The 144,179-nt window shown below is 33.5% G+C and overlaps 5 protein-coding genes and 2 long non-coding RNA genes across 9 annotated transcripts; 4 read left to right on the top strand and 3 right to left on the bottom strand.

The window, feature by feature from the left end:
• Positions 1 to 42,471: 42,471 nt before the first annotated feature.
• Positions 42,472 to 48,205, top strand: LOC112020107 (GDSL esterase/lipase At5g45950). Its single transcript, XM_024052668.2, has 5 exons — positions 42,472 to 42,790; positions 43,534 to 43,664; positions 43,780 to 44,013; positions 45,751 to 45,997; positions 47,958 to 48,205. Exons 1-5 carry the CDS (start codon positions 42,526 to 42,528, stop codon positions 48,146 to 48,148), a joined length of 1,068 nt encoding a protein of 355 aa, XP_023908436.1. The 5' UTR covers positions 42,472 to 42,525; the 3' UTR covers positions 48,149 to 48,205.
• A 1,303-nt stretch (positions 48,206 to 49,508) lies between these two features.
• LOC112020122 (GDSL esterase/lipase At5g45960) lies at positions 49,509 to 72,311 on the bottom strand. 2 transcript variants are annotated; one of them, XM_065762172.1, is made up of 6 exons: positions 71,974 to 72,311; positions 71,060 to 71,190; positions 57,835 to 58,068; positions 52,013 to 52,283; positions 51,511 to 51,700; positions 49,509 to 50,222 (listed from the first exon to the last, which is right to left on the bottom strand). In XM_065762172.1, exons 1-6 carry the CDS (start codon positions 72,227 to 72,229, stop codon positions 50,054 to 50,056), a joined length of 1,251 nt encoding a protein of 416 aa, XP_065618244.1. In that variant the 5' UTR covers positions 72,230 to 72,311; the 3' UTR covers positions 49,509 to 50,053. The 2 variants fall into 2 exon arrangements, with proteins under 2 accessions (XP_065618244.1, XP_065618245.1); XM_065762173.1 differs by lacking the exons at positions 71,060 to 71,190; positions 71,974 to 72,311 and adding an exon at positions 67,156 to 67,314.
• On the top strand, positions 67,410 to 70,760 carry LOC111985969 (uncharacterized). Of its 2 annotated transcripts, none has more exons than XR_002880093.2 (5): positions 67,410 to 67,572; positions 67,956 to 68,009; positions 68,245 to 68,352; positions 68,757 to 68,845; positions 70,567 to 70,760. It is a non-coding gene; the product is annotated as an uncharacterized LOC111985969 (long non-coding RNA). The 2 variants fall into 2 exon arrangements; XR_002880094.2 differs by having other exon boundaries at positions 70,537 to 70,760.
• A 9,964-nt stretch (positions 72,312 to 82,275) lies between the features above and the next one.
• LOC112020156 (ethylene-responsive transcription factor ERF091) lies at positions 82,276 to 83,483 on the top strand. The gene has a single exon (XM_024052711.2). The coding sequence runs from the start codon at positions 82,456 to 82,458 to the stop codon at positions 83,248 to 83,250; it is 795 nt and encodes a 264-aa protein (XP_023908479.1). The 5' UTR covers positions 82,276 to 82,455; the 3' UTR covers positions 83,251 to 83,483.
• An 8,556-nt stretch (positions 83,484 to 92,039) lies between these two features.
• Positions 92,040 to 93,255, bottom strand: LOC112020158 (pathogenesis-related genes transcriptional activator PTI5). The gene has a single exon (XM_024052713.2). The coding sequence runs from the start codon at positions 92,950 to 92,952 to the stop codon at positions 92,422 to 92,424; it is 531 nt and encodes a 176-aa protein (XP_023908481.1). The 5' UTR covers positions 92,953 to 93,255; the 3' UTR covers positions 92,040 to 92,421.
• A 6,667-nt stretch (positions 93,256 to 99,922) lies between these two features.
• On the bottom strand, positions 99,923 to 100,708 carry LOC112020143 (uncharacterized). The gene is made up of 2 exons (XM_024052703.1): positions 100,393 to 100,708; positions 99,923 to 100,263 (listed from the first exon to the last, which is right to left on the bottom strand). The coding sequence occupies exons 1-2, from the start codon at positions 100,706 to 100,708 to the stop codon at positions 99,923 to 99,925; spliced, it is 657 nt and encodes a 218-aa protein (XP_023908471.1).
• Positions 100,709 to 113,929: 13,221 nt separating this feature from the next.
• On the top strand, positions 113,930 to 118,807 carry LOC112020112 (uncharacterized). The gene is made up of 3 exons (XR_002883763.2): positions 113,930 to 114,407; positions 115,214 to 115,291; positions 117,330 to 118,807. It is a non-coding gene; the product is annotated as an uncharacterized LOC112020112 (long non-coding RNA).
• The last annotated feature ends 25,372 nt before the right edge of the window (positions 118,808 to 144,179 follow it).

Raw genomic sequence — 144,179 nt, 5'->3', positions numbered from 1 at the left:
ATGAATAAAACTTGTTAAAACAAACAAACATCAATATCATGTCAATAATCATGCAGCAAAAAAGTAAATAAGACAATATATGATGACCTAGGAAAACTAATGAAACAAACTAGTTTCATAGTAAAAAACCTGGGGGGAAACCTTCCCGAAAAGCAATCTACTATAGTAAAGAGAAGTTTCAGATCTAGTACAAAATCTTTGTCCCTAGACTATACAATCCCCATAGATGAACTCACAGCAGAAACCTTCTACCGCTTCAAAACCTCTGAACTCTTCAATATATGAACGCCACCCTTTGTTGATGCACGAATCCTAGTACGTGACTAACCAATTGCGCGGATCCCAATACGTGACTTCAATCACCAACTAGAAGAAGATGTTGGCTACAAAGTTCTTCACTTCATCAACAATGAAGATCAAGAAGCACTTGGTTACAAAACCCTAAGGCTCAAAAGACGCAGTAACTTCTTTCAGAGAGAATAAGGCATTGGTCACCTTTTGCATTTGTTTTCCTTGTATTCTCTTATGTGATGGCCTCTAAAATAAGCCTTATATAGGTCTAGGGTTGTGAGAAAAGAAACCCTACACATACATGTCATCATGGGCCGAAAATTAGAAATCTGAATTCCCATAACCTTGACAGATAGCAGGTGTCGAGCAGGTGTCGAGGGGATAAAAGCTTTCTCGATCAATCGACCAGCTATCAAGAAGCTATCGAGATTGCGATAAGAATTAGCTAAAGAGCTTGACAGATAGCCAAGTGTCGAGAAGCTACCGAGCTTTAAAATTCAACACTTTCTAACTTGATTCTTGGACAGATTTGCATGGCTTTAATACTTGAACTTGAAATAAGGTTCCTTGAAGTATTAAACACATCATAGATCTACCAAAATACAAGTAAAGTGCGTTTTGCCAAAGGATTAGCTAATTACACAAAATATGTTCTTAACATTGTCTTGGATCTGTCTTGAAGCTATTCACGTGTGCTGGTGAATAGTGATCTGTCAAAGTTGTTTGTTTGGGAGAGGATTCTATCTTGCTTGGCATGTCTGTTTGTCTATCAATCTGTATCTGTGTAGTTATCGTAATCTAGCGAATTAAAGTTGTCTTAATACTGCTCATGCTCATAGAGTACTCCATAATTACCACATAGAATGCAATATGAATTAGGAAAAAGGGTAGGAACACGATTCTTTGTCATTATTCTGGGGTCTCTAGCAATCTTTCTTTTCCCAATGAAGGAGCTGAAGGTCTATACAGCTGTCCTATTGGTATAGCCATATAAGTGGAAGTCATGATCTAACTCTTTCTGGACTTTATAAATCTTATTGCTCATGAAATTAGACCATTCTTGTGCCAAAGCACATGGGTCATCAAGTGATAGGCAAGTCTCCCTTGTATACTAGTAGTAGTCAGGACTACAACTGAAATCACTTATGAGAACCAAAATATGTGTTAGCTGGGCTTCCATATAGTAACTAGTCCAAATAGTAACCTTCATATAATTAAGTCCTCCAATTTGTGCAGTCGCTTCTTGGATGACTTTAGGAAATAAACTAATTTGAATTCTAGAAGTTAGGATTAGTTTGCTAATAAACCCTGCTTCTAGCATCTTAGATAACCATAAAGGATCACAAATCACTGGATCCTCTATCTCTACGTTGATAATTAATCCGGGATAGGGATGCTGTCCATCATAAACTCTTTCTGTTTCTCCAAAGCTTTCATACCATGTGGCTTTATGAGCTAGCCATATGTCGCCTGTCATGTCTGTGCTGATAAATGCTATAGATATTAATACTTTAAAAAGATACATCCATCTGTCATAAGAACTTGTTATGGCTTTATGAGTTAGTATATTTTGTTGGATTTCAGGGGGTAAGGTTCTAATGGCAAGTCTCAACTTTTGCCGAATCCTAGGGTGGAGCTTTGAAAAGCTTGTTTTCATAAGATAGCTTTATAGAGACTGTAGTTCTGTCTTTGTGGAGTTTGAATCTCCATCCTCCTTGCCAGGGAGTTGACTACCAAGTGCTTCAATAAATGCACTTGTGTTAACAAGATGTAATTCCAAAGCCTTAAAGGTCTTTTGGAATAAGGGTTTCTATCTGAGGGTGAAGGTTGCTTGTAAATTATCAAGAAGTAATTAATATGAGAAGGAATGTCTGTAAATTCTCCATCGTGAAAAGTGAGATCAGTGTGGAGCACTTCTTGTAGAATTTCACTTTTTTCATCACATGAATACATTGCCTCTGCTAGCAATGTATCCTGAAGGGATATTTCCTCTATTGAGACGCCATCATGCTTATTCGAAATCTTCACTGAAGCCTTTCAGATTTCTTTGGGTTGCACCGCTAGTGCCTTGCCCTTTCCTTTCATGTCTACCTTGGAGGGTCTTTTACTCATATTAGTCTGCAATTGGCTTTTGGTAAAGGGATTAGTTGCTATGTCAATACGTCTTAAATAATATTTTGAAAATAAATATTTCTTTGCAAAGCTTCTTTCAAATTCATTTTTAAAGCCCTTTTGCCAATGTCTTTCTATAGAATTCCTTTAAAATGTTTTATAAGAAAATCATTTTTAAAATTTAAAACATATATAATAGAACAAACTTCTTTCTCTACACCTTTGTGCTCTCACTGAGTAGTGTTATAAGAGTAGTTGTAGTAAAGACTGTCAATGTTAGAGTGACTGGAATTCAAAAATTTCACAAAATCTGTCATGATTCTATCCGTTTTGTATGTATTACTATATATCTCATTCTACAAGAATATGTGAAATAAAGCTTCTCCATAAAGTCTCTTATAAACCACTATAATAGGAAAATCTATTAGGGACTTATCATTAACTTTTCTTGTTAGGAAATTAAATATGTCTTTGTCCAAGAAATTACCACAATTAATGTTTTCTTTGATGATTAGTAAAGGAGTATCTATCAAGACTTCTTTTATTAAAACATTTGTTATATGAGTAGTTGAGGATACTATAAAGGGTGTAAGTATGTCATTTATTATAATTTTGTTTGGTACATCTGTGAAACTATCAGTTCTTTCATATTGACTAAAAGAAATTGTAAGCATAGTTCTTTCATTAGAGTCTTTCTCACAAGATTTTTGGATTATATGTCGGTGCCTATGCAAAAAAGTAATAGAAGAATAAGAACAAATCTCTGTCTCTATATCTTGTTTAAACTTCTTTATGTCATTATCTGTCAATTGGCAATCAAGTGATTTTTCTGTCAAATGTCCTTTTGTTCTACAGATTCTTTCTTTATTAATATCTTTTAGGATAGTGGCTTTATTAAGGGAATGAATTTCTTTCGGGATTAGGGGTGAGGTAAATCTAAAAACTAGCACATTAATTTTAATTCCCTCATCTGTTATCCAAAGAGGGTAAAGCAAAGCCATAAAGGGGTTTCTTAAAATAACTTTAGAAGAAAGGTCTTTAAAAATAGTTTCAAAACGTGTGTGAACATTTGGTAATTTATAAACATTAAGTAATTTATTGTTAAGTATCTGAGTTAATCTTTCAGATAATCTTTCATAATATTTTAAAAGTATTGATCCTTCTTGTATGCAATTCATGTTAGCTCCAAAATCTATCAAAGCGATTTCTGTCAAAGAAAACTTTTTATTAATTACTAAAGTGGTTTCTGTATGCCATTTTTGAAAAATTACTCTGTCAATTAAACTCAAGAAATTCTGTCTATTGTTCTTATTATTTGAAACATCTTTTTCTAATGAAGGGGGGTCTATTATGGATTTAGAAAATTATTTAAAATTTATTATTTCTGCAACATTTTGTTCATCTATGTCTATGGAATTATCTTCTTTAATTTCTTGTTTTACTATGTTTGCTCCTGTCATTAAATCTGGGTTACTGATTTTATGTTTATTCCATCTTGTTTCATTTTTGTCTTTTCTTTTTTATCTTTTTCTTTCTTAGCTTTTTCTCCTCTTCCATGTTCCGTAATATGGTGTCCATATTTCCTACACTTAATACAAGCAATAGATATGTCTATAGAATCTTTCAATTTTAGTAAATAACCTTTTTTTTTTAATCTTTTAGGTGATTGGGTATATAAGGTTGAATTTTATCAACCATTTTGTTGGTTTTATTCTGTGCCAATTTGCTTGTAATTCAGCATTTAGAAACCTTATATTAAGGTGGGAATTATGTAAGGGTAGTGTATGAGAAAGTGTGAAGAAACGCTTAAAAGTGTGCACTGAAACAGGGCCTCGCGACTAGATCTCGCAACTGGCTTGCGTCTTGTAAGTCGCCAAAGCTGGCACACGAGTGAAGCATGCAGGGGAGCTGAAGAGTCACGCCAACTATTGCACTACAGGACAAAAGTTCCAGGCTGGCCAGGCCGTTAGCTCGCGACTTGAACTCACAACTCAGTCCAGTTGTGAGGCCAAGTCATTAGACCACTTTGTTTGGGAAAAACTGACTTTTCGCATTCCAAACACACACTAGTATAAATACCCCTTATTCCCACGAAATATAGAGAGCTTCCAAAGAGAATTTTGAGAAAGAAACCCTAGAGAAAAACAAGATTGACTCATCCATAATCTTTATCCTTTGATTCTCCAAATTCCTTTACTCTCACCCTCTCCATTGTTACATCCTTAAGATGTACATTAGCCAAATCCTTTTCTCACCATACCCATATCTGTGAGAAGGCTTTTTGGTGCTAGAGAAGCAGTTAGGAAGGGACCAATTGATATTGGTTGATGCTATGGGCTATAGCAGAATCCAAAAAAGTGTTGAAAACACACGCGTTGTTTAGACCCCCAAATTAAAGTTACGGCTTGGTTGATTTTATACTAACTTAATACTAAGTGCGGAATAATGTAAACACAAGCGTATAAGCAAGACAGCTACTCAAATCCAAATTTAAAGCAACCCAGTAGTAAAAATGAAATGAACAAGAGTAAGAATGAGAGATGCAAATACAGATAACACCGAGACGTGTTATCGAGGAGGAAACCGAATAACTCGGTGAAAAACCTCTCTGCCGCTCTCCAAGTGGAAATCGATCCACTAGATAATCAGTTGGGATACAAGGGTGAGCAAGAGACCCTCCAAGCCTAATCTACCCTCTGTACCTAAGCCTTCCAAGCTCCTACTCCAACAAGGCTTCTCGGAACTGTGTCTTGTCTAGTTCTCCGGATCTCGCAATAAGCTCCATGTTGCATCTGTCATTCCAGGCTTCTTCCAATGCTTCCCAATAGCACCAAAACTTCACTTGACACTCTCAAAGGGTGTGGTAAGTGTTTGAGCTACTAACCTCTCAATGGTATGGAAATAGAGAGGTAGGAGATGAGGAAATTTCCAAAACAAATGTGTAGAAGATTGTGGGTATAACAATCTTTAACTCTCAAGGTGATTGGCTAGGGTTTTCTCTCAGAAGCTCTCTTTAACATTTGTGGGTAATATGGGTATAAATAGTGTAGGCATAGAAAGTGTGTATGAGACTGGACAGGCTGGCAGAATAGAATGCCCCGCGGGTGTCTCGCGAGAATGCCTTACTCGCGAGATACTCGCGAGACACAGCTGTCTCCATCTGGCCTGACTCTTTGCATTCTAGCACGTGCAAGGCACATGAGTCATTTCGTGGGTAGCTAAGTCATGATACACCCGCAAGAAATCTTCAGTCTTCAAATGCTTGAGTCTTCACACTCTCTCTCTTTATCACACACCCCTTACAAAGAAATCCCACAATAAATACAGGGTACAATAGATTGAATATAATTACAATCAAATTTGGCACGGAATATAAGCCAACAAAACAAATAGTTGTAAATAACAACTTTACAATCTCCTCCTTTGGCTATTTTGTGACACCCCTAAAACAGACTCTAGACTTAAACGTGAGTTTAGGAACAGTGGCAAAACTCACTCACACCTAATCTAGAAGCTGTGAAGCACTTGCAATCATATACTTGTTACCTGAAACACTTACACACAAACAAAACTTTCATTAAGCTTATGACAAGATAAATACAAGGTATGTACATGAGCAAGTAAAGTGCGATTAAGTTTGTAAGCACATCATAACATGTAAGCATATCTTTGATCAAACAAAAAATCCAGTTATTAACGAATGACTACAATGAACATTTAGTAAGAAAATGCTCATCCGGACACGCAATGCAGTTAAGAACAATCCAAAGGATCAATTGTATGTCCAACACTCAACCAATGCAAAATACACTAAGTACTTGCATCTAGGATAAAAGATCCTACTAGGGCACAAGAGTGAGGTACTTAAGACATATTAGCAACATCTTGAAAGTACAAAAAAAATGCTACAAAAGCATTGAGATAAACACAAAATAAACTGAAATAAAACAAAGTATTTAAGTTTTGAACAAAAGCTATAAAAAAATACTATAAATGAAAAACAGCTACTAGCAAAAAAAAACTGTTTAAACCAAAATAACTAAATATGTGTGTTAACTTTTCAGAACTCTCCCTTTCACTATGCACACTTCCTTTTCTCCCCCTTTCTCTATGCTATCTTCCAATCTATACAGTCTATGCATGGAGTATGCTCTCCCCCTTTTTGGCACGAATAGCTAGAGGCTCTCCGCTAACTTGCGTTGAATCTCATCTAGCTATGCTTCAATGGCAGTGAGGCGCATTTGAACCTGGTTGTTGGTGAAGTGGATGAGATTTGTAAGTCCTGACATACGCTCATGGAAACCTTCAACCAAGGTGGTGAACCGGTCAGTTTGAGAGCTAGATTGACCTGTCTGTGTACTAACAGTCGGAGGTGCAGGGACGTGAGAAGATGTAGTCTCAGTAGTCTAAGTGACTGATTCATGACCGGAGAGAGACACAGGTGGTGTGGGCAGAATTTTCTTTTTCTTTTCAGCCAAAGAGTGACTTTTGCTCTTTTCAAGAGATGACATAGAAACTGGACGATGACGAACCGCAATCTTCCCATCACTTGGCGGACGAACCCCTTCATTCAACAGGATTTTCATGATAAGGCTGCAAAATGGAAGACAAAATTTTGCTGCTGATCGTGCAGCTGTTTTTGCTATAGTTTGGAATATATGAGAACAAATGTCAATCAGAGTTCCATTGATGAGATCACATAGAAACTGTGCCTGTCCAAGATTAATAAATCCCGTATTGGACAATGGATATAAATTGAAGAACATGATGAAGGTGAGAGTTTTCAATTTAGGTTTGAACTTCGCTGTTCCGATGGAGGTGCCTTTTGCAGAAACTTTATGTTCTTCTCCAAGAATTCGAAGGATGTCCGACATAGCTGGTTGTCTGTCATCATATGGAGTCAAGTCTGCATTTGCAGGTCGAGTAATGCAAAGAAGCTTTGCAATATAATCCGGATTGATGGTGAATTCTTTTCCCCGAACCCAACATTGTAGTTCTATACCTGTGTATCTTGCATTCGAATAAAACTCTTTAATCAAGTCATCAACTGGATCTACGAAGTTTCCAAACAACTAAGTCCAATCCCTGTCTGTAAAAATCCTTAGGATAAAAGTGGATCCTAAAGCGTCAAACTGAACAATACGCTCCACCACAGGAGGGGCATCCTGAAAAAATGCTAGAAAATGTTTAAGAGTTGAGGGGAGTCTTAAACCTCTCACTGTTTGGAACCTCAGATGAGTGCCGTGTTCTTTTTGGCAGTGGTGATGAAGGAGTGTCAATAACTGGATCTTTACCATGAGAAGAATGGTGAAGCATCTGCACAAAGAGGTACACAGCAAGGAAACAAATGCAAAAGCACACAAATAGAACACAAAAACTTGATTAGATTCAAGTTAGTTCAAAATAGGGTAAAACTAACTGAAGACAGAGTGCAAAAACATCAAACCAACATGCTAAAACATATAAACCAAGAACATAAAGACACAATGCATGAGGATAAGATACTGTGCATGTGTGTGAATATGTGTGCATGTGCTGAAGCATGTGTGTGCAGCATAAGATGCATAAGGGGTGCCTAGGTGAGTGCCTAGTGTGAGCAACAAGGGCATAGATTGTGAAACACAGAAACATGACCTAAACAAGTTAACCAAGGTCAAATAAGAGAAAAACAAAGATTGGAATTCAATTGAATCTAATTTAACACAAAAATGTCACTAGGACATTTTTTCGAACACCTAGCATGCACAAAAGCAAATAAAACATTAATAATGCATGAACATAGTGAAATCTAGCCTCAATACATGTTAAAACGCCACAATGGGCCAACACAGATGGACAAACAACAAATGGGACTCAGCCCAAACAAAGAATATGAAAAATTTTCACTTTAAAAGGAAACCCAACCCAATTTTTTGAAAAACCCCAATTTTTAAACCCTAAGCATAAAAACTGCATAATCTGAAAATAAAAGATGAGAAAAGTGTAAACGATACATACCTTGAAAGGATTGTGCAGAAATTTTGCTTGAAAATGATGGGGTTTGAATGAAATAGTTATTTGGGTTGAAAATGGTTCGAGGGAGGTTAAGCGAGGGAAATGTGAGTGATTTGAAAAACTGTCACATCTGCTACATAAAAACTGAAAATACACATTTTTCGCGGGTTAGAGAGTAGCAAAACAGTCGCGAGACAGTCGCGAGAAAGGCACCTGATGCACAAAAACTTTTGCGAGAAGCTATAAGTCACGAGACAGTAGCGATACAATTGCGAGATGTAAAAAACATTTCACGAGAAGCTATTGGTCGTGAGGCAGTCGCAATACAGTCGCGAGAGTTTATGTGTGACATGATAAAAAAATTATTTCCCTCAAGCCCTTTTCATGGGAAGCTTTAAGGCGCAAGCTTCTCGCAAGAACACCTCTGAACCAGTTTTTTGAAGAAAAACACAAAAATGCATTTTGAACAAAAGCTAAAGACAAGAAGGTATAAAATCACTTTAAAAAACTAATAAAACACTCAAAATCTTTTTGGGTTTGATCAGCAAGAATTGAGCATACACATCACATTTGAACATGTACAATCACACAAATGAGATAAGCATTCATTGAATCAAAGTCTTGTGTGTTGTGGGTGAGTATCAAGTGTGAAATAGTCCTTAGACCAGAGTGAAACTTCAATGATCAATTCAATCGAGTCATTCACAACTGATACAAAATCAAGTGGACTATCTCAATTATAGAAATGAGTATATATGACCTCCCACAAATTGATTACATAGCTTAGAAGCTTTTCATTTGGCTTCTACACAAAACATAAATTGATTACATTTGATCCATTTCGGATGATACATCTCCTTTTTGAGATCGGTGCTTGATATTTTTGATATATCAACATTTAGAATTAGCCTTTGGCTTTTTGAGCACCATACATTTCAAAACACAAGTCGCTTTCCTTTTTTCCTAGTCAAATACTAGTATGTGCGACAGGTTTTTACAGCTCGATACCTCTTTTCATTTTGAGATTTACATTTAGTGAGCTCTTTTGCAAAAACATAAAAATAAAGTGGGAAGAGATATAGACACAAGTCTATGCAAGTATCAAAACCATCAAGACTATTGACCAATCATTCATGACAAGCTTGAAGATCTATTTACAACAATCACACATAGTTTTCAAGATTTCTTCCACCCAGATAAATGTGCATATAAATACAAGCTAAGCTCGGAAATGCACTATGCCATTTGTATGAAGGTATTAGGCCAAACTCACATGTGAAATATGTGCTCAAACATATATGATCAAACTTTTTGAATTTTTCACTTTTTATGTGGTTTTAGATTATTGAACACACTCGAAAAGAAAAGAAAACAAAAACAAAGCAAAAACTTGAAAAAGAAACATGCTAAAACCAGAAGCAAATGATACAAATCAAAGCAAGCATGGAAAAATGCAAGAGCAAATGTCCTTAAACATTGAAAGTATTAATGTATGAACATGTTAAAAAGCTTATGCATGTGTACCCCTTTTCACCCACATGGCACATGCGTTTGGGGTGATATCCATAAAGGATTGGGTATGAGAGTTGAAAGTTTCAAACCATCCAGTAAAGTTTCAAACCGTAGAAGTAGGATGGACTAGGCTGGAGGCTACTAAATTCACTTGGGATAAGGTAGCCCTTGCGGCAGCTAACACTAACAGTAAAGCTTTGAATGCAATTTTCTGTGGTGTTTCTCTAGATGAGTTTCACAGGATTTCTCACATAACAGTTGCCAAGGAGCCATGGGAGATATTAGAGACCACCTATGAAGGTACGAAGAAGGTGAAAGATACTAAGTTGCAGATGCTAACCACTCAGTTTAAAGAGCTGAAAATGAGTGAAGATGAATCGTTTGACTCATTCTATAGCAAGCTGAATGAGGTGGTTGTTGCCAAGTTCAACTTGGGTGAGAAGACGAAGGACTCAAAGATAGTGAGGAAAATCCTTTGATCATTGCCGAAGAGCTTCCGTGCAAAGGTTACAGCAATTGAAGAGAGTAAGGACCTTGATGATATCAAAGTTTAAGAACTAATTGGCTCACTTCAAACATATGAGTTGTCATTGCCATCACAAAGGAAGAGCAAATCCCTTGCTCTTAAGACAATTAATGAGAGGGTAGAAGCTCACGACTCATCGGATAAGGATGTTGTCGATAAAGATGTGGCATATCTTGTGAAGAATTTTTAAAAGTTCTTGAAGTTCAAGAAGAATGGAAAGTTTTCTGAGAAAGGAAAATTCCCAAGTATCGGAAAGAAGAAAAAGGATTTCAAGAGGAAAGATGGGAAGGACTCTCAATTCTCTAAAGGAATCACTTGCTTCGAATGCAACAGACACGGACATTTCAAGAAAGAGTATCCCAATTATTTGAAATCGAAGGGCAAGGTGTATGCCACTACTCTTAGTGATTCCGACTCCTTTAATTCAGATTCAGATGAAAGCTATGATGGAGAGGGAAACTTTTGTGCATTCATGACCATTGCTCATATGGAATCTTCGGATGATTTGAGTGCTCTAGTGGAAGATCTTGGTGAGCACTCTAAATTGGAGTCAATTGGGTTAGTTGAGGAATCTAAATATGAGAAAGATGAAGAAGAAGTGGGATTGCAAGAGACCTACAATTCCCTCATTGAGAAGACCGGTGAATATGCCAAAGTGGCTAACACAGCCATTAAAAAGATGAAGAGGGCAGAGGAAGATTATAGAAGTCTTCTAGTGCAATACAAGAAGGCCAAATGTGAAATGGAGACGCTAAATGGAGAGCTGACCGAAGCCTACTCAAAGATACAATTTCTTGAGCTAGAGGTGGTTCAAGCCAGTGCTAAGGTATAAGGTAGAGCGAGTTTCCTCCAAGAAACTTGATGAAGTACTTGCTCATCAAAAACCTTTCTTCAAAAAAAGTGGATTGGGATACACCGGAGAAAGTAGTTCAAGTGTCAAAGTGTCCAAAGATATGAAGTTCATGAAAGCTAAAGAACCAGTGGTAAAAACTTTAATTGTAGAGAAAGTGAAATTGGAAAAGAAGTGGAATGTGACTGACCAACGGTTTTTGAATAAGCCTCATAACCAATCAGTGGTCAAGCCTAAGGCTCAAGGAAAATCACTTCCAAAGTCACAAAGAGGTCCAATAACTTAACATTTTTGCCATCATTGTTGACTTCAAGGACACACCAGACCAAATTGTCATAAGCTTAGAGCATTAAAGAATGCAAGTGATCAGAGGTCAAGAGGACCAAGAAATGACAAAAGGAATTGGGCTGTTGAGCAATCAAGAGGTCAAGATGGTGATTTGAGAACGATGGATGTGATGAAGATGATTGATGCATTCACCACCTGTTTAGCAAGCTTCTCAAGAAGGTTTGACAGTCATAACTCTCATACCCAATCCTCTAAGGATATCACCCCAAACGCACATGTTGTGTGGGTGAAGAGGGGTACTTATGTATAAGTATTACAACATGCCCATGCATTAATACTTCCTACGCTTTGTGACTTTAGTTAGTTGTGTGCTTTTTGTTTTTGTTCTAGCTTATGCTGAAAATTTTGTGTTTATTTGTTTGCAATTGTTTTAAATGTTTTTACATTTTTCTTGGTCAATTTTTCTTGCTTTTGTGTCAAAAAATCCAAAAACACATAAAAAGTAGAAAATCTAAAATGTTTGATTGACATTATTATGTTTTGTCACAAGCATGTTTTGCCTTGTACCTTTGTGCTAATGGCTTTATGCATTTACAAGCGTAGCTTGTTCGTTATGCACTCATATCATTGTGGGAGAAATCTTGACATTTATGTGATTGTTGTAAATAGATCTTCAAACTTGTCATGAATGATTAGTAAATGGTTTTGTTGGTCTTGAGACATGTATAGACTTGTGCCTATATATCTTCCCACTTTTTTATTTTCTTTTATTAAAAAGCTCAACAAATGTTAATCTCAAAATAAAAAGAGATAATGAGCTGCAAAAGTCTTCGCACATACTAGTATTTGACTAGGAAAAAGGGAAAGCGACTTTTGTAAAAATGTATGATGCCCAAAAAGCCAAAGGCTTACTCATCAAATTGAAAAGTCAAAAATTTTAGGCATTGATCTTAAAATGAGATGTATTGATTCAAAAATATCAAATGATATGTTGAATATGAAGCTAAATGAAAAGCTTCAATGTTATGTAATCAAGTTTTGTGGGAGGTCATATATGCATTTTTCTATAATTGAGATAAGTCACTTTTCCTTTTGCTAATTGTGTATGTCTTGGTTGAAATGATCATTGAAGCTTCACATTGGACTATGAGCTATCTCATTTTTGGTACCCACACACATCACACATGTTTATGTTCAATGAATGCCTTATTCATTTGTGTGATTGTACTTGATTAAATGTGTTTCACATACTCAATTTTTGTTGATCAAACACAAAAAGATTTTTGAGTGTTTTAATTGTTTTTGGTAAATGTTTTTATCTTTGCTAAAATGTCAAAAATTTCAAAAAAACAATGTTGCCCTATTCTGGCAACTTGGTCGCGTGTAAAACTAGTCACATACCCCCAATCGCAAGCTTACTCAGTAGGTTTACGCGACTCACTGGCAGTTAAAAGTCCTAGTCGCGAAAAAGACTTAGAAATTTTTTCAAAAATCTGATTTTTAGATTTCTCGTGACTTAGTTTGGCGACTTGTACACAGGTGGAAGCTTCAATCGCGAGCTTACCCAGAAGTTTTTGCGGCTCCCCACGCGACTTACTCGCAAGTGAAACTTCCAGTCGTGAAAAACACTTGGACAAATTTTTCAGAATTTTGTCTTTAAAGTGTTTGGCAACTTGTCCTGTTGACTTGTTTACGACTTTGTTCAATCACGAAAAACGTGTGTTTTTCGCTTTAAGGACAGTTTTTAAAACTTTTCAGTTTTCCCTTGAACATTTCTGACTGTTCATTGTCATGTTCGTTCAACACTCTCACAAACTCACCGTATTTCACACTCAAAACTACCATTGTTGTTCATCATTTCTACTTCAATCTTCAAGAAAAAGGTATGGGTTTTCCTATTCTCACTAAGTATTTCATGTTTATAGCCTTGTTTTCTTGGATTTGTGAACTAGTATTAAGATTTGTGATATATGTTGATTCGAATATGGGTTGGGTTCATATTTGTTGAGTTTTGATGTTTAGGTTTTGTTGATTTTGTCTTTAGGATGCTAGATACTCTTGTTATCATGATTGATTTTCATCCTTGAGTATATCTACTAATCTGTCTTGTGTTGAGCACATCATACCCATTGAGATATGTCTTAGAAACGTGCTTAATTTTTAGGGTTTTTGTGATTCACACTGTTTGTGAGTGTCTTTGGTTCACTATATTTGCTTAGTGCATATTAGTTTATGTGTTTGATTGTGAACTCTAGGTTGTTCTTGTTGTGTTTTTGTGCACACTGTCAAATTGTGTTTTGCTTAAAAGAGTTGGTGATAAAACTGTACTATGGTCTACTGTTATAAAACTGTACTATGGTCTACTGTTTTGGGTTATCTCATGTTATGTTGATTCTAAACTGAATATAGACTGATTTTTTGGTATTATTCTCTGTTCTTTTCAGTGTTACTAACCTATTACTAATTTTTGAGTTTCCATCTATTATGCTCTATTTTCTTTTGTGGGCTTCACTGCTATGGTTTTGTAGATGACTCCTACAAAGAAGAAGACTACTACCAAAAAGGGTGACAAAAGGTTGAAGATGGACAATACAAAGTTTAGGTCCCCTCAACATTTTGAGAGATACACTCAGTTTTACTTGAAGGCACCCATCATCCAAGAAAGATTTGTGGATTTGGTTGATTTGAAGGACACGTTCATTCCCAATTGTTTCAAGGACAGAGGTTGGGACAAGCTCCTCAGTGATCTCCCTGGGGTATGTGAACCATTAATCAAAGAATTCTATGCCAATGCTGTCTTAAAAGAAGATGAGATCAACTGCTGGATACAAGGTCATGAATTCAACATAGATCTAGATGATATTGATCAGGCACTGGTTTTGAGGATTTGGACCATGATTTCACACACTACAAGGACATGATGCTATCTATAGAAACTGTCCAAACTCATATTGGTCGAGTTAGAGAGGGAGATGCCTCAGCACCACTGCCTTTGCAGCTAATATGAGATGCCTCACTGCAATCACGATGTTCAACCTGTACCCAGTGAAGAAGATGACCACAATCAACAATGGTAGAGCCATTTTCCTCATGGAGCTCAAGGAGAACACCTACATTGATATAAGTGCTCATATCTTCTTCATTATTGCTGATGAGACTAGAACAACTTCAAGGGCAAAACTAATCATGGCTACTCTCTCAGCTATTAATACTCTAACCATTACACGGATAAGAGTTCGTCTTCTGGGTAATGAAGAGGAAGGTGCTCAAGAAGAAGGTGATCCAATAGTGACTGAGACAAAGGCTAAAGGACAACCTTTAAGCTCAAGCGGTCATGGTAAAAGAAGCAAAGCTTCATCTTTATCTGTTGTACCTTCAGATGAATTCCAGATCATCCTTGAGAGGATTGATGAGCTCAGAGATGTCCAGAATGAGCAATCTGATAGGCTAGTTGCTCTCCAAGATCAGATGAACTTACTTTCAGCAAAGTTTGATAGTTTCACCACCCAGTAGTAGCTCTTTGGCCATTCCGGTCAAAAAGGGGGAGAATTTAGGAGGGTAGCTCAGGTAGCTCTTGAGGGAGAGTGCCATTTTGAGGGGGAGCATACCAAAAACTTTATTTCAGCAGTGTTTACTTTATGTTATTTATGTGTTTTGGATAATTGTTATTATGGGTTTGCTAAATACACTTGGTTTAAACTCATGGATATGGTTTTAATACTTTGTTTAAAGCTGTTGGTACTGTGGAATATATATTAGATGATTTTCAGTTTTTTCTGATTTGTACCCATGCTTTATAGCCTAGTACTTGTTGTTAAATGTTATGCATTTTCTTTAAGTACATCACTCTTGTGCTTTTGCTGGATTTTATATCCTTGATGCAATTACTTTGAGTTTTTGTATCGGTTAAGTGTTAGACATGCAAATGATATTTTGCATTGAGCTTATTAGCTTGCATGTCTGGATGTTCATTCCTTGTGTGAATGAGCATTGTGGTCACTATTTGTAGCGATTGTTTGTTTTAGTCAAGCCATGCTTTGTTGCTTTAATATATATTGCTTGATCGCATTGTGCTTGCTCCATATGCAATACAAGTTTTCTGCATACAATGATCATGTTGTATTGTTCTGTTTCAGGAGATACTTGTACTTATGGTTCAAGAGCTTCACAGATTCTAGAGTTAGGTGTGAGTGAGTTATGTTCAACTGTTCCTAACTCATATGTTAAGTTTAGAGTTTGTTTTAGGGTTTTGTCAAGGAATAGCCAAAGGGGGAGATCGTAAGGTTGAATTTTATCAACCATTTTGTTGGCTTTATTCCATGCCAATTTGCTTGTAATTCAGCATTTAGAAACCCTATATTTAGGTGGGAATGATGTAAGGGTAGTGTGTGAGAGAGTGTGAAGAAAAGCTCAAAAGTGTGCACTGAAACAGGGCCTCGTGACTGGATCTCGCGACTGGCTCACGGCTTATAAGTCACCAAAGCTAGCACACTAGTGAAGCATGCAGGAAAGCTGAAGAGTCACGGTAGTTGTTGCACTACAGGACAAAAGTCCTAAACTAGCCAGGCCATTAGCTCGCGACTTGAACTCGTGACTCAGTCCATTCGTGAGGCCAAGTCACCAGACCACTTTGTTTGGAAAAAACTAACTTTTCGCATTCTAAACACACACCAGTATAAATACCCCTTATACCCACAAAATATAGAGAGCTTCCAGAGAGAATTTTGAGAGAGAAACCCTAAAGAAAAACAAGATTGACTCATTCACAATCTTTATCCTTTGATTCTCCAAATTCCTCTACTCTTACCATCTTCATGGTTACATCCTTGAGAGGTACATTAGCCAAATCCTTTTCTCACCATACCCATATCTGTGAGAAGGCTTTTTGGTGCTTGGGAAGCAGTTATAAAGGGACCCATTAATATTTGTTGATGATATAGGCTATAGCGGAATCCGGTAAGCTAGAGAAGACAAAGGTTCGGTGCAACCTTGTTGGAGCAAAAAGCTTGGAGGGCTTAGGTACACTGGGTAGATTAGGCTTGGAGGGTCTTCTGCTGTTCATGTATCTCAACTTAATTCTCTAGCAGATTATTGATTGCTTGGAGGGCGGCGGAGAGGTTTTATGCCGAGGATTTCGGTTTCCTCTTCAATAACACATCACTGTATTGTCTTTGTGTTTGCATCTCTTTTCCCTTAATCTTTGCCATTTAATTTCTGCTGTACTTGTGGTTTTATTTGGTTTAGATTGTCTTATCAATTCTGTTTTAGCTTAGTCTCATTTTTCGCACATACATTGTTTGATAATAAGCTTAAATTGGTCATTTGTAAATTCGGGGTCTAAACGTTCAAGGGTGTTTTACACACATTTTGTACATTCAGGGTAGATTATCTATTAATTTCATTATTATGTCTTTTTGTTTTCTTTTTCTTTTATTGACTTTGAGTGGGTTGGTTGATTTTAGTTCTTCCTTTTTCATTACTTGATCTATCTCTTTCTGTTTAACGACGAACATTTCCATTAATTCATTTATTACATCTTTCTCAGACTCTAATTTACTAATTTGTTTAACAACTTTATTATGTCTATTACATTGTTTCTTAGTATGTCCATATTGTTTACATTTATGACAAATAGTATTTCCAGTGTATCTATTATTTTTCTCATTATCTGATGAATCAGTAGTATTTAAAACTGTTATGTCTCTTTGTCTGTCTATATCTAAAGGTGAATTTAAAATTTCTATATTTTTAATTAATTCTACTAAACTATTATTTTGGGTATATATCATGAAGCTTTCAATTGATTTTAGTCTTTCATCAATTTTTTCTTTTAAACTATCATTATTCCTAGAACTATTATTTGGCCATCCTTTGTTGACTAGTTCTACTAAAGTACTCATTTGTCTTTCTTTTTCTATTTCTTCTTTTATATCTAACTTCTTACGTATACCTTCTATCTTTACATCATTTTGTCTATGCCTTTTCTTATCATTCATTTGTCTTTGTCTTTATCAATTATGTCTAGTTTCTTCTTTTGTATTATTTCTATAGCACTAGGATTCTTTCTTTTTGGCTTCTATACGTGTTCTCCTTTACATTACTATGCCATCTTTCTTATTATTATTCTCTTCTCTTTCTATGTCATCTTCTTCTTGCATTATTTCTATAGTACTTCTTTTTTTTTTCTCTACTTCTATCATTCCTGACTTCTTTTGCACTATGTGACTATCTTCTTTACTATCTGTCAAAATTGTTTTTAGTGTCTTTACGTCATTTCTTTCATCAATTGTCTCTATTAGGATATCTTTTTTACTATTTTTAATATCTGTCATGTTTATAGATTAGTCAGTACTTACTAAGCTATTCTTTTGTCTATTATGCCAATTATTTATCACGGTTTTTGCTAAAGGTGATCTATGATGAGGTTCAAATTCTCTTTCTTTTTCTAATTCTGAATATAAAGCTTTCATTCTTTCTAGTAGGTCCAAAAAATTATCATTTTTCCTCTCTACTTTAGTATTTGTTATGGATCTTTCCATAGTTTCTAAAGATTCTAAATTTTTTTTATTAATCTTTTCTAATAAATTATTATTGTGTCTATCAGTCTATTGATTGATTTTATCTCCTGTTAATATAATCCAATTATTTGTGCTATTATTATAGTTATAATCATCTATATCACTGTCAGAATCAGAATCTGTTTCATCATAATCCATATTACTATTTAACCAATTACTGTCTATATCTCTTATACTATAACCTTTATCATAATCTATTACTAATCATTAGTATCCTTGCTATTAGGACCACCTCCTTGGGAAACTCCATTGTGGGACTACCCAAACAACACCTGTTTGATGGTAGCTATAGTAGCTATTCTGTCATTATGTCTGTTAGTTGGACCTTTTTGTTAGTCAGGCCTTTCTGATAATCACCACTTGAATACACTGTCATTGCTGACCTTGTATTTTGAAGGGATGTTGCCTCTATTGAGACGCCTTTATGCTTTGTCTAAAATCTTCATTGAAGATTTTTGTTCTGGCAAAATTCGGTCTGAGATTTTAGACTTAGAATGGCTATCTTGCTTGCCAGGTAGTTGAGCATTAATTTTAAAATTAACAAATTAATATAGTGCAAGTATGCCTTAGCTGAAGGCCTTCATGCAACTGATGATCAAATTTGGGTAGTGTAGCTTCAAATGCTACTAAGGGAGTTCATTCAAAGGGTACTTTTAGAAGGCTGTCTATTTCTAAGAGGGACACAAATATTTTAGAGAAGATTTGAGAAGGACTTTGTTAAACTGAGTAAAATTTTAGCATAAAATCTTTCTAAAAACGAACTTTAAATAAACTTTTTCAAAAGAGATATATATTTCTTTTTGAAAATAATATGTATATACATAAGTGCTACTGGGTAGAGTTTATAGTATCATCTACCTTTGGATTTGTAATGATCTCATCATTGTCTGTTATTGGCTCATCAGTACTCATGTCCTTAAATATGGAGATTTCTTTCAACAAATGTATATCTTTGGGGATTGGAGGTAGGATGAACTTAAAGAATACTTTTGTTTCCAAAATATTAGTACATATTCCATTGTTTGTCAGAAAAATGATAAAGTAAAGCCAAAACAGGATTCCCTAAAATAATTTTAGAGGACGATCTATCTACTAAGAAGAAAGGTGGTCTGAAATTGATCCCATTGTTATAGATGTATGTCCTTGTCAATTTATTACTTATTTTAAGTCTATCACCATTAGCCTGAGTTAATCTATCTATTGTCGATTCATAATATTTGGAAGGTATTAATCCTTCCTGTATACAATTCATGTCAGCACCTAAATCAACAAGTGCAACAACTGTTAACAAAAATTCTTTATGAATAACCAGAGTTATTACAGTATACTATTTTTGGAATATCATCTATCAATTATATTTAAAAATTCATCTTTATATTCATCTTTATAAGAACTCTTATCAGTAAAATCATGTATGTCGTGGAGAGAGGAGTCTGTCAAAGGTTCATTACAATATTTAATTCTATCCTTTATACTAATTACTTGTGTGACTATTTTATGATTTTAATTCTTTCAGTTCTTTTCTTAGATTATTAATATTTTTCTGTAAATCTGTTACTGTTACAGGTTTACTGGGTTTAAATCTATCAGTAATTTCTACAAAATTATAGGTTGACTTATAATCTTTCAAGTCTATTTCAAATCTGTCAGTTTGAATTAAATATTTTTTTAGTTTAGATAAATAATCTTTCTTGGATTGTAAATTCGAAAGTCTATCTATCAAATCCATTATTATATCTTCTTGTTTTGTTAAAACACTTATTTTTAGTTTTTTTTTTTACAATAACTATTATCAGAATTATGGCAATTACATAATTTAACCTTTTCATTATTTGAAGAAATATCTGTTGATGATGAGGTGATTTCACAATTATCTATCCAGTGAATTTCATTATCTGTTTCATCACTATTTATCAATTCTAGTATACTCATTAATTTATCCTTTAACTTTCTTGATATATCAAGTTTATTTATCTTTCTTTGAAAGTTACAGTATTTACTAGTGTGTCCCTTTTTACCACATTTGAAGTAAATAATGTCATTTTCTCTATGTCTATCATGTTTCTTTCTTTTGGACTCTTCTTTCTTTTCTTTAGACCTACTTTTATTATATCTTCTATTATTGTTTTTGTATCTATCAACATCTTTCTTTTCTTTCTTTCTTTTCCTAGAGGGAGCAATTAACAGATTAAAGCCATATTGTTCACAAAAAGTTCCTAGCTCCCTTTTAGCATATCTTTTTTCTTTCTCTATTTGATTTTTTAGTCGTAGATCATTACATAGCCATAGACCTGTTTTATTGATTGAGGATATTATGTCACCATAAGTTAAGCTAGGATAGTCTATAGTTCCGTCATTACTAGCTATATCAAGTCTAACTTTTTGAGCAAAGAAATAAGGTAAACCAGCAATAAATTTTTTTCTTTCCAGTAGGATTGTTGGCAGTCATTTCTACTTAAAACTTTTGAAATAAAAAAATCTTTATACCATCTAAAGTCTGAAAGTTGTGGACATCTTAAATTAATTAAAACATCTGAAGCTCTTTCTTTATATTAATTAGGATCTCCAACAAAATGTTTAGTTATGGTAAAGATTAAAGTATTAGTTGCATCTTGTGAAGGCTGTCTATCTGTCATTATAACACTTCCATCCATCTCTCTTTTAACAGCTGTCAATATCTTAAGTCTATCATCATTATTTAAATAGTGATCCCACCAGTCAGAGCCATAGATGGTAGATGTATGAGTTTTATTTCTTTACAATTAAGAAGTTACTAGGAACAGATATTACTACTATAGCCACTACTTGCTCCTTAACAACATTGGTTAGCGTCACACTCATTAGCAAACCATAGTTTCGCGTTAGTCAGCCCGTTTTTTGTTAGCCGACAGACAGGCGTTGTTTGGATGGTCTCGCAATAGAGTTTCCCGAGGAGGTGGTCCCGATAGCAAGAATACCAGTGTTAATAATAGTTCTGCTAGTAATTATTAATTGTTTGGAAATAGAATAAATACGTTTATCAGCTCATCATCTATTTGCTTGTTCACACTTAGGCTAGGCAAACACTAATTAGAAACATGGACTATGATCAGGGGCAGAGGCACGTTATGCATTGAGGGGGCCATGGCCCCCCCAAAATTTTTTAAAACCTCTATAATAGTAGGAACAAATAGGTCTCACACCCTCTCATTTAAGAGCTGGCCCCCCTATGAGAAAAACTTGGCCCCTCCTCCAATACGTAGCCATAAAAATGCCCCACCCCAAATTCCTACTTTTCATCTTTTTGACTTTTCCTTTCCTTCTCTAAGACATGTCAGCCATATCTCACATTTTTTTTTTCTTGAGTAAGGCCATATCCCATAGCTATTCAAGACCTATGTTGTACTGGTGTGGGAATTATCATCAGAGAGAAGAGAGACTATGAGGGTACAATATTAGACTACTAGTGGGAATGAAATTGATTTTGAATTTAGTTGGGATGAATGAAATTGATTTTGAATTTATTTTTGACCATAGTAGTCTAATTGGGTTGAATTTAATTGCCGTTTATTTTATGGTTGCTTATAGTGACTTTGTTATATTTAATTTCTATAAATATAATTTCTTATAAATGTAGTCTAATTTTGATTAAATTTAATGTTTTTTTCTAAAACTAATGCAAGAAGACATGTATATATGTCATACTTTGTATTTTTTTTGAATTGCAAATCAATATGATAATATTACCTCGGCCCCTCCAACCAAAAATTTCGGGCTACGCCCCTGACTATGATGATATAGATTATGATGAAGGTTATAGCATAAGAGATATAGAATATAATTGGTTAAATAGTAATATGGATTATGATGAAACAAATTTTGATTCTAACAGTGATATAGATTATTATAACTATAATATTAGCACAAATAATTGAAGTATATTAACAGGAGATAAAATCAACCAACAGACTAATAGACACAATAATAGTTTGTTAGAAAAGATTAATAAAAAATTAGAATCTTTAGAAATTGTGGAAAGATCCATAACAAATACTAAAGTAGAAAGGAAAAATGATAATTTTTTGGACCTACTAGAAAGAATGAAAGCTTTAAATTCAGAATTAGAAAAAGAAAGAGAATTTGAACCTCATCATAGATCACCTTTAACAAAAACCGTGATAGATAATTGGCATAATAGACAAAATAATAACTTAGTAAATACTAACATATCTATAAACATGATAGATATTAAAAATAGTAAAAAAGATAGCCTAATAGAGACAATTGATGAAAGAAATGATGTAAAGATACTAAAAACAATTCTAACAAATAGTAAAAAAGATAGTCACATAGTGCAAAAGAAGTTAGGAATGATAGAAGTAGAGAAAGAAAGAAGTCCTATAAAAATAATACAAAAGAAGAACCTAGACATAATCAATAAAGACAAAGAAAAAAGAATGATAAGAAAAGGCATAGTAAAAGAGATGTTAGAAAAAATTGAAAGACAAAATGATGTAAAGATAGAAGCTATACGTAAGAAGTTAGATATAAAAGAAGAGATAGAAAAAGAAAGACAAAGGAGTACTTTAGTAGAACTAGTTAACAAAAGATGGACAAATAATAGTCCTGGGAATAACGATAGTTTAAAAGAGAAAATTGATGAAAGACTAAAATCAATTGAAAGATCCATGATATATACCTAAAATGATAGTTTGGCAGAATTAACTAAAAAGATAGAAATTTTAAATTCACCTTTAGATATAGACAGAAAAAGATACATAACAGTTTTAAATGCTACTGAGTCATCAGATAATGAGAAAACTAACAGACATATTAGAAATACTACATGTCATAAATGTAAACAATATGTACATACTAAGAAACAATGTGATAGACATAATAAAATTGTTAAACAAATCAGTAAATTAAAGTTTGAGAAAGATGTAATAAATGAATTAATGGAAATGTTTGACGTTAAACAGAAAGAGATAGACCAAGTAACGAAAAATGAAGAACTAAAATCAACCAGCCCACTCAAAGTCAATAAAAGAAGGCATACCTAATCACCTAATCACCTAAAATATAAAAAAAAATGCTATTTACTAAAATTGAAAGATTTTACAGACATACCTATTGCTTGTATTATCTGCAGGAAATATGGACACCATGTTACGAAATGTGGAAAAAGAGAAAAAGATAAGAAAGAAAAGACAAAATTGAAATAAGATGGAACAAATATAAACCAGTAACCCTACAAGATTTAATGACAGAAGCAAAAATAGTAAAAAAAGAAATTAAAGAAGATAATTCGACTAACATAGATGAACAACATAGAGCAGAAATAATAAACTTGAAAGAATTTTCTAAACCCATGATAGACCTCCCCTTCATTAGAAAAAGATGCTCACAACAGACAGAATTTCTTGAGTTTAATTGACAGAGTAATTTTTCAAAAATGGAATACATAAATCACTTTAATAATTAACAAAGAGTTTTCTTTGACAAAAATTGCTTTAATAGACTCAAGTGGTGACATGAATTGTATACAAAAAGGATTAATACCTTTAAAGTATTATGAAAAATCATCTGAAAGATTAACTCAAGCTAATGGAGAAAAGCTCATAGGTAATTACAAAATACCCAATGTTCACATATGTAATGATGGAATATGTTTTGAAACTATTTTTGTTTTAATTAAAGACCTTTCTTCTAAAATTATTTTAGGAAATCCCTTTATGGCCTTACTTTATCCCTTATTAACAACAAACGAAGGAATTAAAACTAATGTGCTAGGAAAAGACATACTTTTTAAATTCATTTTACCACCATTCCTGAAAGAAGCCTATTCACTAGATAATACTTCCATAATAAAAGAAATTGATAAAGAAAGAATTTACAGGAAAAACAGACATTTGTTATCTTTAAAGTCAAAAATAATATATGAAAGAATTGCTGATCAATTAACAGATCATATATTAAATCATAAAATAAAAGTATTCAGACAACAGATTGAGATAGAAATTTGTTCCAATCTCCCTACTACTTTTTGGCATAGGCACTGACATATAGTACAATTACCTTATGAAAAAGACTTTAATGAAAGACAGATACCTACTAAAGCTAGACCAATACAAATGAACAATGAATTATTAGAACACTATAAAAGAGAAATTAAAGATCTTTTAATTAAAGGTTTAATCAGAAAAAGCAAGTCTCCTTGGAATTGTGTTACTTTTATGTTAATAAACAGGAAGAATTGGAACTAGAAGTTCCAAGATTAGTTATAAATTATAAATCTTTAAATAAAGCATTACAATGGATAAGGTATCCTATTCCCAATGAGAAAGATTTACTTGACAGACTTCATGAAGCAACCATAATTTCCAAATTTGATATGAAAAGTGGATTTTGGCAAATATAGATAGATGAGAAAGACAGATATAAGACTGCCTTTACGGTTCCTTTTGGTCATTATGAGTGGAATGTCATGCCTTTTGGTTTAAAAAAAGCACCTAGTGAATTTCAAAACATAATGAATGATATATTTACTCCTTTTACAGATTTTTCAATTGTTTATATAGATGATGACTTAATTTTTTTCTAAATCGAAATCAGTAATTTTTTCTAAATCAATCGATGACCATTGGAAACATTTAGATATATTGTCAAAGTAATTAAACACAATGGATTAGTTGTCTAGCCACTAAGATAAATTGTTTCAAGATAAAATCTGATTTTTAGGTCATAATATTTATAAGGGAACCTTAAGCCCCATTGACAGAGCCATTAAATTTGCAGATAAATTGCCAGATGAAATAAAAGATAAAACCAATTACAGAGATTTCTTGGCAGCCTAAATGTTTCGAATTACTTTCAAGGATTAAGAAAGATATGCGGACCCTTGTATAAAAGGCTAGAAAAGAATCCTCCTCCATGGACAGACATACATACTATGATAATCAGACAAATAAAAAAAATATGTTAAGCAACTCCCTTGTATTGCTATTCCTTCCCCCAATACTTTTAAAATTGTTGAGATAGATGCTTCTAACATAGGTTATGGTGGAATTCTAAAACAGGTAGCAAAAAATGATGCCAAAGAACAGATTGTTAGATTCCATTTTGGCTCCTGGTTAGCTACCCAGCAGAATTACAGCACTATTAAGAAAGAAATTTTATCTATTATATCATGTGTTTCAAAATTTCAAAATGATTTTTTTCATCAAAGTTTTTAATTCGAGCTAATTGTAAAAGTGTTAGAAGTTTTACAAAAAGATATTCAAAATCTTGTCTCTAAACAAAGTTTTGCTAGATGGCAAGCTATTTTAATAGAGGCACAAATGGTGATTATCAGAAAGGGTCGACTAACAGATATAATGACAGAATAGCTACTATAGCTACCATCAGATAGAATTGAGAAAAAAAATTACAGAATAGCTACTATCAGACAGATCTAGAAAGGATAGACAACTACGACAGATCACTATTCATTTGTGATAGATTACTATTCACCAGCACGCATGAATAGCTTCTAGACAAATCCAATACAGTCTAGTAGATACAAATAGATGTTCATAAGTCACTACTGTTCACTAGCATCCGTGAAAAGAAACCTAATAGATTCCCAAATAGACTACTGCTCATCAATAATAATTTCCACAATTTTCTACAAGTTTCCACCGATAGATTAACTTGAGTTAACTTTACTAACTCAGTTTACTTTTGAAAACTTACCTTGGTTTATTTCATTTATAAAAGGACAGACTCCAAAGACAGAGAACAGGTTCAAGTTTGAGATTCAATTCTCAGGTTCAAATTTTAGAGTTAAGGTCCAATCTCTTAAAAGAAGACAGCCCTCTCCCTCTCTTAGAAAGACTTTTGTAATTCTTCATCTCCGGTAATCTTGTAACCCTTCCCTTCAGACAGAATCTTGTAACATTTTAGTTTCAAAGATAGATTTTAAGATAAATTTTACTTTGTAATCTTGTAACTCTTTAGACAAAGTTTTATTTTCAAGCTTGTAACAAAGATAGAAGTTTGTTTTCAAGTTTTATCAAAGATAGAAGTTTTTATTCAAGTAAGATTTTACTAGTTTCTGTTTTCATATTTTATATTATGTTTTAATCTATTTTGAATATATCTATTTTGCTGTTTTCTTCTTTATCATCTATTTTATCATTGTTTATGCTTCCATATTACTGCTGTACTCTCTCCTGAGTAGTTATGGTATAATTAATTCTACTAAACCATTATCTTGGGTATATGTCATAGATCTTTCAATTGACTTTAATCTTTCATCAATTTCTTCCTTTAAACTATTACTCTTTTTGGAACTATTATCTTTCTTTTCTTTGTTGACTACTTTGACCAAACTATCACTATTATGTCTTTCCTTTTCTATCTCTTTCCTTGTCATGTGTCTTTCTTTTTCTATGTACCTTTCTATATCTAACTTCTTACGTAGAGTTTCTAAATTGGCTAGCTTTAGAGTGTTATCATTTTGTCTTTCAATTTTTTCTAACATCTCTTTTACTGTGCATTTCCTTATCATTCCTTTATCTTCTATACATGTTGTTCTTTCCATTATTAGGCCATCTTTCTTATTATTACTCTTTTGTCTTTCTATGTCATCTTTCTCTTGCATTATTTCTATAGGACTACTTTCTTTCTCTACTTCTATCATTCCTAACTTCTTTTGCACTATGTGACTATCTTCTTTACATTCTGTCAAAGTTGGTTTCTTTTTTGTCTTTCCTTTTTTATCTTTTTCTTTCTTAGCTTTTCCTTCTTTTCCACATTTCGTAACATGGTGTCCATATTTTCTACACTTAATACAAACAATGGGTATGTCTATAGAATCTTTCAATTTTAGTAAATAGTCTTTTTTATCTTTTAGGTGATTAGGTAGGTTATCTATAAATTTCATTATTACATCTTTTTGTTTCCTTTTCTTTTATTGGCTTTGAGTGGGTTGGTTGATCTTAATTCCGTCTTTTTCATAACTTGATGTATCTCTTTTTGATTAACATTAAAAATTTCTATTAATTCATTTATTATATCTTTCTCAAATTCTAATTTACTGATTTGTTTAACAATTTTATTATGTCTATCACATTGTTTTTTAGTATGTCCATATTCTTTACATTTATGACAAATTTTTTTTTTTGATAAATAAATAGTATTTCTAATATGTTTGTCATTTTTCTCATTATCTGATGTCTCAGAAATATCTAAAACAGCTTTTTTAATAATTCAATAAAGAAGAAGAGATTTGAAAAAAAAATAAAAACAAAAACCAAAATAAATAAAAAAACGTGAGATTTCTTTTTAATAATTCAAAAATAAATAAGAAGAGATTTGAAAAAAAAAAAAAAAGCAAAAAGAGAGAGAGAAATGTTTAAATCTTGATAAAGGGGGAAATTTTTTGAAAATGTTGGGCTTAGTGGTCCTATTTTGTGGCAAAAAAAAAAAAGTGTTTTTATTTTATATATATAATTTTCATTTTGAGAATCTAATTTATAAGTGATTAAACAATTTGAAAATCAACAGGAAAGTGACCCTATTTTTTAAGCAATGTTTTTGTGGGAGTTAGAGTTGTAATATTTTTACCGGATTAAACTTTAGTTTTGTCTCTACTTAAATGTACGGGGTTGGGGGCATTTTTGAACAAAAAAAAAAATGGGGATCCCAAACAAGAAAGCCCATTAAATAATAGTATAGATGAGACGTATATATTATGAGACGTTGGTTGCATACAACTGATATATAAGATACTTTTTTAAGTGGGTTCCAATTAGCTCAACTAGTAAAATCTTTGATGGTTGAATAAGAGATTTGGGTTCAATATCTACCTACACCAAAACTGACTAAGCGGAAAAAAAAATACTATTTTGATGGATTTTTGATGTGGTGGTGGGTTGTTGTGGACGTGTAATTTGTAAGGTACGATAAAAATCTAGGAAAGATTGTGTGATGGACAAAAATAAGTGTGGGAAAATTGGGAGGAAAAGAAACAAACTCAAAAAAAAAAAATATATATATATATATTAATTTGATTAAAACGATGTAGTTCTGACCTAATAAAATGTATGTCATTTTTAGATAGATTATGTGAGGTGTGACATTTAACAAAATTATGTTTAATATTAAGGATTAAATCAATATCTTCAAATATTAAATACTAAAAAAAAAATCCAAAACTTTGAAGATATGATTACATTATATTTTTAAATATAATTTAATTGACATGACTTGTTGACTACAAGGGACAGTTGTCATTTATTACATTAGTTGTTAGTTATTTAGGTAAGTTTTAGATTGAGTCATAAACGAGTTGGATAAATAATTACCCTTTTTTCTTGGTAAAGTTACGTATTTAAATAAATAGTTAATACACATTATCAGTCCAATTCATTTATCCTAGGTAGAGCCAAGAAGACCATTTATCCCATTATACACATACAAAATTAAGAACACCTAAAAGCCTCCGAAATTATCCACACAAAAAAACCCTAAAATCACTTAATTAAAAAAGAAATACTCTCATAACATCCAAAATGATCATATAGCCCTATAAAACATTCAAATGATTGAAAATATATTAGAACCTCAAAAATTACCAAAAAATATCTCAGAGTTCCAAAATGATTGTAAGACCCCAAAATCTCTAAAATGATCAAAATAACCTCAAAACCTCTAATATGATTGAAATACCCCTAAACGACTTAAAACTATGCATTTCATTTAGAGTTTATTCATAAATCAGTGTGTCAACCCTTGAAATGAGAAGGTAGAGAGGGAAAGCTTCACTTAGAGTGAAAGTGAAAATGAATCTATATGCCAATAAAGAGAAGCTAATTATCTAAATGAAAAACAAATTTTATCAATAATTTCTTACTTTTTTCTACTTTGTTATTGCTCAAAATAATAGAGATAGAGATTTCAGATTTAAACAATTTCATAAGTTTGAGATTTTAATTAACAAAATTTAAAACTTAGGAAATAATATGTAACATGATATAAAATTTAAGCATTTTAATGCACCCTTTTTAATTTCTAAAAACTTTTGTAATTGAATTTTAATCAAAGTAATATTTTTAAACTTCTTAAAAATTTGGTAATAAAATTTCACTTATAACATTTTAAGTTAATAATTTTATCCTATTTATGGTGGGAATGGAATATAGAGTATATTTAAAATAAAAATATTTTAATATGATGTATGGTAAAATGCAAAATGAGATGTAAAATATACTTTAAAAGTGAGTAATTAAAAAAGACAAAAGTTACCTTTTTTATGAGAATATTTAGTAAAAAAAAACTAATTTTTGATTTTTTTTTCCATAAAAATGATATTAAAATTTTTTAAATAATTCATTAACAAATATTCAAATTCTTAACCAAAAAAAATAAGATACAAAACCAAATGTCAACGCTTTAACTTTAATGGATTAATTTCTAAGGGTTATGCTAACGAGTGCTTTTAAGGTATTAGTTAACAATCCAGTTAAAGAAAGTTTTAATGAGAAAAGAAAAAAAAAATTAATGTTTTGACAGCTTTTTTCATTCCCCATAAAAGTGAAGTCAAAACTTATTTAAAATGGATTGTTAACCAATGCCCTAAGAGCACTCGTTAGCATTTCCAAATTTCTAATTAATAGATTCTACTTATTGGCAATAAAATAATTCATTAACAAATATTCTAATTCTTAACCAAAAAAAATAAGATACAAAACCAAATGTCAACCCTTTAACTTTAATGGATTAATTTCAAAAAAAATTGGCAAATTCCCTTTTTGAGTAAAAATTGTAACGTTTTGCCCCCTTTCCCAAACTAATTAGTGAAATCTTCTTTTGTAACTTGATTTAAGATAAATTGAGTTTAAAAAAAAAAATTCTAAGCCCTATAGTAGCGTTTAAGGACCTATAGTGGCGTTTGTAATTCGACCTCCATGAACTCAAGTTATAGGCATTTTTTTAAAATTTTTTTTTACCTATAACTCGAGTTTATGGAGACCAGTTACAAAACGTCACTATAGATTCTTAAAACGTTCACTATAAGCTCCTTAAAAATGCTACTATATGACCTAACTCGATTGTATCTTAAATCGAGTTTTAAAAAAGAAGCATTTCCCTAATTATTTTGAAAAATAAAATAAAATGCTATATAATTTGCGTGAAAAGGACATTTATCCATTTTCTCCAATTAATTTCTAATTAATAGATTCTACTTATTGACAATAAAATCAATGATAATAGTATCTCTTTAAATCGATGAAAATGACATGAGGTACGTCTTCGTTAAGAGTATTCATATACATCACATTTGCAGCACGTTTTCGTTAGAGAGTAAATAATGATTAGACAGCCGCCGAATGCATTATTGTTGATCCATTCGACAATAACGGCAAATCTACCTTTTTTTTTTTTTTTTTGGTCTATAGAACGGCAAACCTACTTTAATTGGAAGTGAATGCTTAAATACCTCACTTTAATGAGGCTGTAGGAATTGGAAAACTTCGCAGAGTACGGCAAACCTACTTTAATTGGAAATGAATGCTTAAATACCTCACTTTAATGAGGCTGTAGAAGTTGGAAAACTTTGCAGTCCCAGCCAAATCATCACTTTCTTTTGTTAAAGAGCTTCACGGTCATTATACTCCAATTAATTTCTAGCTTTTGATAAAAGTAAATTAATGCAAATAAAACAACTAATGCAAAATATCCCTTAAACAAAAAACTCAATCTTTTGTACGGGAAACTTGATTTAGCATGTATGTCTTATTCTTTAAAAAACCCAACTCCTTGTTATACTAAAGGGAAAAAGTAACGAATATCATAAGGAAATTTGTATAGTAAATATATATTTTTAAAATTTTATGTGAAAAAAAAAAATAATTACTAATATTTATGACCGCTTTATATATTTCTTATAAAAGTGCTGTCATAATATTCTTAAAATAATTTACTAACAATTATTTTAAGAGTACCTGTTATCTTGGCCTTAAGTCAAGCAAAAACACTTTTTTATTTTTTATTTTTTTTTTGAGAGCATGTTGAAGCCATTTTCTCGGCTAGTTAAAGTTGGCATGTGGAGTATCTCAAAAAAAAGATTGGCATGTGGAGTGGACCAGAGTCTAGGACTAGGACACGAGACCACCAACTCAGTGGTTGTCAATTAGCTGCTTCCCCTGCCCTCTTTTTATTTTTATTTTTAGAGATACGTTCATCATTTTATTCTATTGACTTTATGGTCTCTTAATAATATTTTATCTTCCCTTCTCTATAATCTTAAGATAAGATTTTTTATTTTATTTTATTGGAATCTTAAGATAAGATTGAGATATAAGTGTTTGGTTTCAATATTAACTTTGTTTTCGAGTAAAATATTTTCTTACCCAATATATTTTTAGTGAAGAATATCATCAAAGAAAATGATTTTTTTTTTTTTTTTAAATATTTGGTTGCAAGTTATAAAATAATTTTCTGGTGTTTTGTTGCATTGAAATTTCCCAATGACGGTAATGTATATGAGAGAAAAGTGGCGGTTGTATTTGTGATAGACTAGTGATGACAATGACAATAACAACAAGCAAGGTGGTGGCGATGATGGCGGCTAAGCATTGGTGGCCATGATAGTTGGAGACATGGCTAGTTGTCAACAATAGGCATGCATGTGGGTGATGATGGCTTGGCAGAGGGTAGATCGAGTGGCGGTTGGTGTTTGATGATTGGTGGTGTAATGGTTGGTAGGCAATCGAGCCAACAACGTCATGTGGAGAGTGATGGTGGCAAGTGGCAATTGTCCACAATGTGGAGGAAGGGGCAGGAGATGATAATGGTGCGGAAGAAACCAAGTTTTCTTTTTCCTTGTAAAACGTATTTCCCATTTTTGTGCAATTTTTCGTTAATCATGGGAAAAATATATTTTCTATTGACTAATAATTTAAGTTGCACCAAAAATCGAAAAACAAACACACACACACACAAAAAAAAAATCCAAACAAATGGGTGCATGAAGTAAAGGACACAAATATGTACGGTTTTTTAAAATTTAATTGCTTATTTTGCCAAAAAAAAAAATTTCCTTTCTTCAAAAATAAAAAGTAAAAACACATTGATCATATCTCTATTTCTCCAAATGACCAAAAAAGTAAAATTGTTTTTGAAAAAAGAAAGGAGAAATACTTATATGTTTTTAGGAACATATTTCTTGAATACATTTGAACTAGCTGTAGCGTAAGAGTAAAAAAACAAATGTATTAATCATTTATATATATATAAGTAATACTTAGAGAAAGTTCAATTAGAATTTGAAATTAGAACCAAATTTTGCGCCATGTGTCTAAATTTATGTGGAGACCACATCAAAATTATCTACTTAAGCTTTTTAATCTTTATGCCAAGTGAGTTAATGAGTGCAAAATACTAAAAATTTAATATTAATGAACTATAAAAATAAATAAATAAATAAAAACTGATGATCATAAGTGGTATTAAATTTAGGTAAGAATTTTAATATATGACTAATTACGTTTAATTTATATATATAACCTAAGAATGGGCAATTAGCTACATTTTGAATATAATATTCCAAAAAAAAAAAAAACTACACTTTGAAATATAGCATTTTATTTTTTATTTAAAAAAAAATAAGAGAAAGGGATGGGCCCGAGTACCCCGCCCTCCACCCCGGTTGGTTGGTATAAGTATTAAATCTATGAATTGAGAGTAATAAATAACCACAACCTCTACATAGGGCCACAATTCTGTTTCAAGATCTACCTGAATTACTAGCCTTTATTTTTTTTTATCAAGGACTTAAACCTTTTGGAATCTATAGCACTTTTGAATCGTGTCGTCAGTAGGCATGTTTTGTGGCCAAGCTAATAAAGATATTTCAAATTTTTTTTTTTTTTTAACTTAATGTTTATTGCACACAGTTGGTTGCGTTTATCTGTACACACCATTTTGAAAATTGTGTTTTGAAAACATGATTTTAGTTATAATTTTGAAATCGTGTTTTGAAAACACAATTTCAGCTAAGGTGACGCATACACTTCGTAGACACTAATGTGTAATAATTAGTGCTCTAAAAAAATATCAACGTGTCAATCATATCTTTGAAACACAATTTCTAATCAACCATAAAAAACTTATGTAACGGGGAAAAACATGGTGAAATTACATTTTACCTCCTAAAACTATACTTCTTTTATATTTACCTCCCTAAAATATGAAAATGCACATTTATCCTCCTAAAACTATCATCCATTGCCTCCCTAAATTATGAGAGTACACACTTACCGCCTTAAACTATTACTCGTGTAACATTTTGCACCTCACCCTGTCCAATTGGTAATAGTTTAGGGAAGTAGTGTGTATTCTCATAGTTTAAGGAGTGAATGTAAAATGCAGTATAGTTTACAGGGTAAAGTGTACATTTTTATAGTTTATGGAAGTAAGTGTAAAGCGAGTATAGTTTATAGGGTAAGTATAGAAAAGATATACTTTACGGTGGTAAAGTGTAATTTTTACTAAAAAACACATAAAAATAAAAATATTCAACAGAAGTGAAGTTGGCTGGAATGTTGTTATCAATAAATTCTTTTTTCTTTTTTGCATAAATAACAAAAATGGTTTATTGAAAATGAAAAGTACACACTACACAAGCAGTGTAAAAATAAGGAAGTAACAAAGCTTCAATCATAATTACATAAATCTAGAAATTCCTCTAAGGAAGAAAAGTATTGGCCACTTAAATTTAAAGCAGCCAACCAATCGAACTTGGTTTGTAGAATATACAATTTTTGCTCCACAAATGAGCCCATCAAAAGTACCAAGGTTTTTGTCCATCCAAATGTTCCACATAACACAAAAGGCATGACCCCCAATACATCAACCGCATGATGTCTATCAAAGTCCCCCACTTTTTTATTTACCAATAAGTTACATACGCATCTAGATGAGTTTAAATTCAAATCCTTACTCTTCATCCATTCTTAAGGTCAACACTCTCATCAGTGCTTTCATAATAGAAAAAATATCATATTTTAGTCAACTAAGTTTAAAATTCACAAATACCGGATCATGGAAAGTTATGTAAAAATATATAGTTGCTACAATAAGAGCATTCATACCAATGAATGTAAAATAGAAAAGGTGTCTAGTTATGAACATTTAACCCCCAAAATTCTCTCACATCAGTTAAGCTAAAGTTGTGCTAATTTATATTGTTACTACACTAGTAACCATGTACAATTATAACTTTCTATTCCAATATTTTAATATTTTTTCTCTCACCTCTTTGCCCACATTAGGCTTTCTATCTCCCTCTTGTCCACTCTCACATAACTGGCAACCCAGCACCATTCAACCACCACCACCAAACCACCACTATCAAAACTCATTACAATAACAGAAAATCAACCTAAAATACAACTGAAAATTAAACCTGATCAACCCAAATAGACAAAAAATCAACCCAAAATCAAGCCATCAATAGAAAACTCATAACCCATAACCCATAACCCAAAATCAAAATCAAACCCAAATCCAATGGAGAAAGAGAACCAAGGGTTGAGAGGAGAGAGAAGAGAGACATTTGATTGCTAATGCTAAACATGAGAGGGAGAAGGAGACTTGAGATTACAAATGTAGTATTAAAAAAAGAATGAATATGAGTATTTAAATAAAATGGAAGGTAGAATAGATGATCTTATGTGAGTGTTTTGTAAAAGTAGTTGTGTATATATATATATAAAGATTTTTATGCTAAAATAGACAGAAAATTTAGACAAACTAATGCTAATGTTCGGATGGTATAAATTTACACTAGCATTATTCATGGATAAATGAGAAAGAGAATAATGAATGGAGATTGTGTGTATGAAGAAAGAGAAATAATTAAAAAAGAAATCAAGAAAAATTGATATTTTAATGAAATATAGTGTAAACTAGATAAACTAATGTAAGATATTTTAAAAAATAAATATATAAAATAAAAAAGTAAGTCTTTATATTAAAATAAACAGAAATTTTTGTGCGAACTAAGCTAACATTTCAAGTAGAGCTCATTTGTGACCTATACTCCTATATGAGTTCACTGTTTAATTACAACAAATCCATATTTAGATAACACATCGCCCAAAAAAAAAAAAAAAAAAAAAAACTAGCCTTTAATTTATTCACGTCACCTTTTGGCTTCCATGGAGAATTGAATATGAACCTGAAGATAATGGAATCTCTACTTTATACCTTGAATCATAGTAAGGGAAATATATAGTGCTTGGCCATTTCCTCTACAATTTATGAACTTACTATTGTCCTTGTTAGGACATATGTGATTCAATGTTAAGAACATATGTCAATATTTTATGTAATTGGCTAATCTTTTGACAAAACGTCATTTACTTGTAATTTGGTAAATCTATGATATGTTTAATACTTAAAGGAACAATGTTTCAAATTCAAGTGTTAAAGTCATGCAAGACTGTCCAAGAATCAAGTGAGAAAGTGCTAGATTTTAAAACTCGACAGCTAGCATCTATTGAGTTTTAAAAGTTGTTTCAACCCGTGGTTTGATAGCTAGCTCGATAGATGGTTATCTATCGAGATTTATAAAACTCAGTTTTTCAGAGCTGATTTTCATTCAATCCATGAGTGTATGTTTGAGCCTTTTCTCTCACAACCCTAAACATATATAAGGATTATTTTAAGGCCCGTCAAAGGTTACACAGTTACACAAGTGTAGAGAAAAGTCTTGTTCATGCAAATTGTGACCAGAGACAGAATTTGTCCTAGTTCATTTTTCTTTTGAAGAAGCTACTGTGTTTGTACACCGTAGGGTTTTGTGACCAAGTAGCTTCTTGATTTTCATTGTGTGATGAATTGAAGAACTTTGCAGCTAACATCTTTCTTAAGTTAGTGATTAAGTCGTGTACTGGGATCCACGCAATTGGTTAGTCACGTACTAGAAGCCGTACATTGAAAATGAGAGATTATCACTATATAACAAGTCTAATTGGGTATTGGGGTAAAGGTTTAATTATAGGTTGGTATAAGGTATTGACATTTCTTTACTTGTAACCGCTTGTTTTGATAATAGTGGATTCTCGGGAGTAGTGACCTTAAAATCACCCGGTAGAGTTTTTGCCATATAGGTTTTCCCCATTCGTAAACAAATCACCATGTCAATTTAATTTCCGTTGTATACTTAATTATTTGGTGATTTGTTTGTGCTATCACGTACATTGCATGTTAATTTGATTAATTAATAAACTTGACTAATTAATCAATTAATATATCACAAGAGATCAATATATTCTTGGCCTATTAGTTCTACAATGAGTTAATGAGAGCACGTGATCGAGATGGAAGTAGTGATCAAAATATAATTCTCAAGTTAATAAAATCTTCCTCTCTCACTTCTCTAAAGCTAAGTACTGAGAATATTAAAGAAGTAGGCTTTAGCTTTTTTGAAGAATTATATATATATATATATATATATAAAAGATACATGTGATGCCTGTGTGCACAACGTGCATATATACCGACTATCTTTACAAGTGTTTAGAGAGATATATATTGCTTATAAATTTTGATCCCATTAGCTTTTTTGAAGAATTATATATATATATATATATATATAAAAGATACATGTGATGCCTGTGTGCACAACGTGCATATATACCGACTATCTTTACAAGTGTTTAGAGAGATATATATTGCTTATAAATTTTGATCCCATAAAGTCATCAAATATTGGCTCCGCTGGCGCCATTGACAAGGAGTACATGGAGGTTATATATATATATATAAGGACAAGGAGTGGAGTTTGGTGTATTATATTATCAAACTTTTATAATCCATAATCGTTATTCATTAATCATAACAATGATTCATGAAAATCATAGTTGTTTAATATGATCATTATATTAAACCATTCTTGAAAGTCAACAAAGATAATTTGAAAAAACCATGATTATATACCTAGAGTATTTCTAAGATCATAAATTATTCCATAATATTTTTGTCACAACTCTGACATGGTAGATTGTGAATAGTTAACCATCACTTAACAGTTGACCATCACTTAAAAATTGACCTACTATATTTTCTTCATCAATCACACTATCACATCATAGTTGTGGGAACAAGTTGTGAAAAATTGTGTTACTAAAATTTTGCATATACATATGCTAAACTTTTGTATGACATCATACAGATTTCATATTGTTTGTGTAAATAGCTCAAGTTCACTACCTAATTACAAGTGCACAACTAGCCAAATTATGGGCAACCCGAGTCCCCTTTCTTTGGAGTTTGGACCCAATTGAATTCGCAGTTTACTGAAGATTTGTGCCTCTTTGTTTTAATACTAGTAAGGGTTGCATGTGCAAAACACGTGCTGCCCCTTAAGATAGGATTGTTTTTAATTTAGAATAGTTATTTAATGTATGACTATCTATTTAATATGATAATTTATCAGGAGAATGTATTTGATATCAAATGATACCATGTCAGCAGTACCAAAATCAAATAAGTGTGAGACATGTCAGTAAAAAATAACTAACCCACTAATAATTGAAAGACATGTGTTAGTAGGTAATTATTTTTACACACATATCTCTCGTTTATTGGATTTTGATATGGATAACATGATATCATTTGATACAAAATACTTTTTTATTTCTTAGAACCTATTTACTAAAAATAGTATCTACTCATAAAAAAATTCAATTAATTAAGAATAATAACAAATGTCGTCATCTTCCAACAATAAACAACTATGTTTTGATAAAACATTATCATAATATTTAAATTTTTGCAATAAATGATGAAATATGCTACAATTAAAACTCTTCATCCAATTAAATACCTACAATCATTTGTAATGAATATTTTGTTATTCATACTTTCTTCTTATCATTTTATTTTATGAGCCTAACTACAATGCTTAGCTTACTTAATTTTTAATGAACACATTTTTAAGAAAGAAAGAAAAAATAATAACAAAAGACATATGTCATTGAAGTTTCTATTAGATAAAATTATAAATCTAAAAGATTTAAACTACTAATATATTAGTGTTCTCTAGGTAAGAAATAGAATACAATACATCACTATTTTTACTTTTTAAGTATGACTAACACATAAAACTCAAAATACATGAAAACAAATTTTGGGACATTAAAATTTAGTGAGGCATTTTTGATATTGTGCAATGAAATATTCTAGGAATCATAAGATTTTGTTAGGGTTTAACTGAGAGAGTAACAGCAAGGACTATATACTTGTATACAAAAAATAAAGATGGAAATTATTCAACTTTATTGTTGGGGGATGAACTACCCCAAACATAAATGGGGAAAATACTTTTTTCCATAATTCTTTTTTATTGGTAAAACTGTGTTTTTTACTTTAAAAAATGTGTTAAAAAAAAGTCAACTCAAGAAAACTATATGTAAAACTATGAATTTTGACTCAACAAATTGGCAAAAAAAAAAAGGTCAAGAACATAATAAATGTCACAATATTTTCTCAATACCTTTATTTTAGCTATAGTGGGTCCTGGTATGATATTTTATAATTTTATTTTAGAGTAATACTACATCTACAATATATTTACAACAAATCCTAGGTGGTAAATTTTTATTGGGTTTTAATTGGGACAAGCGCTTTTTACTATGCATTAAAAAAAAACAAAAAAAAAAACCAAAAACAAAAACAAACAAACAAACAACCAACAGGAGAAATTTGTGTATGAAATAGTGAATTTATGCTCACCAAATTTGACTAAATCAAAAGAGAAGTTTAGGAACACAACAAAATGTCACAATACATTTATTTTCAGTCGTGGTAAGTTTCGATTTGATATATTATTATTTATTTTATAGAAATGTTATCTCCCTAATATTTTCATAATAAATTTTGAATGGCAAGTTGTTACTAATTTTAAAATGGATCCATGACTGATATCACTTTTTTATCCATCAATAATAGCTTACCTATGATTTGTTATGAAATTAATGTTAAAATGTTGTGGACTTAGCATTTTTTTTTATTTGATCTATAAGAAACTGAGATCTCAAAAATTGTGAAAATATTGTGATAACAATAAGTGTTGTAACATTTTCTCAAAACATTTATTTTTAGTTGTGATTGGTCATAGTCTATTATTTTATTATTTTATTTTGACTTGTAAGAAATTGACACCTTAATAATTATGAAAATATTGTAAAATTTGTTGTGTCATTACAATAATATATATGTCAGCTCATATAAATATTTAAAAAAAAAAAAACACAAACCTATTACTTAAAAAAAAAAAAAAAAAAAAAACTGTAGCTACAGTACACCAGTTAAGAAATTGACAGCACTGTAGCTACAGTGACAATTGAACAACCCAAAAGGCACTGTAGCTACAGTGCATCCGTGCATTCGCGCTTTTTATGTTAGAAGAGATATATCTACTTTTTCTTTTTTGGGGTGTAGGGTGATGAGGAGTAGGGCGGTGGTTGATGTGGATCTCTTGTGGGACTGGGTTGATACGCATGCTACTGTTTTGGAGCAACAAAGTCAACACCAAATTTAATGCATAATCTGACCGAAAGGATTTGAAAGAAGAGAAAAAGAAACAAATTCATTTCTTCTAGTTGGGAGCTGAGACCTTGTTTTTTATCTGTCCAGATAGCAACGTCATTGAATATGACTTTGTTGAGACAACAGCTAGCTAATTAAGTAATTAATGGTATGTTTGGATGTTTAAAAAAGGAGGGGGAGTAGAGTAGAGGGAGGAAGAGTAATGCAATTATCTTATTTGGAAGTTTTTTAAAGAATGAGGGAGAGGGGTTTGGAGGAGTTTGGAGGGGTTTGGACTCCCTTTAGTCCTCCAATTTTAATTCCCCCAAATTGGAGAGATTTGGAGGGGGAGTGGAATACATAAACTATTGACCAAGTAAATTACCTAATTTACCCTTATTATATTAACAAAATTACACAAGGAGAAGGGCTAATTACTCCCTTCCCCCTTACTAATTTTAAAAACATCCAAATAAGGTGGAGGTGAATCATTCTCCTCTACTCTCCTCCCCACTACTCCCCTTCCCTCTACTCCCCTCTACTCTCCTCCCTCTCTAAATTTCCAAACAAGCCATAAAGTCTTCAAGGGCCCTTGACCCTTGTTGTTGGTATCGTTCCCTGCAAGGCACACTTTGAGGGATCTGAGATGGGCGAGCTGAAACAGATGCTGCATGTGGAGATCTAACACTTGTGACCCTTACAATTGCAAATTATTCTCTTCGGGAGTCGGATTCACATATGTTGCAAGAGAGATGTCTTATTAGATGGTCTCATAAAACACTTTTTTTGAAGGAGAGATATCTTTGTCATGGAAGCAAAAATGACCTTCCTTGAAAACTAAAATAATGCATAGAACTTGCGTGTCTGGAAAAAAATACATCAATATTTCTATTTATGGTTTCACTGTTTCAGGAAACTATATTGCTGACCCTCACAAATTTTAAGAAATGATAGTATTCTCATGGGTATTATTATTTATTACAAGTATAACAAATACAATAAAATTTCTATTTTACTATTGAGTAATTTGTTTCAATTAAGTTACCCTTTCCCTATCAGTGGCTCTGACAACCACCACTGGAATGGTCTCTCAAAGTGGCCGAATCACCAGCACCAATCATTTGAACAACAGTTTTGGTAATTGGACCCCTAGCATTGATTGTCGGAGCTGTGGCTCTAGCCACTGAACTGCCAACATCGACTGCCTGGCCCACCAAACCAATGAACTAGCTACTAGATAGGGTGAGAGGAAGCCACTATATATTGCTCCAAAAGGTTTTACCAAATTTTTATAGGTAAAATGTTTTACAATTTTTTATAAAATGAAAAATATTTTACAAAGTTTGACAACATTTTAAATACAAAGAAACATTCAAAATAGGAAAACATTTTGTCGTGACTCATGGGATTTTGAATAAAAATGAGTAAACGATTTTTTTTCTGTATTTAAATATTAAATACTTTTTTAAGAAAAAAAAAATAAAGGGATAAAAATCATAATGGGGGAGACCACATATTTCAATAATGTACATGTCCTGCCAGTTAGAGATATATTAGTCCATTAGCATAGGCCTAAGCTTAATTTTACTTTGTGTGCAAGCCAAATCTCCCACTTGTCCTAGAAGTCTATTAGTCAATGGTTTAGTCTACTATATATACTCATATTATAGTTCACTGTAACACAGGTTTTGTACAACACTCTTATATAATAAATATGTAACTCTTAAGGGTTTCCTTCATAGACATAGGCCGTAAGATTGAACCATGTAACCTTAGTGTTCTTGTGTTCATATTTTATGCTTTCCACTTTCGCATCTATTCAAGCATATTCAACATGAAATATATCATAGTTAATATTTAATATAGTATTAGAGACACCTTCTTGTGGCTATGATTTTCTGTCCTCACAGCGTGTTTAAAAACAATCTTTGTCTTCTTTGGTGTTTCTTCACTGTGTTCATCTTCTTTGACTTCCGACTACTGCTATTAAAACTCTCTAATATAGTCAAGCCACTGTTAGAAGTTGCATCAACACTGCAAGAATCAACCCATTGTCACAGAGCCAAACTTCATTCAAGTGATGTTTTCAATCTTATCAAATCTCAAGATTTCATTAATCTTCCATCTTGATTTTAAAATGAGATGCTAGAGATATATTAGCTAAATAGCACAGGTCCAAATCTAATTCTACTTTATGTGCAAACCAAGTCTCTTACTTGTACTAGAAGTCTATTAGTCTAGGTTTTAGTCTACTATATATACTTATGTTATAGTTCATTTTAATAAATGTTTTATACTACACTCTTATATAATAAATATATAATTCTTAAAGCTTCCTCTATGAACATAGGTTGTAAAACTAAATCACGTAATCCTAGTGTTCTTGTGTTCCTATTTTATACTTTCCACTTTCGCATTTATTCAAGCATATTCAACATAGAATATATCATGGCTAATATCTAACACTTTCAAACATCAATTATTAAGTTAAATCCAATATTTCCATCAGCCCATGATAATTAGCACGCACTTAAACTAATGTAAAGTTGAGTCGGCCAGATGCAACGTCATGGAAACTCTAAGCAGATGGACTTCTCAACCAGATTCCAGTACCGTTCACTTTGAAGAAAATTCAATTTCGACTTTCAAGTTACGGACCAATCATTCAAAATTTTCAGACATGCGTTAAATGCTCTTACCAGCATCATTTATTTCCACAGGGCTATTTAAGATGCGCAGAAGAAGTACGTACCAATACATTATTCTCAGCTGACACTGTCTATCCCATATTCACCAAAGGCTGGTCAGTTTCAATGAGGATGACTATGGGGATGCTATTGACATTGGCTTTGATGCCATTGCTCTCACGAGCTCTGCACGTTGGTCAAGTGAGGCTATTGGCAGCTCAACATAACGTGACAAGTATCCTAGTTTTTGGAGATTCGAGTGTTGATCCTGGAAATAACAACATTCTTCCAACGACCATGAAGAGCAACTATCCTCCTTATGGGAAGGACTTCTTTGATGGCCGCCCCACTGGAAGGTTTAGTGATGGAAGACTTGCCACAGATTTCATTGGTAATTCGCTGCTACTGCACTAAGTTTTTGTTTTGTTTGGTTAACAATAGCGTGTTCAGAGCTCTTTGAGCAACTAACTATTCCTTGTAATCGTATGTTTTTCTATTACAACTTCGAATTTTTACTGTGTCTGTGTTGTTTTTGGAGCCTATTACTTTTGGAAAGAAGAGTGAGTTTCATGCTGATGTAGACTCTCTTAATTTGGTGCTTCCAATACGCTCAAAAGAGGAAGCTATTTTAATTAGTTTTCAGGCTAGTGCAGTACACTGTTATAATAATAATTGTCAAAAGATATTGTGTCATTTGTGTTTGACTGATGGCCTAGGAAGAAAGAAGTGGCTTATAAAAGATGAATCGGAGTTTGTTGCTTCGTTATATATATATATATATATTTTTTTTTTTTGGGTTATGTAAATATTTTAATTGGAGATTTGAGAGTGAAATAATAACACTGTTCTCCCCTAGTCTAAAATTCATTGTGCTGTCATTTTCTCATGTTCATAAGTTGATAGTAATGCCACAGAGATTCATACTATGTAAGACCGTAGATCATTATGTGAAGAACAAGTTAACATTCTTGTCAGAATTGGGTTTCTATATTTATCATACATACCTGAAACCTTTACTTTTTATGGCCATGAATCATATTGTGTATATTACTATATTTGTTGTGTGACATTTATTTTGCCACAGCCATTACTTAAATTTGATTGTTAGTATGTATTTCCATATAATCTTTTCAGCTGAGGCCATTGGTTACACAAAAATCGTTCCAGCCTTTCTTGATCCGAATTTAAAGCCGAAAGATATGCTACACGGTGTTAGTTTTGCATCAGCTGCTTCTGGTTATGATGATCTTACTGCTAACCTTTCGGTAATTAAAGTCCTTCTCACTTGCATCAAACTCGTCGCCATTAGAAAATGTCCATTTATGAGTACTAACATGTTTCTACTTTTTTTTTTTTTTTTGTTGAATTTTTATGAAACAGAATGTATTCTCTGTTTCCAATCAGCTGGAGTATTTCATGCATTATCTAATCCATATGAGAAATTTTGTGGGTGAGAAGAAGACAACTGATATTATTAGATATGCTGTGTTTGTTTTGAGTATGGGCACAAACGACTTTCTGCAGAACTATTACTTGCAACCTACTCGCTCCAAGCAATTCAAAGTGGAAAAGTACCAGGATTACTTGGTTTCTTGCATGTCCCGTGACATTGAGGTTATCACTCTCTCTCTCATTTTTTTGAGAATTACAGTCAATAATTAGCTTGAGTATCACTGTACCAGACTACCAGTACTTTCACGTGCATAAATATTGAATAAGATATCCTTTTAAGGATTCCTTAAAGTTTTTATAAAATAAAAATTCCTTTGTGTTTGTACAACATATATCGTTATAAATTTATGTCAAAATGAAAGACTATAACATTGTTATTATTATTGTTTTCTTCTATAAAAAGGAAAACAATAAATTCCTTTGTGTTTGAGCTAAAAAAAGAATACAACAAGATTATTAATTATGAAATAGTTTCCCGATTTGATTTATCGTTGTTAATTTATTGTTGTTGTTGTTGTTGTGATAATGGAAGGGTAAGATTAGGGTTAGCTCATTCTTCTGTTCATTTAGGCAATTAATTAAGGCTCTAAATAAGAGAAGACCTCCTATTAATAGTTTTTCTTGTATACGCTACTATAGTACTATATATAATTTAAAATATATAAAAAAATTTCGTACCCATTGAATTTTTTTTAAGTGATCTATATAGTATATAGTATCCCCCCCCCCCCGGCCCCTCCTTTATAAGTCTTTCTATCCTTCAATCAAATCACTCTTTCTTTCTCTCTACATGCATAAATCTATTCACTAGCACTTATTCTCTATTTCTAAAAGTATCTCTATTCTCAACAAATAAGCATCCAACTTTATTTTTTCTCCTACCAACTTATTTCCATAGGTCTAAGATCAATAAGTTTATTTTTTATATTATGCTTTATATATAATAGCTTTGAAAAATAATGCCCGTTTTATTATAAAATATTTAATAAAGGCTATCCTAAATCCATCTACAACTCCTCATTGGTCCATCAGTGCTATTATATATAGAAGATACCTGTGTTATTCTAAATCCTTTTGTATGTTGGATTGCCTTTTTTTATTATTCAAAAACTCTAACTTTGTAGCTTATTCCCTAGCCCAGTGGGCATACTTTTGTAACAAGTTTGGAACTCTCCCTTTCTCTGTAGTTTTTGAGTTTGTGGAAGGAGGTGTAGGCTAAATATATCCCTCCCCTTTCCCTTAGTTTTGTTAGTGATTGTGTCTTTTCTTTGTAAATAAAATGTGTTATTCAGCAAAAAATAAAAAATAAAAATAAGAGTACCGATGGTCTCTTTTTTCTATGGGAAAAGTGCAAAGGTTCTACTTAGTTGAGTAATGTCATATAAAACAACAATTTTATAATAAATTTTTTAACGGTTAAATTGACAAATTATTTTTTATTCTTATATAAATTCATTACTGACATAACATTATTATATGGGTAATTATAAGTTTACATTGTACTATATGTAAATGTAAATCCTATATTATAGATTAAACAAATGTGTAAAATTTACATGTAAACTAAAAATTTTCTTTACTATCTATCACTAAAACATATTGTCACTTCAAAAATTTATAAATTTTTTTGTGGATGAAATTGTAACTCTATGGTGTTTTTTTAAAAGAAGATTTAACTCTAGACTGATTGTTACTTAGTTATATCTTCCCTAAGAACCTTAGCAACAAGTGATTCATTAGTTTACATGATTAGTTAAATTATAGGTGAAACCTTAATTTAAATTCACCATATTGCTTGCTCCTTTTCTTTATGACGTCTCTTATATTGACTTTTTTATTTTTTTATTTTTCCTTTCAAATTACATGGTCTAAATATTTTCTGGTGGTTTTGAAATGCAGTTAATGCATAGACTAGGGGCCACAAGGTTGGTGGTCGTCGGAGTCCCACCATTGGGGTGCATGCCACTTGTGAAGACATTAATGGAGAAGACAGGATGCGTGGAAAGTTACAATAAAGTAGCCTTCTCATTCAATTCCAAGATACAGACAAAACTTTCAACCCTCAAGGCCAAATTACGAATGAAAATTGCCTTTGTTGATGCATACGCCATCATTGATAATGCAGTTAACAACCCCACGTTATACGGTTAGTACGTTCCCTTTTTGGTGAAAACGGTTAGTACATTCACAAATAAGGAATTTTTTCTCATTAACTCTTCTTTCTTAAAATTGTTAAAAATATTCGTAATTAATGTAGTTCTCTGTAGTTTATTTTGAAGGGTTGTGTTAATGGGCACTACACGGTGCCCATTAAGCACAAATTTTTTTACCTTTTTCTGGCACAATTTTTGTCCTTTTTTTTAATTTATGTCAATTTCTCAGTTTTGTAAGTACTGTTTGAGATTTTTTTGACTTTTGCTGACAATTTTTTTTTTTTTTTTGTCTTTTCTGCATTTAATTAGCACCCTTGCTGCTAGTTAACATTCTCCTATTTTGAATAGTACAGTATTTAACAAAAATTATAATTTTTTTTTGTTAGTTTTTATATTAAATGTGTGACAAAAGACTAAAAGTTTACTCTTTTTTTTTTTTTTTTTAAAGAAACTAGTTTTGTTAAATTTATAAAATAAACTAAGACAAAAAATAAAAAATTAAAAGATATTATTGCTTGGACAAAACTTAAATATAATACCTTAGATGTTGTTTTTTAAGTTCCTCTCTTAAGATTTAGCCATGTGGTTACTTAACCAAAAAATATACTTCTATATTATGAAAAAAATTCACATAGCAGAATTTTAAAAAACCTAAGGAATAATATCTAAATATTGTACCTAAGTCTTACTCATATATATATATATATATATACACATATTATAGAATCAAAAGATAAAAGTTTTTGACAAACAATAATAAGTAAAGAAATGATTCCAACTATGCCCAAGGCAATCTGTTTTCAACTTCAATATATTCCATTGAGTTTATTTTCATCAATTTATTTTATTTATTGTGCAAAATTACAATTATACAACATTGGAAAAAAGAAGAAAGAAAATAACACGTTCAAAAAAAATTTAAAAGTAGGAAACAAATAGTCACATAAATAAACCATTCATGTTAAGTATTGTAGGGTTAGGATTGGTGGCCCAAGCCCAAAACAATAAATTTGTAGAGTGTGGATGATAGAGCTAGGTTGACTGTGGAGCTCACAACGGTTGATCACAACGTCCAAGTATGAACCAGCATAAAAATACACGTAAAGATCAAATAAGCTGAAGTCCGAAGAGACTTATGATAGATTAAATACAGGTTACAATTCTTAGTGCTACAGTAAAACCTTTCTTTCTTTCTTTTTTTCTCCCCCCCCCCCTCTTTCTCAGGAGCCCTTCTTCTTTATATAGTATCCTTCACCCTCATCCCCATCGTCCACTTGTTCTTCATCTGAGTACTTACTTAAGTGTATGTCATGTCATGTATCTTCTTTAGCTTTTTGTGAGCAGCGATAGCTGAGGTTACACTGTTCAGGAGTCTTCTCCACATAAATGCGGCTAGAAAAGTTGCTGCAGTGCATTTAATACGGTGGTAACAGCTTTTCCTTTAGATATTTCTTCGTTCTTATCGTTTCCAGATATACTCAGAGCTTATCTTGATTATTGGGGTTGCTAGAAAGACCATTCGGACCTTCCACACGTTTGATTAATTAATACTATTCGTATCCGAGGAGTAGGACCTCTTCGGACTGCTGGTGACCTCTTCGGATTGTACCCCTCCTTCATTTCCGGGTATCCTTCTTCCAGATGGACTTTATCTCAACCGGTTCCTTCTCTTCGGACGCACAGTAATCCTCAAATAGGGCCCTAGGCCCACTACGTTAGATTTGGCTTCCCCCCCCCCAAAAAAAAACAAGTATTATTTTGGGAATTTCTTTAGCAGGAAAATTTTATTTATATATGATGCCAAATAGTACACATAACAGTTTGTACATAGTATAGCATAAAAAAGTAATCATAATTTTTTTTCTTTTTGCTAAGCAATTACTATTATAATTTTGAAGTTTCCTTGAAACACAATTGGAGAAACAAAATAATATTTCTAAAAAACATTTGCAGATATAGACGAAACTTCAAAGGGGTGTTGCGGCACAGGTACTGTAGAATATGGCGATTCATGCAAGGGCTTAAGTACATGCACTGATCCAACAAAATACGTATTCTGGGATGCTGTTCATCCAACCCAGAAAATGTATAACATCATTGCAAATGAGGCTTTGAATTCTCTCATTGCAGAATTGTTAAGCTAAGGACATTAATTTTTGTCTTTGGTTCTGAGTTTCTTAGAAATAATTATGTATGGCATATTGGACTTTTTTTTTTTTTTTTGGTGTGTGGAGAAAGGCATATTGGACTTGATTGTACAATCCGAAGTATTCTAGAATGAAAACTAAATAATTAAATTTTTATTTTTCAAAGTTTATTTCATTGACTGGCCCAATCCCTTTTTTTTTTTTTTTAAATTTTATGTAACACTAAAAAACCATTAAAATCCATGGTTTTCTAGGACAATCTGCCACATGAGTAAAGATTAAATGAAGTAATGCCTCAACTTTTTTCGTGGCCTTTTTCTTGGGTTTGATTTTGGTTCAAAAGCAATGCTTGTGCGTGTATAATGTCTACATCTTTTCCTTGCTTCTCAAAAAAAAGATTTTTTTTTCCTTTCTCAAACTCACATCTAAAATTTGATAATGAAATCTTGCATAATATTTAATCGCAGTCGCATCAAGCAACTAGGTTGCTAAGGTTGATGGAATAATACTAGTTAAATGAGCTTTGAAAATTAAGATGGCTAATACGTAGCTACGCATGACAAGGTTTTTTTTTTTTTAATCTCCTACGTATGATAAGTTGCAAACAAATGATGTGTCATATATGTGTGGTATAAAAGAAGTTTCAGTTGTTGATGGAAGGTGAAGCTAGATTATGACAGTTTAAATAAACTATATATATATATATATATTGATCTTCTAAAAAAAATTAAAAAAAAAAACTATTGAAAGGTTTTTATTTACGTTTTTTTTTTTTTGAGGGATTTTTTTAAAGTGGCTCTAATTAATGAAATGATAAGTCCATATATGGGAGAGACGGGTCCTTGTTTTATTCCTTGACTGTTGGCTTTAATAATCAATAAGTTACTTTTGTTTTTTAAAAAAATAGGGTTATTATAAATTTTATTATATAAGTTTTAGAGACTTTTTATGTGTCACAATTTATAAAAAGTAATTAGGGTGTATTTATTTACTTTTTTCTGGATGAATTATTGTATTTCTTTACTATATCATTAAAGCCACATCAATCACACCTTTGGTTAAGATAGTTTTGTAAGATTTTTATAATAAAATTGGTAGTATTTTAGCAATTCTTTTTTTCAAAGAGTTAGCAAATTCTAAAACTACTATTAATTTTATTACAAAATGTTTATAAAATGATTTGATAATTATTATGATTAGTGCAACATTAATAACATAATAAATAAATAGATGAAAACATTAAGTAAAATATTTTAGGCAAAATACATTAAAATTTTCAATTAAATTCAAATACTTAGTTGCATTAACCAATTTAACCTAACATAATTAGGTGTTCTTAGAGCATTCCCATCAAACATTCTAAAAAATTTAGCATTTACCATCTCAAAAACCAATTGTATAACATATAATACATCACTTTACAACATCCTTTCTTTATTATTTAAATATTCTTTCTTTATCATTTTTTATTATTTTTTATTCTTCCTCTTTCTGTCTTTGTCTCTCTCTCCTTTGTGTCTCTCTTTCTCAACCCAGCACCACTAGCCACCATATCCACCCACCCATATCACAATCACCACATCCACCCACCATCACTGCCACCAGCCACCAGCCAGATCCACCACAACCACAAACAATAGCAGAGAAAAAAAAATGTCCAACTTCTTCACCCATCCACCAAAATCTCCCAAAACCACTATCAATGCCATCCACAACTTGCAAATTCGAACCCCACCACTACAGCCCAGCCTCACCCCAATACCAACTGCCATAATAGCCACCACAAAACCCACCACCCACCCACCCCGATCTCAACCCCAACCAAAACCCACCACCACCCACCCACCCTGTTCTCAACCCTAGCCAAAACCCACCACCTCGATCTTAACCCCATCAAAACTGTCACTGAGCACCACCGATACCCACCAAATCACAAACCATACCCATCCACCACCACCGGTCCACCACAAAACCACAAACCATACTCATCCAAACCATAACCATCCACCACTGGTCCATCCACCGACGAGCTAGCGACGCTGCAGACGAAAAGTTGTTATTGATCGACGACCTACAGAGATCAGCAACGAGCAGAGATCAGTGACGAGTAGTGATCGATGACGAGTAGTGATCGGCGATGAGTAGAGATCAGGTTTTGGAAGAAGAGACAACGCCAGACCACAACAGACCATGAAACACCAGAGGGATAAGAGAGAAGTGAGATAGGAAAGAGAGATAGAAAAGAAATAGATCCGTTGGGGGAATTAAAAAACCTTTTTTTTTTATTTATTATCCAACTACAGTGAACTTGTATTGACCAAGTGAGCTTGTATTGATACATGTTCACTGTAGCTTGGTGCTAAATCTTTTAAGATTTAGCATGCTTGATGGAAGTGGATTTTTATCATTTGAGGTGCTAAAAATGATTAAAAAAAAATAGCATTTAGCATTTAGCATTTTTAGTACCTTTAATGAGGATGCTCTTAGAAAAGATAATACTAATTGTGTTTTATAGGTGAGTGCAACTAAGTGTTTGAATTCAATTGAGAACCTAATATACTAAATCTAAAATACTGTATTTAAGTTTTATTCCAAATAAATTTCTTATTTACCTTTAAGTGATGCCAAAAATACTACAAATTTCTTTTTTTGATGAACAAAATACTACAAATTTCACTACACAAGTGATAAGACTTACAAATGGATATGTCAAAAAAAAAAAAAAAAAATTCAAACATTCAGTTATTAAATTGTTAAAGTACATCAATCACATTCATTGACATATTAATTTGTAAATATTTTATAGTAAAATTTATAGTAGTTTTAATTAACATTTTCATTACCTTTTTGTTTTATAATTTAAAAAATGACATAAATTTGTAAGACCAATGTACTGTAGTAAATGTCTACTATAACACTACTTAAAATTTTCATATCCGTTTCACAAATAGTTAAGGTGACAAATTAATTTTGATTAGACTAACATCACTTTTATATGAATAAATTATTAACACTACTTGTATTATATACATAATTGGTTATGTTACGAACAAAACATGTGAAATTTCTTCATTTTTCCCATTAATCTTAAAGGTAGTGACACTTCCATTCCCAAAAATTAAATTAAAAACTCTAGTGAGATTAAATCAAACCAATCCATTACGGAAAGCAAGGTAGCAGAAATCTTTCACAATCTGCTCTTTGAACAAAGATCACTGATATTGATGGCCGCTGGAATATTTTTAGTTTACACTTTTTATTGTCTGGACAAATTCATATTGAGCTTTAGGAAGTGATAATCATATGTTTAAATCAATTTCTGCTTTGCAAGGAATGATCAATTGATAATTGAATCTTACCCGCTGGTGATGAGATCTATTGTAGAACGAATGTCCTTAAAGACAACGTTGTATGCCATTTCAGTAGGATGTATTGCGTCCCAAAATACGTACTTAGAAGCATCAGCGCACACAATTGAAGCTCGATTACATAAAATTGATGTTTCTACATATCCAGATCCACAACATCCGACATTAACCTTTTCATACCCTACAACAAAAATCACAGCTGATCAGTGAGTTGCTTGTGATTGTACTAAAGTTCTAAAAACAGAATTCAAGTTAGCTTTAGGCATATCCTCAATGGCCAATTTTTTTAGATAAGGTAGAATTTCAACTTATAACATTCGTTTTATGATAATTACTCTTTATTATCATGTCAAAACACCAATTGATATATTTTTGGTGTAATTAGAGCTCGAATTTCATACATTTTATTCTATAATAAAATATTTAACTAGTTGAGTTAACTGTAACATACTCTATAGTTAATTTTAGGGTAGCAGTAAAATTATCCACTCACCATATTTTTCAGGGTATTGAACCATGTCGAACAACGGTCCATATATGTCAGTGTAATAGATTTTGGCACCATGATTTTCTGAACTTTGTTGCATCTCATTCAATTCATTTTGAAGCATTTGATTATAATCTCTTGCCACAGAGGAATACTGTTCGATACAACTACGGTTGGTGGAAGTACTGTTGGAAGAAAAGGTGTCAACAATTGGCAAGCAGCCCATTGGAGGTAGCCCAGCCACCGCTATCTTTCGAGCCCCTTCATCCCACAAACCCTATAAAGCATAAACACAAAAATCTCATCAGATTTGCATAACATAGGATATTCCAGATTGTGACTTAAAATCTGTCATTTAACACCGATAAAATCTGTCATTTAATTGACACCCTTAATCTGTAGAATGGGCTTTATTGGACTTTCTTATTCTAGATGATTTTGGTGCCTCTGTGGTACCAAGTAAGAGAGAATTTGTTTTAAACTAGGCAAATCATATTTTTCAAAGCAATCATGTCAATACATTCCTTTTCTTCTTCTTTCTTTTTCTTAGATATTCTTTGTTGTGGCTTCTTCTTTCTTTCCATTTTGGGGTATGTCCTTAAATGATTATAAATTGCTCTGATTCAGTGTTTAAAGTTCAAAGGTGTTCATGAATCCCAAACGCAATATAATTTAACTTATGCAAGTAGTACTATGAGGAGAAAGAAAAAAGGAAGTAAAAATTTGACTTCATGACAGATCCTTGATATCCTATGTATGGGGTTTAGCTTTCTTTTGAAATTTTCTAACAAATTTGTTACCTAAAAAAATTCAATGAATTCCTCGGGTTGCTTTCAGAAGTCTTAGAAATAATTTGGATGATTTTATTCATCCAAACTAATTTTGGTGGTTTTATTTTTTATTGTTTTGGGGATGGGATATGTGACTAAAAGTGTTTCTTTTATATATATTTTTTTAGAAGTGTTACGACTACAACATTTTCACAACAAATTTTAAGTGTTAAATTAATACTGATTATAATTTGAATCTATCATTGAAATTGATTTTTTGTCTATCAATAACAGTCAGTAACAACCTAACACTTAAAGATTTGTTATAAAAGTATTGTGAACGAACTAGCATTTATCATTTTGTTTAACTTGGCAACTCAGCTGGATAAGTAGATATGGATCTTTTGATTGAATTTTCAGACAATGCCAGCGATGTATTATACTAGCTATTATGTATATGTGTGGGGGAGGAGGGGGGACATTGCAAGCTAATATCTCAATCCACTCCAACCCCATATCATCACTACCTTCATTGCTCTCCTAACTTTGTCAGCAGAGACAGAGCCAGTTACACCTCTTACCTTGTGGTCTGCTAGGGTGTAATTGGGATTTGGGTTTCTTGAGAGTGTTATTGTGCACTATTGTATCTCCCTATTTTTTTATAGTGAAATTTCTCCGTCGTCTCCGTGGAGGTAGGCAGTTTGCCGAACCACATAAATTCTTGTGTTTTTGTGTGTGCTTGTTATTTAATTTCCGCTTATTTGCTGTTATTGATTGGAGTCCTGGGGTGCTATCTGCACAACAAGTGGTATCAGAGCTAAGGTTAGGATTCAATCCTTTGAACACAGTAAAGATGTCAAGCACAAAGTATGATGTAGAGAAGTTTTGTGGCAAGGGAAATTTTTCTCTTTGGCAAAGGCGGATGAAGGATCTCCTAATTCAACAAGGAGTTCACAAGGCCTTGCTTGGGAAGGAGAAGAAACCGGAAACGATGAAGGATGTAGAATGGGTAGAGATGGATGAGAAAGCAGCTAGCGCTATTCGTCTCAATCTTGGTGATGAGGTCATTCACAACATCTTAGAAGCAAAGACTGCAAAGGAGGTTTGGGAAAAACTAGAAGGTCTTTATATGAGAAAGAACTTGACGAACAAGTTGTACGTGAAGAAGCAACTGTATAGTTTGCATATGAAGGAGGGTTCAGATCTGTTGGAGCATCTCAACACATTTAACATGTTGAACACCCAACTGTCAAGTTTTGGGGTGTGAATTATGAGGATGAAGATAAAGCATTACTCTTGTTAGCGTCGCTTCCTACTTCTTTTGATTATCTAGTGACTACGTTGATGTACGGGAAAGAGACTATAGTACTCGAGGAGGTGACTAGTGCTCTCTTGTCACACATAAAGATGAAGCAAGAAATTGTGAAGTTGAAGTCTTTGTTGAGTAGTGAATTTGACATGAAGGATCTTGGAGCTGCCAAGAAGATCCTTGGGATAGAAATTCACCGAGATAGAGGGGCTGGTAAATTATGGTTATCTCAGAAGGGATATCTTAAGAAGGTGTTAGAGAGGTTTAGTATGCTTGATGCAAAACCTGTTAATACACCACTTTCTGCCCATTTTAAATTGTCCTCAGAGTTGTGTCCAAGTACAGATGAGGAGTCAGAGTATATGTCTAAAGTGCCATATGCAAATGCAGTTGGGTGTCTCATGTATTTGATGGTATGCACTAGGCCTGATATTTCTCATGCAGTCAGTGTGGTCAGTAGGTATATGGCAGATCCAAACAAAGAGCATTGGAATGCAGTAAAGTGGATCTTTAGATATCTTACAGGCACTCGTGATTTCGGTATCCTATTTGATCAGAAAGCTAGTACAGAAGCTGTGGGTTATGTGGATTCCGACTATGCAGGGGACCTTGATTCTAGAAAGTCCACAACAGGCTATGTGTTTAAGTTTGCTGGTGGCCCAATTTGCTGGAAGTCTACACTACAAGATGTAGTTGCTTTATCCACTACAGAAGCAGAATATATAGCGATGACAGAGGCAGGAAAAGAAGCTGTTTGGCTTAGTGGACTGGTTAATGAGCTTGGTTTCAAGCAGGATAGCATGGTGCTACATTGTGATAGTCAGAGTGCAATTCATTTGGCGAAGAATCAGGTATATCGTGCAAATACAAAGCATATTGCTGTGCGGTATCACAAGATTAGAGAATGAGTTTCGTCTGGTGATATTTCTTTGTCAAAAATTCTCACTAGTGAGAATGCCTCTGATATGTTAACAAAGCCAGTTCCAACAAACAAGTTCAAGCACTGCTTGGACTTAATTGGTGTTTGCAGCTTGTAAGCCCTTAAGGGCTAAGGTGGAGGCGATGGAGGAGTTTGCTCGTGTAGCTTGATCAATTCAAGCCAAGGTGGAGATTTGTTGACGGTGGGCACCGTGTGGCTTGTATTGCCAAGCCCAAGTCAACGAATTCTTGTTATATTAGGAGACCAATGTTGCCGACTTATGACATATATATATATATATATATATATTTTAGGTTATGAGATGAAGAAGCAGCCGTGGAATTAGAGAATTCCAATTAACCTAGTGAGCAGCCGCATGAGAGAAAAATAGAGAAAAGAGAGGCAGCCAGCTTCTATTCTTATTGTTTCTGTGAGAGAGTGCTAGGGTGTAATTGGGATTTGGGTTTCTTGAGAGTGTTATTGTGCACTATTGTATCTCCCTATTTTTTTATAGTGAAATTTCTCCGTCGTCTCCGTGGAGGTAGGCAGTTTGCCGAACCACATAAATTCTTGAGTTTTGTGTGTGCTTGTTATTTAATTTCCGCTTATTTACTGTTATTGATTGGAGTCCTGGGGTGCTATCTGCACAACATGGTCCAATGGTGAAACGTGTACAGAGCATGAGATGTAAGGGAATATCCGAACATGTATGGGTGTGATTGGTGTTGGCCCCCGCTTGTAGTACTTGAAGGAGTGAATGCTAATATCTCAATTCAACAACTTACCTTTTGAACTCTCTAAATATATCTTTTTATTTTTTTCCTCTCAAAATATCTTGTATCAATTGGGATTAGAGCTAGGCATAGAGAAGAAATTACTTAAATGTTTGGAGAAATACGCTATCACGAAAATGATGTAGGAAATAAGGAGGGTGCTGAACAAATTAAAGACAATGGGAGCTTTATAAAGTCACATTATTTTAGCTACATGATTGAAGACATTATTGTAAAGTCACACGATACACATTCCTTTTAGTAGAAGGAAGTGGTCCATTGTAAGCGAAATGACATAGGACCAAGTACATATACAACCCCAAATTCCAGATGGGTAGTATTTATTACTCACCCTATTATACACTCACACCCATGCTCTGCTCATAAATGTGGGAACGAGTTTTACCCAATTTCAGATTATGCCGGTGAGGGAAAGGGTCGACTTTAATGGGTAAGGAATGGTACGTGTATGAGTGCACGAGGTGAAAGGGAACGTGCGTGGTGGGTGTAGTTGGTCCCACATGGGCAGCACTTGAAGTTTGAGAAACATTAGGAGCTGAGTGATTGAGTTTATTTGCTTCTGCTCAGGATAAGCTCTTAGCCTAAAAAGATTATAATAGCTCACGATTATGGAGATCAAAGAGTGGGTCCAAATTAAGATTAGGTTATAAACTTTTTTTTTTTTTTTGGGTTAAAAGTTATAGACTTTTGTATGAACCAATTGCACACCCATGTAATGTAATGTGTGCAAATATATAATTATTTTGTAATGTAATATAATTAATTCTTTGAAATTTATTGAAGATAATATATTATGATTAATTGTTTTTAAAACAAATATACTCACTTAGCAAATACGTGTTTTAACTTTTAATAATTAATACTTTTCATTTAGTCAAAGCTATAAAGGGAGAGAAGGGATCCGTGACAGAAAACATAATAGAAAACATTAAAACAAATCAATCCAAAGTGGGGGTTATCAAAAATACAAAAACTCATCAACCCAAAGAAAACCAGCGAGAAGGAATTATTAAAAAAAAAAATCCATTAAAGAAGAGAATTGTAACAGAAGAGAGCTATAAGAGAGAGTAATCACCTTTTTGTCAAGGGAAAAATATGGACTAAATGAGAGAGAAATGTGCAAGGGGAGTAATAGCAAATTTATAAATAATAAAATTGGGATAAAAAAAAAAAAGTTAAAGAAAGGGAGGGAAAGAGTTGGAAGAAGAGTAACAATAATGAAGAAATAATGGGGAGAAGAAGAGTTAAAAAAAAAAAGGAAGAATGATGGTTAATTAAGATTAAATGATTGAATTGGTAAAGTTGTATGTTTGGATTTGAAAAGTTAGTAACTAAATATTTTCTAAAATTAAGTGTGCGTTTGGGATAAGTTGAAAATTTCAGCTTATTTGCAATTCTAACTTATTTTTACTAATATTTATGAGTTCTATTATATTTTTTGGTATTATTTATGGGTCTCATTGTTCTATTCAAAGTTTTCAGTTTCTACTAAATAAGCTATTCCCTAACGGACACTAAATGATTGGATTTGTAAAGTTCATACTTCTTTATTTTTAATATTGTTCAACAAATAAAAGAAAATTTGTAGAAAAAAGATGATGATGTAGCTAATGAGGTGATGCAATAAATTGTCTAATATTATTTCACTTGGTGTAGGAGGTCAGGCTCCCTAGAAGAATACTCTTCTCTACAATTCTAATTCTTTCTTCTATCTAAATAATTGGATTTCTCATTATTGGCTAATTTGTGTGGTTGAAATCAAGATGAACCTCATATGGCTAGCTTAGTACCCTAACCAGGTTATCATGACATGCTAGTAGACTATACATTTATCTCTAGTAAAACCACAGAATATCATGACCAAAAAAAATATAATTTCACCTAATATTCAATTTATTATACTTGTCAAGATAAAAGGTGATCATGTTTAGTTCGTAATATATCCATAGTTATTATCTATATGCTAAGCAATGACCAAGATATTTATCATTATATCTGTTTGATAATAATTAATAAAAGTGGCAGGAGATGCAAACCTGAATGAACTCTTTAACCTGTTGAAGTAAGAATTGCTGGTAACTTGAGACATTGTAGCTCTGTCGTCTAACTGGTACAGAATAATAGTTGACAACGAAGTCGTTTGTACCAGCACTGATGACGAACACTGCTTTATTGATATGATCTTCGATTCCTTGGTTTCCAATCGCTGGCTCAATTTTTTTCTTATACTCTCTAAAATAGTCCAGTTGCTTTGACATTGGAATTACATTCTGAAACCAAATTAATCCACCCGAACGGGTGATTTAGATTTAATGTCCAGGCAAACATGTATAGAAATTAAAATAGCCAAAAAAAAAAAAAAAAAAAAAAATCAAACATGTATAGAAATTAAAAAAAAAAAAAAAAAAAAAAAAAAAAAAACTCCTTGAGAAGTTGGTGAAAATTTGGACAACATTCGATCGTTACATATAGAAATGGACAAAATTTAGATACAGTATCTTCGGTGCTGTTTCTTAGATTCTCCTCTTAAAATTCAGTCATGTGGTTATTTAACTAAAAAAAAAACACTTCTATTCAATAAGAAAAAATTCACATGGTAAAATTTTAAGAGAGGAACTTAAGAAACAACATTTAAATATTGTACCTAAGTCTTGCGCTATAGAAATTAGATATATACTAGATTGACAAAGTTTTAGTTACTTGTAGTCAATGGCTACAACTCGCACTAAAAAAATTACTATAACTATATATTTTAAAAATCTAATAATTGAATTGTATTTTCTTTATGTCCTTAATATACATATCAAATTTCATGCTAATCAAATGTTATTTACTATTTGATTCATAAACTTGTTTTTAATATATAATTTTAGACAACAAAAACTTGAAATTTAAACATTTAATTGATGATATAGTTATTGATCTTTGATATTCTAGAAATTTTGCAAGTATATAAGATATAAAAAAAAAAAAAATGTAATCCAATGGTGTATTTTTCCAAACTCACATCTAATAAAATATGAATGAAGTTGTAGCCAACGTTATTTATATTTTTTGAAAATATGTGTGGGTAAAAAAATATAAGTAAAAAAGTATGTAAAAATACGTATAATATTATTTCGAATAACCATACCAAACGCCGGATATTCCATTTTTAGAGTTGTAGGAGTTTTGATTCAAAAAAATTGATAGCTATGTACTTAGTAAAGTCATATTGTTTGTGTACTCAAGGCCCTAGCGTAGACCCAGAAAAACTGGACTTAAATCCATTAAATTAATAGAATTTGAAGGGAAATAACTAGACCTGAACCCAACTTGTTGAAATGCCGAGTGAGGCCGGGTCAACCAACACTCGACCCTACTTGACCTACTTTTTAAAGAAGGGATCTTATTTAAAAATAAAAATAAAAATAAACCTTTTGCTTATTAATTTCCTTTTTATTTGAAGGTACCATGCAAATTATAATCTGTAACCAACTTTGCATGATCTAACTCAAGATTAAAAAAAAAAAAAAAATCAATATGTTTTCTAACCCTCTTTAATGGTGCATGATTTTTTTTTTTTTTTTTTAAATTCGATAACTACAATTGAAGAGGGGGAGATTTGAATACTAGATGTCATAGACACACCTTGATGTTATAGCACACAATATCTTACACATTTTTATAATCATAGTTGCTTTTTAATCAACTTTTAGTATTAGTCCATGAAACAATTTATGGTGATGATATACTGTACCTAAAAAATATATATATATATACATATATATATATGGTCTATGAAATTTAGTTGTCTTTTTTCTCCGTTTATTTATGGTGATAATATTTTTCGTAAATTGTGGATTGTGTAAACTTAAGGATTTATGTATTATTTAAATTTTATTTTTGAGTCTTTTTTTATTTTATTTGTTCTCTCTTATTTGTAATGAAGAAATCCAAGTACAACTATTATTATTATTATTATTATTATTATTATTATTATACTGCATGAGAAAAATATAGGTCACCCTATAACCTAATTAACCTAAACTATATCTTGGTCAACCTGTCTCACTCGCAACCTATTTAAAAGGTCATGTATCCAACCCAAACCCAATCTAACTTATTGTAAACCGATTAATTCAACCCAATCAATTTGCTAGGTCTACCCAAGCCCATCCTTGGCCTCACTATACGCTTGTACTACTGTACTATTTATATTCTATGATTGTGATATACATTTTACTTGTGTACTGCAAATACTCTTTAGTCTTACTCATGGTTTTAAAAAGGGGACCGGACTGGCCGGTTCAACCAAAAACCGACCACCAATCTGATTCGGTTATGATTAAAAACCAAAAATTATCTAAAAACTGAGAATAATCGAAAACTGGCCAGTTCAACCATAAAAATCGAAAACCGGTATGGTTGAACCGGTTATTCGTCGGTTTGCTTAAAACACCAAAATGCAGCAATTTTGACTAGATAGTAAAGATCTAAAAAACAAAACAATCAACTGTAACCATCCTTTTCCACTTAAAAAAAAAAAAAAAAAGGGTCGAGTAGAGTAATTCTTCAATGGAGGCACCATCTGACTATCTGAGCACACAGAAGCATTTCGACCAAGACAACTTAGACAAGTCTAAAAGAAAAGAGGAGAAGCAGATCTAAGTTGAGAGAGAAGAGAGAAATAAACTTTAATAAAAGAAATGGGGATGACTGAGAGGTATCTGGCGAAAATAACAAGGAGTGAAACAAGTGCGGTAGGTTGGAAAGTGGGGTGGGTGGGGTATTAAATGGTTAATTGTTAGAGTTTTTTGTTTTTGTTTTTTTGTTTTTTTCAATGTTGTCTTGTAGTGTATGTATTAGTATTACATTGTGTTTGGTTATAGTGAATTTACGGAAGATGGAAAATATAGGGTGGAAAATTAAGTAGAAAATAGTATTTTTTACTGTTTGGCAAAGGGAAGAAAATATTGAGGATGGAAAACTCAGGAGAAAATTTTCTCTCCCCGAGCCCACAAATTTTATCCTCCCAAATCGGGAGGAAAAGCCTGGAGAGAAAATGCTCTCACAGCACTTTTACCATAATACCCCGTTCTGGAGTCAAGTAAAAAAAAAAAAAAAAAAACAGAGAGAGAGCGTTGGAGAAAGAAAAGAGAGAATGAGAGTTGTCATGAAGTGGAGCACAATTGATGAGACAGAGGATTTGGACTCATAGTAAAGATCTAAAAAACAAAACAATCAACTGTAACCATCCTTTTCCACTTAAAAAAAAAAAAAAAAGGGTCGAGTATAGTGATTCTTCAATGGAGGCACCATCTGACTATCTGAGCACACAGAAGCATTTCGACCAAGACAACTTAGACAAGTCTAAAAGAAAAGAGAAGAAGCAGATCTAAGTTGAGAGAGAAGAGAGAAATAAACTTTAATAAAAGAAATGGGGATGACTGAGAGGTATCTGGCGAAAATAACAAGGAGTGAAACAAGTGGGGTAGGTTGGAAAGTGGGGTGGGTGGGGTATTAAATGGTTAATTGTTAGAGATTTTTGTTTTTGTTTTTTTGTTTTTTTCAATGTTGTCTTGTAGTGTATGTATTAGTATTACATTGTGTTTGGTTATAGTGAATTTAGGGATGATGAAAAATATAGGGTGGAAAATTGAGTGGAAAATAGTATTTTTTACTGTTTGGCAAAGGGAGGAAAATATTGAGGATGGAAAACTCAGGAGAAAATTTTCTCTCCCGAGCCCACAAATTTCATCCTCCCAAATCGGGAGGAAAAGCCTGGAGAGAAAATGCTCTCACAGCACTTTTACCATAATACCCCATTCTGGAGTCAAGTAAAAAAAAAAAAAAAACAGAGAGAGAGCGTTGGAGAAAGAAAAGAGAGAATGAGAGTTGTGTTGAATGAGGAAGAAGATAAAAGAAGGGGGATAAGGATAAGGACAACGTGTGTGGAGGAGAAAAAGAGGAAGAAAAAAAAAACGTATGGATGAAATGAAGGCTGGGAAAGGGGAAATAACATAATGAATAAAAAAATCCTAATTGAGAAATGTTACCACAATATTTTCACAATAAAGTTTAAGTAACAGATTGTTATTAGTTAATATTGGTGAATAAAAAAATAATTTCAGTGGTAGGTTCAAATTAGAACTAGTAACAACTTTTCACATAAGTTTTGTTGTTAAAGTATTGCGAAAAATGTTGTGGACATAACACTTCTCATTGAAAAATATAATTATTGGTAAATTTTATAGTATTTAATGAGTACAAATAAATATATTTCTTATCTATTATGTAACAAGAGTATAATAGTCAATTTATATAAACTACATTTTCTATCCTCTCACTTTTCTTTTCAACCAAACAAAAGAGTTTTCCACCTTCCCACTTTTCCACCCCTCCAACCAAACACACACGAGGGAAAACTAAATATTTTCTATCCTCCCACTTTTCCATTTTCCCACTAATTTTTCATTCTCTCACTTTTCCACTCCTTCAACCAAACAGACCCTTAATGTCGTTCTTTTGAGGGTGTGTTTTTTGCTTTCGAGCTTTGGGCAACCTTTGGGCTATTAGCGTATTTCATGAACTTTGATACAGAGGAAAAGAACTAAGAAACATGTTACTTGCCGATTGCCAATTGCCAATTTTGATCATATAAATAAATAATAATAATATATAATATATGTAGCTAAAGCATAATATATATATGTGTGTGTATATATATATAATGCACAATAATAACCCATATAAATTTAATAATAAGTAATAATACAATTTTTTTTTTTGAAATAATGAATAATTTATTATTTATTGTTAATTTCATACTAAATAATTTTAAGACTATATATAAGTTGTGGATTTGTTATTTTAATTTTCTAAATATAAGACGTGATAATTAAACTCACATTAAAAAAAAAAAATGCATTTAAAACTAAATATTCTTTGTTTCAAACTTATTACATATTCTATTATATATTTTTTATATTTTATAATTATTAATTAATTAATTAATTATGATGTTACTGGTTTCAACCATCGGTCCAACCACGGTCCGACCATAAAACCAGGAACCACTACCTTTTCCGGTTGTTTGACCTATTCGGTTTTTAAAACCATGGTCTTTCTATAATCCAATATATAAAGAATATTCATACAAAAACTCAATATATAGAGAATTTTATTCTCAAATTCCAACATGGCATCGGAACCAAAACTCTAGCTTCACGGTGTTGCCATAGTAGTGATTGTCTTCTCCGAAATTCCTTTAAATACTATCAACATGCTTTATTGTTACAAGACCACTGCCTTTCTCAAATATCTTAATTCTAAGCCTCTATATAAACAAGCCTTCATTGTACAATATTAAATCATCTTTATTGCATTCTTAATTCCAACAAATATTATATATTTAATCACAAAACTTTTCATAACTCTCTTTCTCTCTCTCTTTGGGGACTTGAAGAAGAAAAAAAAAATCACATTATACCCTTATATATAGTCTAAAGATTTGAATCCAAGTTAACATTTCTTTTTGGATCTATTGGGGTACATAAGTGAGTGATCCATGGCCTCTTTTGTTTTCACACCTATCTAATTAGATTCTTCAATGTTAGAGATATATTAGACATATTAGCCCAATATAATAGGCCTAAACCCACTCCTACTTGTACTAGTAGTTTAGGGTTTAGTTGCATATATAAATATATATATATATATATATACATATACACACTCATGTTAGGTTTCATTGTAACATAGGACTTGTATTACTCTTCTATACAATAAAGATGTAGTCCTTAAGGGTTTCTTCTATGGATGTGAGCCACTAAGGCTGCACCACATAACCCTTGTGTTCTCAGTGTTCCTATTCTATACTTCCCTTTATGCATTCACTCTAGTAGATATAACATGGTATTACATAGCAAGAAGATTCCCACATTCACACCACCATCTGAAGTCATAGATGCTTGTTTTCAAATCTAGACTCCATGGTATCATGCAGCCACCATGGCTCAATGTTGTGTCTAAGATCCAAGATCTCAGGCAAACCATGACTTACTTCTCAGATTTGTGCACATCAAGCTTTCGCTTGACAAAACCAATCACACAGACATGCTCAATGGCCTCCCGCAACCAAAACCCAGGAACTTAGTCTCCATCTCCAACTACATATGCTACCATGTGTGGCCATAGACTCCAAAACTTCCTCCACAAGCCGCTTCAAATTCTTAACACCTAAATCGGCTTTTAGGGACACATGTCGCCGTGTTGGCCTTGTCGTCCACCGCTCTACGAAGCCTAAGAATTGGCCCTCATCCAAGCTAACACGCACTCTCACGTGCCTCCTGTATATCAGTTGTCACCTCCATGTGCCATCGCTGTCACGCGCCATCCACGTGCTGAAAAACTATGTCGGCCTTCTTCTGACGTCATCTATAACGTCAACAAGAGCCACATAAGCCCTAGCCATGTCAGTGTCTAGTTAGTGCCATGTCACAGGACCATGTCAGGGTCTCTGTAGCCTAGTCTGTGACCCGATTTGGATAACCCAAAACTGACTCGGATCGTGGAGACCATTGACTGACTGTTGTCCTATTGACCATTGACTTTGACCTTTGTGTTGGCTATTGACCAATAGTCAAAATTTATAAAATGACCTATCTTGCTCAGTTTTTCGCGTTGATTCTAATTTTGGACTCTGTTTCTTCGTTTAAAACTCCAAAATCGCTTAATTGGCACATTCTTCATCATGGTTTCTTCAAGGCATTACTAATGGATTTTTTCATGCTTATCCAACCTCAAGCCTTCATCAAGCTTCCGCCTTCATCAAGTTTGAGGGAGGGTGTTAGAGAAATATTAGACATATTAGCCCAATGTGATAGGACCAAGCCCACTCTTACCTGTACTAGTAGTCTAGGGTTTAGTCACATATATATACTCATGTTATAGTTCATTGTAACATAGGTTATTGTACTATACTCTTATACAATAAAGTTGTAGCCCTTAAGGGTTTTCTTTGTGGACATAGGCCAACAAGGCTGAACCACGTAACATTCTTGATCTCGGTGTTCCTATTCTAATCTTTCCCTTCCACATTCACTCTAGCATATACAACATGATATAACATATCGCGTTGCTAATATATTTAACATAGTATCAGAGCCAAACTTCTTCCTTGGCGTTAAGCAAATATCTCTACCTATTAAAGAAGATTCCTTCATACACATTTGAACCCCACAGTAGTGTCATGGCTTGACTTCAGATCTAAACCCCATGTCATCACACAACTCCCATGGATCATCGTCGCTACCTTGCCACAGTGTCTCAGATAATAAGCCTAAGCAATATGTGCCTCTCCCTTTTAGATCTGTGCAAATCAGGCCTCTCTTGATGAAACCAACTACATAGACGTGCTCCATGGCCTCCCACAACCAAAACCTAGGAATTTGGTCTCCACCAGAAGCTTCACGCGTTGCCACAAATTCTAGCACTTACTCCATGCACCACCACATATTCTTGACTCCAAGATTGGATTTTGGTCACACGCGCTACCATTTAGGCCTTATTGTTTGCCGATCTACAGAACCTTAGAATTTGGCCCTCATTCGACCTCCCACATACTTTCACGCACCTTCTGGATATCTGGCCTCACCTCCACGTGCTAGAATTGAAGCACACACCAAAGAATCTGCTGATGTTATTTGACGTCATCTGATGACATCACCAAGCCACGTTAGTAGCCACGCAAGCGAAGACACATCAGCCTTTGTCCACCTCACACCACATCATTGGTTTACAAACTCAGTGGATCCATGCGCCTCAACTCGAAATCGGACCGACCGACCCAAATTGGACCTCATCTATTGACTTTGATGATTATTGTTGACTTTGACTTCTTGCATTGCCCATTGATTAAAAGTCAAAATTTTTGAAAGGGCCTATTTTGCTTAGTTTTTCATGTAAATTTTGATTTTGGAGTCCCTTTCTTCATTTAAAGCTCCAAAATTGCTTAATTGGCACATTCTTCATCATGGTTTCTTCAAAGGTATTCTCCATGGCAACTCCAAGGGATCTTCTCATACTTATCCAATCTCAAGCCTTCATTGAGCTTTCGCATTGAGTTTAAGGGAGGGTGTTAGAAATATATTAGACATATTAACCCAATGTAATAGGCCTAAGCTCACTCCTGCTTGTACTAGTAGTTTAGGTTTTAGTTGCCTTTATATACTCATGTTAAAGTTCATTTTAACATAGGTTTTGTATTACACTCTTATACAATAAAGATGTAACCCTTAAGGGTTTCCTCCATAGACGTAGGCCAACTAGGCCGAACCACATAACCCTTGTGTTCTCGGTGTTCCTATTCTATGCTTCTTCTTCCACATCCACTTTGACATATGCAATATGGTATAACACATCACGTTGCTAATATATTTAACATTCAATATTATTTTTTGGATAATTCGATAATTAGGAGTGGAAGAATTTAAACCCTAAATATTTTTGTTGAAAACACCATGAATTACCAATTAAAATACAAGACTCTTAGCGGATTATTCACTAAATAATTGAATCACTTGAAAGCATTAATTATATATAAATATTTAACATCATCTAATCATCTTTTATGCTATGTGATTTTTCAACATTAAAAATCGGTAATTTCATGCTAAATAGTAAATACAACCGTACAATCTAGTCATATTAATCATAGGATAAAATCCCGAAAAGAATTGGGAGGGCATTATCTAGCGGCAAAACCAAAAACATGTAATATGAGGTTGAGCTATTGTATACACATATATAGGTGAGTTTGATATTGGTTTTAAGTTTTAGCTTTTCATTTTTAACTTTTACGTGTAGTTTTTTAAAACTTCATTTTTTTTCTCGCTTTTTCTCACTTCTTAAAAAAAAATTCAAGGTACAAATATATTCTAATACACTTTTATAAAAAAAGTTTTAGCAAAAAGTTAGATAAGTTATTCTCAAACTGACACTAAAATGTCAGGCAAAACAAAAAAGGAAGGAACAAAAAAAAGAAGGAAGAAATTCTCTTTTTGTAGATAAGATTCCAACCAAGTCTTTCATTTAAGGACAGGATATTATTTATTTATTTTTATATATAGACTTTATCATTTAAAAAGCTAATTAAAACCCATAATTCCTTTTTTTTTTTTTTTTAACCATTATTCCTTTTCTATTTAAAAATTTGGTAACTTCTGTTTTGCATGAAGCTATCTAATATTTAATTTAAATAAATTTGATGTATTAATAAATAATTGGATGATATAAACATGAAGTTTTACAGAAAGTTTTAATAGTATTATTTCCTAGATTATTTTACCGAGGCGAAGAGAGAGTGTAGCACTTACACTTAGCGATGGCGTAAGTGGATCATATCCAGAGCCGCCTGACGCAAAGCTAACTCCTGTCACCATCTCCTGAATGCTTAGACTTGGATCCAAATACGGTGGAACATACTTTTTTATGCCTAAATACGAAGCTGTGCCAGACATAACCAAAGTATTCCAACATTAGTGCACAGTTTTAATTGACTTAGTCAGTCGAGTATTGAAGGTTTGAATTCGGTTAGGCAAGATTAATAAGGTGTTCAAGTTTTTTTTTTTTTAAAAAAAAAAAAAAAAAAAAAACGTTAGACACAAACTCAGCTTGGAAACACGATTGGAGTTTGCAAGAGAATACGCAGGAAACCCAAAACTGAAAACCCTAGACGTAAATCCTTCTCCTTGGTCGCCACTCCCATCTGAGACAATCTCTTCTCGACAACGGTAAGCGATCAAAACCCTGCTCTATAAAAAAACAAAAATTCTAATTTTATATACAAAAATTTTGATTTTCTATTTTTTGATCTGTTAGATAAAGAGGTTTTTGTGTGTTTTTGTTGTTGGAATTCTGGATTGTAAGTTTTAGTCTTGGAATTCAATCTCAAAGTAAGCAAAAATAGAAATACATGTTTGATCTGATTCTCCCTCTTATATACCTACCCCTGTTTTTGTTGTCTCTTTGGGTATGAGTAATAATATACATACATATAAGTTTAGATCTTTCAATTGATTTTTTGTTTGTTAAATGGATCCTCTGTGTTTGTATTTAAACAATACGATTTTAATAATTCAAACACTAACTCAAGCTAATTCTTGCGTTGTTGCAGTGGAGACTAGCTTCTGAACTGCTGAACGTTCTATTGGAATTTCTAAACATGGAGGTATGTTAAATTTATTTTTTTCCCCTCTTTTAACAATTAAACTTCTGGCACTTTGAAATTTTAGGTCAGATAGTTTGTATTTTATATGAATTATTATGTGAACACTTTATGCTTGGGTAGGGGCAGCTATTCGATAAAATGCCTAAAAGAGATATTGTATCATGTTTGTAATAATATACTTTGTAATTTGTTTAAATTATTGGCTTGGCTATCAGCTGTGATTTGATGATTGCAGGTTATCAGTAAATGTGCACATCATGACCACTTCATTAGAGGAGGAGGAGCAGCAGCAATAATTGTGCAAAACAGAGAGAAAAAAGGTTTAGATATTTACTCCTTCCAGGTACAACATTATTTGGTTCATAGTATTGTTCATTACATATTTACATGTCCAAAGCTAAATACAAGAAAATCCTATGAGTTTGTTCGTTACATATTCCAGCACTAATTCTTGCATTGTTTTGGAACTGATAAACCTTCTATTGGAATTTCAAAAAGTGGAGATATGTTAAATTTTGATTACCATATGTTAAATTGTTTTTTTTTTACCTCATAATACCTCTTATAGTTAGTAATTTATTTGAATTATCGAACCCTATATGCTCAGGCATGCATCTATATGACAAAATGCCTAAAAGAGGTATTGTATCATGTTTGAAATTTCACCTCAATATCAAAGGATGTAGCTAACCAGTACCTATAATCTCTCTTTGATTTGTTTCATTTGTTTGTCTTTTATTTTCTCAGGGCTCAAACTCAGACCCTATCCCCTCTCTTTAATCTCAGCCAAATCCATCACCACTCTCAATTTGCTTCTGTCGCTAATGTTGCATAAGGTAATGTTTTGTATTCAATTCTTTATTATATAATATTTTCTCAAATTTAGTCAGTGTTTTGAGACTTAGAGCAATTCTTTTCTTAGTGCTATTTGATTACAATTAGATGTCATGGAGTCAAACTTAATTTGTGTTGATAAAATTGTTGATTGGTCGATTACAATTATGCTTGATGCTCTATTCATTCTCTAACATGACAAAAGCTGTAAACTATACATATCAAAGTCGCGTCAATGAATTTATGGTTGTAGAGCTTCGTAGTTGGTGTTCTTTGAATTGTGGTTAGCCCATGCTAGGAAACTTGATGGGATCTAGAATATGAATGATTAATTTTTGGGTTTGTGGTTTCGTTGTTGCTTTAGTTAAATTTATATCCCACAAAATTTTCCTGCCAAAATTAAATGCAAATTGGATTTTGGGTTTTATGTGGTCTTTTAATAATGTGAGTGATTCTAGGCATATACAACCTACCCAAAAGATCAACCTCAGGCAGCCTGTTGAGGTAAAAACAAAAACCTATGTTGTTGGGGGCATAACCACATAAATAAATTGCTGTATTTGTTATGTTTGTTTTCATATTTAGTGTCATAGTTTTGTTCTTCTTTTTTCTTTTTTTCTTTTTTTTGAGAAAGAAGCTGAATAATATTATTAAAAAAGATCAACTAAATCAGCCTAAAATACAGAAAAAAGTTGTGGTGGAATGTCCTCCATCCACGCTAAAAAGTTTGGAATATTAATAGCGTGTCTAGCCAAACTATGAAAAACAAAATTCTATTTTGCTATATTGGTAGTTCTATCAATAATAAGTTGTGCAGTGTGATATTGGCATCACTATTTTCTACTTTTTTTGGTACCCTTGCAACTTCTTGAAACATACAAATATACATGCATTATTTAATCACACATCCCTACATTGTACAATGCTTGAATAAATTTTTTAAAAGTTTTCTACTTTTATTTGTTATTGGCCAGAATTTGTGACTTTTTTAAAATAAATGGCAAATATAGTAGGCACCCCCAAGGTTTTTTCCCTTTTAACTCACACCCTTTTAATTTTCATTATTAAATACCCATCTTTTTACATATTATTAGCATCCTTATTTATTTAGGGTTGTTTTTTAGTTTGGAAGACCACACAGATTTTGACTTTTTTCCCTCCTTTTGGATGGTTTTTTTGTTTGGAAGACTGCACAAATTTTGACAACACTGCCAAGCCACAGCCTTTGTGACCTACACTCAAGCATGCCTTTAGTTTTGGTTTGGCATAAAATTTTGAAACAAATGCCATAAATATCTAGATTTGTGGCTTTTGTATTCTTAATGTTCGAATAAAACCATATAGTACAATTTAAACATGTTTCGCATAAGCTTTTGAGGTCTCAGGTCATGTTGTATTTATATATGGCAAAAGATAATACCATTTTTCACCTTAGCACAATTCGTACTGGTATTTTATTTATAACTTGGATATATTGAAGTTCTTTTGTATGTGAATAATCTATTTTGTTATTTATTTCTGAATTTCATGATGAAAGCCAATGGAATACTTATTTTCATGAAGATTATAGACATATTGAACTTTTTTAATAATTCAATAGTTGGGGTGGGGTTATTATGAAATTTATTGACATTAAGAGTGTTTGGTGTTACATTGTAAATCTTTGATGAATTGGTATAATTTGGTGTTATAGTTGATACTAATTTGGCAAAAAATTAAGTAGCTTGAAGAAGTTGAGAAAAGAGAAGAGCCTAAGAAAGGGAGGAAATAGATTCTTGAAAAGCATTGGATAAAGCTTGAAGATGTAAGCACAATTGTATATTTATTCTATGTACTGTCTTTTGTAATACTTATTAAACCAAATGTAAGAGCACATTATGATTATTGTAATATATTACTTCATAATATTTGTATTTATCTCATTTTTAATGATTTTATGTGTAATGTTTTGATAGTTTCATCATAATTACATGTTTCATCTTATATTAGAGCCAATATAGCTTTTAATAATTGAAATTAGAGAAATGTTTAAACCTAAACATGTTAATATTTGATTTAAAACAATCCCGTGCATCGCACGGGTTAGCGACTAGTTTAAATAAATTTGATGTATTAATAAATAATTGGATGATATAAACATGAAGTTTTACAGAAAGTTTTAATAGTATTATTTCCTAGATTATTTTACCGAGGCGAAGAGAGAGTGTAGCACTTACACTTAGCGTTGGCGTAAGTGGATCATATCCAGAGCCGCCTGACGCAAAGCTAACTCCTGTCACCATCTCCTGAATGCTTAGACTTGGATCCAAATACGGTGGAACATACTTTTTTATGCCTAAATACGAAGCTGTGCCAGACATAACCAAAGTATTCCAACATTAGTGCACAGTTTTAATTGACTTAGTCAGTCGAGTATTAAAGGTTTGAATTCGGTTAGGCAAGATTAATAAGGTGTTCAAGCTTGACTTGGGCCTATTTCGAGCTCAATTATAATTGAACTCAAATGTATTAAAATTCAAGTAATTTGATCTCGGGTTGTGTTATAAATCAAGCCAAAATTAACCCAAATACTGTCTCAAAACAAGTTCAAGTTCAATCTCACAAACAAGCCTATATTCGCTTTTAAAAAGTTTAAGTTGATGCAAAAAAAGGTCAGAATAAATTGGATCTAAAATATAAAAAATGTAAAAATAATAATTTCCACGTAAATATCGAGCCAAATCGTGTCAGATGCTTTAACAAACTTTATTAACAAAGCATGACACAATCCTCTGCTCATGAGCTTATTCCTTGGACTTGTTTATTCACGAATCCTATATATATGCTTGTTAGCTTATTTATGAACACAAAGTTTTACTTGTGCTTGGTACCTTTATTAGATAATCCTCAAAATTAGGCTTCACATTGACCTATTTATAAATAAACAAACAGGAAAAAATCTTTTATGCATCCTGTGCATGAGGTACTTTCTCGTTTAACGTAAACATGCTTTAATTTTAAGAAGTCGGATATAAATCAGTGTTCATGGCCGACTCCCTTAGTTTACAGCCTCATTTTTTTCTGCAATGCATTAGGCAAAACAAAAGGAACAAAAACAGAAGCAAAGGAGAAGATAACTATGAAAACTTACCAACAAAGTCAGTGGTAAGCTGGCCATCACTGAACCTTCCTGTGGGTGTTTGGTTTGCAAATTCTCTCCCGTAAGGTGGAAAATTTGCCTTAAAAATTGTTCTTAAATTGTTATTGTTTCCTGGATCGACCGTGGAGTCACCAAAAACTAACAAAGCTGTGACATTACTGTTCAAGACTTGAGCTATAGAAATGAAGCATAACAATTGAAGAATGAAAAGAAGAAGAGGTAGAGAATGTTTATAGAAGAATTCCATATTATCAGAACCTGATGATAGGAGCTAAGCAAAAACTTTTTGTTGATGCTCCTAATTAAATATGGTGAATAAGGCTGCAATATCTTTCCTATTTGTAATAGTATGAGGTCATCTAATTGGCTACTTATTGGCTCGTACCATTGAATTGTCATGACCAATTATTACCCAGTCGGTGAGGAGAGTTGACTAGTTTTACACTTCTTCTGTTCTCCAAGGTTGCTAGGGTTTGGGAACCAAACCTTTCTTGGTTAATTAGTCTTAGATTCTGATCAACTACCCCTACCAAATATGGCCACATAACCTGTTTTTCAGTAATTAATATAGATATTCCATTCTTATAGTTTAACAATCAGCATCAATTCTAATTTTATAATCAGGATGTCTCAATATATTTTGAAGTTTAAAATGATAAATATTAATTAGTAGAATTTTTAATCTTTAAATATTAACTAAATATTACCTATTCAATTCCATTATATTTTAGGCATAGCTTAATTAAAATTATTTCATGGAGATTATTCTCCCGTGGCTTTTGGAGTAATTTATTGATAGTATGTTATATATCTAAGATCTAAAAAAAAAAAATCTGCAAAATGTAAAGAAGGAAGAGGCATTAAAAAAAATAAAAAGAAATAGCCTACCCAAACTCATGAGGAACCAACTACCAAATCCTCATCTTCTTTCTTGGTGGAGCGCCATTTTATATATATATATATATATATTGCGGGGTTGTGTTTTGAAGAATGAATATTATTATTTATTAACAAAGCCCTGTGAAACCTAACAGTAACAAACAAAATTCATTGTACACCCAAAACAACAAAAGATTAAAAAGATAGAAAGAAAACTTAGGACCTTTCTTTATTTTTTTGGCTAGGCGGCTGCTTGCCATTTTCCCTTGCCAGCTCCTAACTGTAATAGTTTGTGGGGGAAGTCTGAGTTTAATTAGTAACCGACTTGGTGTAATTTTGAACGTAAATACAAAATAGGACAAAGTCTGGCATGAAAGAATGATAAATACATATCAAAGTCGGAGATTTTTTTTTTTCCTCAAAAAAAAAAAAAAAATCGGAGAGATTTTAATTTATTTTATAAAATATAATTTAATTAAGAATCAAAGGCAAGCTTCCATAACTGGAGGAGGTAGATTACGATTATTACAAGAAAAATCAGCTTTAACAGCAACAAAAAGTTTAGCAGCAGGTCAAGCTACTAAGTTTATAGATCTTCTAACTCAGCACAACTACTCACAGCTAACAAAAACAAAATTTAATTCAAAAGCATTACTAATGAATGTAGAAATAAACCAGTCAGTTGGTTATTCCTCTTTAGCCAGAGCTGCTTTAGTTTTGCTACCTTTGCCATGCCCTCCACTATTGATAATTTATATTCTAGACTGGAGGCCCAAAACTTGTAAAAGTTAATAGCCCAATGAAGGCTAACCCACTTCTCCAATTTGTACATACATGATGTAATTTTTTATTAGACTTAGCAAAATTGGGCCCGATTTGATAATTAAAGGAAAGTAACCTGACACAGAGTAAAATGAGTTGACCAATGACCCAGTTTTTTTTAAATTGTCCTTTTTTTAATTTTAAAAAAGATACGTTTTATAATTCATTATTTCTTTTTTTTAGTTTATTTTTTAGAGCACAATGTACATATACATACACACACACATATATATATATAAGCCCGCCATGCCATTATTTAAAAAATAAAAAATAAATAAAAACTAAAACAATAAAACACTAAGAGCACGTTTGGTAATGCTATTTTAGCAACGCTATTTGTATTTTTTTAAAATACATGTACGTAAAAAAATGTGTAGAAATACGTATAATGTTGTTTAAAAACAGAAAACATGTGTTTAAACACATGTACCAAACATGCTCTAAGTTGTTTAGTAATGCCGTTCTAGTAACGTTGTTTGTATTTTTTGAAAATACGTATAGATGAAAAAGTGTGTGAAAATTCGTATAATGTTATTTAAATACTGAAAACTGTTACTTAAAATACCCTACCAAACAGCCCCCAGCTATCCAAGTAACCAACCACTACCTTACTAAGCATGCAGGCGGTAGCAGACTAAAGTTATTTCATTTCATGCTCCAATTCTTCTTCTATATCACTATTACTATCCAGTTCTAAAGAGTCTCAAATTGTCCAGTTCTCCCTCACAATCATAGATATGCGGGTAGTGGCACAACCATAGGGCACCTCCATTTGGTCACGGACCATAGTGAGGGTAATTTTTCTTATCCCTCTCGCTAAACTAATTAATAAGCTACTTGTCAACTTGAGCTGTTATTTACAAGTATGAAAATTTCTAGTGTTGGATCTACTACTAACATTGAGCTGATTGAGGTGCAATTCATATTAAATATTTACTTAATTATTCTTATTTATCTAATATGTTACATTTACTTTGTTTTTATTTTACATGCAACATGAAAAAGTGCACATAAGAAATATGATAACTTGTACAATAAAGAGTTTAGTATCCAAGTTCAAAACTGGTACTCTCTCTCAAAGTCTCAACTATATATATATATATATATATATATATTGTACTTTCTATCATTGAATTATATCTTCAAGGTTTCTCTGTCGCTAAGAAAGGTTTTTCTCTGAAAAGCCTTCTCTTAGGTTGTAGAATTTTGTCCCTTCTTCCTGAAGGTGTGTGTCCTCTCAGGGGTAACACAATTACCCTCTGAGCTTGTGATTTTCCTTCCTTCATGGGGTTGTGGGAAACAATGTTTTGTTTTTTTTATTTTGTTTTACTTCATTTTCTTTTGTCAATGGAGGAACTAACGAACTCCTAGAGTGGTCTATTTCTCAATGATAGAGAAGGCTCACGGTTTGTTCTTCGAAATCAATTGCGATCCTCTGAATTCATTATTGCTGCCAAGTTCTTGACTAAACGAGTGTTGAATATGGACGCAGTAGCCAAAACCTTCAGACAAATTTGGAGGTCTACTAATGGCTTCAAAATACGGAACCTTGGAGACCATATAGTCCTATTTGTCTTTAAGAACCAAGGTGATGTTGATCGAATCATATTGAGTGAACCATGGTGTTTTGATAAGCATCTTGTGGTGCTTCAAAGATATGATTGTGACACTTCTGTGAATGACCTTCAGTTTAACCGGGCTACCTTCTGGGTCCAAGTCCACAATATACCCGTTAGGTTAATGTCGAAGTTGGTTGCCGAAAATATATGTGATCAGGTTGGAGATGTGTGTTAGTCTATTGGGGGCGTCGAAGAGGATGGTGGAAGATTTATGCGGCTCAAGGTAACTTTGGATATTTCTTTACCACTCTGCCATGGTCATTTGCTGTCCTTGGAGAATGGAGAAAAGCTTTAGGTGAGCTTTAAGTATGAACAGCTCCCTAACCTGTGCTACTAGTGTGGACGACTAGACCATAGTGACAGGGAGTGCCCACTGTGGCCAAACAGCAAAGGTACGTTCACCCCTGACCAAAGACAATATAGCCAAAGTTTACATGCTCCACCGTATAGGTCTCATAATAAACTTATTGTCTTTGTTCCTGGTTTTTACGAACCTCTTCTTAATCCTACCTCTAGCAAAGTGGTTGAGGGGGCGAACCGATTGCATGAGGAGGTGGAGAACTCGTCCAGTTCATTGTTAGCGATGAAAAGTACAATTATGGAAATGGACATGCATGACGAGGTCATTAATGCCAATGTTGTGATTCCCAATCCTAACAAGGAAAACTTAGCTGGCACTTTTTCATATTCAAAAACGTCCACTCCCATAACTGCAACTAGCTGGCACTTAGCTGGCACCGTTTTAGCCTCGAATTTCATGATCATAGGTGCTACTCAACCTGACTTGCCTTTAGAGCCAATTCTTGGAGAGAATCCTATGAATTCGAGGGCTTATACTGATGGTGATACCTTTCTTGTGAAGCTCCATGAAATTGATTATGATCTTTGAAGATTTGACAAGGTGTTGGGTGACACCTATGGTACAGATTAGCCGAAAGAGATTTTATTGGAAAAGGGTAAGGCCTTTCAGGCCCAAATTTTGCAAGACGAGCTTGGGCCTGACTTGTTGTTCTCCACCACTTCTCTTGAGCCCCACTTTGCTGAACGTCCACCACTCTTGGATATCTTTAATTCTATTGGGCCAGGGAGTTTGGCTAAGCCCAATCAACGAACTTTTATAAGAATGAGCCGAAAGACAAAGCTAGGGAATTTTGTAGTTCCCAAATCAGAACAAAAAAGAGAGCGCCCACCTTTTAAAGCTTCAGATACTTAGTCATAGAAGCGAAGAATGGTGAAATCAAATGACATCCTCTCCCCTGAGGGCAATTTGGCAGTAGCTACATCCCATCCCCATCAGGCATCATGAATTGCTTGAGTTGGAACTGCCGAGGGTTTGGGAACCTCAGGCGTGTTCGAGAGCTTTCTGATATAGTGAAAGCAAAAGGACCCAGTTTGGTGTTTTTGATGGAGACAAAGAAAAAGAAGTCCTATTTGGAGAAGCTGAGATGTAGATTGAAGTTTGACAATTTGTTTATTGTTCCACAGAGAAATCTGAATGGCGGACTAGCTTTGCTATGGAGTAATGATCTCGACCTCCACATCCGTACATTCTTACCTCATCACATTGATGTGGTGGTAAATCCAAGAATTGATGATGCCTGGCGTTTCACGGGGTTCTACGGAGCTCCTGAAGTTGCTAACTAGGATTATTCTTGGTACCTGTTATGGCATTTAGCTACCCAGTTTGATATGCCTTAGGTTTGCATAGGCGATTTCAACGAGATCACTCGGCTTGGAGAAAAATCAGGTGGATTAATCCAACCGAAGTGGTAGATGGAACAATTCAGGGATTCTTTGGACTTTTGTGGTTTGAAAGATCTTGGTTTCTCAGGCCTTCCTTATACTTGGTCCAACTGACATTTTGATGGTTAAATGATTTGGGTTCGTCATGATAGAGTTGCTGCATCGGCGGATTGAATGCTAAAATTTCCTTCAGTCTGTGTCCACCACGTGCCAGGTTACTCCTCTTATCACAAGCCAATTTGGTTAGTTTCTGACGATGTTCATACTCGGTTTTATAGGCCCCAGCCCCCCTTTTGATTTGAAGCCATGTGGCTCAAAGATCAAAGGTAAGCAATTGTCAAGTTGAACTAACTTCTTGGAATAAAAAAACCTTTGGTAATGTCCGTTCATCTTTGGCAAAAAAGAGGAAGTAGTTAGCAGAGGCAAAGTCTATTTCTATGGTAGAGGGAAGTCATGAAAGGGTGGGGTTGCTGATTGAGGAATTTAATAAGCCTATGGATATAGAGGAATGTATGTGGAATCAAAGGTCAAAAACTAAATGGCTTCGGTATGGGGATCAGAATATGAAATACTTCCACTATCGAGATATGAACAAAAATAAATGAAACTTTATATCAGGCTTAGAAAATGAATTTGGTGAGTGGGTGGAGGAGGAAGAACAAGTTGGGGAGCTCCTAATCCGATACTACTCGAACCTCTTTGCTTCTTCTAACCCCACACAATTTGACCAAGTCCTCAATAGGGTGGAGCTGAGGGTAACTAGTTCTATGAATGAGGATCTGCTTCAACCTTTTAAGGCAAGCAAAGTTTAGATTTCTCTTAAGCAAATGGATTTTGATACTGCCCTTGGCTCAGATGGGCTTCCACTCATGTTTTATAAGAAATTTTGGAGTAAGGTTGGCTATGATATTTCAGAAGCAGTCCTAGCTATGCTTAACTTAGGTACTATCCCTAACGACCTCAATCATACTTTTCTAACTCTCATTCCAAAAATTCATAGTCTGAGAAGGGTAAATGATTTTAGACTAATAAGCCTAAGTAATGTGCTATAAAAGCTTGTTGCAAAAGTCCTCGCCAATCACCTAAAATCTTTGCTGCCAAAGCTGATCTTAGAGAAACAAAGTGCATTCATGTCTGAGCAATTGATCACCGACAACATCTTAATTGCCCACGAGACTCTCCATTATTTGAAAACAAAAAGAACTGGGAAGATGGGAATATGGCACTGAATATGAGCAAGACATACGACCAAGTGGAGTGGGTCTTTCTTGAAAAAATTATGTTGAGGATGGGTTTCCACCCGAGATGGATTTCCCTCATTTCAGGTTGTATTAGATCTGTCACATATTCCATCTTGTTGAACGGCTAACCCCACGGCCTAATCTCTCCACAGAGAGGGCTTCCCCAGGGTGATCCGCTGTCTCCATACCTCTTTTTATTGGAAGGTTTACATGCTCTATTTACAAAGGCTGAAGTTGATGGAGCTCTATGGGGGGTCTCTATATGTGCTGCTGGTCCAAAGATCTCACATATTCATAGATGACAGCTTAGTGTTTTGTAGAGCCACTATTGCTGAATGTGTCCAAATCCAATTCCTCCTTCAGCTGTATGAGCAAGCATTTGGGCAGATTATAAACAAAGGTAAAACCAACATCTTTTTCAGCTCAAACACTCCTCACAGAACCCGTGCAACTATCGCTAACTTTCTAGGTGTTCCAGTAACTCAGTGATATGAGCAATATTTGGGCCTATCTTCCTTAGTTGGTTGGGCCAAAAAGAAATCTTTTAGCTTGATTAAAGAGAGAATTTGGAAGAAGCTGAAAGGGTGGAAAGAAAAATTGCTATCACAGGCAGGTCGAGAGATTCTTATAAAAGCAGTCATCCAAGCAATCCCTACCTACACTATGTCATGTTTTAAACTCCCTATAGGCCTTATAAATGAAATTGAGTCCTTGATTAGAAAATTTTGGTGGGGGTATAGAAGGGAGCAAAGAAAAATCCACTAGGTGAGCTAGGAGAAGTTATGTCTCCCGAAGAATAACTGAGGTATGGGCTTCCGTGAGCTAAGTAAATTCAATGACTACCTCTTGGCTAAACAAATTTGGAGATAACACACATGTGCCAAATTTTTCCTTGAGTGCTCGGTTATGGATTGTGCTAGCTCAAACAAAGGCTCTTTCACTTGGAAGAGCCTCCTACAAGCATGCCAGGTAATTGACTTGGGGTCGAGATGGAAAATTGGTGATGGTCAATCAATTCGTATTCGGGACGACAGGTGGTTGCCAAAGATCCCAGCTACAAGGATTGTTTCCCCTAGTGCCATGATACCACCAGAAGCCAAAGTAAGTGAGCTCATTAATGAGGACAATCATGCCTGGAGGTCCGCCTTAATTATGAGTGAGTTCCTACCGCATGAAGCAACCATGATCCTGGGCATCCCCCTCAGCTATCAGAATGTTCCTGATAAACAAGTGTGGTTCCCAACCCCCAATGGGGATTACTCGACTAGAAGTGCCTATCATTTGCTCTCAAATGTTGATAGAAGCAAAAGACCAAGCTGCTCAAATCCAGGAAAATCCCACAGGCTATGGAATGGAATTTGGGGTCTACAAATACCCCACAAAGTAACATATGCTGTGGAGAGTGGCATACAATGCAGTCTCATCCATATACAATTTATGGCGCCATAAGGTGGTGACCACAGCCCTTTGCCCAAGATGTAAATTTGGTACTGAAGACACAATCCATGCTCTTTGGACTTGTCCCTCTCTCCTGGTTATGTGGTCGGATGATGAGATGTTAACTAAGCTCCTCAGGTACAAGTTTAATGATTTTTCTAATTTATTGGGAATGGTTTTTTTGATGAAGGAATGTATTAATCCAAATCTACTACCTATTTGTTTCTGGCTGGTTTATAGTAAGAGAAACTTGGATAGGCTTGGTGAACCCTCTGTTGCTCTGGGCAAGATTTGTGACAAGGCTGCCACTCTTCTTCATGACTTTCGTACAGTCATGGCTAAAGTAGCTAGGTGGACTCCTCCACTCTCACCCCACCTCAAAATTAATTTTGACAGAGCTACATTCAAGGAATTGGGATGTGTAGGAATCAGTGTTGTTGTTCGAAACTCCATAGGGGCTGTTATCAGTGCTTTGTCCCAATGAATCATGATGCCTTCCTTTGCAGTAATTGTTGAACTTCTAGCATGCCGTAAGGCATTGTTTTTTGCTAAGGATCTTGGGGTTGTGCAGTGCATAGTGGAGGGTGATGCTAAGGTGATTATAAAAGCACTTAGGTAGAAGGACTCATCTCACCCAGAATATGGTCATGTGATTCAAGATGTCCTGTTCTTAGCTAACGATTTTCAGTCTTGTTGTTTTTCCCATGTAAAACGTATAGGTAATTTAGTTGCCCACTGTTTAGCCAAAAGTTCTAAGTCTGGTAGTGAGCTACAGATTTGGTATAATACCACCCCTGAGGATGTAGCTCCCCTTGTCACTCATGACTCTTTGTAATTTCTCTTTGTTTTGTTTTTAATATTATAGGGCCTTAGAGTCCGGTTTCTCCACCAAAAAAAAAAAAAAAAAAAATGGATAACTTACTAAGTTTGAAATACATATATATATATATATATATATAAATCATGTAAAAAATCAAAATCAAACCCTTCGGCCATTATTCCATCAAGCACATTTCCAACATTATCAAAATCAAACCCTTCGGCCATTCTTCTCTTTGATACATTAAAGTCATATCACCGCATCTATGTATTATCTCTTGCTTTGATGTTAAGCACATAAACTTCTTCTTTTGTGTCGTTTTAAATTTTTTCTCCTGTTAATATTTTATAGTGACGCGTGCGGCTTCTAATTAAATTGTATTCCCAGCTATTCAGATTTCAGCCATCTAAAACATTCTTGGGCCTCAAGAAATGGCCAGCCTAATAATATGGTTACCAAGCATATTGGTTTACGGTACCTAATTATTTGGGTCGGTTTAATTATATGGGCATAATTTTATTTTATTTTTATTTTTTAATTTCTGTTTACCATGCATAGAAGGTGGCAATATGGAGTGGTCTAAAATGGAACTGATTTTCCCTTTGCACCTTTTTACTATGGTGAGCTTCAAACATGTACTAGAAAACCCCCTTGCCTCCACTTGGTTATTCAAAATATTCTTTCAGCATTAAAAAAATAAAAAAAATATAAAAAAAATATAAAAAAAAATGAAGAAGAGGAAAATTTTGAAACTTGGAGAAATGTGAACATTTCTTTGAATGGTAAGTAGTTTCAGTTTAGAGGAAAGGAGTGTCTGAAAAGGGTGGTTTTTAAAATTAGGATCTATGATTCTATATTTGAACAAGTATTTAAAAAATGCCCTTTTGATGAAATGTATTTTCAAAGAAACAACGAAGTTCTTAACCTCCTCTTCCACTCTATTTCAGTTTCACACGAGCACTATCCTTGTAAAATCAGTAACTTCAACAATTGGTCAATGCGGTTTACAATTTACACACAAAACACTTACTTTCTGCTATATTTCTGCTAATCCCTAAAATATCTGAATTCTTACAATCTGCCCCCTGCAGTTAATACCATTTTACTTCCATTATTCTAAGAATACAAAATTATAATATGTACAAAGTCAATTTACAGTCCATTTCAAGCTTAATATTTTATCTCTGGATTCAATCACAATGTCCCAAATGATGTGACACTAGATATACTGTTAAATCTGTAATATTTAATTTGAATTATAAAATGTAAATTCATTTTAAATGCAGAGGATAGTATTAACACACATGGATTGCATATGCCATTAGGCCATAAAGCCATTGGCCACAGTTGATTTTTCTATTTATTAGGGATACAAAGAACAATATTATAATATGTATTTGAAGGTGTATACAGGTAGACTTGTGACGAAGGTATGACTAATGATGTATAGTACAGACATGCCAAAATATATGTGCACCAACGCAAAGGCAATTATAAAAATGTAAATTATACTCTAGCCAGCTTTCAATTCTTCTGCTTCTCTGTTTCTTATGTAATTAATCATGAATTGTAGGAAGGTTTTCCAATATGACATACGAAGTACATAGTATCTGTACAAATGATTAGAACAACCACACAAGTCAACATGGGAGCCATATAATATACAGCCTGAGCTATTTTCATGGTGTTTTAATCCTAATATCCTCCTTGATTTTAGCAGTCAGTGGATGAAACTACAAGTTTCCAACTGGATTCCCATTGTTGAAAGTAGGATAAAGCATTGCTGAGTCTGAGCTGTTCAAATTACGCGTCTATCTCTAATGCTTTATATTTCTCAACTCCAAATCTTCCCTCTCCCCTCTTCTATATTTTTATGTGACTTTTGGAGATAAATGAGTTTGTAATTGGCAATATGGCTGAGAATGGTGAAGATTATGCGGCATCTGGAGCAATGTTAGAGAACGTGTGGGCAAGCTTTATTGGTGGGGATGGAGCAGGTGAAGGAACAAAAGATACATCAGAAATTCCCAATTCCTGGGATGAACTGCCTAGTCTTGATGGGAGACACAGGTCGATGGAAGTTCTACAACGTTTACCAAGTCTAGGAAGGTGGATATCAATGGGAGCCGAGGCCTGGGAAGAGCTTCTTGATGGTATTATACCTGCAAGCAATATGCAACAGTCGTGTAATGACAAGCTAGAAAGCAATTCTGCAACAGACTCGTGCTTACTGGAGACTAATGTAAGAGTAGAGAAGGTGGCCACACGTCACTACCGGGGTGTGAGGAGGCGGCCATGGGGAAAGTATGCTGCAGAGATTAGAGACTCCACAAGAAAAGGCGCTCGAGTTTGGCTTGGGACTTTCAACACAGCTGAGGAAGCTGCTCTGGCTTATGACAAGGCTGCTTTGAGAATTAGAGGCCACAAGGCATATCTTAACTTCCCACTTGAGACGGTTGACAAGGCTTTAGGAATTGATGTGAACAACTCTTCTATAACTTCTCATCTAGATGAAAAAGAAACATTTCTTGGTTGCAGTGAGAAAGTTTACAATCCTCGAAAGAGAGTGTTGAAAGAGTGGGAACAAGATGTTGATATGATGATCGAACAGCCTGCTTTGAAAAGAATGGCAGGGAATGAATTTGATGTTGTTGAGTTTCAGGACCTGGGGAGTGATTTCCTGGACAGTTTGCTGTCTTCTTTTTGACAAATAATACACAGGATGAGTTACCCATAGAAAAATGATTGAGGCAAGTAAAGATCAATATACTTAATTAGTTGAATTTATGTAAAAGTGTTGTGATTGTAAATGCATATCTAGATGACATTCTTTGCAATATGGACCATCCATATATATGTATGGAATTGGATGGTCAGGATTATTTGTAGTTGGGCATCGATGCATCTAGTAAAAAGCACGTAGACCGGCATTGTGGATGAGTGAACAGGTCAATACGAAAGATTGATTTATATACATACATCACCTGACTTAATATTTTAAGCTAATATGTATCAATTGACTTTGATCCAAGCGTTTAATTTCCCTATTTAAGAACTCATTAGAGATAAATGCGAAAGAAGGGCAATTAATGCAATAACTGTGAAGTTAGTTGCTCGAACATTAGCATTTTAAGTACTTAGGCACATTCATAATATCAGCAGAATATAATAAACAGTCCTCGAGAAACAGGAAGAGAGATGAATTTAAAATAAATTTTAAGTGTGAAGGCAGATGAAGATACAATCATACAATTCAGTATGTGAGAAGTATTTCTGATTTTACACAGTAGTCATAGTCCATGCGGGCAACATCACAAGCCCAACACAACAACTGGGAAGCAATATGAATTTCAATATGTACCTCGATGCCTAATATGTGTCCAAACATCCACGCAAGCGATTGTATGGTTGTTTAAGATTTCATTTGGGAACATCTTATTTAGCTAAAATTAAAATTTTTTTGCTGAAAGTACTATAGATAAAACTAAAAAATAATTGAAATAGTACAATAAGACCCATGAATAGTACCAAAGTGAAATAAGACTCATGAATAATAGCAAAAATAACATGAATAATAGCATAAATAAGCTAAATAGTAAAAAAAAAAAAAACTATTTTTATCAGTCAATGCCAAATGCAACCTAAATGAATCACCCGGCAATCATACTAGTAGTAACATGCTTACGTCTGTTGAATAAATAAAAAATAAAAAAAAGCTCAAGGTATTAGCTATTTTAATACAAATCCATGCAAATTGATATGAAAATTAATATGATTAATTTCACATCCACAACCTAATAAACAAAATTACTGTTGTTAATTTTTTATTTTTGAAGTTCGCATATATTAGTAATATTTAAGATTTATGTAATAAAACTGATGTCATCCCTAACATCACTCTTTTGACATCTAGCTAGACAAGAGTTTAATCTAGACAAGTCTCATTTAATATCCGCATATACCCAGAGGAATATTTGACTTGATCTAAGCTTCATGTTAAAATTGATGTACAAGAAGTTATCAATATCATCAAATATTGTCATTGATTGTAGGAGGCTAATGAGTGTGTCCCACCATAACTACATCGAACACTCGTTTCTGGAGGCTTACAAATGTACGAGAGCCTTTGCAAGGAGGGGATGCAATCAACGAGAAGATTTTGTAATTTATGGGGTTCACTCTCTCCTGATGTTGAAATATTTGTTATATCTGTGATGTGTATAATCATCACCCTATTCATGATATAGTTATCGCATACTCTTTAATACAAATCGTCCGCACTTGATCACTTATTTCATATGTTAAATGTGAACCACTTATTTCATATGTTAAATGTGAATAACGTGTGTGAAATTATGAAAATTTATTAAAAGTCTTATAGTTCAATTAACTAATTCCTCATGGTATATTTAATGGAGACATCTAGAATTCAAATTATTTTCATCCAACTATAAAATTATCAACATAGTGGTATAGAATTCCACAGTCCACATTGACAACCATCATGAAATCAGTGGTGATGGTCCAATTAAAATTTGAGGACAGATTTACTTTATGATTAAAGGTGCATCAATTCTAGAACTTAAAAGCTTTACCAAATTGGTAAAACAAGCGGATGAGTCCAATGGATTCATTATTTTTGGGAGTGAGCTTGTGAAGTGGGTTCTTTAAAAGAACTTTGCGTGATTATCCTTCTTGGACCTCAACCAACTTGGTGGCCTCTCTAATATTATAAAGTGAAGAAAGACTTTCATATTGTGAAGGCATATATAGTAAAGTTAGATGAGTTTGGAATTAAAAGATAAAAGTGTCTCATCTGGAAACCAAGTCGATGCCCATGTCGAAATCATTGAACAAGTTTAAACTGTCCTATTAGTGCTCGATCAGTAGACGACGCATCATAGGAAAAGACAGTCATGTTGGTGTAGTTAACAACTGCGTGTAAACAAAACCTACAACATTTTGGCTAATAATTGTGAGGTGTCCTAAGAGCATTTGCAGTAGTGGAGCTAAAAAGCTATAATGCTATTTTAGCTCCACCAATATACCAAAAAAGCCTTGCAGCAGTGGAGGCATACTTAAAATTTTTTGCTGATTTGCTACAGTGCACATCTATAAATAGATGTGCACTGTAGCAGACATCTAAAAAAAAAAATTAATTTTTTATTCAACCCCCCTATTAAAATAATCTTACCGTCTCTCTCATTAGCTCTCATCTCTCTCATCAGCTCTCATCTCTCTCTTCAAGCTCTCATCTCCCAGTCCACGCCGTCGCCGTCACCGTCCACGCTGTCGCCGTCGCCGTCCATGCCGTCCCAGCCCATGTCGTCCCACGCCGTCGCCCTCCCAGCCCACGCCTCAGCCCACGCCGTCCCACGCCATCCCGTCCCACGCCGATCAGCACTTTTTGTTTTTTTTTTTTTCCTGGTGTGGGCTGTGGTGTGGTAGGTGGTTGGTTGATTTTTTTTTTCTTTTGTTGTGGGTGGTGGTGGTGGTGGTGGTGGTTGTTGTGGTTGTGGTTGTGTGTGTGGGGTTGTGATGTGTGGACTTGGTTAGTTTTTTTTTCTTTTGTTGTGGGTGGTGGTGGTGGTGGTGGTGGTTGTGGTTGTGGTTGTGTGTGTGGGGCTGTGATTTTTCTTTTGTTGTGGGCGGTGGTGGTGGTGGTGGTGGCAGCGGTGGTTGTGGTTGTGGTTGTGTGTGGCTGTGATGTATGAGTGTAGTGAATATATTATTTTATTATAGTGAGATATTATTTTATTGTAGTAGATATATTATTTTATTGTGATGTTTATATTATTTTATTGCGTTGAAAGCTAAAATAGATTCACTGCTGCAGCATGGGTGTAGCTAAAATAAATAAAGTAACATTTATTGGTGCAAAATAGCTAAAATTATAGATGCACTGCTGTGAATGCTCTAATCAATTTGAAAACGGTACAATGAGACAATCTTGACTATTGAATTTATTGATTCGGAATATTATATCGTGTGACATTTATAGCCATCATACACAACCCTAACTTATAGTCGACGATGGAGATGTTGAATTGTATAGTTCAATCTTATTTTAGACTCTTTTTCACTATTTGGTTTAACAAGCAGAGATCCAACCTTCAAGTACTAGCCAAATGTCTCTGGTCCCTTACATATATAATTATTTACAATCTAATACCACTGACAACACTTTCTCCATTAAAAGTTTTGATGAATCTTATACATGCCACCTAAAATCAAGGACAAAATTGGCCTTTGCCCCTTTCGCGCAAAAAACCTGGCATTTTGTCCATTTTTCCAAACTAATTGGGGAAATGTCCCATCTTTTGAAACTCGATTTTCTCAAAATCAAGTTGAAAAAAAAAAAATTGGAGCCCTATAATGGCGTTTTAAGGAGTCTATAGTGGTGTTTTAAGGACCTATAATGGTGTTTTGGAACTCGAGTTCCATGCAAGTTTTTTTTTTTTTTTTACCTATAACTCGAGTTCATGGAGCTCAAGTTCCAAAACGCCACTATAAGTTCCTTAAAACGCCACTATAGGGTTTAACTTGATTTTGAGAAAATCGAGTTCCAAAATAGGGGCATTTTCCTAATTAGTTTAGGAAAGATGGCAAAATGTTGGATTTTTTGCGCGAATGGGGCAAAGGCCAATTTTGCCCCTAAAATTAGAGATCAAACAACCTAGCTTATTTTGTTACCACTCACGGTATGCAAATTTTTATATGTTTGTGCATGTGAGACCAATACTTAGAAAAATAAAAATAAATAAATAAAGGATAGAAAATATTCTTTAAAAAAAAAAAAAAAAGGTCATGGAGGAAGAAAATAATTCCTGCCTTTCATACTCTTCATCATGAGGTGGTATATGATGTGACGGCTATATATAACATCTCATTTATATGGGGTAATTATATAAGAACGATTGTTTGTTTGTTTAGACCCCTTAAACAGATTATTTAACCTAATGTATTAGCCAAGTAATTACTTAGGTTAATTATGAGATTTAGGTTAAACAGTGAAAGATCATATCATGCATAGCAGTCGAAAAAAAAAAAACATAATGATACGATTATCCAAGAAAACCAATGAAAGGAACCCTTTTAAGGTAAAAATTTCGGGAGGATTTGACTTAACTATTCTCAAAGTAAACAAATCCACTAATAAAGAATTGAAGTTTTTACAATAAGATTTAACTCTAAATCTATTGCTACTTTAAGTAGTAACTTACTTACACGACCACGTACAAACTCCAAATCCACGAACTCTTCTCTCTTAGACTTGCTAAAACACAAGCTCTCACACTTATGACTTTGAGATCCTACTCAAAGGTTTAGCAACACAAACTCTTTAGTTTCTGACTCCAAGAACACCCTTGAAGGCTTAAATCTCTAGCACCTTTGATGACTAGTGATGGCAGCAACATCTACAACACAGGATCTTGAGTTTCTTCAAGAAATATTGCCAGTAGAAGATATGAGAGAGATTTGGGTACAAAAACCCTAGATCTACAATTGGAGGCATACGTTACTTTTTTCTCTCTGAAAACCATAGCTAGGTTTAGCTTATAATGTCCTTTAAATACTAGAAAAAAGCGGATCGCAATTTGGGTTTCAAACAGACAAGTTATGAGTTTTTTATGTTTGCTAATTTTTGCTAATCTATGACTTCAGATTGATCAAAAAATTCTCCTGATCAATCGACAATTCTCCTAATCGATTGAAAAATTCTCCTGATCGATCGAACCAACCTAATTTTGACTTTCTGAACCTACAGCACCATCGCAAATTTGCGATGGTATTGTAGCAGTATTGCAAATCCAAAATTTATTTTTATATTCTACCTACAACTTGTGCATGGTCTCATATCCTCTCTCCACTCTCTCTCTCTCTCTCTCTCTCTCTCTCTCTCTCTTCAGAATATATTATTTTATTATGTAGATATATTATTTTATTGTATAGATATATTATTTTAATGTGTAATATGGTAAAATAAAATTTGGGATGTTGAGTGTATTGTAAAATGATATTGTATAATTGATAAAGTAATTTTTTGAGATGGTAAAATAGAATATGATAGAATTTCCAGCAGTGAATGCTCTAAGTGAATAAAAAAGATGTTACCATAAATTTTTAATATAGACTAGAAAAATTGTAACTTGCCTAAGAGCATTTACATTTGGAATTTACAAAAAATTTTATTTACCATCTCAAAAGCTACTTTATCATTTATACCATACCATTTTTCAACACGCTTAACATCCTAACTTTTTTTTTACCACACTACATATTAAAATAATATAAAATAAAAATATTCTCACTTCTCTCTCACAGAAACCACGCTCATTCAACCACAAGCAAACCCACTGATAACCACAACTCACAACAACCCACAGATCTTCAGCAAACCCACTGATCAACCACAACTCACGGCAACCCATAGATCTCCACCGTTGCACGAACCCCATCGAAACCACCATGCACAACCTTGCTAATCTCCACTGCTGCACCCACGCACATCCCACGACCCATCAAACTTGAAGCCTAGTTAAACCCACGAACAACCCATCAACAAGCCTCCACCCCAAGCCGATCACCATGAGACCCATCAACCATTGTGAGAGAGACCCATCAACCACACACCATCCACGCCGACCACCACATCAACCCCACTCACCTGTACCGTGAGTCTATAACCCACCTCGTCAGAATCCACGCTGTGAGTTTGTGACCCAACTTGTCATGACCCACCTCCATGCCACAAAACCCATGACCCACACCGTCACCTAACCTACACACGACCTCGCCATAACCCACCTCCACCACATCAAACCCATGAGCTCCACCACATTAAGCCCACATCAAACTCATCTGCCACCACATCAAACCCATGATTCAAGGGAAAACAGAGAAAAAAAAAAAGAAAGGGAAGAGAGGGACGAGAGAGGGGGAGGGATTGATTTTTTTTTTTACAATTGAGCTACAGTGCAATTCTACCTTTAGAGCATTAGCAGTGGGCCTGCTATATGCCAAATGTAAGGTACATTTGGCATTCAGGCCCAAAAACCGCTTAGCAATGGGAAGGCCAAATTGGAAAAGGCCAAATTTTTTTGAGATATAGCTATAGTACCATCTTAAATGTAAGATGGTACTGTAGCTGAATGGGATTAAAAAAAAAAAAAAAATTTAATGCTTAAGGTCCTTTTTAACTCAGGAATTTCTCTCTCCTCTCTCATTTTTTTCTCTTCTTTTCTCTCTCTTCCTTCTCTCTTTCTCATCTGCTCCATGCCTAGTTCAGACCCAAGACTCTCTCCAATGTCCCTCTCTCTCCAATAAGTTAGAAGTTTCTCTCTCTCTGATGATGGGTAATGGTGGCCACCACCAACACAGAACCCATTTTCTTCAAACTCAAAACCCATTTTCTTCAAACCCAAAACCCATTACCCATGGTCTCGATGGTGGCGATGTGGGGATGTGGGGTTTGGTGATCAATGGCGACTGGATCGTAAAATTGGGGTGGGTATGCTGAGTTGCTTGAGATGGCTAAAAAGCACGGGCTCAAAGTCCAGGCCATCAAAGGCCATGGGTGGCTAAGTTTGTGGTGGCTGGGTTTTTTATCTTTGAATTTTTATGCTTGCTGGTGAGAACAGATGGGTTTGAGATGAATAGAGATGGCTACGGCAGAAATAGGGGATGGTGACGGTGGCGGCAGCGATGATTTGAAGACTGGGTCAGTGGCTGTTTGGTAGTTGTTGTGGTGGCGAGATCGGCGTGGTTGTGGGTGATTTTTTGATCGTTGGTTAAGTTTCTGTTTATTTGGGTGATTTTTTGTTGTAATTTGCTTCTTGTGATTTTGCTAGGTATGAGTTTGCTAGAGGTTGAAGCCAGTGCTAGAGGTTAAGGGAGAAAGAGAGGAAAAGGAAGAGAAAAAAAAGAAATAATAAAGAAAGATTAAAAAAATAATATTTTAATAAAATGGTAAAATAATAGATTTTTGAGATGTTGGGTGTATTATAAAATGGTATGGTATAATTAATAAAATAGCTTTTTGGAATGGTAAAATAAGATGAGATGGCAATACCGGTTGGAGATGCTTTTAGAATTGCATTGTAGCATAATTGCAAATTTTTTTGCAATAGTTGATTTTTATAAGTCCGGATGTGTGGAGAGTTTTATGCTTCTATTCTAAATTTTCCTTACATATAGCATATGGCATTCTCTTTTTTTTTTTTTTTTTTTTTTTTTTTTATTAAAAAAAAAATAGAATAAGTTGTCATTCTCAATGTGAATGCTTTAATTAAGTTAAATAAGTCACTTTAGTTAATAAAATATTATAAAATATAAAGAAATTAATGATTTAGATTTGAACACGGCTTCAGTGGGCCCCTTACTGATAATAATAATAATAAAAAAAGGACAAACAAAAACAAACGAAACAAACGAAAACAAACAAACGTGGAAGTAGGTAGGACTTCACTTTTGCAAGGGAAATAAGATTCTATTTAGATGGCCAATTTGTTTGATCTCATCGCAACAGGTTTTATAATGTATTCCAGTCTACCAAATTCTTGGACCGTTGCAAAAGCATACGAGGTAATTTTCCTCAAGGTAATTATCACGTGTCGATATTAAGGAATTTTAAAATTTGTTAGTTGTGTTGGACCAGCTGTTTTTGTTTTTATACTTGTACTACAATCTTTCATTTCAAAAAAAAAAAAAAAAAAAAAAAAATCTCACTATTCAATCTATGACTTCTACGACGAAGGAACAAAATTCTATGATATTTAAGCTTATCCGATAGCAGCAAAAGATATAATAAACACTCATATATCGGCCCCAAGACACATGTGGCATATAGTTTGTCCAGGGAATTACACAGTTTCACACCAGTTGCCTTGTGATTTGTGACCTTATGATATGACCTGCATGTATTTTTCTATTCCATTTCATTTGCGACACAAAATACCTTATTTGCACACAAAATACTTTATTTGGTGACCGTGGTTAAACAATAGAAACTTTCTATTATTTAAATATTACATGACATATTTTCATACACTTTTTTTACTCATATGTATTTCCATAAAACTTAAAAAATATTATTAAAAATCTCTTACCAAACGGACGAAACTATTCCACCAGTTCTGAGGTTTAATTACTAAAACATAAATTGTTGTCATAATTTGTTTATGCCCAAAAATAAAGCCAGCGTTTGAACCAAATATATTTAGTTGGAAAACCTTGTTTTACCCAAAATATCCTAATGAACATTACTTTATCACAAACACTTTAGAAAAATTATTATATTTTGAAAATAAAGGCATTTTCTCTCACGTAAATGATAAATCTCACATGAATTTAATTAGCATAATTTGTTATCATATGAACGAGGGAATATTATTCTTGAATTATACTAAATAATTAGGTTGAGATGGGGCTTCAAGATTCTCATCAAGCAAAGCAAAGATTATATCTATACATTATATTTGTTTTAGACCAACTCAATTTCATAACATTTTTTTCCCTTTCATTCAATACTTTGCATTTCTGTGGCCTTACCGGCCTTCTTGTTACATTAAAATGAATGAGATGTACATTTCAGGTACATTCGAGCATTTCTCACCATTTGCAAAGGAAATAAGCAACACAAACTTTGTAACTAGACCTCTTTTTTTTTTGGTTTTTTTGATGAGCAACTAGACCTCTTTAATATACACAAGCAAGGACCCGTCAAATTAAGGACACTGACAAAACAAAATGAAAAAACCTTCACACACACCTACATCCTAGTATTACATGAAATTTGATGTCCCTATGTATGCTAGACATAATAAATAAGTGACGAAGCTCCTATTTTTGAAGAATCTATAACAACTTTTCTAGGTTGTCAAACCCCTCCGGCCTCCCCCGCTGTGCTACAGCTACTTTCAGATTCTAATCTTGAATTCCCAACGGAATGTGTGCTAGAACTACCACTTGATTCTGAATCATGCCTAGTTGAGCTCACCATGCTTGAGTTTGGATTAAACCTTTGAACAGAAGAAGCAGCCACCACTTCAGCTGGAAAATTAAGGAGAGCCTTAGCACCACGCATCTTAAAAGCAGCCTTATCATAAGCCAAGGCAGCCTCTTCCGCGGTTGTGAATGTGCCTAGCCATATACGGGCACCGTGTCGTGCTGAATCACGAATCTCCGCCGCATATTTCCCCCATGGCCGACGCCTCACGCCTCTATAGTGTTTCTTGCCAATGTTCCGGGCTGGTTCTAGGCTGCTTGAGCTACTGATTTGGTGTCTTTGGGGTACAAAAGAAGTGTTCAGAGCCATGGCTTGATTGGCTTCATTTAGAACTTGGTATAAAGTCATGTCTTGTGAGTCATTCTCATTGAATGGTAGCTCATTTTGGGAGGCTAAAACCATGGCTTCCTCTTTATTTTTCTTCTGCTCAAAAGAGGGTTTTTTTTTTTTTTTTTTTTGGGGTGTGGAGATTTTGAAGACTGAAGATTGTGTTAGGTCGCTAAAGACTTGTATTTAACTTTGGAACATGATAGGCAAATTGTGGGGTCAATGAATTCTATATTGTGGAAATACGAAGGTGATGGGTATCAAAGAGAGGAATGGGGCAATTTTTCTTCTACTACAGGTTGGTTGGTGGCAATAGTGTAAACATCACCCATTGATTACCTTACAAATTACATATTTGCACTTGTCTTCTAGATTTCGGTATGAAAAGAACCCAAGCTAACATAAAATATTTTGTGCTTTATTTATAATGATACAAACATATTAGCTACTCTGCCAATTAATCTTGGGGATAATGATGCCCAAATATTTTTCCAAGGGTCGGGTTACTACAGGGGATGATGATGCCCCAAATATCTTTCCAAGGGTCGGGTTACTATAATTTGATCCTTCATTATACCAAGAGTGGCCATGGCATTTGGGTCGTTGTTTATATATTTTGCTTCACTAGTATGACAAAAAATAAAGCAAAACAAAGCATGTTATGTGGAAAAAGTTCATCTTACATCATTTGTTGAATATTAGTGGCAAATTTAGCGCAGCAAAATCCGTTGAATCTCAATAGCAATGAAACCTGTACAAATACATAAGGTGAAATAAAACAGGTAAACCCCATTCCTTAAAAGAATTAGTAGATATAATGTGTTGGTGATGTCAAAGTAATGATCAATGGGAGAATGTATTTGCATTTCTTATGTGGAAACAACTGCAAAACACAAGAATCGAACTTTGATTACACAAGAAGGAAATTATCAGCTAATAAAACTCAACCGTGTACAAATACAGTGCAACAAAGAAAATTTATTTCACTTCTTTCTTTTTGGCGTGCTGTGCTTGCTATTTTTGTTCCAATGGGAATTTAGGTCAATAAGGGTCTATTTGTGATCTATTTATTTTGCTGAAACTGAAAACTTTTTACTGAAAGTATTGTAAATAAAGGTAAAAGTTAGCTGAAATAGTACAGTATTTCACTTCTTTCTTTTTGGCGTGCTGTGCTTGTTATTTTTGTTCCAATAGGAATTTAGGTCAATAAGGGTTTGTTTGGATTTATTTATTTTGCTGAAAGTACTATAAATAAAGGTAAAAGTTAACTGAAATAGTACAGTAAGATCGATGAATAATACCAAAAAGTGTAGTGGAGCCCAAAAATAATAGTAAAAATAAACTGAATAATAAAATAAATTGGCAAAAATAATTTTTGCCGAACACACACTGAGATTAGAGAAAAAGATAGTAAGGAAAGTTATTTTATCAACCCTTGTGTGTGCTCTCTCTCTCTCTCTCTCTCTCTCTCTCTCTCTCTCTCTCTCTCTCTCAGAGAGAGAGGATCAGAGATCAAGTTACAATCAATTTAACTTTTTGTTCATATTATACTACTCAATAACTTTTTGTTAAATTAATATTTTAAAATTCATAATTAAGACTGAAAAATAACTTAGAAATTGTTAGGCCAGTGTAAAATAAAAAGCTATAAAATATGATTAGGTCCTTGAATAAAAAATCAAAAATAAAATACCTAAAAGACTTAAGAAATAGAAGGCTTATAGTACTACTAATTGTACACAATGTACTCAAGGTTTATGGGAAAAATGATTCAATACTACTGCACGGGCAACGTTTTCTTCTCATGCATGAATAATGAATTTCATAATGAATTTAATTAGTAAGAGACTTAGAGAGGTGCATTGTTCTGGGAATAATGAATAACTACTCGAGTTTATGAGACGCTTCCTCTGATCAAGCATAATAAATGAATGACAAATTCCTGAGCAATATATGTAAATTCACTAATTTTTTTTTTTAAAACATATGTAAATAAATATGATCTTGTTACAACCAATATAGTAACAATTTTCTTCGCACTCCATTTTGATTGCTCTTCATCATCAAAAATGACATTAATTGAGTTTTTCTAATGATAAGTTAAAGATCGTTTATATATATATATATATATATAGATAGATAGTTTTAATTTACAACGTTCGCTTCTAATGATTGCTTTTTATTATTAGACCAAAATACCAATTAGTTTTTAGTGTAAATAGAAATTAAATCTTATATTTTTTATTTCACAATAAGAAATTATCAACTAATGAAGGTTTAGTCAACCGTGTACAGATACAATGTTAATAAAATTTGTTGCTCTTTCTTTTTGGCTTGCTGAGCTTGTTAATTTTGTTCCAATAGGAATTCAGGTCAATAAGATTAGAGGAAAAGATAGCAAGGGAAGGACTTTTATCAACCCTTGCCTATAAATTAATACTTTATATAGACTAGAGAGAAAGAGAGAGAGAGAGAGAGAGAGAGAGATTCGGGACGAATTCGAAGTTACAAATGGTATAACTCCTTGTTCATATATACTATTACTCAATAAATTTTTGTTGCATTAACTTATTAAAATCCATAATTATGGTTGAAAAATAAGTTGAAATTCGTTTGACCAGTGTAAAAAAAAAAAAAAATGTAAACTAAGATTGGGCCTTAAATCAGACAAGAGCTAAAAGGCTACTCAAGGTTTACGGGAAAAAATGATTCAATAGTCTAAGGATAACATTTCCTTCTCATACATAAATAATGAATTTTATTAATAGGAGAAAAGAGCATTGTTATGGGAATACGAAATAACTACTTGGGTATGATACATTTCCTCTAATCAATCAAAGAAACTGAATGACAAATTCTTGAATAATAAATGTATATCCATTATTATTATTATTTTTTTAAACATAAATAAACAAATATGATCTTGTTACAATATAAAATGACTCTTTTGTACTTGGCATGCTCCATGATGATTTCTCTTTTTCATCAAGCAAGACATTAATTGGTTTTTGTTATAAGGAAGATAACTCAAATCCTTACCAAAATTGACACTCAGTATTAAGTATTTTGCACATGAAATATAGGAAAAAATTGGCAAGTGCCCTTTTTGAGCAAAAATTGTAGCATTTTTCCCCCTTTCCCAAACTAATTAGGGAAATGCTCCTCTTTTGTAAATTGATTTGAGATAAATCGAGTTTATAAATAAATAAATAAATAATTAGAGCCCTATAGTGGTGTTTTAAGGAGCCTATAGTGACATTTTAAGGACCTATATTGATATTTTGTAACTCGACCACCATGAACTCGAGTTATAGGCTTTTTTTTTTTTTTTACCTATAACTCGAGTTCATGGAAGTCGAGTTACAAAACGCCACTATAGGTCCTTAAAACGTCACCATAGGCTTCTTAAAAACGTCATTATAGGACCTAACTCGATTTATCTCAAATCGAGTTTCAAAAGATGAGTATTTTCCTAATTAGTTTTGGAAAAGGGGCAAAAACGCTACATAATTTGCGCAAAAAGGGCATTTGCCCATTTTCTCCTGAAATATAAAAGGATTGAAACTATAAAACATGTTATGTGACAACTTAATCTCTATACTCATTGGGGAATTTGTAAAAGGATTTTGTTTATAAGGTATTTGCTATATAATTACAAAAGCTAACCAAAAAAGAAAATTGAAAAATTAAATCACAATTTTTGATTAATTGGGGGTAATTTTGCTATTCTCATATTTTATGTAATTGGCTAATCCTTTGACAAAATGCACTTTACTTGTAATTGGGTAGATCTATGATGGGTTTAGTACTTCAAGAAATAAGTGTTCAAGTCAAGTGTTAAAATCATAAAAATCTGACCAAGAAACAAGTGAAGAAAAATTGTTCATTAAAGCTCAACAGCAATCTTGACAGAAAGGACTTCTATTGAGATTTAAAGTGGAAGCTTGATAGAAGCTCGATCCATATTGAATCTGTCGAGACTATGGGATTCAAAATATAGCTAGAAACGTTTTATTCCACAAAGGCTATTTGTTTTTGAGTTTGTATAATCCTTATTGGACTAGGAAAGCCCAAGGATTGTGCAAACCTATTTCGAATAGGAAAGCCCTTTAAGATCCTATTTAGAGGAGGTAGTAGGAAAAAAAAAAAAAAAGTTCTTACTACGTTTCTTGTACACCTTTGGGTTTTGTAATTAAGCAAAGTCTCTTACACCAACATTGAAGATATTATTGGTGTTTCTATGTGAAACTACTACAAATCAACTACAACAATCAAAGCGTTGTTATGGAGTTAGTCACGTATTAGGATTCGTGCATTGAGCGGAAAGATTACCGCTACAATACAAGTCCAATTAGGTATTGGGGTAAGGGTTCAACAGTAGGTTGGTATTTCGAGATAGGCTAAAGGGTTTGGTAAGATTCCTTATACTTGTAACCGCTTGTGATTAATAATAGTGGATTCTTGTGAGTGGTGACCTTAAAATTACCCTGTGGGGTTTTGCCTCGATGGTTTTTCCTATTCGTAAACAAATCACCGTGTCAAATTTAATTTCCACTACATTTAGTTTAGTTGGTGATTTGTTTGTGCTATCACACCATTGCATGTAATTGAACCTAATAAATTAACTTGGAAAATTAATTAATTAATTTGCAAGGGGATAATTCATTTTAACCTAACAAGTGGTATCAAAGTGAACACACTCTGATAAGGTTTTAATTATTGTTGTGTGATCCATTGACCCTTGTTGTTATGGAAACTCTTGATTTTTTTATTTTTTTATTTGCATGATCTTATGTTGAATGATAATGATGATGATGATGATATTCAAGATGCCTATTGCAAGCTTTATAATTTTTGTATGAAATCTCTTGAATGTTCTACAAAATTAAAAGCTAAATTTAAAAAGGTCAAACTTAAAAAAGTTGATTTGATTGAAAAATTGGATGAAGCCAATAATTAGAATGAGAATTTTAAAAATCAAATTTCATCTCAGGTGAACAAAATTAAAAGTTTGGAAGAGCAACTAGATGAATCTAAAACTGAAGTTGAAAAATTAACTAGTGCCAAACTTGTTGTTGAGTCTAACTCAAAAGAAAAAGATTTTTATGTTCCTCCATTTAAAAGGAATAATGAAGAGTTGAAGGGTAATTTTACTAGGATAGACAAAGGTAAAAATTTCTGATGATAACACTGAAGTTTCTAAACCTATGTCTAAAACTCCTCCTAGGTTGAAAGAAAAATCTGAATTTGTCCCCAGTTGTCATCATTGTCATATTGTTGGTCATATTAGGCCCAATTGTCTTAAGTTAATGTCTCTATCAACCTCTAAGGTTAGACCTCCTTCTAGGAAGCCGAGTAGCTCTAAAACTACTCATATTTGTCACCATTGTGGTGCTTCAAGTCACGCTCATCCTAATTATTTCAAATTGTTTCCTCATAAGTGAGTGGCAATTAGGTCTCATCCTTTGTCTAAAGGCTCTGTACGTATTATTGGTGAATTTTTAAAAGTTTTGAGCTTTTTGACTCAATTTAAGGGGAATTATAATTCCTCTGTTCTTTAGTAGTCATACTAGGACACGTGTTTTTTCATCTTCACAGCTAAAGACTCGTGTTGTGTGGGTGATAAAGGAGCCTAAGACTTAATTGTTTTTCTATTTGTCCTCTACTTTAATTCTTTCTATTTGGAGTAGGACTCTCTTTTGCTTGATTTCTTTTGCTTTTGGAATCATACTTTCATGCATTTGCATCTAGTTTTTGTTATAAGGAAGATAACTCAAATCCTTACCAAAATTGACACTCATTATTAAGTATTTTGCACATGAAATATAAAAGGATTGAAACCGTAAAACATGTTATGTGACAACTTAATCTCTATAATCATCTAGGAATTTGTAAAATGATTTTGTTTATAAGGTATTTTGCTATATAATTACAAAAACTAACCAAAAAAGAAAATTGAAAAATTAAATCACAATTTTTTATTAATTGTGGGTAATTTTGCTATTCTCATACAAAACAATGACTAGATGAAATTAAAAACCAATTCAACCCATAAGGATCATGTTTGGTTAAGTTGGGTCATTAGGTTGGAACTTTTTTTTTTTTTTTTAAATGAAAAACTATTTGAACTTTATTAAGAAGAAGATAAATTCATTAAATCATGAGAAATAATGGAATCAATTAGTGATGGATTTTCTTCTATTCAGGTTAGATAATTATCAAAGTTATCTATTTCTTTGGCATGCTTAGCCAAAAGATGTGCAGGCCTATTAGCTTGTCGCTTCACATGGGAGACTTCGGTGGATCTAAAATCCCAAAATTGATGGACTACACTAGTCGAAATATTGGACATAGTTAACCATTTTGTTTGGCTTAATAAAAATATTAAATTTTTATTTATTTTTTAAGTTCATTATTCAAATAAGTTATAAAAATTTATACAATTTGGTCTAATATTCTAACTTCATTTAAATTAAATATCAAAATTCAAAAAATAATTTAATTTTTTTCAAATAATTAATAATAAGGATTAAATTAAATTATATGTATTCAAAATATTGTCATCATAAAACCCAACCAAACCCAAGTTTCAATAATTTTAAAACCCATTATACCCATCAATTTTTTTTTTTTGGAAACTAGATTCAACTTTCATTTAAATCAAAGAAGCATCAAAGTTTACAGAATCATAAGCAAATGATGGAACCTTTTCCATCCAAAATAAATCAGAATTAACATGTTGAGCATATCTAGCAAGCACATGTGCTGCCTTATTTCCATTTCTCTTAGTGCAGCTCAGAGAAATCCACTCCAATGCTCCCATTATATGCCGAATGTCTCCAACAATATGCCCAAGAGCTGACTGGTTATCCTTGGTTGAAACAACACTCCTCATAGCATTGATACTATCACCTTCCACTATCAAAACCGTAAAGCCAGCGTCTGTTGCAAACTCCATCGCCTTACAACAAGTGAGCAATTTTGCCTCCTCACTACACTGGACTGCCAGGCCCTTGACTATCATCGCTACCATCACTTCTCCCTTTCAGTTTTTTATCACAGCACCAAACCCAGAATTGGTGTTATTTGCGAACATTGCTGCATCATAATTCAACTTATACACGGAATGAGGCGGTGGTTGCCAACTGGTTCCGTTGTTCTGCAGTACTTGGCGAGCCACACCGTGCACTACATCAGCTTGTGAGCTCTCTTGTGACCGTTGGAATTCCTCAAGCAATTCAGCAACTCTCTTATTCAACCAACCCAGTTCCAGAAATTTTCCTCCATGCACCACTCTGTTCCTCTGATTCCAGATCAACCATGCTTGCACCATCATTAGCTCCACCTCTATTTTCTCCATCCGATCCAGCAAATACTCCAACAAAGCTACAAAATTAGTTTGCCCAGTCCCACATTTTTACAAGGCCCTAGCACTACCATGCCAAATATCTTGAGCAGATGTACATTCTCATAAAACATGAATGGTTGATTCTTGAAATCTAGATTAGAATGGACACAAATCTTCTGACAAAACCCGTTTCTTCTTTAGGTTCCTTTTGGTTGGGTGAATATCATGACACACTCGCCAGCCAAACACCTTCATCTTGTTGGGGATCCTTAACTTCCATATAGCAGCCCACACCCTATTAACCCCACCTCCTGATGAAGCCCAATCTTCATTCTTTAAGAGAGACCGTGCAACCTTATATGCTGACTTTACTATGAAGTTGCCATCCTTGCTATGCTTCCAATATACTAAATATGGTACTTGCCTTCGACTTAGTGGAATATCACATATAGCTTCCCCCTCTTCTCTATTGAAGTTAGCCATAATAAAATCTCTCCTCCACACATGGAGTCCTTGGTTAATCAAGCTTGAAGCCCATACTTCCTATTCATCATCCCTTACTGGAAAAAAAAAAAAAAGGCTTATTTGTGGGGTAATTTGGAATCCACCTATCTCAATAGACATTAATAGAGAATCCATCACCACCTGCCAACAATGTCCAGCTTTTAAAATAGGTAGGGCCGCCACTAAACTCCTCCGCACAAATGAACAATTAGATGACTCTGTGGCCTCAAGTATTGAAGTTCTAGGGAAATACCTTGCTTCAAAACACTAATAGAGAAGAGAATTTGTGTCCTTTAACATCCTTTACCCTTGTTTGGCCAACATGGCTAAATTAAACTATCTAAGGTCCCGAAATCCTATTCCACCATCCTTCTTAGACAAAATCAATTTATCCCGACTCTTTCAATGAATTCATTTCATTCCCAACTTGTCCCCACCGAAATCTAGCACATAAAGCATCAAGCTCATCACATAATTTCAATGGGAGCTGAAAAACACTCATTGTATACGTCAGTATAAACTAAGCAATCACCTTAATGAGAACTTATTTGCCAGCTCTAGAAAGCATCATGCCCTTCCAACCTTGTAACTTCTTCAACACCCTATCTTTAATGAAAGAAAAATTATGGATTATACCCATCAATTCAAAAAAAAAAAAAAACAAAACAAAAACAAAACAAAACAAAACAAAAAAAAACAAGAGATGTTGGATTGGTTTAAATCAAATTTATCATGTTAATGGGCTAAATGAAGTAACGTACACTCCTACATAAAAATATACGAGATTGACAATGTTTGAGTTATTGAAAACAACAAAATAAATAAATAAATTTGTTGAAGGTAAAACTTGACTTGCTTTTTTTGGAATTTGCAAGATTAATAAAAAAAAATTTAAAAAATTGAAACTTTTGCTGTACCCATGGAGGGACAATTTCGCAATTCAACTGCCAATGCAATGGCAAAGAATAATGTGGTAATGTGATGACGTCAGCATATTCGACCATAGTAAGCGAGTTCCAGACGTTTCTCCAGTGCGATGACCACGCACGCACATGTTAGGAATTTTGCACCAAAAAAAACACTTATTACGTTATCTGAATCTGAGCCCATCACGGTCGTAATCTTGCTATTGCATTTAGTGGGGCCACATACAAATACCTTCAGTCCGTTCTTACGTTTGACTTTTCAAAAAAATATAAAAATAGAAGAATCAAACTTTAACAAAGAGTCCTAAAGTAATTTTTTGGTGGAGAAAGAGAGAGAGTCCTAATTGATGACCAAAAGGGCTCACGTGGTTTGAATAAAAGGCAGACATTATGATTCATGAGAAAAAAAAGAGTCATCATCAAATACAATTCCATCTCACGTGGAATTGAGGGCTTTTGCCAAAGATAGGTTAGGTTTTGAATTTTATCATTTTTTTTTTCCTTATATATAAGTTATTAGACTATTTCTTCTACTATTTAATAATATGATAATAACAGCGTTCCTTTAAGTTTACTGGGTCTAATCACGTTCGAGTCTTCGAGATGGCTAACATTTATTTAATATTTTGGGTAGTGATTAGGTAAATTATGATGAAGTCCAAGGGTGTTACTTCTTTGTAATGATCTACGAGAAGGATTTTTGGCAACGCCCTCAAGTAATGCCCTCTAAGTCCATTTGTGGATACTTTTTGCTCATTATTGACTTATACGACTCACCACTTTTTATCGACTACTCACAATCACATAAATTAAAAAAATTTGAAACTTGGTGTGAAAATAGTTGTGTTTGTAGTATTGTTAGCAATTTACTTGTGTAGGCCCATTTGCATTACAATTTACAAGTTGGCTTTGTTCACATGGCATGTGAGGGGAAGACAAATAAAGCTGACGGTAAAGGATCTCTCTCTCTCTCTCTCTCTCTCTCTCTCTCTCTCTCTCTCTCTCTCTCTCATAATAAATATAGGAATTAAAACCCAAGTTTTTCCTATAAAAAAATTGGTCAATACCACTGAGTTACAAGATTTTTGATAAGAATAAAAAAATAAAAATTGAGGACAATTGATCCAATATATTTTTTTGATAGAGAACTATTGATCTAATATGAATCACAAAATGAGATGTCCAATAATATGTCAAAAATTTTGATGTGGCGACAAGCAATGCTTTAATAAGGCTTGTTTAGCATTTATGTGAATGATTTTAGGCACATGCTCAATGGTTGAAGAAAGCTAATTACATATATCATATGCTTAATTAAGATGTGTGATAAATATGCTCTAAAAACTTAGGGATAGCTCTAGATTAATTTTAAGTCATCATACAAAGCCCCTAGGAAATATTTTTAGCCCATTGTGAATTTTTTGTGTGGGATATATATACCGTTTTTTCGGATTATAGTTAGTCATGTTGTTTGAGAGAGAAAAACTGTAATATCACATCTTGTGTTTTTCCTTGAAAATAGTAAAATTATTGCAATTTTATGGACATAAGCAAATGGTTGAACCACATAATTTCTTGTGTCATGTGTTTGCTTTGTGTGTTGTGTTATTTTTCAATCTGTTTTCACCTCTCACATATCTGGGATTTTGTGTAGTTTTCCAATATTCTATTATTTTGACAATTGAATTATATAAAAAAGAAATTTCCCTCTTATTTAAATGCATTAATATGTTACTTGTATCACTCTATCTTATTTAAATGCATTAGTATTTTGCTTGTATCACTATAGACAATGAAGTTATAACAAAAACTGAGACTGATGGATAAGCAAACCTATTGATTAAATAGAGAATGTATGAGTGTATGACTAAAAAAAAAAAAAAAACCAAATAATGGAGAAGTAACCAAAAATAAACAATCTATATTATATACGAGAAGAGGAAACGGATGCGGAAAATGAGGGGGAAAGCAAGAGAAGACTTCAAAAATTGATCTCATCATTTGTCGCGAAACAGTATTTGGCTATCGAATTCGCAAAGAAAACTAGAAAAGTGGCTCCACCCAACTCTGTACAGGAGAGATAAAACTAAAGCCGTGAAAGCCAGAAAAAAGGGGCCTAATATTTCTCCAAATTCAGTTCGTCAATCAGCTACTGTTAATGAAAACTCATTGCCGATTAACCTTCGTTTACTCAGCCCTATCCTTATCTTAATTAACTTCTCTTTAAGGAGGATTCAGCTTATTTATGAAGAACTTAGTCCAGGTTATTAAGAAATTCATTTGGAATCACACTAATCAAACTCAAGTTCATATATATATATATAGAGAGAGAGAGAGAGAGAGAGAGAGAGAGAGAGAGAGAGAGAGAGAGAGAGAGAGAGAGAGAGAGAGAGAGAGAGAGAGAGAGAGAGAGAGAGAGAGAGAGAGAGATGAATTCAAGTTATATCTAGTGTAACTTGACAAGAATTATACTATTTGTAGACCGTAAATTTGTAATTGATCTAATGGTTAAAAAAAAATAGCATTAAATGTTAATTGACTTACATCTCATTCACTTAATTAATAGCAATTTTGTTTCTTTCTCCTTATTAATTATTTAAAACCTTTTACATAAATTCCTTTTTTTGGTCAATGACTTTACAAATATATTTGCAATACTTTTTTTTTTCTTGAGTTCGTACTACTCTTTTTTTTTATCCCCCTTCTTTTAAGCCAGTCATACTCTTTTTTATTTAGAATACTAAGTATTTTTTAACACACACACACACACACACACACAGGGGAAAATGTTTTTAAAAAAAACTTACAGTGGTGTAAATCCTAAAGGGCTAACTTTTGGATACATAGCACAAGTTTTAAACATCTTTAACCTACACTCATTTTCCAATGTGGGATTAAACATTTTTCTTTTCTTTTGAGAATACTAAGTATTTTTTAACACACACACACACACACATGGGGAGAGAGGAGAAGGTTTTTTTAAAGAAATTTACAATGATGTATATCCAAAATGACCTAACTTTAAGCCGGTCATACTCTTATAGTCTTATCACACAAATGGTATACAAACAAGTGAAAACAAATATGATACCATTAATTGCCATTTGTGGCCTTCAATGATTTTAATTTCTTCTTCCAAACTTGATTCTTAATTTTGTCATCCTCAAGAAAAATCCTATGATAATATTCTAATGGGTTTACTTTTATGAGGTTAGATAAAAACTTGGTGGCTAAGCAAGGATGATTCTTCTTCTTCTTCTTCTTCTTATTATTATTATTATTATATTATAAAAATTGGACATGTTAGGATGTCTTATTGGATTAAGAAAGTTGAATAATATAAAGATCATGCAAACACATATATCATGTGTTGGCATGTTGCCAATTTTTAAAAGTTGTGCATGGTAGACATGGCCAATGTTTCCTCCATTTGAGCTTTGAAAAGCCAAAATTAATTAATAAAAATATTTCTTCGTGGATATGTGCTTACAATTATATTACCTAGCAATTATTTATTTATTTTTTTTTATTTTAAGAAGGTAAATAAAATATTCACAATTAATAGAGTACTACCGGTTTAAAAAAGAAAAGAAAATGACATGAGTATTACAGACTCAAGCACAACCAAAAAAGAAGAAGAGAGAATTGCAAATATAATTGTAAAGTCATTCAGCCCAAAAAAAAAAAAGTATTTGTGTTAATTATTATTTGAGAAACTTATTATTTAAAACCTCATTAAACAACACTTAGCCATTTATTTTTTTTAAGGGGAGAGGATATATATTCACAATTGATAAAACTATAAGAGCATGACCGGCTTAAAAGAAGGAAAAAAAAGAGTAGTATGAACTCAAAAAAAAAAAAAAAAAGTGTATTGCAAATATATTTGTAAAGTCATTGGCAAAAAAAAAGGAATAATATATGTAAATGGTTTAAATAATAAATAAGGAGAGAGAAATAAAATTGCTATTAATTAAGTGAATGATGTGTAAATTAATTAGCATTTAATGCTATTTTTTTAATTATTAGATTAATTACAAATCTACGGTCTACAAATGTGTAACTCTTGTTAAGTTACACCAGGTGTAATTTGAACTCATCTCATATATATATATATATATTTCAGGTAAATTACTCAACAAATCAATTTTTAAGAATCTCATGCTTATCTTGAAAGAGTTTTGGACACTAGCCAATTAAAAGTAAAAAATTAATCACTTGCTGTCAACTAGGTATCAATTATTGACAATAAATAAATCATAATATAATATTATGGAAACCGTAATTATTGTTCACCAAATTCCAAACCATTAAAGAAAATAGGTGTGTTGTACACTTTTTCTTCCCCTCAAGAAGGCCATCAAAATTGGGGAATTTGAGGTGGTTAAGATTTCGGAGATTTTGTGGATCTAGGGTTTAGAATTGTCACAAAAAAAAAGGGGGGGGTGTTAGGGCTCAAAATTTGCTAGGTTTGAATTTTTTTTTTTAATGGCTATTTGATAGAGAGGAACATGGGTTTTCAGATTTTTGATCAATAAGAGGAAGACTTTGGGCTCCAAGAAAGAAGGAAAATCGAGAAATTTAGTGTTCAAGGGTTGTATGAACATTATCTATGAACAATACCACAAGAAAGAGATAAAGATAGAGAGAAGAGAAAGGGGGGGGGGGGGGAATTAAGGCCAACGTGTCTCAATACTTAAACACTAAAATTTTATTAATCAACTACATCTATATTTTTCAAATACATTGAACATAAATATATATGATAACTCTTTCTTGTAGTATTAGGATCCTAATTTGACTAGTAAACTGAAAAACCTAATAAGGTAGTAATAACTAATTATAAACTAATTTGGACTCAAAGAAAATAAAATCTAAGGTACCTAGGACATCCTATAAAATTTTAGACTCAATCAAATTATCAAAATACCCCTAATTTGCAGAGATTGCAAAAATTACAGTTTTATCCTTGAATACAAAATTGACCAAATTTTATTAAATACAAACCCAACTCTTACTTTTAGAATCATGTGACTTTACTTCAATTGGATTTTATAAGTAGATTCCATGAAATAAAATCTTGAATAGACAAATTTATGTAGTAGCAAATTAATCTGCCATGACTACATCATATACGTTCTTCTTATTGAAATTATTGAAGAGCTATTCTATGGTAGGAGTAAATGTCAGGCTCGGTATATATCTAGGACCCATTTCAATTTGCTAATTGTGGTTCAAAAGTATTGGAAGCTGTAATGGTGGCCTCTATTTTAGTGTTTCATGTAGTGCAGGTCATGCATGCATTATAACCTGCATTACTTATATGAAAATTAATGAGACTATAGTCATGTTAGTGTTTCTTACCGTTAGTTACACTTATTGGCCTAAATTATCTTGTTGTACCATTGTGGGCGCAAGCGCCCGTAACGGTGGTGTCATCCTCGCAATAGGGAAGTACGCCTTGGCCTAAGGTGGACCATGGAGAGAAATGAAGTAGCCACTTAAATTAAGTCTAGGAACATATATTAGTGCCCTTCGTGGAAGGACTGATATATTACCAAAGCATATGTCTAGAGTTTAGGCATAGGGGTGAAAAGGTGTAAGACACTCAACCCCACTTGACTCATGGATCAGCTTTCACTCATTGTATTCCATGGTTAATCTCATTAAAGACACACTCAATATTGTTATCCTAACTCACACACACCCAAGCATACATCTAAAGCAAGCAACATGGCATATTCATCTCAAATCTAATCATTCATCTATCATGGCATTAAACAAACATATCCAAGGGTAGAAACACCATAAGGTAGAATCATACAAGCATATTATTGCATCTAAACATCAAAGACGTGGCATTCAACAAAACATGTTCGTGTTCATCAAATGAAACAAGGCCATATTCAAATCAATGCATGTTCACGTGAATGCATGACTTACCTTGCTTACCTCACTGCATCACAACACCTATGCATTAATGCATGTTCATAGTAAACAATCAAATCAAAACCCTACTAACATCAAACAAACAAACAAACAAACAAAGCAAAACATGGAAGCAAAAACTTATAAGTATGGATACCAACTCAGGACAGAAGCATATTACATAAATAAAACAAGGAAACAGAAGCAACAAGGCTCGAATTAGGGCAACTTCTAGGCAAAGTATGTGTACGCATACATAAGGCCTATGTGCACAACCTAACTATATGTGTACACATACTTCGAGTATGCGAATGTATGCAGCAAGCATGCACACGCATACACGCCCTAAACCCTAACCCAAAAAATAGAAACACTAAACAAGTAGAAGCTAAAACCTAACAACCTAACATGCTTAAAACAGAAAAGAAAAATAAACCTAAACTAAACAGGCATGTCAAAGCACATATAAAGCAAATAAAACATATAAAACAAGGACTAAAACAAGAGAAAAACAAAGATGAAGCTAGAACCTTTACCTCCAAACAAAAGGCTCCTTAGCTTGATTTTGACCATTCCTTTTAGTCAATCTAGTCACAACCAAACCACAATCAGTTAATAAACTTTTGAAACTCGAAGATCAAGACCTATAGGTCTCAATCAAACAAAATTTGACTTGATAATGTTTTGTGAAAAACTCGCTCTTTGATTCACTATTTTCTAGTGAATCTTATGTGTTTTCCACCAAAATTCATCCTCCTTTGAAAATCTACCATTTCAAGCTTTATATTTGATTCACTATTTTCTAGTGAATCTTATGTGTTTTACCACCAAAATTCATCCTCCTTTGAAAATCTACCATTTCAAGATTTATATAATCAAAAATAGGGTTTGGGTCGGCTCCCAGACGATGTGGGATTCATTCCAAACCAATTTTTAATGTAGAAAACCTTTCCTTTCTAGTTTCTGGATGTGCATGCTTGTCCGTGTATGTGTGCGCATACATGAAGCATGCGCATGTAGAGCTTGAGCATGCGTGCGCATATGCGTGTATGCGTATGCATGCCCTAAGGTTTCTGTGGTCTTTATTTAAAAAAGGCAAAAGCTCAGTTAGTCCAAAAAGAGTTAATTTTTTTCGAAAACACTTCCTCAAGTCAATTTCTATTCGATTGGGCCTTAAACCAACCTTGGGCTTTAGAATTCCAACATAATTGGAGAACAGGGGCCCAAGTTGTAAAGGGTTCAAAATTAAGGGAGTCAATCTCATATCGTTATAATAAATATAAAAGTTTACCATAAAACATTATCTCAATTCAAATAAATTATTCATCATTTTAGACTTTAGCATTAACAAAAAGAAAAAAAGAAGAAACACAATATAAAAAACAAAAACTTAATTATTCATTGCATACTAAGAAAACAAATAATACTAATAAGTTACCATTTTGCCCTTACAAAAAAAAAAGGTTTTTTTTTTTTTTTTTTTTTTTTTTTTTTTTTTTTTTTTTTTTTTTAATACTGGTCGGTGATGAGTCCTTGGAAATCAGTGGGCTAAAAGGTCTTCGGGTGTTGATGATCTCGAAGGGTGAGTTCTGAAAAACCAAAGAAGATCAGAGAAGACCGGTGGAGGCCGGTCTTGAATCCTCCGATGGTAAAGTTAGTAGATTGAAGTAGAAAAGAAAGCACTTCAAAGACTTCACCAATTTTTCTCAAGAATAAAAAAAGTGTCTATACCTCTACGTAGAAGGGTCTTTATATAGTGTTAGCCCGACAGTTATTTTTCCTATCGTCGTAGAGTTTGGAGGATTCAGAGGTAACTTCCATAACTGTCATGGAAGTTACCTCATCGGGACTTGTGTTTAACAGTTAACAGAAGGCTTGGTTCGCAACAACGTGACTCTTGGCTTTTGGAAGAGTGCCATGACTCTTGGTAAACCCCGTCCGTCCATCATTAAGGACGGATGAGGTTTGCTGCTAGTACGTCCCCCATTGGATGAGTGAATGAAGGACGAGTGGAAAAGGACGGTAAGAGAGGGACGAGCATAAGAGCCACTCATTCTTTACTTTGTACATTGTCATGGACAGCCATATGGACGAGAAATCAGCTAAGTACTTTCCTTACACCATCAGTCAGTACACCCAAAATTGGCTGGTATGCTCGGTACATGCCTAGTACGCTCGATATTTAAACTGGTACGAAACATTAGCGTTTCGATATCAGTACATGTATCGGTATGGTACTACCTACCGGTATCAATACGGCATCAACCACCTTGTACAAAATGCAGTGTCTACAACCATGTGAAAGTATCTTTGACAAATGGAGCTTATAGGTGAACTGGACTTGGTTTGGTTTTAGTGATCCTTGAGGATTGGACCATTGGTTGGTGGGTGCTCCACCTGCATGTTGATTTATTATTCCATTTCTACTATTCCCATCTTGCTGGGGGTAGGTAGTGCTGCTCTCATTGATCTGCTAAATTTGATAAAATTGCTATCCCATTTTTAGAATAAAAAAATTAGTCCCATCAAGATTACTTGGGAAAGGTTGATAAAGCATAGAGTGAAATACTTTCTTAAGGTTCATCTTTTGCTAAATGATTTTTGAGAGTTTTCTATTGAACTGTGGTGGCTTCTAGCTAGCATTTTGACTTTTTTTTTTTTTTAATGTTATTAGTAATATAGATAAACTTCCCTTAAACACTTGAAAAGTGAACTTTTGTAAACTACACAAGTAATAAATTGTTAACATTAACTACCTAATCTTTTACAGAATTACCACACATCAATCAATCTCTCTCTCTCTCTCTGTCTCTCTCTCCATATTATTATCAAAATTGGAAATTAGATTTTAGCTTTCTTTCACCATACATCGCATAACCCAAGATAAAGTAATATTTTAACTTGCTATCAAGTTAGTTCCTATAATCAACTCACTTGCGGAAAATGTTTACGTGATAGACGGTGTGCAACATTGACACACTTGAAGCTTATGTGACAAATAAAATTAAATAAAAAGTAGTATTTATTAAGAAATGCCACATCAGCATTTAAATAAAAATCCAAATAACAAGAATAAATAAATAAATATTGTATTTTACTTTCTCTCACTTTCTAGCAACCAAACACAGCAAAAATAAAAATAAATAAAAATAAATAAATAAATAATAAAGAAAATCTCCTTTCTATTTTTTTTTTCTCATAGTCCAGAACCAAAACTACCAAACAACACTATAACAACAAACAAATTCTCTATTTCTTTATCTTCACCTAACTTCTTTAGAAACAAACAAAATCTTTGTACCAAATTCAACTTTCTCAGAAACCAAACAACTAAAATCAATAGACCAAAACATACATAATTCCCAAATCAATAAACCAAACATATATGATAATTGCAAAGTAAATTTAGAGCCCAGATTAGGGTTTCTTTTTTGTGCTTCTAAGACAGAGGAGGAGAGAACTAACATATTCCTAAACCATGAGATGAAGAAGTGTCGATGATGTCATCATCAGTGAACGGAAATGAGAGTAAGAGAAAGGGAAAGATTAGAGACTTAGGTAGTTTTTATTCTAAGAGTGTGAGAGAAAATAATGATGGAGATTTTCTTTTTGTTTGTTACTATGTTTGCTGTTAAGAAACTGAGGGAAAAGAGAATAGGATTTTTTTTTTCTTATTCATTTGATTTATTTATTTATTTTTTGATTTATTTTTATAATTTAAATGCTAATGCAGCAATTTTAATGTATATTAAAATAATTTTATTATTATTTTATTAGTCATATAAGTTTCAAGTATATCATGGTGCTCACCATTTGTCACGTAAGTATTTTCAGCAAACGAGTTTGACACTAGGGAATAAGGACTAACTTGACAACAAATTAAAAATAACGAAGTTCAAAGTAATTACTAGAAAAAAGTAAGGACTAAATTGAAAGTGATCCCAAAATGTAGGGATTAAATGGTAATTTTTTCTTAAATCTCATATAAACGCTCAATTTGTACCTCCTCCTAAATACAAAAATCTAATTCCTCCAAAACGTAATTAATCATATTACATCTACTAAGAAGACTGAATTTTTTTTAAAGATTATATTAGAAACTGAAATAAATATTATTTAATTTATATTTAAATATAAACAAAAACTCATTCAAGATAGTGGCCTTTAAGTTTAAAAATGTACGGACCCATCATGAACCGACCAGCATACCAGCATAAATCATTAACATTTTTGACAAAGGAAGCTCGTATCTAAAGCTTGGGCCAGTCAATATCCAATCTTTTTTTTCTTTTTCTTTTTCTTTTTTTTCTTTTTTTGAGAGAAAGTCAATATTCAATCTTATAATATAGCAGTGGTGATGTCTTAGGAATCTTCTTCTTCTAATTAGTTCAGGAAGGAAAAAAAAAAAATGCTTTATCAATTATCCGTGGTTATCCATAGTGACCTCTGTAGGAAAGGATTCGTGACTAAAGGAAGTGAAAGTATGAAACTGACTTGATAATTATATTGTTGCTCATATAATTGACTATATAGTTATATGAATAATGTAGTTTTAAGTCAAAAAAAGAAGAAGAAAAACATCTAGTAAATATAATTTCAGTTGCTTTTGAGACCAACATTTGAAAATCATTTTTTAAATGAAAACTAAAAATGGGATAGTTTAGGCCTTTGAGTACTTCTTATCAGCCCATTTTGTATAAATAATGGCTTATTAACTGTGGAGATTGTTCCGTATAAAAAAGAAAAATGGGCTATAAAGCCCAATTCATACTTAATGCTGGACCCATGTTAAGTAAATAAGTGAAAGGCTCATGGCCTATTTGATCAAAGTAGAGTAATTAGGCTTCTCTTATAGCACATTTCTCTAAATAGAAATGTAGGCATAATACAAACTTGTGTACTTAACTGCTAGGATTTTGGCATGAGCCTCCATATGCTTGGCCCATCATCTTCTATGCTATGGGCCATTACTACTCAGCAGTTTCAATTTTTTTTTTTTTTTGTGAGAAAGCAGCAGTTTCAATTTATTGTAAGCTAATTCAGAAACTTTATCATATATCTTTCATCTCAACTAATATTGGTAAGTTCCTTAAGCATTACTAGATTAAGAAAGAAAAGTTCCTTAAGTATTATAGTTTTGCTTTCAGATTTTGAGTGGAAGAAGTGTGGTTGAGATGGTCGAGTTGGTTGTAAATTCCAGTTAGCTCAACTGGTAAAACTTCTGATGGTTCTATAAAAGATTTGGAGTCTAATTCCTACCTACACTAAAAATTGATTGATGTCTTGGTCTGATGATAAAGAGCTATCATTAGGAGCGAACGCCATAGGTTGAAACTCTCTAAAAAAAAAAAGATTTTGAGTGGAAGAAGATAACACATTTGTGCCACACAACACCACTTCTAACAATGAATGTGAAAATGTTGGGAATAAAGGTAAATTGTCAAACCAAAGTTAATAAACTAGATTGATAATATTCTTTTTAAACGTCTTCACTACTTCCATGTAATAACAATTTCACTTACAAGAATTACTTGTCAGGTGAAAGTTTTTAATTATTAACAACTTATGAATGAATCAAAAATTAAAAAAAAAAATGTTACAGCAATTTTTTACTTTACTTCTTAGCATTAAGTAAGTTTATTCATCATAAATATTCTTTATTTGAAATGGATTAATTTTATGATTCGGATTAACATTTTATAAGACAATATTTATTAAATTTTAAAAATTAGACATTTATTGCACTAAAGTGCTGAGAACCTAAATATATATATATATATATATATTTTTTTTTTCCTTTTAAATAGGGTAGAGCTATCTTATATAATCCTTTTGAATTTAATAATACTTTTTAAACTCCATATATTGCAATAATAAATTAATTATACATCCTTTTTTATTATTTATTTTTAATTATACATCCAAATGAGAGAAAAAGAGGAAAAGGGTCGGTTGGTTGGTGGGAATAGTTTTTTTAATTTTACAAAACATAAAAAAGAAATTATTTAATGAAATATTTTCATTACTTACCAAAAATAATCTTTAAATGTTGAGAGGAAATTTTAAGAGAGAAATTTTTGTAAATGGTTCTTTCATCAATTGGTATTTGAAAGCACAAAGGAAAATTTGATAAAATATATTTGACAAATTTTATGCACCCAAAAAAAAAAAAAAAAATTTTGAAAATCACTGTTAGAAAGAAAAGTCAATAACGGCTAGTAATTAAACATTTCATTTGAGACATCATTTTTGGGTTTATATCAAAGAAACTCACACGTGCAACCGTGCCAAGACGCTAACGGCTAGTAATTATAAAATAGTCTTTTTAATTTTTTCTCCCTCCCACTTTCCCTCACCCTTTCTACACTTTCCTTCACTCTTCTCTTTCAAAAAATTCTCTCCCTTTCATAGACTTTCCCAGATAACCCATCTTCAAAAGCAGGAAATTTTCCCTCAAGAAAGTGGTTTTCCTTTTCCTTACCGCAAAAACATACAGATTCAATTCAAGAAAACGGGTTTAAAGATTTTCCCCAGAAAATGAAAATCTGATCCTCTCTCTCTTCAAATTCATCTTTTACGTTTCTCTGATCTGAAGTGAAGCGAGGAGAGGAAGGAAGTTGTGTTAATTAAAGTATAATTATGGCTGCGGAAACTCTACCACTCTCCAATGGCGCCATTGCCAACGGAGATCTGTCCTCTAACCCTAACCCTATACTGAACGAGGTCGTCGCCGCCGTAAGCAGAAGAAGAACTCCAACGCCTCCCAAGCCCCCTCCAGCATCACTAATGACGATGATTCCAAGGAGAACAACAATCCTCAACAGGTTTTTTTTTTTTTTTTGGTGTGTGTGATTTCATTTGTATGGGATATTGGAATCTGTGATAGCAAAGGTTGCTTAATGTTTAGTGGATTTTGGTTTATGATAGTTGAAGTTAGGGTTTATGTGTGTTAAATTGAGTGGAGCATGGAGTTTTTCTTTGTGATTTATTGCTTGCTTTGTTTGTTTGTTTAGAAACCGAAGGAAAATGAGAGAAAGATTATAGGAAACTAGCACTTAATGAGATTTATTAAAAACTATTTAAATTAAAGAAAATATTGCACGAATATCTTTGAAATTGAGCAATGAAGTAATTGTTCTTGAACTCGAAGAAAAAGGAATATAAGCTTGAACTCTTTAAGGTGTAATCATTTATGCGGGTAAAATTCTCTATTTGCATATTTGAAATCTGGATAGAAGGTAAGCCTGTTGGAAACAAAGTAATCTTTCCCTCTCTTTGATGGAGTGTTTAGTTTTCACATTACCAGAGAAGAAAAACTGAATAAGACAGATGAAATTTAATTAATGGGGGGCATAGATATTTGTATGATGCCATATATGGGGAAATTTATTTTTATTTTTATTTTTTTTTAAGTTTTATGACAGAGTACTTTTGCATGATATATGTTGGGGATTTGTTTACATATGAATTGCTAATTAATTTTCTTTGAATTTACAGATGCCTTTCCATTGTGCTTAATGCTTGGGTTGAATTCCTCTTAAATTTGAAAATTTTTTACTCTTGCAGAATTATCATTCTATTTTGCTAATGCAATTACTTGTGTCTCATTACTGGGTATTATTTTTTTCAGGGCAAGTGTGGTATTGAGAAACAGCCATTTCAGCTTCCTTATTTTTTTGCGGCAATAGGAATTGAGAAAATCAGACAGGTTAGTACAATTTCATGATTTGCTGAGATGAGGAATAATAAAATCATCTTTGTGTAGCTGTATCTTGTCAACAAATTTTCATTGTGGGATGTTTTTGGCTTTATATTATTATTATAGTTATTATTTTTTCCTATTACTTTTTTTCCCATCTCCATGGTCCTTGTAGCTGTCTTTCTATTGTTAATCTTGAAACTTCTTTTGGTGTTTTAAGTCTCAGCTATATCTTTTTTTGTGTTTCATATGGTTTAGACTAATGGGTTTTTTTTTTTTTTTTTCCCTGGATTCTGATTCTGTTTGAATTGAATTTCAAGTTCCTGTTGATTTTGATTCATTGTCAGTAATGAAAAACTTCTTTTTGGATTTTCTCAATACAAATGTCTAGATCTTTTAAGTTTTTTAATTTTTTTTTTTTAATATTTTTTTCACTCTTAGATAAGTAATAAATACATTAAAAATGCACAAAAGAGCATGGCCCTTGTAGTTGGGATGTATTAAAAAGATTTTCCCTGGAAAATATGGTGAGGGGGTTTTCCATGCCGCCGCTGGCCGATGATGCCTATGTCAAAGAGGAAGACTAATGGGTTTTTTTTGTGCTTTCATATGGTTTATTCTAATGGGTTTTTTCTAAATTATTATTTTTTTTAATTGAATTGCAAGTTCCTGTTGATTTCGATTCATTGTCAGTAATAAAAAACTTCTTTTTGGATTTTCTCAATACAAATGTCTATGACTTAAGCAACGGGTCTTTTGTAGACAATGGGGTATGGGAGTTGGGTTTGTTAAAAAGCATGTCTTTGACTTTGGAATTCTGCTTCTTGAGCTAATTACAAGGAAGGAACCCACTAAAATTTACAGTTATTCATATGGTTTGTATGGGAGTTTTTTGATTGGATAACTCACCTTTTGAGCAATTTATCTGATCTTTGCATTGTTATTGATAATTCTCTGATTGACAAAGGATTTGATGGTGCAATCTTTGAGTTACTTATAATTGCATGCACCTGTTTTAACCCCTTCCCTAGTGAAAGGCCAAACAACGCTTGAATTGTATGAATACAATAAGTACTTTTGGGAGATATGGTGTCACAAATGACTGAGATATTGATGCAAACTGAAATTACTTTGCAAGTAGTTCAATTGAAATCAGTACAATAAGTACTTTTGGGGAGAGATATAGCATCACAAATGACTTTGAGATATTGATAAAATCAGAAATTGCTATTGCAAGTAGCTCAAATGAAATTGTTGAGGGAAAAATTGCATAGACCAATTGAAGCATGACATGTAGCTTTTACCTTCTGAAAAATATGTAACATATTTGCTGTCCCAGATGTTATTTGGGTCATTTTTGCCTAATGTAATCTTTTCAGCCCTTCATTGTCTTTTTGTTCTCTATGCCCCCTATATGACAGAGGCAAGACTAGCCTATGTTGGTGTATGCATATTATTATGTTCTATGTAGCATTTGGAAGAATTTTATTTTGTTTGTACGCTTTTCATTGCCTTTAATATCTAGGATAATGGTAAGAATTTAATTTTTTATGCATCAAATTAGTTTTGTATATGCACAGAAAGATGCTAGGAGTTTTATGGGACTAAAATGCATGTCATGTATAATAATTGTATTTGCTTCTAAAATCCTATTTTATGTTGAAGGATTTTGGTTACATACCTTGGTATCAACTAGTTGCTATGAGGATGTTTAAGTAATGTATTGTTTTTCTGATGAACATTTATGGATTTAACATGCATGTATTTGCTTGTAAGTGTTTCTTATATTTTATAGAGATCTAGAAGAGTTGAAGAAGAGATTGAAATGCTTCAGCTCAAGCTGAAACATATTGGAGAAGGTATAGCTTTTAGTGGAAGGTTCAAATAACCGCCGAATAGGAAGTTTCAAGGGCTTTCTCCCATCAAAATTTGATAGTTTTCATGTTTGAAGATTACTTATCTGGAGTGTTTTTTTTTTTTTTTTTTTTTTTTTTTTTTTTGGGTATTGATTATATATATTATCAAATGTTTGTTTCTCCAACTACAGTTGATAAACAAGGATCCAAGCAAGAAAATTTCCCTGTTCTAGTGTGCCTAAATGCTGGGGATCGGGTTGATAGTTCCTTGAAAGACATGGCAATTGTGATGAAACAATTAGATCGATTGGATGAGGCAATTGAGGCTATGAAATCTTTTCTTCATCTCTGCCCTTATGATTCTCAAGAATCTCTTGACAATATGTTAGTTGAACTCTACAAGGTAAAACTAAAACCAATTTTATCCAATAAAGAGTTTCTTATATTTTACTTGCCATCTTTGTCATTTGCTGTTTAGCTAGTTACATAAATTTCATCACCTTAGAGAGATTAGTTGGGTAAAATGCTTGTATCAACTATAAAGGTTTAGGGATAAGATACTAGATCTTGTTGCTGTAGAGATAGGAAACATATGATTCATGATGATGCCAAAATCGTCAGTTGGGTCACTTGTCCAATCAGGAGCTCTTGACAATCTTGTAGGACCTGTAAAATAAAGGAGGGACTGATCGAAGAGACCACTGGGTTGTGCCCAGTGGGGGAGTCTCCGATGCTTAAGTTAGTATCAACCCATACTTTTCGTATTTAGATAGTGTTTTGTTGTAGCTTTTGACGTACCTTCACAAGTGAGACGGACTGTCCCTTTTATAGGTGATTTGGATAGCTGTTATACATAATTGGAGGTGATTATTACCCATATGTAACAGTCATCGTATTGATGGGTGTTTAAGACCAATGAGTAACAGTCGCCATTAATGTGTTGAATGTGCTTGAACGGTTACATCTTTTGGTCTACTAATGATGCAAGGTTGTCCATATTAATGAATGACCTTAATGATTTTTAGGACTCATCAGTTGCCCCCCCATTCCCAAGTCTGATTTTGCTTTATGCTGATCAGGCTTAAGGAATATTCTTGACTTGTTTAGATTCAGGCTTCTTTATCTTCAACTACTTTCTTCTTCGGGAACGGTAGTATTTTTGTGGAGACTTCTTAGTATCTGCCTTTTGAAGGTCTTTTTGGACGTTCGAGGGATCATAGCTTGGTCTTGAAAGTGAGCAAATTTCTTTCAACGGTCATTTTTTATCACTGCTGAAGAACAAGCTAATTTCTTCGGACGACCATTTTTTATCACTACTGAAGAGCGAGGTGATTTCTTTGGATAGTCATTTTTGATCACTTAGATGGTTCTTCTTTTATTCATTTTCTGGTTGTCACATTTGATATTCTTGATTTGCATTTGACTTGTGTTTATGTAAGAATCCTTGTCTGCTTACACTTCTAAGGGTATTTAGTCACTTAGCCACTTTTGGGTGACTTACATCTAGTTACGGAGCTTCGTCATTTAGGTTTCGTCAGTGATTTACATCCGTCTTGGCAGAATCTTATCACTTAGCCCTTTTTTTGGTGACTTACATCCATTTAAGGAATCTTGTCACTTAGGCTTCGTTAGTGATTTACATCTGTCTTGGCGGAATCTTATCACTTTTTTTGGTGACTTACATCCATTTAAGGAATCTTGTCACTTAGGCTTCGTTGGTGATATACATCCGTCTTGGCGGAATCTTATCACTTAGCCTTTTTTTTTTTGGTGACTTACATCCATTTAAGGAATCTTGTCACTTAGGCTTTGTTAGTGATTTACATCCGTCTTGGCGGAATCTTATCACTTTTTTTTGATGACTTACATCCATTTAAGTAATCTTGTCACTTAGGCTTCGTCAGTGATTTACATCCGTCTTGGCGGAATCTTAACACTTAGCCATTTTTTTGGTGACTTAAATCCATTTAAGGAATCTTGTCACTTGTTGCTGGAAATATTCCTTGACGCTACATCATTTTGGACCTTCTTGAGGCCATGTTGATATCTGCATTAAGTAGCACATGCACTTGCCAAGACTTGGTTAAACAAGAATTTTAGAACAATTCATATATAAATAATAAGTTACCAATAGCCTAGGTGGACATTTTTCTTATTTCCTTGTAATCCTAGAGTTTTACCTCTTTTGTGATCTGTCTAGTAATGCATACATTTTTGCATGAAACCTTACTAGGTGTAAATTTTTTGTAGACGAATATAAAAGAGACAAAGATAAATGTGTTATCTTAAATTACTATATTATTTTGTCACATACCTCGATTTTTTATTGCCGGGATCTTCTTGACAAGCTCTTCCCTTTTTAAGATGATGGGCTCTTCTCTTTTCAAGATTTTTTTTTTTTTTTTTTTTAGCTCAACATGATACTTCATGTCTAAGGTCTAGATCTCTTTTGCTTCAATTTTTTGAAGGCGTAGAAACTAGGCCACGTTTTTGCCTCCATTTAAACATGAAAAGTACAATTCTCGTTTGTTGACGATTAAACGAATGGTCTATCACGATTGGAACTTTTTTTTTTTTTTTTTTTTGGGCGCGCTTTGACGACTATGGTCATTGCCGTTTGTAATAGCAATTTCCTCTTTCTTCTTTAATTGTACGCTTAAGTTACTTCAATAGTGCTAGCTGCATGACAATGTACAAATATGCAATTGCATGCTATAGAAGATGAAGTGCATTATAAATGAATCATAGAGAAGTATAAAAATTGAAGCTATTTGACTATATGCTTCTTTAAACTAGTCTTTGTTAAGCGCTTGCATCGTATATGATTTTTAAAGCAATTTAAGAAGATTTTGGTGAGTTGATGGAGACAGTGGAAATTTATTGAGACTTAAATTCTTGAGCATATTGTGAACACAATCATCAAGCATTTTAAGTGTAGGAAACTTAATAGAACTTCTCAGATTCATGACGATGAAACATGTGCTACTAATAATATAGTCATATTGATTGTGATAATTGTAACAATTTTATAGCGATATTTTCAACATGTTCTACATACACATTTGTAATAATCATACAAGCTTGATATTTATTAATTTTCAATAAAATGATCTCATGGATAAAAAAGAAAGAAAGAAATGAGTTACCTCAATAGAAGACCTTAAATCTCGATACTATTTTGTACGTGCCTTGGTCTTTTCATTGTTGTAGTCTTCTTGACGAACTCTTCATCATTGAACTCTTACTTTTAGAGCTCTTCTTTGTTGGATTTGTACAACCCATAATTTACAAGAGTTAAATTCGGCATTTGTGATGTAGATGGAATTTTCACAACTTTTAGCTATATCTGTATTTTCTTTTTGAGATCTTTTCTTCATCAAATTATGAGATCCCCTTAGAAAATTTGGAATTTCTTTTTATGTATGAAGCGCATGCTCTATAGGTAATTCAACCATTTCCACTTTTTTCTTTGTTTTGGCGATAGTAGAACAGCAAAAGAAATTGACGAACTTAAGATCATTTGATCGGCTAGAGATCAAAAGTCTAAAATAGGACACACTTGCTAGAGCAAATATTACTAGTCAAGCCTTTTAACTTTAGCAGGAAATTATCTAGCATTTTGTGCCAATTGTGCATGTTTGTACTAATCTTATAATTTAGCAATTTGCCTTTCCAACAATCATTTTCATAACTATTACCGTACTCTCATGCAACTGAATAACACTTGGTAAAGTGTTTCAAGAGTGTTGGAATTCGATGTGTTTAATGATATTTGCCAATATGATAAACAGTCATTATATTTATCATGGTAAACAATTTTAAATTTCTTAAACAGCTAAGTTTTTTATTTGGAAATAATGATATTTGTCATTATGCCTAACACTTGACTTCAATCGTTGTTGCAAATACTTGGAGAATTAAAAGGGAAAAGAAATGTTTAAATCTGACCTTAAGGACCAAGAACTGGGTTGCATCATTGCTATATTTTGTTCCTGCTATTTGAAGATGTAGATATATCCAAAGGGTTTTTCCTCATTCAAACATGAAAGGTACATTTGTTGTTGGATGATGACCAAAAGAATGGCCTGTCATGGTTTGTACCTGTATTTTTCTTCCTTTGGGCTTTATCTTAGTCCCAAATGGAAATCTTAATAAAATTTCATGTCTAATTTATTAGAACAAAATTTAGAAACTTATAGACCAATGTATGGTAGCGATGAGGTAAAATGTTCATGACAGAAAATTATGTATGAAATTATAGAGTGGTCCCAAAAAGACACTGCTACTCTTTAAAATAAATTAGTAGAATGAAAGATATAAGTGCATATCAAGCTATTCTAGTTACACTAGTGAATAGTTTAGTACTTTTACTATGCAAAGTGTTAGACTTTGAGCAACATTTTTCAAGTAAGAAATTCACAAATAATATTAATCACAAATGCATAAAATTCGTTGGGGGTTAATATTGATTTTTATATAAATGAAGTGTAATTTAGTTGAGATAGATCACTGGAGTGTAGTGGCTCAATGAAAGCATGATGCTTTAACATACAAAGACCACTAAAGATTTTATGAAACCATGTGGTGGGATTTATGCATCAATTGTAAAAGTATGTTGGACTAGTATACGGGAGGAAAAATCAAAACCCCAATGCATAACATTGCCAAACCATTTTGGTATAACATGCTATGTCTTTGTTGTTTAATGAACTCATATGCACATACCTTGATACTATTATGAAAGTAGATTGTATGATAACATGTAACAATTCAAAAACGTGTTCTTTCTCAAAGTCAAAGTAGCATGTATGATTGGGAAAATTTAAAATAGTGGGTCATGTACATTATGTGTAAATTTATATGCTTATAAGATCTCTCCTTAAATTCAGAGAAATAATTAGACATCTCTTGTTAAATGGAATTCAAGCCCAATAAAATATGGTTCCATGCTTTTAAATGTCCAAATCGAGATTTTGATATTTGGCAAAGCAATTAAAGTTGACTTTACTTTCCTTAATAATGAAAATTAAAATATTTAAATTTGATAAAAATAACGGAGGTTGAGAGCCTTTACCTTAAATGGTCCTTAATTGCAATATTTAAGCACCATAAATTCATAACCTCAGCCGACCATATAATTGACGGGTTTCGGGCAATATACCGGTTTGAGGAGAATGTTTCCATCTTTGATCTCCTCTTTGGTAGGTTCTTCTTGACAAGTTCTCTTTAACAACTGTTCATCGTCTCTAGACCGCACATCGTCACCATATGTGGTTTTGTAGTCAACTTTAATTTTTATACATCTCTTTTATGAATGTTTTCAATCTTATAGATGACCGCTACAAGATCAGTTTTCTTGGACATGTGTATATAACATTTTTGCCAAACATACGCAAATCATACATAAACCATGACAATTTTCACAAGGTGCAGTTGTAGTAGAAAAAATAGAATATTCATTATTATTGGCTTCCACCTACCTAATACTGATTAGGTTGGCCCAGCCAGGCTTATTGGATTTTCTTTTATTTCCAAATTTAGTGTTTCTAAATTTGGTAAGATAGTAGAATCTAACTTTAGCCTATTTAGTGTCTAAATTCTAAAATTATGATATAATTTCGGCAAGAAAAAATTTTGGCTTCAACTTTCTCTAACGTTGAAAATTAAGATTTATCTTTGGCAGTGCAATAATATTTCACTTTTTTTTTTTTTTTTTCTTAGCAAGATGCATTAGGAAAAAGTAGTGAAATAAAAAGCCATAATTAATGATATAATATATGAATATCAACCAAGATGCTGTCAATATACCAATTATTTAATGCTATAAAGAGACAAAATGATCTCCATGTGTTATAATAGGAAATGTAGTAAAGGTGTAAAATCCTTTTTTTGGCTATAATTAGGATATCAATTAGGCTATAATATATAATTATATTTGGCTTTAATGGCAAGGATCTCAAAGAGACAGGTTTGACTAGTGCAGTTTATAACAATCAAGGTATTCACTACCTTTTCTTTTTTTTTCTTTTCTTTTTTTTTAATGCCTATATTTAAGATCACAATTTTGGTAAGGTCTAATTAAAAAAATTATTATTGTCCAGTCAACAGGGGCAAGGGGAAACCTAAGTAAAAATATTGACGTTACAAAAACAGTACTGCAATGCTCAAGAATAAAATAAGAATGCCTAAAGCACCTCTAGATCAAAAAAATTGTAGTTTGAATGAGAAACGAACTTCAACATGTTGTCAATATAAATAGTTTGTTAGATATGATCCCTACTTCAAAATTTGCAAAGTTCGTTTATCTGAATTGATTTCTAATGGCCAAAGGTGCTAAAATTACTTTCGCTTTTCTCTCAACCATTCAACAAAACTATCAAGGATCAGAGGCCAAGCTTGGTCAGAATCATAGTTGTGAAGATTAGGAAAACTTATCTCATGGCAAAAACGATTTTGGTAAGGTAATAATGTTCTATTGAAGTCTAGTTCCACCTTTCATGCAAACTAAAAACAATGGAGAACTGGTGAAACTAAGAAAGGAAAGTTCTGCTTATCAAAAAAGAAAGGAAAGTTCTCCTATGGTAATTTCATCATATTTGACTTGGGTGGCTGAAAATTATATGACCACCTTCAATCACTTCTTTTTTTCTTTTAACAAAAGGATACTTAATAGAGTAAACTCCTCTGTTATGTTTCTAAAGTTTTAGACGAGTTTATTATGTTTTTAGACTTCCAGTCTTCTAGATCTTTTAACAAGATGTGGTAATTAAAACCATTTAACAGGATGAGAAGAAACTCATGTTACCTTAAGACCCAGGAGTTGGATCATTCCTTTGAGGTCTGCCCAAGTTGAAGGTCACGGGTTGTAGAGTTCTTACGTTGTCGACGACCAATCCAATCATGTGTTGCCGCTAGGAGTTGTATTTTCATTGTTGACGGCATCTTAGTGATTTTTTTATTTATTTATTATCTAGATAATAGGAGGCATCTTGCAACCAAATCCTCAAATTAGAGGACAACATATTTGAGACCTTGAATCATGGGGTACTCTAGATTTGGTATTTTGGTGTTGATGATTCTCCATTGAACTGAGTGAACCCTTTGTTGCAGGAAGAGCTAGATGGCTAATCACCCTTCCCACAGACGGCGCCAAACTGATGATGCCAAAATCGTCAGTTGGGTCACTTGTCCAATCAGGAGCTCTTGACAATCTTGTAGGACCTGTAAAATAAAGAAGGGACTGATCGAAGAGACCACTGGGTTGTGCCCAGTGGGGGAGTCTCCGATGCTTAAGTTAGTATCAACCCATACTTTTCGTATTTAGATAGTGTTTTGTTGTAGCTTTTGACGTACCTTCACAAGTGAGACGGACTGTCCCTTTTATAGGTGATTTGGATAGCTGTTATACATAATTGGAGGTGATTATTACCCATATGTAACAGTCATCGTATTGATGGGTGTTTAAGACCAATGAGTAACAGTCGCCATTAATGTGTTGAATGTGCTTGAACGGTTACATCTTTTGGTCTACTAATGATGCATTTTTTTTTTTTTTTTTTTTTTTTCTTAGCAAGATGCATTAGGAAAAAGTAGTGAAATAAAAAGCCATAATTAATGATATAATATATGAATATCAACCAAGATGCTGTCAATATACCAATTATTTAATGCTATAAAGAGACAAAATGATCTCCATGTGTTATAATAGGAAATGTAGTAAAGGTGTAAAATCCTTTTTTTGGCTATAATTAGGATATCAATTAGGCTATAATATATAATTATATTTGGCTTTAATGGCAAGGATCTCAAAGAGACAGGTTTGACTAGTGCAGTTTATAACAATCAAGGTATTCACTACCTTTTCTTTTTTTTTTCTTTTCTTTTTTTTTAATGCCTATATTTAAGATCACAATTTTGGTAAGGTCTAATTAAAAAAATTATTATTGTCCAGTCAACAGGGGCAAGGGGAAACCTAAGTAAAAATATTGACGTTACAAAAACAGTACTGCAATGCTCAAGAATAAAATAAGAATGCCTAAAGCACCTCTAGATCAAAAAAATTGTAGTTTGAATGAGAAACGAACTTCAACATGTTGTCAATATAAATAGTTTGTTAGATATGATCCCTACTTCAAAATTTGCAAAGTTCGTTTATCTGAATTGATTTCTAATGGCCAAAGGTGCTAAAATTACTTTCGCTTTTCTCTCAACCATTCAACAAAACTATCAAGGATCAGAGGCCAAGCTTGGTCAGAATCATAGTTGTGAAGATTAGGAAAACTTATCTCATGGCAAAAACGATTTTGGTAAGGTAATAATGTTCTATTGAAGTCTAGTTCCACCTTTCATGCAAACTAAAAACAATGGAGAACTGGTGAAACTAAGAAAGGAAAGTTCTGCTTATCAAAAAAGAAAGGAAAGTTCTCCTATGGTAATTTCATCATATTTGACTTGGGTGGCTGAAAATTATATGACCACCTTCAATCACTTCTTTTTTTCTTTTAACAAAAGGATACTTAATAGAGTAAACTCCTCTGTTATGTTTCTAAAGTTTTAGACGAGTTTATTATGTTTTTAGACTTCCAGTCTTCTAGATCTTTTAACAAGATGTGGTAATTAAAACCATTTAACAGGATGAGAAGAAACTCATGTTACCTTAAGACCCAGGAGTTGGATCATTCCTTTGAGGTCTGCCCAAGTTGAAGGTCACGGGTTGTAGAGTTCTTACGTTGTCGACGACCAATCCAATCATGTGTTGCCGCTAGGAGTTGTATTTTCATTGTTGACGGCATCTTAGTGATTTTTTTATTTATTTATTATCTAGATAATAGGAGGCATCTTGCAACCAAATCCTCAAATTAGAGGACAACATATTTGAGACCTTGAATCATGGGGTACTCTAGATTTGGTATTTTGGTGTTGATGATTCTCCATTGAACTGAGTGAACCCTTTGTTGCAGGAAGAGCTAGATGGCTAATCACCCTTCCCACAGACGGCGCCAAACTGATGATGCCAAAATCGTCAGTTGGGTCACTTGTCCAATCAGGAGCTCTTGACAATCTTGTAGGACCTGTAAAATAAAGAAGGGACTGATCGAAGAGACCACTGGGTTGTGCCCAGTGGGGGAGTCTCCGATGCTTAAGTTAGTATCAACCCATACTTTTCGTATTTAGATAGTGTTTTGTTGTAGCTTTTGACGTACCTTCACAAGTGAGACGGACTGTCCCTTTTATAGGTGATTTGGATAGCTGTTATACATAATTGGAGGTGATTATTACCCATATGTAACAGTCATCGTATTGATGGGTGTTTAAGACCAATGAGTAACAGTCGCCATTAATGTGTTGAATGTGCTTGAACGGTTACATCTTTTGGTCTACTAATGATGCAAGGTTGTCCATATTAATGAATGACCTTAATGATTTTTAGGACTCATCAATTCATATGTTGAAAAATGAAAACTCTTACTTAGGATTCATAACATGACATGATTACACGTAATAAAGCATACTAGAAATTATAAGTTGACACCTATTTTATACTCATTAAAAAAAAAAGTTGACACCAATTTATATAATGCTTACTGTTGATGTAACCTTTTTGGTCTTGATGATTTGTTAAAGCAAGCAATGAATAAAAGAAAATTTGAATCCTGTAGTCATTATTACTAAAAAAGGAATACTGAAAAATGGAAATTCCAAATGACTGTGATGGTGGAACTTTATTTTGTTTTTTATTTTTAATTGCAGAATTGGATACCTTAATGTCTATTGTTGGGAGCTGAATTCATCTTTAAGGTTGTGATTGGATGAAGAATTTGAGAAATTCTTAGAATTTCCAAATTGAAGGGACTTAAATTGATGGGAATTTTAATCCCCTAAATCTAAATCTCTATTTTTTAGATAAGTATAATTAGGAATTTAGAAATTAGAGTAGTATAATCTTTTCAATGATGATGGTAATAGTAGTGGCAATGATTTGGTGATGACGGTAGTATGGCAAGTGGCGGAGGTAGCAACACATGTTTTTGGTGGCATTGATGGTGGTGGTATCATTGACAATGGTGGTGAGGGTATTGGTATTAGCAACAACAATGGTAATGATGTGAAAATCAATAGTGGGTTGTTTGAGATAATTATGGTCGTAGAAATTGTACAATGACAATTCTTCCACAATTTTCTCTTTTGGGGCTTTGTACATTCCTTCATGGAATTTGAACTTGGGCTATGGATATTTGAAAACCAAGTTCACTCTATTGTCAAAGCAAACAAGGGAAATCAATGTTTGAAATTCCAAAATTGCAACCAAGTAAAATCCTACATAAAAATCTCTCATGCAAACACAACATTATTGAGATTCCAACTCTGAAAATAACTAGACCTAAAAGGACAATCTTCAACACCACGACTGCCATTGTTACATGTTTCAACTCACCATAATACTATAAGCCATACCACTCTAGCTCTACTGCCTTTACCATATATCTGTACACCACCTCTTAACCACCATATCAACTCCCTTTTGCCACCACTGCCTCTGCCTACTTTGTAGTGGCAACCACTCGAGCATCAATTTATAAGTGTGCTAGATTTAAGGTTTGTCCTCTTTAGAGCACAACTCCATGCTGGGTGTTCCTATTATGTTAGAAGTTCTTGGAATGGGCTCAATGATTACTTGTTTAGCACCTTGTAGACCACATCTTTTGGTAATTTTAGGATCAACATATTGTAACTTTGCTTTCAGCATTTGACATGTAAGTAGACAATCAAGTATTGTAACTTCTGGTAATTATCATATGCTAAACTATTCACATACACAGTCAAGTATGTCTAAATGGCATCTCCTTCCCTGTAGGGTATGTCCATTCCATATTTTTGTGTGAGTTCTAATTATATAAGAAAAACAATGCGGAATGTCATATTGTTTGGTTCTATATAGGCACCTTAATCTGTCAGCATTCACTTATGAAAGGTGTTTCTTCCGTCCTTTTGAGTATGCTCTCCATCCCCCTCTGTGGCATAAGCCAGAGCACATAGTTGTAAACAAGCCTGAGGTACCTTATGGGGTGTCTGAACTAAAGCAATATGACGGACCTCAGTGTTTTGTTATTCCATGAAACCATAGTTTGTATAAATTCTTAGTCTAAGCCTTTCATGATTTACTTTTGTTCCTCCACAAAAGAGAAAAGTTTTTGGAACTGATTTTTTGTTTTCATTTATGAATTTATTACTGCATTTACTTGATAACATGAACTAGTATCAAATTTTAGACCTTGATTCTGCTTTTTGAGAAGCCCTTAAACTTTGTAACCGTCTAGATTGTCACTATGGTGAAATAATATTCTTTTTTTGAACGTAGATTGGTTTGATGGTCTTAATACCCTTTATAAGGTTTATATGCCATAAAAGTTGGTTGGGTGGGTGCTTAATGCCTCAAAAGAAGAGTTATTTTGCTTTGTAACTCCTTAAAAGGTGGTGGGAAATGGTCTCAATCTAGCACTCCTTGGTGATATTGATGTATACCAATTCAAATTCTTTTCAGAAGTAGTAAAGAACAAGGTATTTCTTCTTTCCCAATTTTGCTATTTTAATACTCTTCTGAAAATATCACAAGTGGATGATATTGCTATTTAAATACTCTTCTTTTCCTTGTTTCCATGGTCCCCTTGTTATTGTCTTAATTTTGTTGGGTTGAATCTGATGCCTATAATCAATTTTTTAGAGATGAGCGTATTACATTGTGTCTGTTACGCATGTTGACAAGCACTATACCCTACAAAAAAATGACTTGTTTTCGACCCAAGGCACTTCAATGGCACTGTTCAGCTTCACATGGTAAAGATTTTTTACCCCCATTTTGTTTGTAAAACTCACTAGAGCTTATGAATTTTATAAATTCATTTTCAAGTTATGAAGCTTGAAATTGGAAATCAATCTTTCACCTTTTATTTGTTAATTGTTTTGTTCGAATGAATACAAAACCTGCATTCTTTTTTCTTTTTGTAGAATCTTGTTTATTCTTTTGTAGATATTGTATTTTTGATATTCGAGTAATGAATTTGTATGGATGTGATTAATTCAAGTAAGAATTTTTTGGTGATTGATAGCTGGTGTAGTAAACTAAGGTAATGAATTTGCAGGAAGGATCATTGTTACATCAATCCGATGGTAGAAATAGGGTAAGTTTTTCAATGTATCTGCTATGCTCAGAAACTAGTTATTCTGCCCAAGGTTGCATAGAGGCAGCCCATTTTTCTTTTGTAATGTACTTTAGCCAATAGCCAGAGAAAGCTATATAGTGCTTAATGCATGTACACATATGCAGTATATTGATGCCTTATGCATTCAAAGAAGGAAAAGCTTAAATAAAAAATTAAGTTATTTTAAAATAAATAAACTCAATAGCCATTGCAAGAGAGGGAGAACTAGTGCCGTAAGGATTAGTTTTATGATGCTTTAAGTTAGCCATTTGAAAAAGTTGTTCATATGTATTTTTTTTTTCATTATTCCATCCACAGTGTAAGCTATTAGTAGTGCTAGGGACAAACCATTGTTTCTGAAAACTAGACGGAAGTCCTAAACATTACCCAAACCTCAAGAGTGGTTAGTGTAATATATCCTATTCTTTTATTACTCCCATGAACAAAGAGGAAACTTTCTCCAAGGACTGATTGTGAGTCGCATAACAATTAGTAGTTCAAATGAAGGATTGATAGCTTTTAACTAACTGCTCTTGTAGCTGATGTGCGGATATATGCAGCAGAATTCTCTTGTCCATATTGTTTTCCTCTTGAGGTGAAGTCATTGATGCATAAAATACTCAATCCCAATTCTAAAACAGTAAGTATTTTGTTTTGCTATTTGCATATCCTAAAACTGCAAGCATTTTGTTTCTCTATATGTAGATCATAGAATTGGCTTTGTTATTTACTTATATACATTCATTAGAGCACCCACACTAGATGTGGGATATGTGCCAAATGCTAAATATTTGGCACATATCCCACACCAAACCCAATTTTAGCCCATTTAGTAGATGTGGCATATGTTATTTTTTTTGCAACATTGAACAGTACCGTGGCAAATTTGCCACAGTACGGAAGGCATGTGGCAAAATTTTTTTTCTTTTAATGTGTAGATTGTGTTGATGAGTTGTAATAAATATTATTTTAATGTGTAGTAAATATTATTTTAATGTATAGAATTGAATTATAAAACATCTGATAAATGAGATGTTGTAAAATGATGTGGTAAAATAATAAAGTAAGCCTTTGGTGTGGTAAAATGGCATAATTTTTAGAACATCTGCTACAGATGCTCATGCTTTATTTAGCAAGTCCATCGGGTTCCAATTGCTTGCTGGATTACTTGATAAGCATGACTTAGAATTACCTTTGGTATCTAGGAGATGTTGAATTTCATTGCAAACCTTCTTCCCTACTACTATGGGATCAGATAGATTGGTTAGATGTACTTCATGCAAAATCAATAATAAGATGATCTTATAATGCCATTCCTTTTTAAAGAGCTGATATTTATTGCTAGTTTCTCTAGAATTGCTTACAACCAAAAGGACAGATCTCATTGTTATCTCACACACACACACACACACACACATATATTTGTGCATAGTTTGTATCATAAATGGATTTAGTTAGTTTGTGAAAGAGTTTTTGTCTAGAATTGCTTTGCTTAGCTTGTTTTATGATAATGAATGCATCATAGATAATTTCTTTTGGGTAAAATTTCAAACTTCTTTCAACTTTGAGAAATGCCCAAATTGTGTTGCTATGTAGGAAAAAATTTCCTGTTTTGTGTTTCTTTTGTGAATAAAGTCTGTGTGTGACATTGATGTGGTTAAAATTCATAAACGGTTCACTTAATTATACATATAGGAATATGATTTCTTTGGTTTAGTCCTATATTGATTACAAGGGCTTATATGCATTTCTCCATTGAATGAGAAGAAGAATGAAGCATGATTAAAGTTAGTGTTAATAGGTTAGTGTTAATAGTCATTTAGAAATTTATAGAAGTGTGGACTTACGCCAACAAACACTTACATTACTCTCATATGGTTATGAATCTAGATTTGATTTTCATATCTTTATTGAGGGAATCATATGCTATTCTTCTGGCTAATAGTCATTAGCTAAATTTTTGGCCTTCTTGTTATTCTTATAAGAATTTGACAGATATCAATCTCAACTAGTGCAGGCATTAGTGTTTATGCACAAAAAATTATTTTTTCTCATTTTGAAATAGCTAATTTTATATATACATAAAATTAAATAATTTTATGATGCTGCTACTAACTAATGTACATCCTTGGATTTCCACTTTATCATAATATTCAATCGACATAGGACAAATGCTTTTATATCCACACACATTTGCCTTTGAAATGAAAGAGGTCCATTTCATCGTCAATATCTAGTTTTCATGAATCTAAGGTTGTACATGGTGCCACATCATTTAAAATCAATTACCATTCCTTATTGGATACAAAACTTGTACTCCAATAAGGATACATGGTGTCACTTCATTTTATTTAAAATCTCTTTTCACTAGCAAATTTACTGACTGGAAGCTGGTTCTTTTGTATGTTAGGCCAGGGACCTCACTTTTTTTTTGATAAATAGGCCAGGGGACATCTTCATTCATTGATTTTCATATGTGATGCTTTTAGGATGTTTGCTATCTAATTAGTTACCTTTGCTAGTGATCTGTGACTCAAGTAGGATGTTTGTGACATTATAGCATTTGCTTTTGTGTAATCCCCCATCCTTATAGCTTGTGTTTTAGCATTTTAGGCCAAATTTCTCAATGTCTAAGTTCTTGTGGCATATTTTATTTCATATCCAATAGACAATGCCTATATCTCTTTTGTCTTTAGTTTTAGCATCTCTTCCTCATCTTTTGCTTGCAGTATCTCAGCATTTTGGGATTATTGGTTAGCATTCTAATTTATATAAATATAATTTTTTCTCTCAGTTTGCCGTAAATACTGTCCTTCAAGACAAGAAGGAATTTCTTGACCATATTATCAAGTCTACCAACATGAAGTGTCTCACACCATTGTAAGTTCTATAACTCTGCATTAACCTTTCTTTGCCTTATGCTAATTGACTAAGGATCTTTGTGTGTGTGAATCATTTGAATGTATTAGTTATCATATTTGTCTCTTCTTCTTTTTTTTGGGGGGGGGGGGGGTGGGGGGGGGGGGGTATTTCTATATTGATTAAACCATAGTGAATTATGTATGTGAATTATGATGTACAATAGAAAATATGTCTTACTCTTGTTGTGAATTATGATGTACTGTATAAGAAAATATGTCTTACTCTTGTTTGGAGTCTTGGATGTATGTCATGTTATACAATGTTTGTTTCTCTTTTGGTTTAGGTAAGACTTGAGAAGGATACATATTTCATTGTTAATTTTGGTTTATGGCATGCACAAAGATGATATATAAATGCTGCACGTAGTTTTGGGAAAGAAATCTATGATGATTCCTATAAAAATCGCCTTATTTTACCAATTTTTTCATATAAAATGCTCATCACATAATTTTTCTTTTGTAATACCATGTGAGCCACCTACTCTCATTCCTTTTGGGTTCCTTTTTTTCTTCTATGCCATAAGTAATTGTAAATAGAAGGAAAATAATTTTCCAGTCAACATGAAATAATTTTTAAGGTGTTGGAACTTAATTAGTGTAGGCAACCTTGATTCCTTATATTAAACAATGGAAAAAAAAAAATGAAATACTTGCATATGTACTTGGGTCCTTAAATGCTCATATTCTTGTATGCTTACATACTTGTATGCACTCATGCTCACATTCTTATATACTCTCATGCTTAAATGCTTACATGTTCAACTACGTGTGACTCCTTCATAAGATTTATTCATTAATTCTCATTAAGCGTCAACCTTTAGCTTGATCCACATGTGCACAGCACATGCAATTGGATGCTCGCGCACACACATGCTTTGATGATCATGCTTAAATGCTAAGGTGATTGGACGGTAAGATGTATATGTACTTGGATTATTAAATTTTCATGTGCTTGTATGTTTACATGTTTTGTTGATCACATGCTCCCCTGTGTACTTGCTTTAATGATCATATGTTCACATGTATATGTACTTGGATGCTTAAATGCTCATGTGTTTATATGTTCACATACTTGGATGATCATATGCTTACATGTTTACTTGCTTTGATGATTACATGTTCACATGTCTACTTGCTTTGATGGTCACATGCTTCTATGTTCACGTACTTAGATAATCGTTTGCTCCCATGTCTACATGCCTTGATGATCATATGCCCCCATGTCTACATGCTTTAACTATCACATGCCCATATGTCTGTGTGCCCTCATGCTCATATGTTTGGACATTTGATGATCACATGCTCGCATGCAAGTATGCTTTTATGCTCAAATGTTCTTACCTGCTTGACTTGTCACATGTGTACATGGAAGATCATATTCTCCCATACTCACACTTGGATACTCACTTGCTAGATTGATCACATGCTTGGATACTCACATGCTTGAATGCTCACACACTCACATGCTTGAATACTCACATGCTTGAATGCTCAAATGTTCTTACATGCTTGACTTGTCACATGTGTACATGGAAGATCGTATTCTCCCACACTCACACTTGGATACTCACTTGCTAGATTACTCACATGCTTGAATGCTCACACACTCACATGCTTCCAAGCTCATATGCCTTGTTGATCATATGCTACTATGCCACATGTTTTAATGATAACATGTTCTCATGCACACATACATTAATATTCACATGTTTCATATCCACACACATGCGCGCACACTTGGTCGATGATATGTCTCTATGCTTGGAGGCTTAAGTGGTCATGCAATTGCACGTTCTTATGCTCAAATGCTTTGACGATTGTGCTTGAATGCTGAGGTAATTGGGCGGTAAGAGGTATGTGTACTTGGGTGCTTCAATGCTCATATGCTTTTGTGCTCATGTGCTTGTATTCTCCCACGCGCATGTTTGTATGCTCTCATGCTTAAATACTCACACAAACACACACACACACACACACACACACACACACACATGCTTGGAGGCTGATGTGCTTATGAAGTTAGATGCTCGTGCAATCACATGCTTGGATCCTCGTGCAATCACATGCTATGATACTCGCGCTTAAATGCTTAGGTGATTGGATAGTAAGATGTATGTGTACTTGGATGCTTAAATTCTCATGTGCTTGTATGTTCATATGCTTACTTGATCACATGGTCACCTGTGTGCTTGCTTTGATGATTATATGTCCACATGTATATGTACTTGGATGCTAAAATGCTCATGTATTTATATGTTCGCATACTTGGTTAAACACTTGCTTACATGTTTAATTGCTTTGATGATTACATGTTCACATGTCTACTTTGTTTGATGATTACATGTTCATATGTCTACTTTCTTTGATATTTATATGTTCACATGTCTACTTGCTTTGATGATAGGTTCAATTGCATTGATGATCACATGCTTCTATGTTCACGTACTTAGATAATCGTATGCTCCCATGTCTACATGCCTTGATATCCTGTACTCCAATTTCTACATGCTTTAAATATCACATGCCCACATGCCTGTGTGCCCTTATGCTCATATGTTTGGAATCTTTGATGATCACATGCTCAGATGCACATATGCTCTTATGCTCACAAGTTCTTACATGCTTGGCGTGTCACATATGTACATGGAAGATTGTATTCTCCCATACTCACTCTTGGATGCTCACTTGCTTGATTGCTCACACGCTTGGGATGCTCACACGCTATCATGCTTTGATGATCCTCCCTATCTCACATGCCTTGTTGATCATATGCTACGATGCCACATGTTTTGAAGATAACATGCTTCTATGCACACATACATTGATATTCACATGTTTAATATCCATACACATATGCACACACTTGGTTGATGATATGTCTCAATTCTTGGAGGCTTAGTAATCATGCAGTTACACGTTCATACGCTCAAATGCTTTGACGATTGTACTTGAATGCTAAGGTAATTAGACGGGAAGAGGTATGTGTACTTGTGTGCTTCAATGCTCATACGGTTTTGTGTTCATATGCTTGTATTCTCCCAGTCACATGCTTGTATACTCTCCTACTTAGATGCTCACATATTCAATTAAGTGTCACTCTTTCATAACACTTATTCATTAATTCTCGTTAAGTATCAACCCTTTGTTTGAATCCTAATGTGCACACACTTGGATGACAATATATCTTATGCTTGGAGGATGATGTACTCATGTAGTTGGATGCTCATGTAATCACATGCTTTAATGCTCATGCCTTAATGCTTAGGTGATTGGATAGTAGGATGTATGTGCTCTTAAATGCTTAAATGCTTATGTGCTTATATATTAAAATGCTTTGTTGATCACATGAACACATGTGTACTTTCTTAGATGATAATAAGTTCACATGTATGTGTACTTGGATGCTTAAATGCTCATGTGTTAATATGTTCACATACTTGGTTGATCACATCCTCACATGTTTACTTCATTTGATGATTACATGTTTATATGTCTACTTGCTTTGATGATAGGTTCAAATGCTTTGATGATCATATACTTCTATGTTCAGGTACTTAGATAATCGTTTGCTCCTATGTCTACATGTCTTGATGATTATATGCTCCTATGTCTACATGTCTTGATGATTGTATGCTCCCATGTTTACATGCTTTAACTATGACATGCCCACATGCCTGCATGGCCTCATGTTCATATGTTTGGACGCTTTGATGATCACATGCTTACATGTATGTATGCTTTTATGCTCACATGTTTTTACGTGCTTCGCTTGTCTCATATATATATGGAAGATCCCATTATCCCATACTCACTCTTGGATGCTCTCACTTGCTTGATTACTTACATGCTTGGATACTTACATGCTTGAATGCTTACACACTTACATGCTTTGATGATCACATGATCCTAAGCTCATATGCTACTATGCTGCATGTTTTGATGATAACATGCTCCCATGCACACGTACATCGATATTCACAAGTTTGATACCCACACACATGTGCACACACTTAGTTGATGATATGTCTCTATGCTTGGAGGCTTAAGTGATCATGGAATTGCAAATTCTTACACTCAAATACTTTGACGGTTGTGCTTGAATGTAGAGGTGATTGGGCAATAAAAGGTATGCGTACTTGGGTGATTCAATGTTCATATGCTTTTGTGCTCCTATGCTTGTATACTCCCACTCGCATGTTTGTATACTCTCATGCTTAAATGCTCACATATTCAATTAAGTGTCACTATTTCATAAGACTTATTCATTAATTCTCATTAAGCATTAATCCATTGTTTGTATCCAAATGTGCACACACTTGGATGACAATATATCTATATGCTTGGAGGCTGATGTGCTAATGAAATTGGATGCTCAAGCAATAACATGCTTGGATCCTCTTTCAATCACATGCTTTGATGCTTGTGCTTAAATGCTTAGGTGATTGGATAGTAAGATGTATGTGTACTTGGAAGCTAAAATTCTCATGTGCTTGTATGTTCACTTGTTTTGTTGATCACATGCTCACCAGTGTACTTGCTTTGATGATTATATGTTTACATGTATGTGTACTTGGATGCTTAAATGCTCATGTGTTTATATGTTCGCATACTTGGTTGTTCACATGCTTACATATTTACCTGCTTTGACAATCATGTATACCTGCATTGATGATAGGTTCAATTGCTTTGATGATCATATGCTTCTATGTTCATGTACTTAGATAATCGTATTCTCACATGTCTACATGCCTTGATGATGTTGTGCTCCAATTTTTACATGCTTTAAATATCACATGCCCACATGCCTGTGTGCCCTTATGCTCGTATGTCTGGACGCTTTGATGATCACATGCTCACATGCAAGTATGCTCTTCTGCTCACATGTTCTTACATGCTTGGCTTGTCACATGTGTACATGGAAGAACGTATTCTCTCATACTCACACTTCGATGCTCACATTCTTGAATGCTCACTGACTCACATGCTTTGATGATCACATGCTCCCAAGCTCACATGCCTTGTTGATCATGTGCTACTATGTCGCATGTTTTAATGATAACATACTCCCATGCATACATACATTGATATTCATATGTTTCATATCCACACACGTGCATACACTTGGTTGATAATATATCTTTATGCTTGGAGGCTTTAGTGGTCATGCAATTGCATGTTCTTATGCTCAAATGCTTCGATGACTAAGCTTGAATGCTGAGGTAATTGGGCGGTAAGAAGTATGTGTACTTAGGTGCTTCAATGCTCATATGCTTTTGTGCTCATGTGCTTGTATTCTCCCACTCACATGTTTGTGTACTCTTATGCTTAAATTCTGACATTTTCAATTAAGTGTTACTCTTTCATCAGACTTATTCATTAATTCTCATTAAGTATCAATCCATTGTTTGTATCCAAATGTGCACACACTTGGATGATGATGATGATGATGATATGTATATATATATATATATGCTTGGAGGTTGATGTGTTCATGAAGTTGGATGCTCATGCAATCACATGCTTGGATTCTCGTGCAATTACATTCTTTGATGCTCATGCTTAAATGCTTAGGTGATTGGATAATAAGATATATGTGTACTTGGATGCTTAAATTCTCATGTATTTGTATTTTCACATGCTTTATTGATCACATAGTCACCTGTGTACTTGCTTTGATGATTATATGTTTACATGTATGTGTACTTGGATGCTTAAATGCTCATGTATTTATATGTTCGCATACTTGGTTGATCACATGCTTACATTTTTACTTGCTTTGATGATTACATGTTTACATGTCTACTTGCTTTGATGAAAATTTAATTGCATTGATGATTACATGCTTCTATGTTCACGTACTTAGATAATCGTATGCTCCCATGTCTACATGCCTCGATGATTGTATGCACCCATGTCTTCATGCTTTAACTATCACATGCCTACATGCTTGTGTGCCCTCATGCTCAGATGTTTGGAATCTTTGATGATCACATGCTCAGATGCACATATACTCTTATGCTCACAAGTTCTTACATGCTTGGCATGTCATGTGTAAATGGAAGATCGTATTCTCCCATGCTCACTCTTGGATGCTTGCTTGATTACTCACATGCTTGGGATACCCACATGCATGAATTCTCACACTCTCTCAGGTGTACTTGCTTTGATGATCACATGCTCCCAAGCTAACATGCCTTGTTGATCATATGCTACTATGCCGCATGTTTTAAAGATAACATGCACACATACATTGATATTCACATATTTGATATCTACACACATATGCATACACTTGGTTAATGATATGTCTCTATTCTTAGAGGCTTAAGTGATCGTGCAATTGCATGTTTATACACTTAAATGCTTTGACGATTGTGATTGAATGCTAAGGTAACTGGTTGGAAAGAGGCATGTGTACTTGGGTGCTTCAATGCTCATATGGTTTTGTGCTCGCGTACTTGTATTCTCCCACTCACATGCGTGTATACTCTTTTGCTTAGATGCTCGCATATTCAATTAAGTGTCACTTTTTCATAACACTTATTCATTAATTCTCATTAAGCATCAGCCCTTTGTTTGAATCCTAATGTGCACACACTTGGATGACAAAATATGTATATGCTTCGATGATGATGTGCTCATGCAGGTGGATGCTCATGCAATCACATGGTTGGATGCTCGTGCAATCACATGCTTTGATGCTCGTGCCTAAATACTTAGGTGATTGGATAGTAAGATGATTACATGTTCACATGTCTACTTGCATTGATGATAGGTTCAATTGCTTTGATAATCACATGCTTCTATGTTCACGTACTTTGATAATCATCAAGGCATGTCTACAAGCATTGATGACCTTGTTCTCCCATTTCTACTTGCTTTAACTATCACATGCCTATGTGCCCTCATACTTATATGTTTGGACGCTTTGATGATCACATACTCACATGCATGTATGCTCTTTTTCTTAGATGCTCACATACTCAATTAAGTGTCACTCTTTCAAAACACTTATTCATTAATTCTGATTATGCATCAACCTTTTGTTTAAATCCTAATGTGCACACACTTAGATGATGATATATCTATATGCTTGGAGGCTGATATGCTCATGCAATTGGATACTCGTGCAATCACATGCTTTGATGCTCGTGACTAAATACTTAGGTGATTGGATAGTAAGATGATTACATGTTCACACGTCTACTTGCATTGATGATAGGTTCAATTGTTTTGATGATCACATTCTTGGAGGTTGATGTGCTTATGTAGTTTGATGTTTGTGCAATCACAAACTTGGATGCTCGTGCAATCATGTGCTTTGATGCACTTGCCTAAATACTTAGGTGACTGGATAGAAAGATTTATATGTTCTTAAATGCTTTAATGCTTATGTGCTTGTATATTCACATGCTTTGTTAATCACATGCTCACATGTGTACTTGCTTTGATGATCATGTGTTCGCATGTATGTATACTTGGATGTTTAAACACTCATGTATTTATATGTTCACATACTTTATTGATCACATGCTCACATGTTTGTTTGCTTTGATTATTACATTTTCACGTGTACTTGCTTTGATGATAGGTTCAAATGCTTTGATGATCACATGCTTCTATATTCACGTACTTAGATAATCGTAAGCTACCATGTCTGCATGCTTTCATGTCTGCATGCTTTGATGATCGTATGCCTACATACTTTAACTATCACATGCCCACATGCCTTTGTGCCCTGATGCTCATATGTTTGGATGTTTTGATGATCACATGCTCACATGCACGTATGCTCTTATGCTCACATGTTTTTACTTGCACGGCTTGTCACATGTGTACATGGAAGCTCGTATTCTCCCATGCTCACTATTGGATGTTCACTATTTTGATTGCTCACATGCTTAGGTGGTCACATGCTTGAATTCTCACACGCTCACAGGCTTTACTGATCACATACTTTGATCAAACGCTACTATGTTAAATGTTTTGATGATAACATGCCCCTATGCACACTTACGTTGATATTCACATGTTTGATATCCACATGCATGTGCACACACTTGGTCGACGATAATATGTCTCTATGCTTGGAGGCTTAAGTGATCATGCTGTTGCACGTTCCTACGCTCAAATGCTTTAACAATTGTAATTGAATATGGAGCTGATTAGGTGGTAAGAGGTATGTGTACTTGCGTGCATCAATGCTTATATGGTTTTGTGCTCACGTGCTTGTATTCTCCCACTCACATGCTTGTATACTCTCATGCCTAAATGCTCATATATTCAATTAAATGTCACTCTTTCAAAAGACTTGTTCATTAATTCTCATTAAGTATTAACCCTTTGTTTGTAACCAAATGTGCACTCACTTGGATGACGATATATCAATGTGCTTGGAGGCTGATGTGCTCATGCAGTTGGATGCTCGTGCAATCATATGCTTTGATGCTCGTGCTTAAATGCTTAGGTGAATCGATAGTAAGATGTAAGTGTTCTTAAATGCTTAAAAGCGCATGTGCTTCTATATTCACTTGCTTTATTGATCAAATGCTCACATGTGTACTTGCTTTGATGATCATATGTTCACATGTATGTGTACTTGGAAGCTTTCACGCTTACATGTTTATATGCTCACATAATTTGTTGATCACATGCTCACATGTTTACTTGCTTTAATGATTACATGTTCACATGTCTACTTGCTTTGATGATAGGTTCAATTGCATTGATGATCACATACTTCTATGTTCATATACTTCGATAATCGTATGCTCCCATGTCTACATGCCTTGATGATCGTATGCACCCATGTCTTCATGCTTTAACTATCACAAGCCCATATGCCTGTGTGCCCTCATGCTTATATGTTTGGAATCTTTGATAATCATATGATCACATACTCAGATGCACATATGCTCTTATGCTCACAAGTTCTAACATGCTTGGCGCGTCACATGTGCAAATGGAAGATTGTATTCTCCCATGCTCACTCTTGGATGCTTACTTGTTTGATTGCTCACATGCTTGGGATGCCCACATGCTTGAATGCTCACGCGCTCGCATGCTTTGCTGATCACATACTCCTATGCTCACATGCCTTGTTGATCAAATGCTACGATGCCGCATGTTTTGACGATAACATGCTCCCATGCACACTTATGTTGATATTCACGTGTTTGATATCCACAGACATGGTTGATGATATGTCTCTATGCTTGGAGGCTTAAGTGACCATGCAATTGCACGTTCCTACGCTTAAATGCTTTAATGATTATGTTTAAAAGCAGAGGTGATTAGGTGGTAAGAGGTATGTGTACTTGCCTACATCAATGCACATATGGTTTTGTGCTATTGTGCTTGTATTCTCCCACTCGTATGCTTGTATACTCTCATGCCTAAATGCTCATATATTCAATTAAGTGTCACTCTTTCAAAAAACTTGTTCACCAATTCTCATTAAGCATTAACCATTTGTTTGTAACCAAATGTGCACTCACTTGGATAATGATATATCTATATGCTTGGAGGCTAATGTGCTCATGTAGTTGGATGCTCGTGCAATCACATGCTTGGATGGTCGGGCAATCATATGCTTTGATGCTCGTACTTAAACACTTAGGTGAATAGGAAGTAAGATGTAATTGTTCTTAAATGCTTGAAAGCACATGTGCTTCTATATTCCCTTGCTTTTATTGATCATATGTTCACATGTATGTATACTTGGAAGCTTTCACGCTTATGTGTCTATATGTTCACATACTTTGTTGATCACATGCTCACATGTTTACTTGCTTTAATGATTACATGTTCACATGTCTACTTGCTTTGATGATAGGTTTAATTGCATTGATGATCACATGCTTTTATGTTCACGTACTTAGATAATCGTATGCTCCCATGTCTACATGCCTTGATGATCGTATGCACCCATGTTTGGAATCTTTGATAATCACATGCTCAGATGTACATATGCTCTTATGCTTATAAGTTCTAACATGCTTGGCATGTCACATGTGTAAATGGAAGATCGTATTCTCCCATGCTCACTCTTGGATGCTTACTTGCTAGATTGCTCACATGCTTGGGATGCCCATATGCTTGAATGCTCACATGCTCACATGCTTTACTGTTCACATACTTCTAAGCTCACATGCCTTGTTGATCAAATGCTATGACGCCGCATGTTTTGACAATAACATGCTCCCACGCACAATTACGTTGATATTCACATATTTGATATCCACACAAAAGTGCACACACTTGGTTGATAATATGTCTCTATGCTTGGAGACTTAGGTGATCATGCAATTGCACGTTCCTACGCTTAAATGCTTTAATGATTGTGCTTGAATGCAGAGGTGATTAGGCGGTAAGAGGTATATGTACTTGTGTGCTTTAATGCTCATATGGTTTTGTGCTCAAGTGCTTGTATTCTCCCACTCACATGCTTGTATACTCTCTTGCCTAAATGCTCATATATTCAAATAAGCATCACTCTTTTAAAAGACTTGTTTATTAATTCTAATTAAGTATTAACCCTTTGTTTGTAACCAAATGTGCACTCACTTGGATGACGATATATCTATATGCTTGGAGGCTGATGTGCACATGTAGTTGGATGCTTGTGCAATCACATGCTTGGATGTTCGGGCAATCACATGCTTTGATGCTCGTACTTAAACACCTAGGTGAATAGATAGTAAAAGCTCATGTGCTTCTATATTCACTTGCTTTGTTGATCACATGCTCACATGTGCTTGCTTTGATGATCATATGTTCACATGTATGTGTACTTGGAAGCTTACATGCTCATGTGTTTATATGTTCACATACTTGGTTGATCACATGCTCACATGTTTACTTGCTTTAATGATTACATGTTCAAATGTGTACTTGCTTTAATGAGAGGTTCAAATGCTTTGATGATTACATGCTTCTATGTTCACGTAATTAGATAATCGTATGCTTCCTTTTCTACATGCCTTGATGATCCTGTGCTCCCATTTCGACATGCTTTAACTATCACATGCCCATATGCCTGTGTGCCTTCATGCTTATTTGTTTGGAAGTTTTAATAATCACATGCTCAAATGCACGTATGCTATTATGCTCACATGTTATTACATGCTTGGTTTGTGACATGTGTACCTGGGAGATCGTATTCTCCCATACTCACTCGTGAATGCTCGCTTGATTGCTTACATCCTTGAATGCTCACAAGCTCGAATGCTTACAAGCTTTCATGCTTTGAGGATCACATGCTCCCAAGCTCACATGCCTTGTTGATCATATGCTACAATATCGCATGTTTTGAACATAACATGCTCCTATGCACACATACATTGATTTTCACGTGTTTGATATCTGCACACTAGTGCAAACACTTGATTGATGATATGTCTCTATGCTTAAAGACCTAAGTGATCGAGCAATTGCACGTTCATGCGCTTAAATGCTTTGATGATTGTGCTTGAACACAACAGTAATTAGGCGGTAAGAGGTATGTGTACTTAGGTGCTTCAATGCTCATATGGTTTTGTACTCACGTGCTTGTATTCTCCCACTCACATGCTTGTATACTCCAATGCTTAAATGCTCACATATTCAATTAAGTGTCACTATTTTTTAAGACTTATTCATTAATTCTCATTAAGCATCCAACCTTTTGTTTGTATCCTAATGAGCACATACTTAGATGATGATCTATCTGTATGCCTGGACGCTGATGATCTCATGCAATTGGATGCTCGTGTAATCACATGCTTTAATGCTTGTGCCTAAATGCTTAGGTGATTGGATAGTAAGATGTATGTGTTCTTAAATGCTTAGATGCTCATGTGCTTTTATATTCACATGCTTTGTTGGTCGGATGCTCACATATGTACTTGCTTTGGTTATCATATGTTCACATGTATATGTA

The sequence above is a fragment of the Quercus suber genome, unplaced genomic scaffold, assembly GCF_002906115.3.
Source record: "Quercus suber isolate HL8 unplaced genomic scaffold, Cork oak 2.0 scaffold_445, whole genome shotgun sequence".
Classification (NCBI taxonomy): Eukaryota; Viridiplantae; Streptophyta; class Magnoliopsida; order Fagales; family Fagaceae; genus Quercus; species Quercus suber.
This window is presented reverse-complemented; position numbering and strand designations above follow the sequence as displayed.

Bases quoted from the DNA above. Each gene is read 5' to 3' on its own strand.
- LOC112020107 (XM_024052668.2), top strand. From the start codon at position 42,526: ATGAGGATGACTATGGGGATGCTATTGACATTGGCTTTGATGCCATTG. The intron at 44,014-45,750 runs GTTATCACTCTC...TTTGAAATGCAG, and splicing joins GCATGTCCCGTGACATTGAG to TTAATGCATAGACTAGGGGC. The intron at 45,998-47,957 runs GTTAGTACGTTC...AAACATTTGCAG, and splicing joins TAACAACCCCACGTTATACG to ATATAGACGAAACTTCAAAG.
- LOC112020122 (XM_065762172.1), bottom strand. From the start codon at position 72,229: ATGGAATTCTTCTATAAACATTCTCTACCTCTTCTTCTTTTCATTCTT. The intron at 71,191-71,973 runs GTAAGTTTTCAT...TGTCTGGCACAG, and splicing joins GCTTACCACTGACTTTGTTG to CTTCGTATTTAGGCATAAAA. The intron at 50,223-51,510 runs GTAAGATTCAAT...TGATCTCTGTAG, and splicing joins ATAGATCTCATCACCAGCGG to GTCGTCGATCAATAACAACT.
- LOC112020156 (XM_024052711.2), top strand. From the start codon at position 82,456: ATGGCTGAGAATGGTGAAGATTATGCGGCATCTGGAGCAATGTTAGAG.
- LOC112020158 (XM_024052713.2), bottom strand. From the start codon at position 92,952: ATGGTTTTAGCCTCCCAAAATGAGCTACCATTCAATGAGAATGACTCA.
- LOC112020143 (XM_024052703.1), bottom strand. From the start codon at position 100,708: ATGGCTAACTTCAATAGAGAAGAGGGGGAAGCTATATGTGATATTCCA. The intron at 100,264-100,392 runs GTCCATTCTAAT...CTAATTTTGTAG, and splicing joins GGTTTTGTCAGAAGATTTGT to CTTTGTTGGAGTATTTGCTG.